This window comes from Nycticebus coucang, chromosome X (assembly GCF_027406575.1).
Source record: "Nycticebus coucang isolate mNycCou1 chromosome X, mNycCou1.pri, whole genome shotgun sequence".
Taxonomy (NCBI): Eukaryota; Metazoa; Chordata; class Mammalia; order Primates; family Lorisidae; genus Nycticebus; species Nycticebus coucang.
The window spans coordinates 2,821,742-2,965,920 of NC_069804.1; the positions used below are offsets into that span (position 1 = coordinate 2,821,742).

The 144,179-nt window shown below is 44.6% G+C and overlaps 1 protein-coding gene across 2 annotated transcripts; it reads right to left on the reverse strand.

Moving 5' to 3' along the window:
- Positions 1-7,642: 7,642 nt before the first annotated feature.
- On the reverse strand, positions 7,643-117,035 carry PRKX (protein kinase cAMP-dependent X-linked catalytic subunit). Of its 2 annotated transcripts, none has more exons than XM_053580132.1 (9): positions 116,468-117,035; positions 80,152-80,320; positions 69,457-69,720; positions 55,843-55,962; positions 45,846-45,941; positions 43,954-44,011; positions 34,650-34,727; positions 31,649-31,796; positions 7,643-7,746 (listed from the first exon to the last, which is right to left on the reverse strand). In XM_053580132.1, the coding sequence occupies exons 1-8, from the start codon at positions 116,631-116,633 to the stop codon at positions 31,671-31,673; spliced, it is 1,077 nt and encodes a 358-aa protein (XP_053436107.1). In that variant the 5' UTR covers positions 116,634-117,035; the 3' UTR covers positions 7,643-7,746; positions 31,649-31,670. The 2 variants fall into 2 exon arrangements, with proteins under 2 accessions (XP_053436107.1, XP_053436106.1); XM_053580131.1 differs by lacking the exon at positions 7,643-7,746 and adding an exon at positions 21,296-26,065 and having other exon boundaries at positions 116,468-117,034.
- Positions 117,036-144,179: the final 27,144 nt, after the last annotated feature.

Below are 144,179 nucleotides of genomic sequence, written 5' to 3' on the forward strand. Positions count from 1 at the left end.
ACACAAGAGGATCACTTAAGCTCAATGAGTTTGAGATTGCTGTGAGCTGTGACACCACAGCACTCTACTTGGGGCACAGAGTGAGACACTGTCGCAAAAAAAAAAAAAATATATATATATATATATAGCACAGCCCTCATAGCTCAGTGTTTAGGGTGCCGGCCACATGCACTGAGGCTGATGGGTTCAAACCCAGCCAGGGTCTGCTAAACAACAACAAAATAGCTGGGCATGTGGTGGGCACCTGTAGTCCCAGCTACTCGGGAGACTGAGGCAAGAGAATCGCTTAAGCCCAAGAGTTAGAGGTTGCTGTGAGCTGTGATGCCACAGCACTCTACAGAGGGTGACACAGTGAGACTCTGTCTCAAAAAAAAATCATAAGTGGAAATAAACAAAAATGTTATTAATGCAATATATACTCCTGCAAACAAGATGTTGCATGATAAAATCCCAAACACACATATATATATATATATATATATGTATACTCCTGGAGGCAAACAAGCTCAAAGAAGACATTTCATCCATCTTTTGCTTGAATTCACCAAGAAAGTTTTCAATTCCATAACTGAGTTCTTTTATGGTTACAGGTTTTACATAGTTACAACTATGAGAGATTTGGCAAAGAATACCAGAAAATCAGGTATCATGATGAAAGGATAGTGCTACCTTTCTGCATGGAATAAAATCTGTCTGCTCCTAAAAAAGGAAAATCTAAGGTAAATAAATCCAAGTCAAATCACTCACCACATGTTTAGAGCGTTCTACGGTTAATGTGGGCACAGGATAAAAATAAATATAAAATGCCCGTAATGTGCATTTGGCCAGGAAGGTTTGATGTCACGTGCTGAGACGCCTTCCCACTGTGTCATCAAAGAGGTGATGTCTGTAGCACACACAAGCTCAAGAAACAGGAACAAAAATAAACAAGAGGGAGGAATGATGGACACAGGGCTCAGATCGTAGGGCACACAGAATCATGCTATAAGAATAATGAGCTCCACTCAGAAAGGCACCGTGAAAAGTCCCCACGAGCACGGCTGTGAGACACTGATATTCCAAGGTCATGAAAGCTTACGAGGCATTTATATCTCTGCGTTCAAGGCAGAGCGAGGCAGTGGCATCAGTGCACAGCTTCCCAAGGAGAGAGCTTCAAAGGTGACCATAGTGATATTCAGCAATGAGGTAGGTTGCCCTTTTGTAGGATTAGTTCACAAAATTAATTGTCAACCTTGTACGGTGACCACTCTGATGGCCATTCCAGAGAAAGAGCTCTGAAATTGCTCTGAAGAATGGACTAGGTGCTGGCATCAGTGCACAGTTTGCAAAGTTATTTGTCAGACCTCTACAAAGCAGCAAGGTCAGGGTAGTTAAACCAAGAGGGGAAATTTGGAGACCACAAGTCTGGGAGCACAGAAACTCAACCGCAGCTGCCAACATAAACCTCCAGACACCCTCAGAATTTTTGGGAAGGACTCAACATAGTTCCTGCCTCCGTGGGAATTACTTCAGTTCTGTTATTTGGGCAATAAAGGGAAAGTTGATGTCCAATGAGCTCAAAGCACTCAGAAAACACCTGTCAATTCTCATCCGATGAGATGCAGTCCCTTCTTGAACTCTAAAGATGACCCATGATAAAATCCCAAGTGTTTTTTGGTAAGATACCTAAGACCGAAACCCAAGCCTTCCATCTCCTGCCTGAGGAAAATCCATGATGTCTGAATTTTTCCTCAATCTGTGGTTGTCCATGGGAAAGATTCCCTGTCCACCCCTGGCAGAGGACAGGCCACAACGGGGGTGCAGCTGCTGGCATCTCGTGAATAGAGCCCAGGACCTTACAAAGTAGAGGATAGTTCCCCCACGACGAGGAATTATCCAGCACCAAATGCTGCACATAACCACAGTCGCTAAAGCTTTTACGAGATCTATATCGCAACCTACCTCCGGTGAATAATTGACTCTATTCTTTTCCCCTCGCTTTTGCGCTGACCTGGCTACATTCTAGTTTTTCATGCAGTTCTGTCCTTATCTTTTGGTCTCTTGCTTGAGTTGATCGTGTTTGCAAAGCACAGTCACCATCCCCCTGGGTCAGACCTTCCTCTTGTTAATTTATTTCTTCCTGCTGCAGCCAGGGAAGAAGAAACTGGTCCCACCAGCCCTCAGCTCCCTGGCAAATCTGTTGGACACATGGTCCTTCAGGACGCCTGAGGTCTGCTCCATATATCCTGTTGTTTTCTAAGTGTGTATGCTTTTTATTTGCCCATGTGGCCTCGTGCTATAAATATCGTTCTTTGCCTTAACATCTCTCCCTCCACCAAATGTTTTTAAGACCCAGCGATGACAATTTTCTGCCACGTTTTACGAGCTGCTGGGCTGATTCCTTCCTAAATCCACCTGGAAGTCCTCCCAGAACCATGCCAAAATAGCCTGTGGTTGTCCGCTCACAAACCTCTGCAGCACGGCCTGTACACTTTATCGAGGGGAAATCTAAGGTGTGTGAACAGGGCGCTCTTGAGAAGGGTAGTCTGGTATCAACCTTTACCATCTCAGCAGAAAAATGACGGTCTTTTCATACTCTCGAGAATGCCAGGTGTATTCTTGATTTATAGAGCTTGCAATATTTATGGGAACCAAAAACGTCTCTCTCTGTCAATTTAATTTGTAATTCTTTGACCAGTATATTATTTTTTTATTAATAGGGCTTACTTTTCTTTTTCCTTCCTTCCTTCCTTTCTTTCTTTTTTCCTTCCTTCCTTCCTTCCTTCCTTCCTTCCTTCCTTCCTTCCTCTCTCTCCTTCCTTCCTTCCTTCCTTCCTTCTTTCTTGACCTCCCTCCCTCCTTCCTTTTTTCCTTCCTTCCTTCTTTCCCTCCCTTCCTCCCTTCCTTAGTTCCTTCCTTTCTGCATTGGCTATTCATTGCTTTTTCTTCCCCACACCATGGCACTTGTGTTTTTTTTTTATTATTATTGTTAAATCATAGCTGTGTACATTAGTGCAATCAAGGGGTACAATGTGCTGGTTTCATATACAATCTGAAATATTCTCATCAAACTGTTCAACGTAGCCTTCATGGCATTTTCTTATTGTATGTAGACATTTGTATTCTGCCTTTAGTAAGTTTTGCCTGTACCCATTCTAAGATGCACCGTAGGTGTGGCCCCACCCATTACCCTCCCTCCACCCTAACCTCCCCCCTCCCATCCCCTTCCTTGGCCCTTTCCTCATAGTCTTGGGCTATAGTTGGGTTATAGCCTTCATGAGAAAGCTATAATTTAGCTTCATAGTAGGGCTGAGTACATTGGATACTTTTTCTTCCATTCCTGAGATACTTTGCTAAGCTCCAATATGTTCCAGCTAATATGTTCCAGCTCCATCCATGTAAACGTGAAAGAGGTAAAGTCTCCATCTTTCTTTAAGGCTGCATAATATTCCATGGTATACATGTACCACAATTTGCTAGTCCATTCGTGGGTCGATGGACACTTGGGCTTCTTCCATGACTTAGCGTGTTCTTTTTTCTTGTTAACTTGTAGAAGTCCTAGGTATGTTCGAGATAATAATTCTATTTTTGTGGGGAGTTTTGTTTTGTTTTGTTTTTGGTGTTCGGGTGTTACAAATAACTGCTACTATTCAGGGACGTCCAACCTTTTGGCTTCTTTGCCGCACACTGGAAGAAAAGCTGTCTTGGGTCACACAGTAAATGCAGAAACACTACCAAAAGCTGATGAGTCAAGAAATAGGTCCATGCATAATTTTCACCATATCTGACACCACAGATAAGCAAAACCAGTCCTCATCTAATCTGAGTGCAGGCCACAGGTTGGGCACCCCTTGGAAAGAAAGTCTTAATTTTTTTGTTTTTGTTTTTGTTTTTTGTTGTTTTTTTTTTTTTTGTAGAGACAGAGTCTCACTTTATGGCCCTCCATAGAGTGCCGTAGCATCACACAGCTCACAGCAACCTCCAACTCCTGGGCTTAAGCGATTCTCTTGCCTCAGCCTCCCGAGTAGCTGGGACTACAGGTGCCCGCCACAATGCCCGGCTATTTTTTGGTTGCAGTTCAGCCGGGGCCAGGTTTGAACCCGCCACCCTCGGTATATGGGGCCGGCGCCTTACCGACTGAGCCACAGGCACCGCCCGAAAGTCTTAATTTTAATGTTCTGAAATTTTTCAGTTTCTTATCTACAATTTAGGCTTCTAGGATCTTGCTAAAGAAATCTTTACCCACCCCCTACAGCCGGAACCACATTCTTCTTTGTTCCTTTTTTCTTTTACCGGCTTCATGCGTTCATGTTACTTAGGTCTGTAATCCTTCTGGAGATGATGTTTGTAGCTGGTGAAAACACAGACTCAGATTTATTTTTCTTCATGCACAGAATGCATTTCCCCAGGGCCATCCTTTAAACACATCTTTCTTTCCCATATTCGTGTGTGATGCCCGATTATTCCTACAGACAAGGCACTAACTGCGAATGGTCCACCTGTTGTGTTTTTCTGTTAGACACCTTCACAGCCACTAACATCCCTTTCTTGACACTTTGATATTTAACCACATCACAATATTTATGGGACAGAGTCACATGATCGAATTTATGTTTCCCCAACGACTTATATATTTGTATTTTTCATATATATACAGGGTGCCCATAATTATGCCCAATTTAAAATAGAAAAGCATTTTAAATTGCACATGAACTTTATGGAATATATATATATGTATATATCCATTTAAGATACTGATTCTTTACTAATTGTAACAACCTGTAAAACTGATTCTAAAAAACATATGTGTGTGTGTATTTATAGATAGTGTTCACATATATACACACACACACATATTTTTTAGAATTAGTTTCACAGGTTGTTACAATTAGTAATGAATCAGTATCTTAAATGGTGCTGCATCACATTATATATTGACTTAAGAGGGAATTATCTTTTTCATTCTTGCCTGAGTTCCTACAAAATGATTATATGACCCAAAAGTTTATATGCAGATGAGTCTTTCTTTCTTTCTTTCTTTCTTTCTTTCTTTCTTTCTTTCTTTCTTTCTTTCTTTCTTTCTTTCTTTCTTTCTTTCTTTCTTTCTTTCTTTCTTTCCTTCCTTCCTTCCTTCCTTCCTTCCTTCCTTCTCCTTCCTTCCTTCCTTTTCCTCTTCCTCTTCCTCCTCTTCTTTTTCAAGATGGAGTATCACTCTGTGGCCCAGGCTGCAGTGCAGTGGCATCATCATAGCTCACACGCCTAGCCTCAAGTGATCTTCTGTCTTGGCCTCCTGAGTACCTGAGACTACAGATGTGTGCCACCACAACTGCCTAACTTTTAATTTTTTTTATACAAACAGGGCCTCACTCTATTGCCCAGCCTGGTCTCAAACTCCTGGCCTCAATAAGCCCTCCTGCTTCAGCCTCTGAAAGCACTGAGATTACAGGTGTGAGGGAGGGAGGGAGAGGGAGGGAGGGAGGGAAGGAAGGAAGGAAGGAAGGAAGGAAGGAAGGAAGGAAGGAAGGAAGGAAGGAAGGGAGGGAGGGAAATGAAGGGAAAGGAAGGAAGGAAGGAAAGAAGGAAGGAAGGAAGGAAGGAAGGAAGGAAGGAAGGAAGGAAGGAAGGAAGGAAGGAAGGAAGGAAGGAGGAGGGAGGGAGGGAGGGAGGGAGGGAGGGAGGGAGGGAGGGAGGGAGGGAAGGGAGGGAGGGAGGGAAGGGAGGGAGGGAAGGAAGGAAGGAAGGGAGGGAGGGAGGGAGGGAGGGAAAGGAAGGGAAAGGAAGGAAGGAAGAAAAGAAGGAAGGAAGGAAGGAAGGAAGGAAGGAAGGAAGGAAGGAAGGAAGGGAGGGAAAGGAAGGGAAAGGAAGGAAGGAAGGAAAGAAGGAAGGAAGGAAGGAAGGGGAAGGGAGGGAGGCAGAGAGAAAAAAGAGGAAGGAAAGAAGAAAGAGAGGAAAGAAGGGAGGGAAGAAAGGAAGAAAAGAAAGAATGAATATATGCACTTTTACTGAAATATGAGTCAAACATAGGTTTATTTAGTTTTGGCAGTCTGTTCTGAGGCTATGCCATCATGCTACCAAGATATTGAACCGGAGCAAATGCTACACTATGCCACACTCTCCCTTACGCTGCACAGTTTACAGAAAGGTAGACATGAGTTATCATCTTCCCCAGCACAGAGGCTTTGGCCAGCATCTATTTTAGGCAGGGCCCCAGCCGCAGTCACATCACCTTAAAGAAACAGGAAAAAAAAAAAAAAAAGAAAGAAAGAAAATACAGCAGGAGACAGAGTCCCTGAAATCAGGGCAGGGTGGACGCGGCCACACCTGCAGCTCACGTCCCCCTTCTGCCCATCCCTCTGTCCCTGCACCTGCCTGTCTCCAGCCCATGAGTCTCTGGCTCTGTTTCCCCAAACCATCCACCATCTTTCCGTGCTTCTTCCATCTCTTGCTTGATCCCTTTTTGATCCACATTGAGGGAGCCTGTGATTACTCCAAAAATTGGTGAAAAGACAATAACTGGTGCTTCTATGACCCGCTGGAAACTATAGTACCCTAACATCAACACTCTAAAACGTGACGTCCTCTCCTCCAGAAGTAGCACCTATCTGAGGTCCCCAAGACGAGGGCTGACACCGTCATCAAGAATTCCAGCTTCCCACACCAACACCTGTTATTGCAGGACTTTTTAATAAAAGCCATTCTAACTGGGGGCAGGGCAGGGGTGTGTGGAAAGAATTCACGGCTCCTCTTTCAGTGTTTCTCAACCTTCCTAATTGCCCTGTTGTTACAAATTGAGCAAAAGGGTCTCAACCCACAGGATCAGAACTGCTGTAATCTAATTAAGAAGGATTCTTTTGGGGTGAGTCAGAGCGTGAGATCGGTATGCCTCCGTGAGAGAGAAGAGAAGAGAGAATTGGCATTAAACCCATTTCCCTCCACTCCGACATGGAATTTCGGTAGGTGAATTATAACCCAAAATCTTACCCAGGTAACCCAGCAGGGTCCACCCCTGGGCATAGGGGTTGATGTCTTGAATGTGTGAAAGGGAATTTTATCTGCCAAGCTTCCCACCAGTAAGGGTAAGTGAAATTTCTTCTTTCCATCATGTGATTCTGGCTCTTTGTTCTTGAATCTCAATATAAAATTCTGTTGCCCTGTAAGCCTCAAGAATTCTCGCACTTTCATTTCTTGTAATTATTTTACAGACAGGGCACACACCACACATTTTCTGCATCTCGAAGGAATCATTGCTATGTCACACCTGTCATTTTTCCAGCTACTGTGTTCAGTGTTTCTTTCGAAGAAAAAAATAAATAAAAACAGAAACTTCATTTAGTGGTGATGCATCCCTCCCCTCTTGGCAACACAAATTAAACTTCGACGGAGGCTTGCTAGGCCATTGTTTCACCAAAACAACATGTCACAAATAACATCGAAAGCCATTCAGTTTATTGATTCAAAATATTTTCCTTCGCCCAACGAAATAAACTCCACCTGTATAAATATAACGTGAGCAGGAAAGAACTGTGTACTTATTGTTATAAAGCCTTAAAGATAACAACAGGGAACCTTGTGTTTATTTTTTATTAAGGCAAAGTAACATTTAAACCCTCTGCAGGATGAAATATGAGAATCCAAATTCATAAGAATATAAAAACTTGACTAATAATGACTCACCTTGCAGGAATTACTCGACATAGGTTGAAATCATTTCTCACGGACAGGATCATGTATTTGCAGACAACGGGCTCCCTGAATTATCGTCCAGCCCTGAAAAAAAACACAAAAGTAGTTCAACATCATTCTTCTCTCCAACAGGAAGGCGTTTTGCCAATTTGGGATAAAACCCCAACCAGGGGAGACTATTACATTGTTAGCAAATAACTATTGGGGCATGCTGGGCAGATCAACTTTCGCTGTGACCTTTCCAACTATTTGAAAGCATAGCTTGTCTTAGACAATCCCTTCGCTGTAATGAATGGAGGCTTCTCCTATTTGCCAACATTTGTTTTCTTTAAGTCAGCCCTGTTTAGACTTCTGTGTTAGTAAAAGCATATGGAGAGAACGAGGTGATTATTCCTTTTGTCACTGACAATTTGCAACCGTGCCCTTTCTATCAGCTTGTTGGTTTAGCAAACAACAAATACAGGATACCCACCAAGTAAGACCCAAATACTGTGTGGGATACGCTTAGACTAAACTTTACTCGGGATACACTTATCCTAAACATTGCCCTGGATACACTTACATTAACATTGCTTGGGCTGAGGGTGGTGGCTCACACCTGCAATCCCAGCACTCTGGAAAGCAGAGGCTGGTACATTGCTTTAGCTGACGAGTTTGAGACCAGCCTGAGTAAGAGCAGGACTCGTTTTCTAAAATGGCCAAGTGTCATGGCGGGCACCTGTAGTCCCAGCTAGTTGGGAGCCTGAGGCAAGAAGATTGCTTGAGCCCAAGAGTTTGAGATTGCTGTGAGATATGATGACACCACAGCACTCTACCCAGGGTGACAGAGTGAGACCCTGTCTCAAAAAAAAACGGGGGGGCGGTGCCTGTGGCTCAAAGGAGTAGGGGCCCAGCCCCATATACCGGAGGTGGTAGGTTCAAACCCTGCCCCGGCCAAAAACTGCAAAAAAAAAAAAAAAAAAAGCCAGGTGTGGTGGCTCACTCCTGTAATCCCAGCACTCTGGGAGGCTGAGGCAGGTGGATTGCTTGAATTCACGAGTTCAAGATCAGCCTGAGCAAAACTGAGACTCTGTCTCTACTAAAAATAGAAAAACTGAGCCCAAGTTGGAGATTGCTGTCAGGTATGATGCCACGGCAGTCTATCTGGGGTGGGCAGCTTGAGATTGTCTCAAAAAATAGAAAAAAAATAAAAAAACGAAGAAAAATTAAAAGTCCATACCAATCACTGGTAACTAAACACAGAAGAACTTCTCACTTTTAGAATACAGCCTTCAGCCATTTGAATCCTCTGAGGTGAAGAACGTGTCTTTTACACATTTGAGTGAAGCCTTGGTATGGTATTAAAATGTACTTTTGAAATGAAAGGTTGTGTTTAACTTCCTAGACTTTCTGAAATGAAATGAAGACAGATTTGGGTTTTTCAGGTGCCACATTACAACTCTGAGATCGATTCTAATACAATCTGGCCCGAGGCATTAATGAAATAATAAACAGACCTTACATGTGATAGGTCTGATTTTTAAAAAAAAAGAAAGCATGAAAACATGTAGTGATAATAATGGTGACTTTATGCCAGTCACAGTGGTTCACTCCTGGAACCCCAGCACGCTGGGAGGCCGAGGAAAGTGGATCACTTGAGCTCAGGAGCTGGAGACCAGACTGAGCAAGAGTCAGACCCCATCTCTACCAAAAATACATGAATAAACAAACCTAATCTTTGTATCATCATATTCATCTAAATTTTATAATTCATTAATTAAAAACAAATAAATATATAAATTTTAGGTACTAATAATAAAAATAAAAACAGAAAAAACTAGCTGGGCGTGGTTGACAGGTGCCTGTAGTCCCAAGCTACCTTGGAGGCTGAGGCAGAAAGATCCCTTGAACCCAGGAGTTTGAGGTTGCTGTGAGCGAAGATGACGCCACAGCACTCCACCCAAGGAGACGGAGGGAGCCTCGGTCTCAAAAAATAATAGTTATTATTATTATGCCTTTAAAAGTGAGCCAAACTTGAAAGTATAATCACTCTCGCTAACCCACAATTACTTGGCTGTACAGCAAAACGTTCCAATTTTGTACTTCTTGGAATCCATAATGATTGGGGCTGAATTCTTTGAAGAATACTCAGTTTCCAATTATTTTGTTTTAAAAGGAGCCCTATACCTATTTCTAAGAATTCTGATTTACCCTTTGCTCAATTCTTCCTTTGGCACATGAGATTATAATGCCTGGCAGATGTTTGCAACTCCCCAGCCAAATGTGCATGACAGAGTATGCTAAAAATTAGGAATCTGTTCTAACTCAGCTATCATGGGCTAAATGAATAGTATAAATGTATGAGTAAGAAGCCAGATTCTGCTATTTCAAGAAACAGACAAGTGGAAACAGTGGTGCACAACCTTTTTTTGGCACTGCAGGCTGGAGGGGGAGGGTAGTTGGGGGACGACCCAAGCACCTTACATCTGCACCTCAACTCATCAGTTTTCATTTCTTACAAGGTGCGTGTAACCCAGATCCCTCAAATGCACAGTTTATAGCAGGGGCTGTGCTCTTGGGAGAATTTAATGCCACTGCTGATGAGGCATGAGGTGGGGCTTAGCTGATGAAATCAGTCGCTTACATATTAAGGGCATTTCACATAATGTTGGAAGTATTTATTTTAGCTTTGTCATCAAAACCAAATAATAAAGAGATTCATGAATCAAAATGTATACTTCACCATCTTCTTCTTCTTTTTTTTTTTTTTTTTAAGAGACAGAGTCTCACTTTGTCACCCTGCGTGGTGTCACAGCTCACAGCAACCTCCAGCTCTCGGGCTTAGGTGATTCTCTTGCCTCAGCCTCCTGAGCAGCTGGGACTACAGGCGCCCACCACAACTCATGGCTATTTTTTTGTTGCAGTTTGGCCGGGGCTGGGTTTGAACCTACCACCCTCGGTATATGGGGCCGGCACCTTACTCACTGAGCCATGAGCGCCACCCCCTTCACCATCTTCTTCAATTTCCCTGTTGTCACCTGTTCAGTGGGTCTGTTTTTAGAGCTTTGCCATCTGTTTTGGTCCATGAACGTACATTTAAAAAATTGTAGTTCCCCCACCTGTTTCGTTTTTACCTAACAACACTCACACTGGACTTGACAGCAAATCAATTTTTCACATTATCCACGTCTTAGAAATAACTTCCTTCCCTCACCCAAAATAAAAGGCTTCCATATTTTTTTTAAGTGCTGTTTATTGTTTCAAACATAGGACGCTCTGTGGTTATGTTTTTCTTTTTTTGTTTGTTTGTTTGTTTTTTGCAGTCTTTGACCAGGGCTGGGTTTGAACCCACCACCTCCAGCATATGGGGCCGGCACCCTAGGCCTTGAGCCACAGGCGCCACCCAATGGTTATGTTTTTTATGTCTTTTCTCAGCCCGTTTTATGTCTTGTTATCAGTTTGTTTTCTAGTACTTTTTAACGCAAAAGAGCAAAACAAACCAATAAACGCAATCATCCCATTGTACGTAAACTGTTGCTGCAGATATAAAATTGAGCAACATGGCTGGGCGCAGTGGTTGACAACGGTAATCCCAGCACTTTCAGAGATAGCAGGGGAAGAACTCCTGGGACCAGGAGTTTGAGAACACCCTGGGCAACACAGTGAGATTCCATCTTTACAAAGAATTAAAAAAATAAGTTTACCAGGGTATGAGTTTGTTTCTGCGTTCTGAACCACTCAGGTAGATGTAGCAAAAGGGTCTCTTGAGCCCAGGAATTGGAGGCTGCCATGTGCTGTGATAGTGGAACCTTGGTTTTACCTTTTATTAAGGCAAAATAAAACACACTGTGACCTCACTATTATTCACAATGCTTGGCAAGACAGATCATAAGGTATTTTAGAACTTGTGTTAATTTATTTTTGGACGTTACTGAACTAGGTCAGACCGTCATCGGCTAACATGAGTCCAAACGTTGACACGCAGACTGTAAAATGGAATTTAAACTGGGCACTAAATGAAAAAATAGAGTGAGTAAAAGTTTTATTTGACATTCACAGTCTAAGAGCACGTGAGAACTCTTTACCATGCCACTAGCCAGAAAGGTCAGAAGTTGAAGAAATGGTGAAAAATGGTTTTTAATAATTTTTGTGGAATGTGTTTGTAGGTCTTCTACCTGGTGGTTGTAATCTCATCAAAGGAAAGGCTGAAGAGCTCGTAGGGGTGGTGTGACATGCTGTGGTTTTCAAAATTCCAGGATGCTGGGTGGGCACCTGTGGCTCAAAGGAGTAGTGGAGGTGGTGAGTTCAAACCCAGCCTTGGCCAAAAACTGCAAAATTCCAGGATGACTCTTGACGGAGGATTTTGCTTTGGCATGAAGGGCGTTCTTGCTGCAAAAGCTTAAATGAAGGTGGCTATTCAAGTCGGACTCTCTCTGTCTTGCATTCTTTGATAGTGTCTCCCAGATGGTCTCCAATATTTAAATATTTTTTCAGACGTTTGTTTTCAAGGAAGGGATATTTGCCCCACCCCATCCTCCCCAAGAACACTTTTTGGCGATGTGTGGAGACATTTTGAGTTGTCGCCATTATGGTGGGAGTTGAGGAGAGAAATTGGCATCAAGAGAACTCAACGCCCACGGTGCACACAGGTGCAGCCCCAGAGAGCTCTCCAGCTTCAGAGGTCAGTGGTACTGAGACTAATAAAACATGTGCCTCGGCATGAGATAGTCCACCTAACCATTTGTTATCTACGTCTGTCTAGCTAGGTATCCATCCATCCATTATCCCTCCATCCATCTCTGTATCTGCCAATTGTCCACCTGCTTCCGTGTCTATCATCCATCTATGCCTGACTCCATCCATTGTTTATCAATGCCTATCATCCACCAACCTCTCATCTGTTTACCTATTATCTTATTTGTCTTTATCCACTCACCTTCTATCTATATTTATCATGGGTCTTTCATCTGTCATCTATTATCTATTTACCTATGGATCTATGTAGTGGTCAACCATCTATTCATCCATAAATCATCTATCCAACCATCATTTACCTATATCTACCAATCTATCATATATCTATCTATCCACCTATCATCTGTCCCTATATAATCTATCATCTATCTTTCCTCTCTCTATCCATGTATCTATCATCTATCTTTCACCTATCTATCCATCCATCTTTCATCTATCAATCTGTCCATCTATCAACCCATCTTTCATCTATATCTATCTATCTACCATCTACCTATCCATCTATCATCTTTCATCTATCATCTATCCAACTATCTACCTATCCATCCATCCATCCATCCAGTCTACCTATCTATCTATCTATGTATCTATCCATCCATCCATCCATCCATCCATCCATCTATCCATCCAGTCTGTCTGTCTATCTATCTATTATCTATCTATCTATCTATCTATCTATCTATCTATCTATCTATCTATCTATCTATCTATCCATCCATCTATCCATCCAGTCTATCTATCTATGTATCTATCTATCCACCCTTCCATCCATCCATCTATCCATTCAGTCTATCTATCTATCTATCTATCTATCTATCCATCCATCCATCCATCCATCCATCCATCTATCCATCCAGTCTATCTATGTATCTGTCTATCTATCCACCCATCCATCCATCTATCCATCCAGTCTATCTATCTATCTATATCTATCTATCTTCTACCTATCCATCTATCACCTATCCATCTATCATCTATCCATCCATCCATCCATCAACTATCTTTCATCCATCATCTATCCATCTATCTGTCCATCATATGTGCATCATCTATCTATCCATCTATCATGTGTCTACTAATCTATCTTTTAATCTATCTTCCACCTATCCATCTATCATCTATATATCTATCATCTATCTATTCATCTATCATCTATCAATCTATTCATCCATCCATCATCTACCTATGCATCTATCATCTTTCATCTATCAATCTATCATTTATCATCTATCTATCATCTATCCATCCATCATCTATGTATCATCTACCCATCTGTAATCTATCTATCCATATCTATCTTCTACCTATCCGTCTATCATCTATATATCAATCTATCATCTATCTATCCATTTATCAATCTACCATCTCTGTACATTCATTTATTTACCTATCCATCCATCCATCCATCATCTGGGGCTCTGTTCTGCAATTAAGAATCATTTCACCCGCAGAGCACAGCTGTAGATGTCTTCAGGCATTTTTCCCTATCATGACCAGGGAGGGGATTCGCTACTTTAATGTGTCAGGTGGGTGCCAGGGATGCTGTTCAGCAGCTTACAATGCACAGGACACCCCACCACGGAGAGTCTCCCATCCCCAAATGTCAGCAGTGCTGAGGCTGGGACAGGCTGCTGTAGGGATAAAATGTGATGATTAAGGACGTGTGTGTCTTTGTGTCACTGCTTTTCTTCAAGTATTGCCTTCTGAATACTGACTGTGGTTATGCGAGGGATGTGTTTTTCCCTGTGGAGGAAAGTAAAGCATTGGCAAGGCAGCTGTTCTGGGGTAAGGAAGACCCCCCCCATGGAAGCCCCCAAACGACCTGTGGACCTTAGCAAGGTAGCCTTATTGGCAGATCTAGGGATAAAGTGTAGAATCGAATAAGTCTAACTATTTTTTTTATAAGGTTAGCACAAATATGAACCAGGAATATTTTATAAGTGTACAAGCAATTGAGAAAAACAATACAAAACCCGCATTTCTGGTTAGTTTCATATATTTTAATAGAATTATTAAGACCACATAATAATGACCAAAGTAGATATTTATAGTAGCTTACATGTATACGTGATTTCGTAGCTTTTAATTCTGGACTATAGCTAAGGTTTATTTGCATTATTATAAATATTTACAATGCAAAACATTACAACATGCACATATTATAATCTTTTTTATTTGAATAATTATTTAAAATATTTTGAGGGACAACCACGTGTCTCGAAAATATGTTTCTTTTCTTTCTTTCTTTTTTTTTTTTTTTTTTAATGTTAAACCATCAAAATTCATTTTCCGGATGTAGAAAGAGGGAGTTGACTACTATATTCAGAGCCCGGAATGAAGATGGCTTTCTACTTAAAGGATGTTTTTAAAAAGTGGAAAATAAAGCCAACCTTCAGTGAAGATAAAAGGGAATAAAATGTGAGAGCCCAGAGAAATGAGGCTAAGGGTAAGAAAATACAAGTAGGAAATTAAGATCTAGGTTGATGGTTCAAACGGCAGGGTCTTCTGTATGTTCTTGAATCCATAAGACACAAAACTAAGAGTCAGATTTGAGGCTCAGAACCCACAGCACAGTGGTTTTGACGCTAGCCACATACACCGAGGCTGGCGGGTTTGAACCTGGCCTGGGGCTGCTAAACAACAATGACAATTGCAACCAAAAAACAGTTGGGCGTTATGGTGCGTGCCTGTAGTCCCAGCTACTTGGGAGGCAGAGACAAAAGAATCGCTTGGGTGGCGCCTGTGGCTCAAGGAGTAGGGCGCCGGTCCCATATGCCAGAGGTGGCGGGTTCAAACCCAGCCCCGGCCAAAAAAAAAACCAAAAAAAGAGTTGAAGGTTGCTGTGAGCTATGACAGAACAGTACTCTACAGAGGGTGACATAGTGAAACTCTGGACACAGCCCAAGTGCCCATGCACCCATAAATGGATTAACAAATTGTGATATATGTACAGCATGGAATATTATGCAGTCATAAAAAAGATGGAGACTTCACATCTTTTATGTTTACCTGGATGGAGCTGGAACATATTCTTCTTAGTGAAGTATCTCAAGAATGGGGGAAAAAAGTATCCAATGTACTCAATACTACTATGAAATCAATATATAATCACCTACACACTCACACAAACGGCAAAACATAACTATAGTCCAGAAAGTAGAAGGGAAGAGGACAGAGAGGAGAGGGGAGAGGGGATATGGGAGGAGGGAGGGCATTTGGGGGGACCTCACCTAACGTGCATGATGCAATGGCACATTTCAAAACTATTAAGGAAAGAGTATAATTGTGATGGATGTGTTACTTAGTTCAATGTAAGCATTTCACATTGTATATCAAAGCAGTACCTTGAACCCCATAAATGCATCAATGTACACAGTTATTATTTAATAAAAAAAATTTTTTTAATCACCTACAACAAAGAAAGAAAAAAGAGGAGAGAGAAGGGAGGTGGAGGGGGGAGAAGGGAGGGCATTTGGGGGGACCTCACCTAATGTGCATGATGCAATGGTACATTTCAAAACTATTAAGAAAAGAGTATAATTGTGATGGATGTGTTATTTAGTTCAATGTAAGCATTTCACATTGTGTATCAAAGCAGTACCCTGAACCCCATAAATGCATCGATGTACACAGTTATGATTTAATTAAAAATGCAAAAAAAATGAATTAAAAAAAGTCAGATTTGAAATACTTCAGAGTTGGACATGTGACATTCCACTAGCACAGCCTCCTTCCCCTTTGAAAAGAGAACAGGCAGATGTGTCCAGAATGCGCCCATCTATCCCTGTCTCCCAGCAGGCTCGCAAACGGGCTGGTCCCATAGCCACTGGCTGCCAAGAGCCGACATGGCTAGTCCACAACCATTAGGAAGGAAAAGTCCAAAGTAGCTCATAAAAAGGAATACAACCTGTCGTGGCAATGGCACTCTGGGCCAGCAGTTGTAAAACCAAAACAGCTCCCAAAAGCTGGACCAACATTCTGTCAATGGACAAATTTACAGAAAGTCCAGGCACAGGGACCAGAGAACAGAAAATCATACTCACGTAATGAAAGAACACTAATAAATGTACTATAAAAAAGAAACCAAGTATGATCTAGGCAGCTCTATGTGCCTAGACATCGCAAACGGAAAAAAAAAAATTCAGTGTTCTAATTCACACATGTTATGAAAAAGAAAGCTACACGTTTCCTCTTAAATCTAACGTGGTGGTCAGTTCCTCAAGAAATCACCAGTATGGACTTCAAATTTAATGTGAAAAAGCAAAAAGATGCAAACCATATGTTTTCTATAAAAAAAAGTGGCTTTCGAACATGAGAGAACATCATGGATTTAACCGTGTAGGGCTCTACTATTATTAAAAAAAAAAATTGAGGGCAGCGCCTGTGGCTCAGTGAGTAGGGCACCAGCCCCATATACTGAGGGTGGTAGGTTCAAACCCGGCCTTGGCCAAACTTCAACAAAAAAATAGCCAGGCATTGTGGTGGGCGCCTGTAGTCCCAGCTACTTGGGAGGCTGAGGCAAGAGAATCACCTAAGCCCAAGAGCTGGAGGTTGCTGTGAGCTGTGACACCACATCACTCTACTGAAGGCGATAAAGTGAAACTCGGTCTCTAAAAAAAAATTTGAAACCAAACAGGGCTCCACACTAATAATATTGATAGCTTATTTGATAACACCATTTCTACACTGTTAATATTGTAAAGTAGCCTTGTTTTATTTTACTTTTAGGTATGTACCTGTTTGTGTGTGGGGCACCCCCAGAAGGTTCTGTAAAATAGGCCCAGTATCTTTCCTATTGTGGCCACAGTTAGGGCTTCAAAAACACTGGAAACCTTGTTTATTTCACAACACACTTGAACCCACAGTAAAACTTCCATGACACTTAAATTATGTTGATCAAAAAAAATTAATAAATAAAGACTGAAAAAAGAATATATACTTAACTGAGCTTTGAAAGTCTCTGGAAAATAATTTGATCAACAATCTTTAAAAATTTTCATGGCACACCTAAAAAACAAATCACTGGGCTTTAGAGGATTTCTTGTTAGGCCCTGATTATTTTTAAGATTATGTTCTCATGGGTGGTGCCTGTGGCTCAGTGAGTAGGGCGCTGGCCCCAAATACTGAGGGTGGCGAGTTCAAACCCAGCTCCGGGCAAACTGCAACAAAAAATAGCCGGGCGTTGTGGCAGGAGCCTGTAGTCCCAGCTACTCGGGAGGCTGAGGCAAGAGAATCGCCTAAGCCCAGGAGTTGGAGGTTGCTGTGAGCTGTGTGATGCCACAACACTCTACCATGGGTGACATAGTGAGACTCTGTCTCTACAAAAAAAATAAAATAAAAAAGGATTATGTTTCTGAGAAGCAGAACTTTGCCACGTTGGATCTCACCATCAGCCACATTCCTTAGAAAAAAGTTTGGGGTGGGGTTAAGTGCAAAAAAGAAAGAAAGCAAAAATAAATAACACACACACAGAGAGAAAAACGAGATATTCATCAACATTGAAAATGGAGAAATGGCTAGTTCTGAGGTGTAAGTTGGGATTTACAAATATTGGATGCCCTCCCTTCTTGCCAACACCAGCTTTTTCCCCTCTCTCTAGACAGTCAGACTTTTGGGCCATTATTCATCAGTTTCATAAAAATAAGCACCGTATAATGTAACGACAAGCCCTTGAATCTCCATGGACCAAATGGCCTTTGTTCCTCCTCCACTAATATTAGAGTGACATCACTTGTTTTAAACCTTGCCTTTTGCAGATTCTTCCCCCCACCATTTCCCAACACGCACCTATTCCACGGCCTTTGAACAGACCCTGATTCATTACCAGGAATTGTTTCTTGGCCAATGGGTTTCTGAGACATTGCCCCCATGGGGACCGTGAAAGCTGAAATTGCATCTGGCTAAGAGCTAGACGTGTAGAAACCAGATACAAAAGCACGGGTCTGTTCTCTGTGTCGTCCTTGGGAACAACAACAACAACAAAAAAAACGTTTTGGAATAAAAGGCAGAGAGTCAGATGTACAGGCTTCTGTCTAATCTTGAATTTTTGGAGCAAAGAGCAAACTTCGAGAGTAGAACCTGGGGGTTGGGGGAGGGGTTTGTTGCTATGTAACGGATGTAAAAGTTTTATTCCTGTAAGAGGTATCATTTTTGTAGCTGAGCTGCATGACATGAATAGCTCTGTACTGTATATTTAAAAAATGGTTACGGTTTGGCACCCGTAGCTCAGCAGCGAGGGCATCAGCCACAACACCGGAGATGGCGAGTTTGAACCCAGCCTGGGCCTGCCAAACGACAATGACAACTACAACCAAAAATGATAATAATAATTAAAAAATGAAAAATAAAATAATGATTATGTGGATAGCTCTCATGTTACGGTTTTTAATCACTTTCTTTGATGGTTTGTATTTATTTATTTAAATATCTACTTAATTTAATTTCACTTTAGTATGAGGGTAGAGACAATTAGATTACATGGTTTCCATTTGTTAGGTAAAGTACAAGTTCTAGTTGAGCCCCTCACCCAGGAGCCGTGCTACGTACCCCTTGCGCTGTGTCCATTAGCTGAGAGCTCAGCAATCCCCCTGCCTCCGCTCCTAAACCCTGTCCCCCAAGCTTGAGTTTAATTTTTTCTCTCATGTGGGTAACTGCTTGTCTGCTGGTTTCATTTTAGTACTGAGTACATTGGATTCTTGCTTTTCCATTCTTGTGATGCTTTACTAAGGAGCATGTTCTCCAACTCCATCCCGGTTAACACAAAAGATGTAACGTCTCCATCTTTTTATGGCTGAATAGTATTACATGGTGTGCATAGACCACAGCTAGTTAATCCATTCCTAGGTGGATGGGCACTTGGGTTGATGCCACATCTTCCTGACTTGTGAACTGAGCTTCGATAAACCATCTACTGCAAATGTCCTCATAAAATGATTTTTTTTTTCTTCTGGGTCCATGTCTAGTAATGAGATTGCAGGATTAAATGGAAGCTCTGCTTTTAGCTCCTTGAGGATTCTCCGCATTTCTTTCCAAAGAGGCTGTATTAGTTTGCAGTCCCACCAGCAGTATGTAAGTATGGGTGTTGTGGCGGGCGCCTGTAGTCCCAGCTACTTGGGAGGCTGAGGCAAGAGAATCGCTTAAGCCCAATCGCTTAAGCCCTTTTCTGCACACCCTCGCCAGCATCTGCAGCTTTGGGATTTTTTTTTTTTCGCAGTTATAGGCCAGGGGCTGGGTTTGAACCCGCCACCTCCCATATATGGAGCCAGCGCCCTACCCCTTGACCATAGGCGCCACCCAGCTTTGGGATTTTATATCACAACTTTTAAAACTGGCTCCGTTATCACTTTGCACGGGTAGAAAACGGTCTCTCGCGGGGGACTTTGTGAAGGCAACGTACCATTAAAATAAATTTGCAACCAATGAATGCACAAAGAAAATGTGGTATCCAGACACCGGGGAATACTACCAAGCCATGGAAAAGGCTGAAATCTTGTCATTCATAGGAGCATGAGTGGAACAGGTGGGCACCATTTAAATGAAAGAAGAGAGACAGACAGTGAAAGTTACACACTGCATTTACTCTTGACATGTGGCAGCTAAAAAAAAAGAAAAAAGATCTCTTGAAGGCAAAAAAAAAAAAAGAAAAATAGGACAGGATAGAAGTCTGAGAATACTACATGCTGTAAGAGCAGAGGAAGATGTTTACTAGAAAGGACAAAGTTACAGATAAATACAACAAATAACTTCTACTTTACAGTAAAGATGGTTGTACTTTACAATAACGTATTACAGTTTCAAATAGCTAGAAGAAACCTACTGAATGTTTCCAACACAAATTATACACATTTGATACCGTGTATATGCTAATTTATTGTTTTTGAGACAGAATCTCACTATGTTGCCCTGGGTAGAGTGCTGTGGCGTCACAGCTCACAGCAAACTCCAACTCTTGGGCTTAAGCGATTCTCTTGCCTCAGCCTCCCAAGTAGCTGGGACTACAGGCGCCTGCCACAATGCCCAGCTATTTTTTTTCTTGCAGTTGTCATTGTTGTTTAGCTGGCCAGGGCCGGGTTCAAACCTGCCAACCTGGGTGTATGTGGCTGGCACCATAATCACTGTGCTATAGGCGCTGAACCTCAAGTCACTTTTCACTTCTGCAATTACAAGAGGTGCTCCAATACGACTCTTTTTTTTGCAGTTTTTTCTTTTTGTTGTTGTTGGCCGGGGCTGAATTTGAACCCACCACTTCCGGCATATGGGGCCGGCGCCCTACTCCTTTGAGCCACAAGCGCTGCCCTCCAATACGACATTTTGGTGATCAGTATATACTGTGAGCAGTACAATTATAATAGTTTTTTTCCCTTTTTTAAAATGTCTATTTTGGGGGGACCCTCTGCGTGTGTATATATATTAGTGTAAATTAAAATGAGTTTGGTCACAAGTAAATTTTTTTGGACACTCCACTGTGTCATATTCCATCATGAAATATCAAAAATTATGAATTATCAGTTGATTTACTTGATGAAGGCAGAAGTTTTCAACAAGCTGCAAAGGTAACGCAGAGACCTGGGTGTCAAGCTGTGTGAGTGAATTAAGCAGTAAACTATGATGATGAGGACATGAATTTGGGGTTTTTTCGTTTTTTGGGTTTTTTATTGGCTGGGGCTGGGTTTGAACCTGCACCCTCAGCATATAGGGCTGGCGTCCTACTCCTTGAGCCACAAGCGCTACCCAAGGGCATGAATTTTTAACACAATCTGCAAAGTCAATGTTACACCCTCCACTGGGAGTCAGCAAATGCTATTCCCCCGAGGGCCACATGTGGCCCTCAACACATTCTTGTCAATAAAACCTTATTGGAACACAAGTTTATGTGGAGACAGAAGAGCAAGAAGCAGACTTCTTAAAAGATACAAAGTTTTATTAAACAAACCTGGAATCAATAGTATTATTACATAAATTAGACAGCAGTAAAATTTTCCTAGGATATATATATATGTACAGATCACAGTGATCTCCATTGTGCAACAAATGGACAGGGTTAGAAAAAGGCTTCTGCATCCGGCTTTCCCCGATGACAAGACCCACCAAGGCACTCCCCACCGCGCACGCTGCAGTCCCGTGGGCCCCAGAAGCGCCTAGGCACTAAGAAAAAAAAATAAAAGCCCATTGTGCAGAGCTGGAAACCAATCTCACAGGACAAGGAAACACACAACAAATAACTTTTACTTAACGAACAGACTTGCACAGTGCAGAAGATAAAAATCAAGGCTCAAAAGGAACTTCTCAGCATTATAGAAAACCATTCAAAGCCCTTCCCCCTTTTGTTGAGGAAGGTCTGTTTGGTAGGAGTCAAGGCCGGGGGACAAAAAGCAAACGCGATGGAAATGTTACAATCGGTGAAAACACACCCATCCACCTTCCAGGAGACAGACACACTCACAGGCACTCATGCTGCAGGAGATATTCAAATGCATCGAGACACCTGTTCTTTGCTCTTCTTGTTTCTGTTGAGGGAAACATGACTGCTCACCTTGGACTACAGAGAGGCCCTTCTTGGCCTCTGTCAGCCACAAGGAAAAAAAAACAGTGCCTAAGACTCGTTGAAAGCATACAGAATGTACGCTGGGTGTATTCAACAGGGGGAGAAGAAGATCATCACAGTTCAAATGTCTACAGCTGGAGCAACTAGGGCTCCGGGGATTGTGCTAAGGCGATGCCAACACAAAAGAGGCTGGGAATAATAAAACCCAACCAGTTGTGATCTCCCACAGGGCTAACCCAGTCACGTCAGCAACGATTTTGACATGCCTGTGTGACGTTTGTGCAGTGTAAGGGGATAAGAACCCACAGACATTGCTTTGTGGGGTGTCTTTTTTTAACAGTATTAAGCCACAGTTTCACAGTTAAAGTGGTCCCAAACCCTTGAGGTAACGTGGGTCAAACATAGGGATGTCAAATGCATGCCAATCCATCCATTCAACTGTTTACGCTCGACTGGTGATTTTTTTTTAACGCGTAGGGATTTAATATGATTTACTCTTCAAGTATTGATGGACAGAATGAAAGAGAGCACAGTGGTAGAAATTTACTGACACATGCAGGTGATCCCTGAACATGGATGAAGCATGTGGTCTTCCAGAACTTTCAAGGTGTGCATTGCACAATCCCACTCTCATGCTGGGGGTTCTTACTAGCAACAGCAAAAATCTTGACTTATGGGTGGCGCCTGTGCCTCAAGGAGTAGGGCGCCGGTCCCATATGCTGGAGGTGGCAGGTTCAAACCTGTCCCCGGCCAAAAAAAAAAAGAAAAAAAAAATCTTGACTTATGGGCCATATGGCCCAGGGGATAAAGAGCAAACTTGATGGAGATGTTACAATTGGTGAAAACACACCCACCCACCTTCAAGGAGACACACACACTCACAGCCATGAAGATGGTTATGCTCTGCAGAATTTCTGCACATTTATATCATGAAGGAATTAACAATGAACTAATGCAAATCTGTGCTTAGAAATCCTATACAATCACCAGTTGTGATTTTATTTCCTTTCTGGGTCGATCAATTCCTATGGAAGCAGGCTGGAGACATTCCCCATTTGGAATACCCCTCTTCTTCTTGTGCTATAGGCATTTCCTAAAGATATTTCTTCTATAGTATTTCCAATTTCAGAAAGTATTGCCAACTCAGAAAGTTGCATAAAACAAGATAAATCTACAATTTCTTTTTCAAATTCAAATTTTGTAATTTCCCCCCAACCCCAACATCCCACCTGGTCATTGCTTTTGACCACTGCTATGAAAATTTCAGGCTACCCATCAAGGCTAAGTATTTTTAAGCGACATCACAGTGATGGTTCCAGGTTAATGATTCATGTTGATTAAACTAGTCTTTACATATAACATCACGCCGTTGAATTTATGGTTGCATTCTGGACAGTTAACATGTCGCCTCTGACACCTGAGATAGTGCAATGTTCATGATGGTGGAAAGTGGGATTAACTCCATTATGTTTCCTTGGAGTTCCATTTCATTTTTCATTTGTTTTGCATGCCTGGAGGCTGATGATTTTGTCCACAAAGGACAAGCGAATCAAGGCTTTCACACGTTTGATTTCCCTACACACGTCTTCTAAATTAAGGCAATGCATTACAAGCTTTCTTGATGTTAATGTTTCATCTCAATATTAAATCCTGGATAATAAAAACAAAAGCTAAAAGTAGTCATATGGACTAGCGCGTCTATGTACAATTTTTTTATTATATTCAAACAAGGTGTTTCATTTACTTATTTCCTTTTAAGCAGAAGGCTCAAAAATAATTTATTTTTATTGTCAGAGGGTGTGAGGCTTATGTTTTTTCTTTGCAGCTGTGTATATTGGTACACAATTTTACCTTCAAACATTCAAACAATGAAACATTTCCGAAATCAGATGCTGTGTTTGTAGCCAGTTTTGGTCAATAACTTTTAATGCAAACAGCACGGTGGTGGAGACGTGTGCAGGGAAAATACAGTTCTGCAGAAACACTTGCACGGCTCACCACCTGCTCCTTCTAACCACTGTCGCCTACTAAGCTGAATGCTACATGAAGAAAAGGTCACTTATGATAAGGGGAGGAAGACAGGTGCTTTGCTCCTCTCTTTTTTAAACCTTTTAAAGATGCAAGTTGTTTTCACTCTGCCTTCAAATGCACAAAGCCATTCACTGCCTTCTTTTTTGAGGGTGAACTCTGGCCAAATCTGGCAGGCAGGTGCATTTCCTTTGACGTGTTGCTATTCTGCAGGGTCGGGGGCCGTGAGGAGATATCCAACAGATGTCAGCAGGGCCATGTTTGAGCTGAGTCACAGTAGACAGAGAAAGTGCAGCCTATTTCAATTTTCACAGACATGTTTAGAACCAGAAAGGCAAGGCAAAAGTTATGTGCAATCCAGACCCCCGGGGAGGACCCTGTAATAATCCGTGTTTAAGATGCATTGCAGCAAAGATCTACATTTAGCAAGAAATGCATCCTGGCAAAGTAACAATCAGGCTTTCATTAACTCAAACCCTCCTTGGCAAGGATGAGGGGACATTTGGAGGATGTTCCTCAGGGGATTCTCCCAATCAACTCCCAAGAAAAAAAATCTCACCCACTCATTATTCAGCACAAGCAAGAAGATTTTCAAGAAGAGTATTGGATGGATGTAAATTTAGAACATTTCCAAGGAGAAATGAAACAGGTCAGAAGTAACTGAGGGTCGTTTTGACTCTGCTACATGTTCACATCACAGAGATTGTTCATTTTTTTATGCTCTCTCTAAAACTAAAGGCAGAAGAAAATCTTTGCACAAATGTTGTCCTTTGGCGCTGGGCCAATATGAAATGTTATTTGTTGGTTCGGAGCACTGACTCACATGTGTAAACCCAGCACTCTGGGGGGCCGAGGTGGGAGGATGCACTTGAGGCCAGGAGTTCCAAGGGGAGCCAGAGCAAGGTAGGATAAAACAGAAAACTAGAAAAATTCATCGGGCGTGGTGGCATGTGCCTGCAGTCCCAGATAGTCAGGAGGCTAAAGCAATTGGATTACTTGAGGCCAGAAGATAGAGACCAGCCTAAGCAATATAGTAAGACCCTGACTCTCCAAAAAAATAAAATATAAAATTTAGCTGAGTGTGGTGGTGGGCACCTGTAGTCTCAGCTACTTGGGAAGCTGAGACAGGAGGATCTCTGGAGCCCCCAAATTTGAGGTTGCTGTGAACCATGATGATATCTCTGCACTTTCCTGGGGTGACAGAGCAAGACTCTGCCAAAAAAATAAAAATAAATAAAATATAAAATAAATAAGTTATTGGTGAGCTTTAGGACATGGTTTTGCTCAACAGGACTTCAACCAGTTAGTCATTACCCTGCACAAAATGAAATTTTTGAATGTAACACAGAAGATTTCTTGGGTATAGTACATTCCTTGAACAACTTCAATTCTCCTGGCAATTCACGGAATAAAATCGCTCCCATCACTTCTTCCCTTTCTCTCTTCTTTCAAGGTCTCAAGTTACCAGGTAGGAAACATTAAAGATATTACATGGAGATCTCCAAACGACATCTTCTTCCTCCCAACTGTAACATGCGTAGGAGATGATAAAAACAAAACAACAAAAAAAATGCATACAACACACCTTTTAGATTTTGTCCCCCATAGAACAGATTTTTGGAGGAAAAAAAAAAATTGAAACATTAAAAAAAACACAGACTCTGCAAAGGAGGAACATTTACATCACTGCACAATTTCTGTGCCTCTGTGATATTTGCTTCTTGATGGACACACACACAATCTCATGCTCACACACAGGTTTTGTGATTATAACCACACAAGTCTAGCCCAAACTTAAAAAGTTCAGTCTATGGAAAAAAAAAAAACTGAGAAATTGCAGTAGGAAAACGCACACTAAAAGAGAAGATAAAAATCTACAAGCAAACAGTAGAACGTCCAGCAGTGCAATAGATTTTCCAGTTGCTAAAATAATGCCAGGTCCATGAACTTCAAACACCTTCTCCAGTGATTTTTAGACACATACGGACGACGGGTGTGTATATGAACGAGGGAATGTTTTTATCACATCAAGCGACATTTCTTCCCGTCTGCACAGGTGAAGTTCTTCATCCTGAGCTGACTCTCATCTTCCTGATTCTAACAGGAAATGAAGACCAAGGATTTGGTTAGTTCCTAAATAACTGCAGGGATTCTATCATCATCATCATCTTAGTAATAACATAATCATTTCCACTTAATATGCTACAACAACAACAACTTTCCTTTGCAATTCTTTTTGCAAAGATCTTCAAACCCAAATTCTAATGGGGGAATAGTGGTTGTCTTATAAAAAGAAATGGGAGGGTATTTTAAATGTCTCATAATACTCTTAACCATAAGTAGATGAATTTATTCACCAATAGGTGATGAAACTGAAATGAAACCCCTATTTTGAGACCCTTGCAGAAAGGCAGAAAATATTTTATTGCATTGGGTCTGCAAGTTACTTTTACTGAGTGACTGAAATAGATTAAAATACCATTACCTCTTGTTTTTATAAGATGAGAACAAAATTCAAATTTGAGTAAATGCTAAGCAATATGTGATCATGAAACAACCTCTTGATTTCCAAAGATTCATCAAGAATTTCATCCGAAGGCACCCCCACAAGTATGGGGTGTCCCCCAAGTTGCCACGCATAGAGAAAAATGTGAACCTTTATTTACAAAATATTCATTATGAAATCACCTGGAGAGAATATTCTGTAAATACTTTGTAAAGAATATCTTCTTTTTTTTTTTTTTGTGCTTTTCGGCCAGGGCTGGGCTTGAACCTGCCACCTCCGGCATATGGGACTGGCGCCCTACCCCTTTGAGCCACAGGCGCCGCCCGGAATACCTTCTTAAATAAAGTTATATTTAGCTACCATTTCACTTTTCCTCCTGCGTGGAGACTTCCGGGATCCCCTACATATTGAACGTGATTCCACCTGCAAAAAAATTCTATCTACACAGAATTTCCTGAGAATTTATACCCCACATTTGGAAAGTTTATTACTATTTGTGGAGTGTCCTTATCACCTAGCTCGGACAAAAACCATCACGGGGAAAGGCTCTTTGTGTAAGGAAATTTCATCATTTATGGATCTTTATTAGGGAAAGACCCTACTCACATTGCTTATCAATTAAAGGTCCTTCATTCTACAACAAATCAAGACTTTTCATCACCTTAAACATCTCTTAGATCGACACATTCCTAAAATGTGACGGGAAATCAGACAAAATGTGAAGCCATGGAGTAGACCAGGAAAATGATGATGACAAAAAAGTAAACAGCTTCAGGAAACATATTACGATTTAAAAAAAAAAATAAAAAATACAGGTTGTGGAATTCATGTGCTATGAGATGCCCATAAAGTTAGAATCCCCTCATGTTAACACAAACCACTGGCCTCCATAAATGAGTTCAAGGAATACCAAGAGATTAAACCACACACAGAAATTATTTTTTCACGGACGTGAACACCTATTCTTCTATCATTTTTTTCCCTATCATTTTAACTTTTATCCATTTCTTTCTTTTCTTTATTTCTTGGTACAAACATGGAAATAGCAGCAGATGATGGAGGTTTCTTTGGGGACATCTGTCTCAGTGGGCAGGTCCCTCCCGCCCTGCTTCCCTGTTGTGACATCCGGCATCAGTCACCAACGGTGCTTAACTAATTAGCTTTCTACTCTACACAGCTGGGAAGATTATGGGAATGGGAATCAGAATGAGAAAATAAAAGCAAACCTTGTCATCAATGACGTGTGACTGACACTATTTTCTTTTCTCCTTTCACAGGATACTTTTCTTGTTTTGATGTTATAGAGGAGAAGATCTCATTTAAGACGATCAAGTGAGCAAAATCATGTTTTTGGTCATCTCAAGTTACGCTCAGCAGATCTCAGACAAGGTATACTCTGCTATGTTTATTTATTGACTTACTTATTTATATACTTATTTATTTATATATATTTTTTGGAGAGAATCTCACTCTGTCGCCCTGGGGAAGAGTACTCTGACATAACTCACAGCAACTTCAAACTCTTGGGCTCAAGTGATCTTCTTGCCTCAGCCTCCTGAGTACCTGAGACTACAGAGCCCCACCCCCACAACACCCTGCTGGATTTTATTCTATTTTCAATAGAGAGTTTTCACTCTCTCCAACTCCTGAGCTCAAGCAATCTACCCACCTTGGCCTCCCAGAGTGCTAGGATTTACAGGTGTGAGCCACCACACACAGCTCATTTTTTTTTTTTTAAACAAAAAGGAAACTGAAAATATTTTTATTATCTTCGGCTTTCTGTTTCCCTGGCTAAAAGGAAATGGCATCATCACAGCTCACTGCAACCTCCATCTCTTGGGGTCAAACCGTCCTTCCACATCAACCTTCAGAGTAGCTGGGGCTACAAGTGCACATTTGCATGCTGTGCTAATTTTTCTATTTTTTTTTTTTTTTGGTATAGGTGGGGTCTTGCTCTATTGCCCTGGCTGGTCTGGAAGTCCTGGCCTCAAGGGATCCTCCCACTCTGGCCCTCTGAAATGCTGGGAATACAGAAGTGAACCACTGTGCCCAGCCTAAAAACACTTTTGAAAATGCTTGGGAACTCAATAGATGCAGAAAAAGCATTTGATAAAATCCAGCATCCTTTTCTAATTAGAACACTGAAGAGTATAGGCATAGGTGGCACATTTCTAAAACTGATTGAAGCTATCTATGACAAACCCACAGCCAATATTTTACTGAATGGAGTAAAACTCAAAGCTTTTCCTCTTAGAACTGGAACCAGACAAGGTTGTCCTCTGTCACCTTTACTATTCAACGTAGTGCTGGAAGTTCTAGCCAATACAATTAGGCAAGACAAGGAAATAAAGGGAATCCAAATGGGAGCAGAGGAGGTCAATCAAACTCTCCCTCTTTGCTGACGACATGATCTTATACTTAGAGAACCCCAAAGACTCAACCACAAGACTCCTAGAAGTCATCAAAAAATACAGTAATGTTTCAGGATATAAAATCAATGTCCACAACTCAGTAGCCTTTGTATACACCAATAACAGTCAAGAGGAGAAGCTAATTAAGGACACAACTCCCTTCACCATAGTTTCAAAGAAAATGAAATACCTAGGAATATACCTAACGAAGGAGGTGAAGGACCTCTATAAAGAAAATTATGAAATCCTCAGAAAGGAAATAGCAGAGGACATTAACAAATGGAAGAACATACCATGCTCATGGATGGGAAGAATCAACATTGTTAAAATGTCTATACTTCCCAAAGCAATCTACCTATTCAATGCCATTCCTATCAAAATACCAACATCGTACTTTCAAGATTTGGAGAAGGGCGGCGCCTGTGGCTCAGTGAGTAGGGCACCGGCCCCATATGCCGAGGGTGGCGGGTTCAAACCCAGCCCCGGCCAAACTGCAACCAAAAAATAGCGGGCGTTGTGGCAGGCGCCTGTAGTCCCAGCTGCTCGGGAGGCTGAGGCAAGAGAATCGCGTAAGCCCAAGAGTTAGAGGTTGCTGTGAGCCGTGTGATGCCATGGCACTCTACCCGAGGGCGGTATGGTGAGACTGTCTCTACAAAAAAAAAAAAAAGATTTGGAGAAAATGATTCTGCGTTTTGTATGGAACCAGAAAAAACCCCGTATAGCTAAGGCAGTTCTTAGTAACAAAAATAAAGCTGGGGGCATCAGCATACCAGATTTTTGTCTGTACTACAAAGCCATAGTGGTCAAGACAGCATGGTACTGGCACAAAAACAGAGACATAGACACTTGGAATCGAATTGAAAACCAAGAAATGAAACTAACATCTTACAACCACCTAATCTTCGATAAACCAAACAAGAACATACCTTGGGGGAAAGACTCCCTATTCAATAAATGGTGTTGGGAGAACTGGATGTCTACATGTAAAAGACTGAAACTGGACCCACACCTTTCCCCACTCACAAAAATTGATTCAAGATGGATAAAGGACTTAAATTTAAGGCATGAAACAATAAAAATCCTCCAAGAAAGCATAGGAAAAACACTGGAAGATATTGGTCTGGGGAAAGACTTCATGAAGGAGACTGCCATGGCAATTGCAACAACAACAAAAATAAACAAATGGGACTTCATTAAACTGAAAAGCTTCTGTACAGCTAAGGAGACAATAACCAAAGCAAAGAGACAACCTACACAATGGGAAAGGATATTTGCATATTTTCAATCAGACAAAAGCTTGATACCCAGGATCTATAGAGAACTCAAATTAATCCACATGAAAAAAGCCAACAATCCCATATATCAATGGGCAAGAGACATGAATAGAACCTTCTCTAAAGATGACAGACGAATGGCTAACAAACACATGAAAAAATGTTCATCATCTCTATATGTTAGAGAACCCTACTGAGAATGGCCCACATCACAAAATCGCAAAACTGCAGATGCTGGCGTGGATGTGGAGAGAAGGGAACACTTTTACACTGCTGGTGGGACTGCAAACTAGTACAACCTTTCTGGAAGGAAGTATGGAGAAACCTCAAAGCACTCAACCTAGACCTCCCATTCGATCCTGCAATCCCATTACTGGGCATCTACCCAGAAGGAAAAAAATCCTTTTATCATAAGGACACTTGTACTAGACTGTTTATTGCAGCTCAATTTACAATCGCCAAAATGTGGAAACAGCCTAAATGCCCACCAACCCAGGAATGGATTAACAAGCTGTGGTATATGTACACCATGGAATACTATTCAGCTATTAAAAAAAATGGAGACTTTACATCCTTCGTATTAACCTGGATGGAAGTGGAAGACATTATTCTTAGTAAAGCATCACAAGAATGGAGAAGCAGGAATCCTGTGTACTCAATTTTGATATGAGGACAATTAATGACAATTAAGGTTATGGGGGTGGGGAGCAGAAAGAAGGAAGGAGGGAGAGGGGTGGGGCCTTGGTGTGTGTCACACTTTATGGGGGCAAGACATGATTGCAAGAGGGACTTTACCTAACAATTGCAATCAGTGTAACCTGGCTTATTGTACCCTCAATGAATCCCCAACAATAAAATAAATAAATAAATAAATAAAACTTTCCACAAAAAAAAAAAAAAAAAAGAAAATGCTTGGGAAGTGCCATCAAGAAGCCCAGCTGTCACTTGGAAGAGGAAACAAAAGTGGTGTTTCTGGAACCTTTACACACACGCAAATCATGTAGGCCTTTCAGGTAGACACACAGGTTGTGACCCAAAGACTTATTACGCCGACCTGGGCAGAACTCCACTGGGCCCTGCTCTGTTGTAATGTGTGGACGGATGAGGTTAGCACCACGCAGTTATCCCAGGATCAACCTTATTTGGCAATTCATAAAAGTAAAGATGTAGGCTGGGCGTGGTGGCTCCTATCTGTAATCCCAGCACTCTGGGAGGCCAAGGCAGGTGGATTTGGATTGCCTGAGCTCAGGACTTCAAGACCGGCCTGAGCAAGAGCGAGACCCTGTCTCTACTGAAAATCAGACAAAATAGCTGGGCATTGTGGTGCAAACACCTGTAGTCCCAGCTATGGGGGAGGCTGAGGCAGGAGAATCGCCTGAGCCCAAGAGTCTGAAGTGGCTGTGAGCTGTGATGACGCCATAGCACTCTACACAGGGACACAGAATGAAACTGTGTCTCAAAATACATAAATAAAAAAGTAAAGACGTACCTTCCAGGGAGAGTTCCTTTCCTCAGAAATTCTTGAAGATCTCTAAGTCTTTCTCTGGCACAGGAGGGGCAGCGTCCCACTCATTCTCGGGGTAAGTTTCGAAGTTGGATGTGTCGCCATCACTGGATATCTTGGGCACGATGGGAGGCTGCAGGGGCCGGCAGACACACAGAGCCCAGCTTAGAAAAGACACCTGGCTGGCTGCGGGTACATCACTCTCCTTCTGCCTCCTTCTGTGAGCATGGCAATGATTTGCAAAAGCCAACAGCTGTCTGCTCTTCATTTGTACACACAGAGAGCTTGGAATTATAACACACTGTGACCGGGATGGCCAGAACCCAGGGCTTGTGTCTCTTACGGTCTAGAACAGTGATTCTCAACCTTCCTAATGCCGCAACCCTTTAATACATAGTCCAAAGGGGTCGCGACCCACAGGTTGAGAACCGCTGTTCTAGAATGAGAACTATCCAGACTGCAAATTTCCCAGGCCTTGCTACATCTGGGAGATTCTGACGCAGCTGATTAAGTGACCAGGCTTTGGAAAATTCTAGTAAAATGGAGAGTGTTGCAGACCAATTGCAACACTTCTGGTCTGAAGCAGTAAGAAAAGGAAACCAAGATTTGGACAAGGGTCAGAATTTTTTTTCCCCACCAAGGGGCAATAGTTAAGCATTTTCATTGGTACAGGTGACAAGACTTCTGTTGCAGTCACTCCACTCTGACACTGAGCCATCAGGGTGGCTGCTGATAACACGTGGGTCGTCATGAAAGTTTTAAGATACACACACACAAGTTGGGAAGTGCCAATGGGAAGCAAATAATATTCCACTCACTTGTCCTTTGCCACTGCCTTGATGGGCACTTGGCTATCACTCCACTCTGCCGGGTGTGGTGGCTCACACCTGTAATCCCAGCACTACGACAGGCTGAGGCAGGTGGATCACCTGAGCTCAGGAATCTGAGACCAGTCTGAGCAACAAGAAGACCCCCATCTCTACTAAAAATAGAAAAACTAGCTGGATGTGGCAGTGGGCTCCTGTAGTCCCAGCTAGTCAGGAAGCTGAGGCAGGAGGATTGCTTGAGCTCAGAAGTTTGAGGTTGCTGTGAGCTGGGCGATGCCATGGCCCTGTAACCCGGGCAACAGAATGCGACTTGATCCCCAAAAACAAACTAAAAAGAATAGTACGTATTTCTCTAGGTCCTGAATAAATGCAGAGGAAATAAAAATACATCTTCCCACATGGAGTTCTTTTTTTTTTTTTTATTGTTGGGGATTCACTGAGGATACAATAAGCCAGGTTACACTGGATTGCAATTGTTAGGTAAAGTCCTTCTTGCAATCATGTCTTGCCCCCATAAAGTGTGACACACACCAAGGCGCCACCCCACTCCCTCCAACTCTGGAAGGACATATAGAAAAATCTAATAAGAGGCAATTACCTGCAGGTGGCTTGGAGGGAGTGAGAGGGAGACTTGGCAGTGTATACCTTTTAATATTGACTTGGTTTCCAACCAACGTGAATATCTAGCCTTATGTTCAAATAGCTCTTATGAGAAAAATGGCATTTAATCTGATAAAACATTGAAAAATTAAAACTGTGCACCAAATGAAACCTGGCATCTAGGGTGTGATCACAGGGGCTCTGTTTGGTCTGGAGTCAGGCTTAGAAATCAGCAATTTTTTTTACAGTTTTTGGCCAGGGCTGGGTTTGAACCCACCACCTCCCGTATATAGGGCTTTGAACCCACCACCTCCCGTATATGGGGCTGGCACCCTACTCCTTGAGCTACAGGTGTCACCCAGTAATCAGCATTTTTAAGGGTTTCCCTCCTTGAATCTAAAGCGCAAAGTTGAGGACACTCCCTTGTAACATTTCTACCAAAGACACAGGTAGTTCAGGGCTATTCCCAACAGTCAAGGAACTTGTGGCCAAGGAGAAGTGAGTGGAATATTATTTGGGCATGAAAAAAGATAACAATCGTCTCTTCTGCAGGAACATTGGTGGAACTGGAGGTCATTATATTAAGGGAAAGACACCAGGGCACAGAAAGACAAGTATCACATGTCCTCATTCTGATGTGAGAGCTAAAAAAAAAAAAAAATGTGTTTAGCAGAGGTTGAGAGAGGAACGATAGTTTCCAGATGGTGGGAGAGGACAGAGGCTGGGGAGCAATGGAAACATACTGTCAGAGAGAAGAAATGCGTCCTGGTGTATGACAGGACAGTCAGAGAGCCACGGTTAACAACAATAGACTGCCTATTTCAAGAGAGCTAGGGGAGAAGATTTCAAATGTTCCTGATGCAAAGACAGGTATCCTTAATACCTAACTGGATCACGACACATTTTATGTGTTTTATATCACGCACATATCAAGATACCACCTGGTATTCTTCTTAGCAAAGTATCTCAAGAATGGAAGAAAAAGTATCCAACGTACTCAGCCCTACTATGAAACTAATTTATAGCTTACATATGAAAGCTATAACCCAGTTATGACCTAAGAATATGGGGAAAGGGGAAAGGGAGGGGAGAGGGAGGGTGATTGGTGGGATTACACCTGCGGTGCATCTTACAAGGGTACATGTGAAACTTAGTAAATGTGGAATGTAAATGTCTTAACACAATAACTAAGAAAATGCCAGGAAGGCTATGTTAACCAGTGTGATGAAAATATATCAAATGGTCTATAAAACCAGTGTATGGTGCCCCATGATCGCATTAATGTACACAGCTATGATTTAATAAAAGAAAGAAAAAAAAAGGAAGAAAGAAAGAAAGAAAAAAAAAAGATACCACATGGTAATATCACACGGTGATATCTCGTCCGTAAATATGCACAAATGTTATGTACCAATTTATAAAGGCAAGTTAAAAAAAAAAAATGTGCGGGTTGACCCCAAATGTCAGAAGGTTGACTCTGAGACACTCATTGAAGAGGGAACTTGGTTGAAAAAGAACCAGGGGATGACTGTACAGTACAAACTCATCTGTCGTTGCACCTTGAGTTTTCTCTGTGGGACGGCATCCCAGTCCACGCAGCGGAACCAACGGTGTCGCTTCACATCATTAGCGCCGTTCTACAAAAGAAACAGACAGGTGTCACCAGCAGGTGGGATGTGGACAGGCCAGACAAGAACCACAGCACAGGGAATCTCTACATTATTCCATATGGAACCAAACAACCACACACACACAAAGGCTGTATTTTGAGTAATTGTTCTTGGGTAGGAGCTACTTGGGAACTCTATGAATGAAGTCTGTTTTGTTTTTTGTTTTTTTCTTTAACTTGCTTTCCTTGGTGGAGAAAACTGCCCAGTTAGAAAGCTGACGTGTAGACTGCTCTGGCCCAAGGGCTGAAAGATAAACATGATTCAACCTTTCTTTTTTTATTTATTTATTATTTTTTGTAGAGACAGAGTCTCACTTTATGGCCCTCGGTAGAGTGCCATGGCCTCACACAGCTCACAGCAACCTCCAACTCCTGGGCTTAAGGCGATTCTCTTGCCTCAGCCTCCCGAGTAGCTGGGACTACAGGCGCCCGCCACAACGCCCGGCTATTTTTTGGTTGCAGTTTGGCCGGGGCCGGGTTTGAACCTGCCACCCTCGGTAGATGGGGCCGGCGCCTTGCCGACTGAGCCATAGGCGCCGCCCTATGATTCAGCCTTTCAGCATAAAATTGGATGCACGGTAATTTCTGAGCTTGTCTTGACCATTTTATTCAGGATTTTATAAACGTTCGAAATGAGAGATTCCCACGGAAGGATGTAACTTGTGCAGGGTGACCCGGCAAAAGTAAATACGGGACTGGGTATGAAAGTAAGAAGTATCCAGCCTGGACATGTGTAGGGACGGTCTACTGCAAGCAGCAGGGGGGCACCTGGGAGCAAGTGGTCAGGTGTGGACCACACCCTTTCTTCCTTTTTATTACAGGTATCATAACTTTCTTATCTAAGGCACGAATCAATAAAAATCCTTGAATAAAGTGTGGGGAAACAACGGAAGGTATCAGCCTGGGGAAAGACTTTATGAAGAAGACTCCAGTGGAAACTGCAACAACAAAAATAAACAAATGGGACTTACACTGAAAAGCTTCCGTACAGCTAAGGAGACAACAACCAAAGCAAATAGACAACCGTCAGAATGGGAAGATATTTGCATATTATGAATCGGACAAAAGCTTGATAACTAGAATCTACAGAGAACTCAAATTAAGCAACAAAAAATGAGCCAGCAATCCCTTATATCACTGGGCAAGTGAGATGAATAGAACCTTCTCTAAAGAAAACAGACGAATGGCCAAGAAACATACGAAAAAATGCTCATTGTCCCTAATCATCAGAGAAATGCAAATCAAAACCACCCTGACATATCACCTAACCCCAGTGAGAATGGCCCACATCACAAAGTCTCAGAGCTGCAGATGCTGGTGTGGGTGTGGAGAAAAGGGAACACTTTTACACTGCTGGTGGGACTGCAAATTAATACAACCCTTTGGAAGGAAGTATGGAGAATCCTCAAAGAACTCAAACTAGACCTCCCACCATTTGATCCTGCAATCCCATTACTGGGCATCTACCCAGAAGAAAAAAAATCATTTTACCATAAGGACATTTGCACTAGACTTTTTTTTTTTTTTTTTTTGCACGAGACTTTTTATCACAGCTCATTTTACAATCACCAAAATGTGGCAACAGCCTCAATGCCCACCAACCCAGGAATGGATTAACAAGCTGTGGTATATGTATACCATGGAATATTATTCAGCTGCTAAAAAAGATGGAGACTTTACATCCTTCGTATTAACCTGGATGGAAGTGGAAGACATTATTCTTAGTAAAGCATCACAAGAATGGAGAAGCATGAATCCTATGTACTCAATTTTGATATGAAGGACAAATGATGTTAGCGCAAGGTGTGGGGAAATGGGGGAGGAGAGAGAAAGAAGGAGGGAATGGGAGTTCACGGGTGTGACACACCTCTTGGGGACGGGACTCTATAATTTAGAGGGACTTTACCTAACAAATGCAAGCAGTGTAACCTGGATCTGTGGACCCTCAATGAATCCCAACAACAACAACAACAAAATCTTTCTTATCGGCTAAACACGAGACAGTGGGAGAAGCAGATGTGCATTTTATGAAATCAGACCCAGTGGGTATGAATTTGGCATTGCACTTTCAGCATAAATATCACTGCCTATTTTTATAAGAGTTTAAATTTCTTATCCTCAAAGAAGAAGACTGCCCATGATCCTATCTCGAAAAAGGGTGAAGTGAATTTTTTTGTCCTTTCCTCCCCCAGTCCTGTTGTTTAGAAAGTTTTCTCTTTTCTTCTTGGAAAACATTATTTTCCATCTATACCTAAGTCAAACATCAAATAGTCGCTGCTCTTTGCTGTCAGTTAAGCTGTGAATGAAAACAAGACTTGACTTTTAACCTCAATTAGATAAAATTCTAGGTACTAAGAGATTATGTGTGTTTACACAGTTACACACGTATATGTATGTACACACAGAGATATACCTCATATACTTAATACATACAGTACGTGAACAGTAGTAAAATTCTAGCCTGGATCCTATGTGTGTGTATGTACATACATATTTAAGTCATATATACAATGTAAAAAAGTGTGTATATAAAACAAATATGGAGGGTGACAGAAAATGTATACAGATTTTAAGAAAGCAAAACGTGGTATGAAAATCATAGTGGTCAAATCATATTTGACTTCCGCAATTACAAAAGATACAAGATATAAAATAACAAAATGTTATCAGTATATATGGAACATTAGAATTCTAATACAGTTTTTCCTTTCTTAAAATGTGTATGAATTTTGTGACACACACCAAGGCCCCAGCCCCCTCCCTCCGTCCCTCTTTCTGCTTTTCCTCCCCCCCCCCATAACCTTGTCATTAATTGTCCTCATATCAAAATTGAGTACATAGGATTCATGCTTCTCCATTCAAGACATGATTGCAAGAGGGACTTTGCCTAACAATTGCAATCAGTGTAACCTGGCTTATTGTACCCTCGATGAATCCCCAACAATACAAAAAAAAAAGTGTATGAATTTTATTGGCACCTTGTGAATAGACTTTGTAGACATACTTTTTACACTGTTTTCTTTTTTTGTGTGTGCTTTTTGGCCAGGGCTGGGTTTGAACCCGCCACCTCTAGCATATGGGACCAGCGCCCTACTCCTTGAGCCACAGGTGCCGCCCTACACTGTTGATATGAAGTGTGTGTATATACTTACGTATTCAAACTAGAATTTAATGTACTGCACATACATATGGTATATAAACTGTGCGTGGGTGTATACAGTCGTCCATCGTGTAAGAACTCTTCAGCCAACAAGCTACATAGCCAATGATGCAGCCAACAAGCTGCATAGCCAATTCTAGAGATGAGAATGAAAAATTTTTAGCACCTGGTCATCTGTCAGCAAACACCCTACTTGCTTAGCCTGTAGTCTTAGCAGGTGCCTCTAGTCCCAGCTACTGGGAAGGCTGAGGCAGGAGGATCACTTGAGCCCCGGAGTTTCCCTGAGTGTTGGTATAAACAAGCCTCATGCACTTCCAGTCCTATAAACGGGCTCTGTATTTACTATACTATAGTTTTTATTATTATTTCTGAGTGTCTTCCTTCCACTTATTGAAACAACAACAGAAAAGCCAGGCTTGTGCTCGCCCCTGAAGACCACCCCGTGGGACCAGACAGAGTCTCAAGTAGTCACCCTCGGTAGAGTGCCATGGCATCACAGCTCACAGCCTCAAACTCTTGGGCTTAAGCGATTCTCTTGCCCAGCTTCCCAAATAGCTGGACTACAGGCGCTCGCCACAATGCCTGGCCATTTTTTTTGTTGTTGTTGTTGTAGTTGTCATTGTTGTTTGGCAGGCCCAGGCTAGATTCGAACCCACCAGCTCTGGTGCATGTGGCTGGCGCCCCAGCCACTTGAGCTACAGGTGCCGAGCCTGTGATAAGTATTATTAAAAGCTGCCACTATAGCCAAATTCTCCAGCAATGATCCAGTCTTCTGAACTTGACAATTCTTCCAATTTATTGTACCCTGTATTTACGTATGCGCCCACAAGATTCCACTATTTGTACAAATTATTTCAGACACAGTTATGAACAAAATTGAGAACAAAGTGATGCTTACAGACTCAGGTCAGGTCACAGGAGTCTCTAGTTTTTGTTTGCAAAGTGACAGGCATCATTCACACAAAACAAACATCTTGTTTGAACACTATAGCCATTTGTTGTTTGCGATCGAAAGGTTAAAAGCCAAAAATTAAAACTTTAAAAACAGAAAAAGCTGATGGAATAAGGATGTGAAGAAAGAAAATATTTTGTGTTATGCTGGACAGTGTTTTTGTTTTAGGCTATGTGGTATTTAAAAAAAAAAGTTAAAAGTTTTTAAAACATTAAGACATGTATGAAGAAGAAAGTTGTAAGTCAAGTTCATTGATTGCTGAAGAAGGAAGCATTTCTTTCTGAATTTAGGGTACAGTTCACAGGATGGAGTCTGCAGCGGTGGACAGGAAGGTTCTAGACTTCACTCATCCCTCACTCTGTGACTCACCCACTCCTAGTCCTACAAGCTCCACTCACCACAAATGTCCTGCCAAGAGTCCCATTTCTTACCTTTCATATCCTATTTTTACTGCATTTTTTCCGTTTAGATATGTTTGTATAACTAACTTTTATTGAGACTCTGTCTCCAAAAAAAAAAAAAAAAAAAAGATGCAATGTGTAAATGTGTATTCATATATACAGGCTAGGCATCAAGTTTGTGTGCATTTTAAAATAGTGTGCAATTTTAAATTGCACATGAACTTTATAGGCACCCTGTATAGGTATACGGACACATATACATACTTACCATTGTCTTGCAACTGCCTATGGTATTCAGTATATTAACATGCCCTGCAAATCCAGAGCAGCCTAGGTTTAGAGTAGCTGCACCACCCCGGTTTGTGAAGGACCCGCTAGCAGCTTTGCAGAAGGACAAAAATCACCTAACAACAACTTCTCAGAATGCAACCTGAGCCCAGTCATTCAGCAATGCATGACAACGTGTAGGTATAATACCTTGTTTCCCCAAAAGCAAGACCTACTTAAAGGAAAGAAAAGACGTCCCCTGAAAATAAGACCTAGCGCATCTTTGGGAGCACACCTTAAAATAAGACACTGTCTTATTTTCAGGGAAACAGGGTATATAAAGTATATAAACACACACACACCCCCCTCAGTATTTGGAAGGTAAAGTATTTACACAAATAAAGTACTAAAATGGATGTGTACACACATAACCACTCATGCTGTGTGGTTAAAACACACAGGACATGTCACTCCAGATGACGAAGAGGACCAACAGCAAGTTACCACCATGACAGGGGCAGAGAGGGAGGTGATGAACCCGTCCCAGCTGCATGAAAGTTCATGGGGAAGAGCAGGATTCCCATAGGGTATATGAAGTCAATAAAAATGCAATGTGTGTGCTTCTACACACATCACACACCTCATGTATGTCGTTTATAAAGTCTATAATAATAACGTGTGTATGTATTTACACATATCACACACTTCATCTACGTGGTATATAAAGTCTATAAAAATGCAATATGTAGGCTCAGCGCCTGTAACACAGTGGTTACGGCACCAGCCACACACACCAAGGCTGGTGAACGGTGGGTTCGAACCCAGACTGGGCCAGCTAAACAACAATGACAACTGCAACAAAAAATAGCCAGGCATGGTGGTGGGTGCCTGTAGTCCCAGCTACTTGGGAAGCTGAGGCAAGAGAATTGCTTGAGCCCAAGAGTTTGAGCTTGTTGAGAGCTGTGGCCCTTGGCAGTCTACCAAGGCGACATAGTGAGACTCTTGTCTCAAAAAAAAAGGGCAATGTGTAAATGTGTATTCACCTAGACAGCGAGCCATAAAGTTTGTGTGTGATTTAAAATAGTGTGCAATTTCGGATTGCACATGAACTTTATAGGCACCCTGTATAGGTATACAGAAACATATATTATTATACACATTTTTATATATTCCATGCATGTGTGTGTATAAGGCCAACTAATAAGAAAGAAATTCAAAAGAAGCCTCACACTGGAAATTTTCCAACAGTGGAGGACAGAACCGTGTCCACGGAGGATGAAGGCTTTAAATAGAATGGCAATGCGTCCGGGAGAAAAAGTCTTGTCAGTCCAAATGAAAAATAGCAAGGTGCTTGGGCGGCACCTGTGGCTCAGTGAGCAGGGCGCTGGCCCCATATACCGAGGGTGGTAGGTTCAAACCCAGCCCCAGACAAACTGCAACAAAAAAATAGCCGGGTGTTGTGGTGGGCGCCTGTAGTCCCAGCTACTCGGGAGGCTGAGGCAGGAGAATCGCCTAAGCCCAGGAATTGGAGGTTGCTGTGAGCTGTGTGATGCCACGGCACTCTATCAAGGGCAATAAAGTGAAACTCTGTCTCTACAAAAAAAAAAAAAAGAAAAATAGCAAGGTGCCACCATGACAGCAACAGGGAAGGAGGTGATGAACCGGTCCCAGCTGCATGAGGGTTCACGGTGAAGAGCAGGATTCCTAAGGGCCTGGAGGTCTGAGCAAAGACAGACGGGCCACTTTTGACAGTGATGGGAGGAGATAGATGAAGAAAGTCAGTGACAGGGGTGGCTGAGAACAGGAAGCTTTGATGACCACCCAAGAAGACTAGGGAATGTCCTGATGGAGGATGGGGACACAGTTGAGAAGAGAGAGAACGTGTCATCCATAGGATGTCTGCCACTCCTGCTGGACACAGCAACATCCTCCCATTTTAATTAGGCAGTTCCTTCCTGAGAAAATGAAAAAATACAACTACCGCAGACCCGGCAGTCTCATTGTGGGCATTTGCGCATAGGAAATCAAAGCAGTATTTCAAACATACGGCTGCACCCCACGTTCATGGCCACTCTTATTCACGGGAGCCAAAATGTGCAATCAACCCAAGGGCCCATCCAGGGAAGAACAGACAGAGAGAATCTAGTAGGTGTGCAGGACAGAACACCCTATATTCAGCCATGAAGAAGGAATTCCCACCATTTCCAGTGACTACAGGTGAGTGACATAAGCCAGGCACAGAGAGACACACACCTCATGGTCTCCCTGTTCTGCGGGAGTGAAGAAAGGTGAATTCACAGAGACAGAGATCAGAACAGTGTTTATGGGGCTGTGACTGCAAAGATGTTTGTTGAAAGCCACACAATTTCAGCCAGAGAGTAGAAGTAAGATCAAGAAATCTGACGTAGGCTGAGCGTGGTGGCTCACACCGGTGATCCCAGCACTCTGGGAGGCTGAGGCAGGTGGATCCCTTGAACTCAGGAGTTTGAGACCAGCCTGAGCAACAACGAGACCCTGTCTCTACTAAAAACAGAAAAACTAGCCAGGCATAGTGGCAGGTACCACTTATTCAGGAGGCTGAGGCAGGAGGATCACTTGAACCCAAGAATTTGAGGTTGCTATAAGATAGAATGACACCAGGGCCCTCTACCCAAGGTGGCAAAGTGAAACTCTCTCTCTCTCTCTCAAAAAAACCCAAAAACCTATTGTACATCATGGTGATTATAGTTAATGATAGTTAATGATGATTTATTCTCAAAAACCCCTACAAGTAAATTTTCCGTCTTCTCACCACAAATAATAATCGTGTGAGCAGATCGCTGTTAATTAGCTCAACTGAGCCATTTGGCAAAAGGTGTGTATTTCAAAACATCTGCTGTAGTCGGTAAATATGCATAATTTTTGTTAATTGGAAGAAATAATATAAATTAGGTGGTTCCTCTCCACATCAGGAGACCCGGCCATACTTTGAGACCTAGCTCGGATGTTTGTGAGTTCTTCCCAATTTCCTTACATCAGGGGGGCTTGTTCCGACCCCTTCTGTGTACCCACTGAGGTCTCTAGGCTACTTCCAGGGGATTCTACACGCCAATGTTTGTGTCTCCTGGAATCCTTGGCAGGGCACCCTGCCCATCACAGGACAGCGGCAACATTCTAACAGGGTGTGTCCCTCTCATGAAAAGCTGTGGAAAATGCGAATTCAGACAGTGAAAACCAACGGACAGGCCAAAGGGGTCTGCCCACGTCTACTAATATTATAAAGGACAGAGGGATGACTACCCTTATGGTTTAAATGACGTCCCCCCCCCCCCAAAAAAAAGATATGAGAACGCTCCAACCTCCAGGAAATGTGAACAAGACGTGAACACTTCAGTTCCTTAATTATGTTTCCCTGCACAGGAAAAGCGTGTGGAAATCACACTCGTTGTGCAACTTCCAAAATAATCGTTACTTCGCGTGAACGGGTGTGCACCTGTGTTCCCAAGAGTCAAAAAGTGGAAACCATCCAAAGTTGGAAACAGCCTACGTGTCCATCAAAGGATGAATAGAGGGAAATGGGGCCTCTCCGTAAAACGGAATAGTCATTGGCCATGAAAGGGAATGAAGTGACCACGCAATGAACCCAAAAAACGTGACCTAAAATGTCATGTTTGGTACAATTATAGGGAATTGTATAGGGAAACATATGGGGGAAAAACAATAGGGGAAAACATATAGGGGGGAAAAAAAAGTTGATTAATGATTGATTAGGGTGCAAGGTGACGGAAGAATTAGCAGAGTGAAGGATTTCTTCTATAAGGTGATGAAAATATTCTCAAATTAATCCCAGTGCTGACCGCAATACCCCATGTGGACTACTGGAAGCTGCCGAACTGTACATTTTTTTTTTTTTTTTTTGCAGTTTTTGGCCGGGGCTGGGTTTGAAACCACCACCTCTGGCACATGGAGCTGGCGCCCTACTCCTTTGAGCCACAGGCACCGCCATTTTTTCTTTTTTTTTAATTTTTTTGTTTTTCAAACTATACATTTGAAAGGGTTAAATTGCAGGGCATGTGAATTGTCTCTCAAGGAATCTGCCGAAAGAACAAACAAAATAATGAGTCATCATTTATAAACTGCTGTTGTACCACCAACGGGTAAGAAAATGAGATGGTCTCATGTGCCCAAAAGCCACGTTTACAAGGTAGGAAGGAATTATGTATGAACGCTTTGGATTATATCAATAAATAGCCATGCTGGTGTCAAACCTCAGATCTTTTTTTTCTTTTTTGCAGTTTTTGGCCGGGGCAGGGTTTGAACCCACCACCTCCGGCATATGGGGCGGGCTCCCTACTTCTTTGAACCACAGGTGCTGCCCTCAAACCTCAGATCTCGCATCAGACTCCGGTTAACAGCCCTGGAAGCAAATACTGACCTTCATGTTTCCCAGACGCTTTGTCCTGTCCACAACCAGCAGTTTCTTAATGAGGTCTCTGTTTAGGAGAGAGAGAGAGAGAAAAAGCATTTGAACATCTTTTTTTTTTTTTTTTTTTTTTGGTAGAGACAGAGTCTTAATTTATGGCCCTCGGTAGAGTGCCGTGGCCTCACACAGCTCGCGGCAACCTCCAACTCCTGGGCTTAAGCGATTCTCTTGCCTCAGCCTCCCGAGTAGCTGGGACTACAGGCGCCCGCCACAACGCCCGGCTATTTTTTGGTTGCAGTTTGGCCGGGGCCGGGTTTGAACCCACCACCCTTGGTATATGGGGCCGGCGCCTTACCGACTGAGCCACAGGCGCCGCCCGCATTTGAACATCTTAATATCATTCGGGGCACCCGGAGCATAGTCAGAGACAGAGACAAAAATCCACCTGCAACAATCCCTGCGTTTGCACCGTAGCTCAATTTCTGGTTTGGCAAAACGTTTTCTCTTCTTGGGCTTGTATCTTACTGTTGCCATTTCTGAAATAATTTATGCGACACTGGGTTGCCTCTGCACTTGTCCACAGCTAAGGGAAGAGGGCTAATTCATTCTCTGTAAAGAAAACGCTTATTTTCCAGACAGGCACAGTGCCTGTAACCCCAGCACTCTGGGAGGCCAAGGCAGGTGGAATGCTCGAGCTCAGGAGTTCAAGACCAGCTGAGTAAGAGCGAGATCCCATCTCTACTAAAAGTAGAAAAATTAGCACATGTTCTGGCAGGTGCCCGTAGTCTCCGCTACTTGGGAGGCTGAGGCAAGAGGATTGCTTAGGCCCAGGAATTTGAGGTTGCTGTGAGCTAGGATACCATAGCACTCTACCCAGGGTGACAGAGTGAAACTGTGCCCCAGAACAAACAAAAAGCAACAACAACAACAACAAAAAGCACCTTTTTTCCTGTCTTTTTTTATGGCTGAGTATTATTCCATGGTATTAAGCTATGAGAAAAGAAGGAGATTTTAGGTCTTTTGTAGGTACCTGGATGGAGTTGAAACACATTCTTCTCAGCAAAAAATCACAAGAACGGAAAAGCAAGGATCCAATGTGCTCAATACTAATAGGAAACCAGTACATGAACAAATGTACACCCACATGACAGGAAAATGCAATTATGTGCAAGTCAGAGAGGGGCGAGGAGGGAGAGGGGCGAGGGAGGAGGGAGGTGAATTGGTGAACTCTCACCTAATGGGCACAATGTTGGGGTACACAGCACACTCCCCGGGTGAAGGGCTCAACTACAGCCTGAACTTTACCTAACAAAGCAGACAGTGTAACCTAATCTTTTATGCCCTCATGTTAGTCTGAAAAGAAAGAAAGAAAGAAAGAAAACCCAGCTTCGATGAGGATAGCATGAGAAATTTATGGGCCTGCCGGGGAGGATCCTGACACTTCACATAAATACACCTGCCAGGGCTCGGTGCCCGTAGCACAGTGGTTACAGTGCCAGCCACATACACCGAGGGTGGCGGGTTCCAGCCCATCCTGGGCCCGCTAAACAACAATGATAACTGCAACAACAACAAAAATAACTGGGCATTCTTCTGGGCGCCTGTAGTCCCAGCTACTTGGGAGGCTGAGGCAAGAGAATCGCTTAAGCCGAAGAGTTTGAGGTTGCTGTGAGCTATGACGCCATAGCACTCTACCCAGGGCAAAATAGTGAGACTCTGTCCCAAAAAATAAATAAATAAAATAAAACATGTCTCCCCCTTTCCATGGAAAAGATTACTGCCTGACACCTGAGACACCGTCACGGAATAATAATGCGAGATGGTGTCCCACTGAGCGAATACCCCGGCGGCAAACCTGGACGTTTTAAAAATAAACAGACAACGGGGAGAGACAGTTCACTTACTTGGCGCTGAAATCCAGATGCCTGGGGAAATCGATTTTGCCTGCAAGGATTTTCTGATAGATGCCGAATGGGTTGTCATCAAAAAATGGAGGGAAGCTGTCAGGAAAATAAACATCTATTTTAAGTGGATAACAAGCTTGGAAGACGTTCCTTCCTTTCGTAACAATAGCTTTTTCTGCTTCCCGTGCACGGAAAGTAATTCATGTCAAATGTCATCTTTCTTCGCATGCTGAAATCATTGCTATCTGAAGACAGGACATGTAGACAGTTCTAAGACGGGATGAATGGTGCCCTGTGGCCAGGGGAGGGCAGAGTCCTCCTTGGAGATGGAGTGAAGACCATTTGGAGAGGGTGCCTGCTGACCAGCTGAACAAGTAACTCTCATTACACGTTTCAGAATTTAAATATCCTATCTTCTCACAAATTCTCAATATACTCATGAACCTGAGGTTGATTTTTGTCACCAAGCAATACTGAGAAAGAATTATTCCTAGAAATATTTTTTTTTTTTTTTTTTGCAGTTTTTGGCCAGGGCTGGGTTTGAACCTGCCACCTCCAGCATATGGGGCCGGCGCCTTACTCCTCTGAGCCACAGGTGCCGCCCCTAGAAAGAATATTTTTGCTCTAGTAATTAGCAAAATATTAAACTCTATTTAAGGTTGCATGAGAACCCACGGCTGCTTATATACATAGAAAGCTTAGTAATTAAAGTACCAGAATGTTATCATTAAAAAAACATTAGGACAGCACCCGTAGCTCAGTGGGTAGGGCGCAGGCCACATACACTGAGGCTGGCAGGTTCGAACCTGCCCTGGGCCAGTTAAAAACAACAATGACAACTGCAACAACAACAAAAAAATATAGCCGGGTGTTGTGGTGGGCGCCTGTAGTCCCAGCTACTTGGGAGGCTGAGGCAAGAGAATTGCTTAAGCCCAAGAGTTTGAGGTTGCTGTGAGCTGTGACACCACGGCACTCTACCCAGGGGGACGTAGTGAGACTCCTGTCTCAAAAAAAAAAAAAAAAAAAAAAAAAAACATTATATTACATTTTAGGGCACTGCACCTCCCCGATGTAGAGGAATTAGGTTTTATTGCATCCTTGTGACTTATAGCCCATGTTATCTGAATCTCTGTGGTTGGTGAGGTCATAGTCAAGTCAAGGTTCCTTTCTAGCTTGGACTTTTAAACAACAGAGATGTGGTCCAAGGGTTGGCAAACTGTGGCCCACAGTTTGCTTTTACCAATAAAGTTTTATCAGTACACAGCCACCCTGCCATTCATTTACTCACATCATGTTTGCTTGATTTGTATTGTCTTGGGTACTAAATTTTTTTTTTTGAGACAATGTCCCACTATGTCGTCCTTGGTAGAGTGCCATGACATCACAGCTCACAGCAACCTCCAACTCTTGGGCTGAAGCGATTCTCTTGCCTCAGCCTCCCAAGTAGCTGGGACTACAGGCGCCTGCCACAGCACCCAGGTAAGTCTTGGGTACTTTTTGACTTACAGCAGCAGAATTGCTAGTTGAAACTGAGATCTCTTCGTCTACAAACATGAACAGTTTTACTCTTTGACTATTTGCAAAAAAAAAAAAAAAAAAAGTTTGGTGACCTCTGGACTAGCAGAAGGTAGAACTATATGAAAACATGGTCCTTGAAAATAACAGCAAGTATTTAAAAGGAAGACTTTGAGGCTGGTCACGGTGGCTCGCGCCTGCAATCCCAGCACTCTGGGAGCCAAGGTGTGTCGATTGCTTGAGCTTGGGAGTTCACTACCAGCTTGAACAAGAGTGAGTGCCCATCTTTACTAAAAATAGAAAAATTAGCTAGGCATAGTGGTGCACGCCTATAGTCCCAAGCTACTCAGGAGGCTGAGGCAGGTGGATCACTTCAGCCCAGGAGTTTGAGGTGGCTGTGAGCTGTGACACCATGGCACTCTAGCCTGGGTGAGAGAGCGAGACTGTGTCTCAAAAAGAACCAGAAAGGAAAAACCACCCAGACTAGGCTCCAAAGTAAACGTGATTCATCCACCATGTGGGGACATCCATCCAGTCCTTGTAAATCATGAAGGCCTTGGACGTTAACAGTCCTTGAGTCTTTCTTGGTCACCTGCCAGCTGCTTTCTCAGACAGTAGTTGGGGCGCAATCATATTCCTTTCTCTCTGTTTTTGGGAGGCAGCCCTGTCTCAATACACTCAGTCGTGAGATTTCATCGAGGAGACGGAAAAATTCCGCAGTGGAACATTCAACTCTGGGAGAGACCGTGTCATACACAGCTAAGAACGTTTACAGAGGGTATTACACACAGCGCTCTTGGAAGGACAATATCGTGGGAAAGGTATTTAATAAGCGGGGGAAGAAATAGCAATAATAAAAGAGCTCTAGCTGATCTTCCTGGAGGGAAAAAAGCACAGGCGGTGAGCCTCGGAGGGAACTTGCTTGGGAAATCTTGCAACTTCTGTCTCTACCGCGCAGGTCAGTGTTAGAAAGCGTGAAAGGACATGAACGCTCATGACATAGAACTTGGCCCTTTAAAAAACTTGAAGTTGTCTCTGCTGACAGCTATACTTGGAAAGAAAATGTGCTAATCTGTGTGAAGGTAGCCTTAAGATTTTCATCTTAAATATTCACACCGGCATGTTCTATCACCACCTTCTAAGGAGGAAGATTCTCACATAGGCATCGCACCCATCTCCAATTTCCAGTACAACGCACCACACAGGTGCTGGGAGCTGCCTCTGATTTGCAGAAACATCCCAGCTCAGATAAAAGTGCCGTCTCCAACCATCCACAGGTGACCTGCCCAGGTTGGGCTGGTGTTGAAAAGGCAGGTGTTTTTGGAGAATTAAGAGGAAGAAAAGGGTCTCTGGAAGAGAAAGGCAGGTGGACAACGGGCTGTCCCTGTCACTTCACGCCACTCCCGATGCTTCCTCAAAGATTCCTGCCCTGACGCTTTTGTATTACAAGATAAAATCGATGCTCCTCAGACAAAACTGGACGGCTGAGGTTGGAGCGGGAATGAGGAACTCAAGAGAGGGGAAGAGTAAACAGAAAAAGAAGAAGAGCAGAGGGCACAGTAAGAAAAACAGGGCAGTTTGTGTTCATCACGACAGCCGCGATCCCAGAGTGGGAGCCCAGGGAAGCCTGCGGTTCCCCCAAGTTTTATTTTGGAGATTGGTGTCATCCTTTTCTGACAGCAACACTGAACACCAATGATTGTTCTTTATGTACCTTACCCCAAACAGAGAGGGGGCAGAAAAGTCTAGGAGGTTTTAAGTTGGACGTGAAACAGATTTGACAAAAAAATATATATATATACACAGTACGACCTCCATTGCTGATCATTTCCCTACACTGATCACCTCCTGAAGTTGACCTAATTTTTATTTTTATTTTTTGGAGACAGAGAATCATTATGTCGCCCTAGATAGAGTGCCGTGGCGTCACAGCTCACAGCAATCTCCAACTCTTGGGCTTAAGTCATTCTCTTGCCTCAGCGTCCCAAGTAGCTGGGACTACAGGTGCCTGCCACAATGCCCGGCTATATTTTTTTGTTGCAGTTGTCATTGTTGTTTAGCTGGCCCAGGCCGGGTTCGAATCCACCAGCCTCGGTACATGTGGCCAGTGCCATAACCACTGTGCCACAGGTGCCGAGCCAGTTGACTAATTTTTATGGACCAGATATGCACCACATGTACATATCAGTATAGCAGGTCTGGTTTCTTATGTTGACTACCTCCATATGTTGACCAGTTTGTGACAGTCCCTGGGGGGTCACTTACCAAGGTTCTAGTGGATATTAAAAATAAAGTCAATGTTTCCCATTAAGTATTTTTAATCCAGGGAATGCAGATACACACCTATTTTTTTTCCCCTTTAAAAAATGCTGTTTGTGGGATCAAATGAAAGATCTACTTCTAGCTCTTTGAGGATTCTCCCTACTTCTTTCCATAGAGGCTGTCTTAGTTTGCAGTCCCCCCAGCAGTGTAAAAGTGTTCCCTTCTCTCCACATTCACACCAGCACCTGCAGCTTTGAGACTCTTGTGATGTGGGCCGTTCTCACCAGGGTTAAGGTGCTATCTCAGGGTAGTTTTAGTTTGCATTTCTCTGATGATCAGGGACGATGAGCTTTTTTTTCATGTTTGTTAGCCATTTATCTGTCTTCTTCAGAGAAAGTTCTGTTCCAGTCTCTTGCCCAGTGATAGACGGGACTGTTTGGTGTTTTCTTGTTGATTACTTTGAATTCTCTGTAGATTTTGGTTATTAGACCTCTGTCAGATTCCTAGCATGCAAATACCTTCTTCAATTCTGAAGACAGTCTGTTTGCTTTCCTTGTTGTGTGCCCTTAGCCGTATAAAAGCTTTTTTTTAGCTTGATCATGTCCCATTTATTTATTTTTGGTGTTACTGCAATCCCATTACTATCTACCCAGAAGAAAAAAAAAAATCACTTTATCACAAGGCCATTTGCACCAGATTGTTTATCTCAGCTCAATTCACAATTGCCAAGATGCGGAAACAGCCCAAGTGCCCGTCAACTCACAAATGGATAAATAAACTGTGGTATACGTATACCATGGAATACTATTCAGCCGTAAAGAAAGATGGCAACTTTAGTTTTGCTTTTACCTTCCTGTGTTTGGAAAACATTCTGCTAACGAAAGTATCACAAGAATGGAAAAGCAAAGCATCCAGTGTACTCACTACTAATACAAAACCAATAAATAAACATTTTACATGCCCACACAACAGAAAAACACAATTAAATTCAAGTGGTAGACCCAGGAGGAGACAAGGGGAGAGATTGGTGTGTTCTTTCCTAACGAGCACAAGGTTGGGTATACAGCACACGCCCACGCACCCTGGGTGGAGGGCTTAACTACAACTTGTTCTTTACCTAACAAATGCAAGCAGTGTAACCTAACCATTTGCAGCCTCGTAGTAATCTGAAAAATAATTTCTGTTTGAGTTCATCTTTCATGAGTGTTCTTTTACTTCACGTGAATATATGTCATCTATTTATTTATACGATATTTATTTCTTAATCTCCATTTTAATTTCGAATGCAGTCGGTGTAAAAGCCACAAAAAGAGAAGCTTTTGGGGTTGTTAATTTTTTGGAATATGAAGGGAGTCCCGAGACCAAAATGTCTGAAGGCCAGCTCTTCACGGGCAAGTGACCACAGGGGTATCTGGACAGAATTTCACCTTATTCAGAAGAGAGTCTGTAGGTTCAGGTGAACCCTAAGTCAGGGGTAGACGTGAACAAAGAAAAGGACGGGAGAGATTGCAGCAGACTGTGGGGCAACTGGGGAACTGTGCAGGTGATTGTGTCCCAGACCAATCCATCCAGCACAGATGGAACCTAAACGTTTCTCTTTCACTGAAAAATCAAATCCTGGTAGTGATATAATCCCCTGCCCTCCACACACAGCATGTTTTGCCAGACAGACGGCTTTCCTTGGACCTCCAAAGAGACTGAGATGATAAATTAAAGCTGGAAACACATACAGACAAGACACACTAGTCAGGCTGGGTGGGTGGCGGGTAGCAATAAAGAAAATGGAAATCAGAGCAGGTGTGCTCCTTCCCACCTGCAATCTTAGCACTCTAGGAGGCCTAGGCAAAGGACTGCTTGAGGCCAGGAGTTGGAGGCCAGCCTGAGCAATGGAGCAAGACTCCTTAACAAAAATTTAAAAATTAGTTGGGGATGGTGGTGCACCTGTCATCCCAGCTACTCGGGAGGTTGAGGCAAGTAGATTTCCTTGAGCTCAGGAGTTTGAGACCAGCCTGAGCAAGAGCAAGACCCTGTCTCTAAAGAATAGCTGGGCATTGTAGCAGATGCCTGTAGTCCCAGCTACGCAGGAGGCTGAGGTAGGAGGATCACTGGAGCCTAGGAGTTTGAGGTTGCTGGGAGCTGTGATGACAGAGTTAGACCCTATCTCTAAAAAGGAAAAAAAAAAGGCGGGGGGGGAATCTATAAGTAAGCGGGAGAGAAACAGGCCAGGAAAATAACAGAAGGATGAGAGACAATTCCAAGTCACTTGTTTCAAGGAGGCAAGAAGAAAAGTTGAGTAACACAGTGGTTACGGTGCCAGCCACATACACCGAGGGTGGCAGGTTCCAATCCAGCCTGAGCCTGCTAAACAACAAAGATCAGTGCAACAAAAAATAGCCGGGCATTGTGGCAGGTGCCTGTAGACCCAGCTACTTGGGAGGCTGAAGCAAGAGAATGGCTTAAGCCAAAAAGTTTGAGGTGGCTGTGAGCCGTGACGCCACGGCACTCTACCCAGGGCGACATAGTGAGACAATGTCTCAAATAAAAATGAACAAATGCTGAGGATCAGAGGTCTGACAGGCAATGAACACACACCGTCAAGAGGGTTTCAGATCTGCCAAACACCATTAACACGACAGATGGTATGTGACAGAGGTGACCTGGGGGACACAGGGTTCTGGGATCAGCTTACAGATGAGGCCCAGGCAAAGAAAGAGAAACTGATGCTGGAGGAGCCTGGGGCAGCCCAGAGGCAGGGGACAGGTAATGCTTGGTGGCAGATCTGAGAGGTGGTGCTGGCACGGTGTGAGGCACAGAGGGGCCATGTCCAGATGCAGGGGGACCACAGCCATATATTCTGAGAGGCACGTCTATGAGGAGCTCACTCCAGCTCTGATCTAGTCACTGGAAAAGCCACAAGTGGGTTGCATGGGACCAAGCAGGCTGCACAGGAGGACAGACACACCTGGGTGTTCGGGTAGGGACGGGGCACCTCCAGCTGCACCTCCATCTAAGTCTGCAGGGAGGGGGCAGCAGTGGGGAAGCTCTGGGTGCAGCTGAGCGGAGGGTGAACTAGCAAATGTTGGTAGAGGGTCTGGGGTTCTGCCAGGTTCTGAATATAGGAATGGGTGCATTCATGGCTCTCAAATGACCCACCCAAAAAGGCAGAAAATGGAAATAGGCTGACTGCAAACGCACAGCTCCCTGCCTCATGTGGAACACTGATCTGCATTAAGAGAGAACTTTAATTATTCATTATACTGAATAATTACAATCCATTTAATTATATAATGATGATGATATAATGAATAATTGTAATTCATTTAATTACTCTAATAATGAAGGCTGATGGTAGATGATAATTATATTTCCTCTTTGACAGCATTCAAGTATTCTAATATAGTCTACTATTCTGCTATATTATGTTAGTAATAATTCTGATAATTCAGATAATTCTAATACAATAATTTTAATCTGGCCTAACATTCCAGTCTTATTTTATTCTGTTCTCAGTGATTTTTCTATTATAGTCTATCAGTATTATGTCCTAATAGTATGTAGCATTCTGACACTACTGTATAGTATTACATTCTGTCCTAATACTGAGACATAACTTGGGGTACATAAATCTTAACTCTATTTAAAACCATCAGATGCTGGAATTCTCCGATCCTGAGGCAATGCTGCCCTCTGGTGGTGAATGGTATCATGGCAGGAAAAGGTGCTGCAGACCTTTTGATCCACCTGAACTTGAGGCCCGGGGGCGCATAATGAGCACAGGTGGTTTACATGATTCATTAAAGACATCCAAGTCAGTGGTTCTCAGCCTTCCTAATGCCGCAAGCTATTTTCATTGTTAAAAGGGGGTCGCTACCCACAGGTTGAGAACTGCTGATCTAAGTAAAGAGGAACACAAAATTAAAAAAACCGAAAGTTAGGGGACGGCACCTGTGGCTCAAAGGAGTAGGGCGCCGGCCCCATATGCTGGAGGTCGTGGGTTCAAACCCAGCCCCAGCCAGAAACTGCAAAAAAAAAAAAAAAAAGACCAACAGATGAGTACATAATAGAAAGATGGGCAGACAGATGGACAGAGATGGCAAATGGTTGGATGGACAGGTACATGTGTCAATGACAGATTGGTAACGTGTGAATTCTCGAGAGGGTGACAGACAGGAAGATGAAGAGGGATGCATGGATAGAGTTGATAGATAAGGGAACTGATTTATGGAGAGATAAGACAAATGAATAGATGGAAAGATGAACAGAGTTGATAGATAAATGAAAACAGATCAATGGAGAGAGAAGATGAATAAGCTAAACCAACTGATAGATGGATGGATGGATAGAATTGGTAGATAATTGAACAGACCGATGCACAGATGGTTGAGAACAAGACTGGGATCCGCTGAACACGCCTTTCCACCCTGACCACGTCTCTCTTCCTCCCCAACTTTGCTTCCCACTGACAGTAGAAACCTCAATCACAGATGTCCTACCACCAGGAGCTACCTCAGAGGACAGGCTGACAGCTGCCTCTGAGCCTCACAGGCAAACAGAAGAGAGAAGCAGAAATAAAGAGTGGGGGCGGGAGGAGCTCAGCTGCGAACCCCGGGCCAGAGACCAGTGCACTCCTCAGGGCTGCATCTCAGAGATAAGAGTCTTTTGTGCAAAGCTGCTGCTCATGCTGCAATCTTTCCTTTGCACACCTGTGGGCGGTAGACAGGCAGACTCCTCAGTGGGGCCAACCGGCCTCAATCCTCAGGAATCCTCAGGTGTGTGGGGCAGGGAGCGTTCACAGAGGCAGAGCCCGGGGGGCTCACCAGGGAAGATGAACAGCACCCTGAGGCAGCCGAAAGGAGTGTCGACAGGTGGGGCAGGGAAGGGCTGGCTAAATCCTTTGAATCCCTGATCTGCACTTAGATGAAGGAACGTGGCTCACGTTCCCTGCAGGAATAGAACTGGTTTTCCCCTCCCCCTTTCTAAAAGGCACCATCTGTCCTTTGTTAACAACCCCCCAACTTTTTACCCAGCCTGTCTCTCTCTCTCTCTCTCTCTTCAATCTTCCTGGGGACTTGAGATTCTTTTAACCTAGGGGTTCTCAACCTGTGGGTCGCGACCCCTTTGTAACAAGGAAAATACGTCCTGCCTGTCAGATATTTACATTACGATTCATAACGGCAGCAAAATTACAGTTATGAAGTAGTAACGAAAATAATTTTATGGTTGGGGGTCACCACAACATGCAGAACTGTATTAAAGGGTCGTGGCATTAGGAAGGTTGAGAACCACTGTCTGTTTTGGCATTTTTGCATTTTACCTGTGTACTTTTGTTACTTCCGAAGAGGCCAGAGAATCGCTTCATTGTCACGAGATAATGTACATCTCTCTCCAGGGATTCATAGACACTGGGTGGTTTTTTCCTTGTCTGTTTGTTTGTTTTTTGGCTAGTCAAGTGAAGCAGTGGGACAGACAGTGTGTTTAAAACCGGCCTCCATTATTTTTCCTCTGCCTCGTTTTTTCCCAGCCGGCTCTCAAACCCCAACACACACCTAGCGGTCTCCTTCATACAGGTGACTACTCCATAAATTCCCGACCTGTTAACGCACTTTCAAAACAACAATGGGATAAAGATAACTCCCACGTCCAAGACAATTTCTGAGTGCGAGACGCTGGCTTTGCATGCCTGGGAAAGTCACATTGGAGCTGGCTGGGTCAGGTGCACGCAGGGACCAGAACACTGAATTGGGAATGACATCCTTACAAGCAAGGCACCTCTCTCTTGTCATCTGGATGCCAGAAGGACGAATGCCAGACCTCCCTGGAATCTCCAATCCCACCAGGCTGTCAGTGCCAGCTTTCAGGGAGGAAGGTCATCTCCCCTGCCTCACCTGCTGGGCGATCACACACTTCTAAACCTGAACCGTACCGACCAATTCATCCGTGCACGATCTGTGCCTTCCTGAGGGTCACAGGTTACTCCAAAAAGCACCCACGCAAAGGATTAATATTCTCTCTAAGGAAAACAGGGATACGAAGATACAAAAATCTCACCAGGTCTTTCACAAGTTTGACTCTCGCTCAAATGAGCCTACTTGCCAATCTGGGTCTTCAAATGCATCAGAGGGCTTGATATTGGCAATCACAAAACAGAAGCATCGTGAGGATGGGGAGATGGAAGTGGAGTGTCCCCCCTTCCCCCTGACCCCTGCCACATTCTACTTACCCCGAGAGCATCTCAAATATCAGGATGCCAAGGGCCCACCAGTCCACCGCCCGTCCGTGGCCCTTACTCTGGATGACCTCGGGTGCCAGGTACTCGGGGGTTCCGCAGAGGGTCCACGTCCTGCAAGGGCAACAGAGACAAGGCTCAGGTCACGGTCTCGGCTGATGAATCACCCTCAGAAGTTTTGACTGTGATACCTTAGTTGATCAAAATGGAAACTATGGCCTCTTCCCCTCACCCTGTGCATATGTGGGTCACTACAAACATCTTAAGAAAGGCTGTGCTGTGATTTATTTTACCTCCAAGAAACTCAGTTGACGGCGTCCTTTCTTTCTCTTTTTTTTTTGAGACACAATCTCGCTCTTTCACCCTGGGTAGAGAGAGCCACGGTGTCACAGCTCACAGCAGCCTCAAACTCTTGGGCTCAAGTGATCCTCCTGCCTCAGCCTCCTGACTGGCTGGCACTACAGCCACCTGCCACCACACTCATTGTTCTATTTTTAGTAGAGATGGGGGTCTCACTCTTGCTCAGGCTGGTCTCTTAACTCCGGCGATCAAGAGATCCGCCCGCCTCAGCCTCCCAGAGTGCTGGGATCACAGGCGTGAGCCATTGCGTCCCGCCCACAGCGTCCTTTCTGATTCACTGGCGTGAGTTTCCACCTGCTGGACCTAGCAACTGTTGCTACAACGGCTTTATTTATTTCCGTCTGTGTGGCTGGAGTTTTACATTTCCTGATTTTTGTTTACCTCAAAACTTTTGTAAGGACCCCTATAACTTTACTGTGTCACGATAATAATACCGTCCTTCCTCATTCTTGTCCTTAGAAACATTTTCAAAGCAGCTTAGAATCTAAGCAGCAGTCTTATTTTAACATTGCTACTGTTTGTTACTAATGCTACTTAGAAGCAAAACAAAACAAAATAGACTACCTTAGAATGCAACATGGTATCAGAACCAAGAACCCATTCCTTCACCCCACATTTCAAGGGAACCCACACATTTGCTGAGTTTTCTTTTATTATAATTGGTAATTTTGGTGGTGTTGCTGTTATTGTTACCATGGGTACTCAAAAACAAACAAAAAAAAATTTTTTTTGACACTCCCTGTCTTAATACAAAACAGCACTTCTCAAAAAGAACAACTCAGGCATTGCTCATGAATGCCCCCATCTGGCACAGACCCACAGCCTACCTCTACATGTGTTTAAAAAACTCCATCCTGCAGGCTGAGGCTCACAGGTGCCGCTAATTTTCTTTCTACCTGCCCTTCTAAAGCTCGGAAATGTTTTGAAAGTTCCTTTGCACAGCAGCCTGTGGGTGTGCTGTGATTTTAAGCTCATCACGGGCTTCTGGAAATTGTTGGTACAGGGACATCGGGACATATGGGGTTTCAATGGGGACCAGCTGCTTTAGAAAGACATTTTCCAGGAAGAGGAGTTAAGCCTTGTGGGAAATTCAGCTCGTGGCACCAAGTGGAGGAGGGTTGGCTATAAGAAAAAGATTCTACCTGGATGGAAGTGGAAGACATTATTCTTAGTAAAGCATCACAAGAATGGAGAAGCATGAATCCTCTGTACTCAATCTTGATATGAGGACAATTAATGACAATTAAGGTTATGGGGGGGAAACAGAAGGAGGGAAGGAGGGAGGGGGGTGGGGCCTTGGTGTGTGTCACACTTTATGGGGGCAAGACATGATTGCAAGAGGGACTTTACCTAACAACTGCAATCAGTGTAACCTGGCTTATTGTACCCTCAATGAATCCCCAACAATAAAAAAAAAAAAAAGAAAAGAAAAAAAGAAAAAGATTCTAACGAAAACAATGGGTTCTGGTGGGTGGCCATGGGGACAGGTTACTCCTAAGTGGACCTTTCTGTTAATTTCCTGACCCCCGTTCCCTATTTCCCGGGCAGCCTCAGTGACAGGAGGTTGGTGTTTTCCATACAGCGTATAACCTGGACACATCAGCAGAAAACTTCATGCTGCTTACCTATAAATTTTAATTTAACAGTATGGTTCTTTTTTTTTTTTTTGTAGAGACAGAGTCTCACTGTACCGCCCTCGGTAGAGTGCCGTGGCGTCACACAGCTCACAGCAACCTCCAACTCCTGGGCTTACGCGATTCTCTTGCCTCAGCCTCCCGAGTAGCTGGGACTACAGGCGCCCACCACAACGCCCGGCTAGTATGGTTCTTTTTAAATATCAAGAGAATTCTTGTATGTCAGCCGTATGGGAGAGTATTTTAAATATAAAGATATTCTCGGAATAAGGGAAGGTTACGCATGAGCCAACAGGTGTCATCCCAGCAATTGGAGAGGCCAAATGTGAAGATCTCTTGAGGCCAGGAGTTCGAGACCAGCCTGGACAATGCAGCGAGACCCTGTGTGTATAAATAATGCAGAAAACTAGCCGGGCATGGTGGCAGGTGCCTGTAGTCCTAGTTACTCAGGAGGCTGAGGCAGGAGGATTGTTCAAGGTTGCTGTGAGCTATGATGATGGCATGGCGTTCTACCCAGGGTGGCAGAGTAAGATTCTTTTTTTTTTTTTTTTTTTTATTGTTGGGGATTCATTGAGGGTACAATAAGCCAGTTACACTGATTGCAATTGTTAGGTAAAGTCCCTCTTGCAATCATGTCTTGCCCCCATAAAGTGTGACACACACCAAGGCCCCACCCCCCTCCCTCCATCCCTCTTTCTGCTTCCCCCCCCCGACCTTAATTGTCATTAATTGTCCTCATATCAAGATTGAGTACAGAGGATTCATGCTTCTCCATTCTTGTGATGCTTTACTAAGAATAATATCTTCCACTTCCATCCAGGTTAATACGAAGGATGTAAAGTCTCCATTTTTTTTAATGGCTGAATAGTATTCCATGGTATACATATACCACAGCTTGTTAATCCATTCCTGGGTTGGTGGGCATTTAGGCTGTTTCCACATTTTGGCGATTGTAAATTGAGCTGCAATAAACAGTCTAGTACAAGTGTCCTTATGATAAAAGGATTTTTTTCCTTCTGGGTAGATGCCCAGTAATGGGATTGCAGGATCGAATGGGAGGTCTAGGTTGAGTGCTTTGAGGTTTCTCCATACTTCCTTCCAGAAAGGTTGTACTAGTTTGCAGTCCCACCAGCAGTGTAAAAGTGTTCCCTTCTCTCCACACTCACGCCAGCATCTGCAGTTTTGAGATTTTGTGATGTGGGCCATTCTCACGGGGTTAGATGATATCTCAGGGATGTTTTGATTTGAATTTCTCTAATATATAGAGATGATGAACAATTTTTCATGTGTTTGTTAGCCATTCGTCTGTCATCTTTAGAGAAAGTTCTATTCATGTCTCTTGCCCATTGATATAAGGGATTGTTGGCTTTTTTCATGTGGATTAATTTGAGTTCTCTATAGATCCTGGTTATCAAGCTTTTGTCTGATTGAAAATATGCAAATATCCTTTCCCATTGTGTAGGTTGTCTCTTTGCTTTGGTTATTGTCTCCTTAGCTGTACAGAAGCTTTTCAGTTTAATGAAGTCCCATTTGTTTATTTTTGCTGTTGTTGCAATTGCCATGGCAGTCTTCTTTATGAAGTCTTTCCCCAGGCCAATATCTTCCAGTGTTTTTCCTATGCTTTCTTGGAGGATTTTTATTGTTTCGTGCCTTAAGTTTAAGTCCTTTATCCATCTTGAATCAATTTTTGTGAGTGGGGAAAGGTGTGGGTCCAGTTTCAGTCTTTTACATGTAGACATCCAGTTCTCCCAACACCATTTATTGATTCTTATCTCAAAAATAAAAGGCAGGGGAGGGGAGGGGAAGGAAGGGAAAGAGGGAGGGGTGGGGGAGGGGACAAGGGAGGGGAGGACAGGGAAAAAGAGGGGAGAGGAAGGAGGAAAAGGGAGGGAAGGAAGGGGTTTCTTCTACTGACATCACTGAACGGTATGTCTGACCACTCACTCGTGGGTTGAGACCACAATCCGTGAATTTGTTGTTACGCTTGAGATGAGGGATGCCCTGAGGTCTCTGGGAGAAGGGACATCAGGAGAACCTCCTCTCAGCAGGGAAAAGAAGGGAGGTCCCCAGTGCAGAGACCCCCACCTCACACTTGTCACAATGACTACTATTCAAAGCACAAAAAAATAGCAGGCACTGGGTGGCCGTGGGGAAACCAGAAGGTTTGCACAGGGCTGATAGAAGTATAAATGTTGACAATTGCCTTGCAAAAGAGTAAGGTGATTCTTCAACCACTGAACACAGAATTGCCGTGTGATCTGGCAACGGTATTTCTGGGCGTGTAACCAAAAGACTTGAAAAGCAGAGTCTTGAAGAGAAATACGTGCGCACTTGTGCTCTTGGCAGCACAGTTCTAAACAGCCGGGGGGTGGGGAGAACTGTGGAATATTATCCGGAATATTATTCAGAAAGGAGGGAAGTTCTGAGCTGTGCTCATGACCCTTGAGGGCGTTAAGCTGAGCAGAATACGCCAGTCACAGAGGGCCCCTGCCCAGAAAGAGCTGCCAGGGGGAGGGGAAGGCCGAGAAATGCCCTTATACAAGGTGCTGAAAGTGACTCATGTTCATCATCTGCTTTCGCTGTGTATCGAGTATTATGATTTTTAATACAGGTTTTTCCTTTCTTAAAACGTGTACTTTTTGGCACCTTCTGCCTATATGGATATAGGACACACTTTGCAAACAAGCCCTCCTCCAAACCAAAGCCACAATAGAAGAAACTCATTTTGCCAGTTTCTTTTTTTTTTGCAATTTTTGGCCGGGGCCAGGTTTGAACCCGCCATCTCCGGCATATGGAGCCGGCACCCTACTCCTTTGAGCCACAGGCACCGCCCTTTTGCGAGTTTAATGTAAAGAGAATCAAAAGCAAATTTCACCAAGTCAGATAACAGATAAGCGTACTCTATACATTACCAAGCTTGCACAAAGCCTATGTAATTATTATTAATTTTTTGTGAGACAGAGTCTCACTATGTCGCCCTCGGTAGAGTGCCGTGGCATCACAGCTCACAGCAACCTCAAAACACTTGGGCTTAAGCGACTCTCTTGCTTCAGCCTCCCAAGTAGCTGGGACTCTAGGCGCCTGCAAACAACGCCCAGCTATGTTTTTGCTGCAGTTGTTTAGCCGTTCTTTAGCTGGCTTGGGCCAGGTTCGAACCCACCACCCTTGGTTTATGTGGCTGGTGCCCTAACCACTGTGCTACAAGCACCAACTCTTAATTTTTTTTGTTTTGTTTTTGTTCGAGACATGGTCTTGGTGTGTAGCCCAGGTTGACGTGTGCCATGGTGGCATCCTAGCTCACAGCAACCTCAGGCTCCTGGGCTCAGGTGATCCTCACACCTCAGCCTCCTGAGTAGCTGGGACAACAGGCACCTTCCACCATGCTTGGCTAACTTTTTTGTTTTTTTAGTAAAGATGGCATCTCACGGCTCGGCGCCTGTGGCTCAAGGGGCTAAGGTGCCAGCCACATACACCTGAGCTGGCGAGTTCAAATCCAGCCCAGCCTGCCAAACAACAATGACGGCTGCAACCAAAAAATAGCTGGGCCTTGTGGCAGGCACCTGTCATCCCAGCTACTTAGGAGGCGGAGGCAGGAGACTCACTTGAACCCAGGAGTTGGAGGTTGCTGTGAGCTGTGATGCCACAGCACTCTACCCAAGGCGACAGATTGAGGCTCTGTCTCAAAAAAAAAGATGTAATCTGTGTTGCCCAGGCTGGTCTTGAACTCCTGGCCTCAAGCAATCCTCGCACCTGAGCCTCCCAAAGTGCTGAGATTACAGGCATGAGCCACCACACCTGTTTTATGCCAAGCACCTGTAGCCCCAGCCTTCACTGCGTCCAAGTCATCCTGCATTGGACTTTTCACCTTTCTGCTTCCAGGAAAACACCTTCCGTGTTCTTACTATTTGCATTCTTTCCCATTCCTATCACACCTCCCTGCTCCACCAAACCTGGAACTCTTTTCAAAAAGACAACAGAACCTTGCACATTTGCACGCCAGTCCTGCATTTAACAAGCTGGCTATTAAAAGGCAAATCCTGCTGAAGGGAGCAGCGAGGTCACTTTATACTGATCGGTTCTGATAGAAAGTTCAGTGTCCCTGGAGTAGGAAAACACTCAACCATAAGTTGAGTAAATAAATGCAGCTCAAGCTCCAGCAAACACAAGCAAGAAATAGAGGCAAGCAGAGTTCTTCTCCAGCAGGGGAAAGCCGTCAGGGGCTTGGTCTAAGTCTGTCTCTTTGCAAGTTGGAACCAAGCTTGGTACAATTAAGAGCTGCTCACTCCTTAACCGTAAGTCTCCAAGCAGAATACCATGTGGTCTATTTTGGAGACATCCCTTGTCCCACATACCTCCCCCGAACAAAATCACCCCCAAATCAAGCACACTAATTTTGGATTTCCACCCTGGTAGCCTGTCCGAGGTGGCCTGACATGGCCGGGAAGTTTAGATCTTAGCTGATATGGAGACCGAGAGGGGCCAGCACAGGGAAGGCGTACATATTGGGTGCAGTTTCTCCACTTACCACTTGAAAGGTCAGTCTCCCTTTGGCGCTGCCCGTAGGGTAAGCAGAAACACATATCTGCCTAAGGCTGTATTAATTAATTAACGTCCAGCTTCTCAGGGTGTGCCTCAGGGACCCTTACGCCTCCCTAGCTACAGTCACTTCTTGCAAAAGGTGGCAGTGCCTGGCTGGATGTGCAAAACAGGCATTGCACACCCCTATTCTAGGACGCGGAGTTTAATTCGGAGGAGACAGCCCTGGATATTTTGTGGAGACACTGGCCGAGGCTGTGAATTATCTCATTCTCTTCACTCACCTGGCTTTGGGGTAAAACCACTGTGGCCAGGAGGTGGGGTGGAGACGGATGAGGATGTAGGCTGAGGACACGGAGGTCTCAAGACAGGGCTCTACGAACCATGGGCTGCACCTGTGTTCTCCATCCCCCACTGGCCACCACGATGACACCTGTGCTGGGCTGAACTGTGAACTCAGAAATGCCCTAATTCTGTGTACTTGTGAAAGGGACCATATCTGTAAACAGGGTGTGTGCAGATGTAACCTAGGGAAAAGGCACCCTGCAATAGAATGGGGAGGAATTACCAGGTGAAAGGTTTCCTGTGGGGCGATGAAAATGTCCTTGAACTACACGGTGATGGTCGCCCGAGTGTGGTGAGCGCATGTGAGTCATGCCCTCTGAGATGGTTAAAATGTTGAATTTTATGCTAAGTATATTTTAACATAATAAAGAGGGGGGAGCAGAAGAGAGAGAGAGACAGAGAGAGAGAGATGGGCGCAGAGGTGGGACAACCAATGAAAGCCCTTTACACCTGTCGTAGAAACAAATGTGTTTTTCTTTCTTTTTCTCAGCAATGTCTTGTGTTTTGTGATAATACAGGACACAAATTATAGCTCAACATTCATGGTGGAAATATTACCCACCTTCCTGTCACCACTTGGGCCGAAATAAGAAAGCAGGGAGTTGGGTTTTCATAAAAAGGAAAGTTTGCAGTGTGTTTTTCTCTAGCAGGCTCACAGTCAGTTATCAGAACTGTCTGCGGGGGCCAAACGGTTGAACATCTCAGGTGCATCCAGGCAGAAAGTGTGTGTGTCTGAGGGCATGGGACAGTTTCTGAAGGACGGTTCAAGGCCCTGGGAGGATATTACCACAAGGATGAGAAAGGGTTTCCTTTGTGGCAGTGACTCCCGCATACCACATGCCAGCCAGCAGGGGAAAGAACCCTTGTCACCAACCACAACGTGGCACCTGCCAGCCCTGAACGGCAAAATTCAAACAGGGCTCCAGGGAAAGTGCTGACGCCCACAGCACAGACTCGCTGACAAGTCCAAGGCCCCTCACTTCCTCCCTGAGTTCCGTTAAATACTCCAAGTGAAATTCAATCCAAGGGAACGCTCTAAAGCACCAGTTCTCAACTTGTGGGTCGCGACTCACAGGAGCTGTACTAAAGGGCCGTGGCATTAGGAAGGTTGAGAACCACTGTTCTAAATGAAGCACAAGACAGAGTTACAAACAGGCCTTTTATACGTGACTCACACTTACAAACAGAGTCACAAACATCCGAGTACCACTTGCTGTGACAGCCAGTAGGTAAATCCGTCTGTTACAATTTACATACAAATTCTATTTAAAGCACAAATGTACACAAGCTCCCTCTTTTGTAACCCGGGCACTGCCTAGAACTAGAAAGTAAACTTTCCCAGGGTGTGTGAAAAACCCATGCATATTGCCGTGTACGTGCATATATATTTGTAATTATATATTTATAAATATACAAGTTTAAATTTCAATCTATAATTTAAAAATACATGTATAGTATAAACATCAACATTTTTACAAATATAAAGATATTTGTAAGATTACATAATGATGCGTAATTATATATAATTACTTGCAAATTTAAATTCTAACCTTTAAAAACTATAAATTATATATTTATTAACATACACTTTTAATTTTAAATTTATAATTATTATTTTTGTTGTTGTTGCCGTTCTTATTGCTGTTTTAGCTGGCTGAGGCCGGGTTTGAACCTGACACCCTCGGTCTATGGGTGCCGGCACCCTACTGTTGTGTGAATGTCCCCCAATTGACGGATGGCGCAGAGGAATCGGTCCTGCAGTGAAACAGTCTGAGTAACAAGGAGGTCCACTTACACTCACATGGCAAGTGGCCTTCCTTATTTCTTCCACCAAAGCTTATTTAGGCACATAACTTGATCAACAGACACACGACTTAAACCTTGGCCCCAGGCCTTTTACTGCCTGATACTTACAGGTCTACGAATAAGCAGATTAACTGATAACCATTTTACAAACATTACCTAGCTACATTAGCTATCCTCATGGGGCTAAGGTTTAACCACTGGATTAACCGATAACTACTTCGTCTAACTTAATCCTCCTAAAAACTCGTGACTTTACTTCTTTGCTCTTATCTGATAAAGCCTGAAAGAATGATAGATTGGCTAATAGCCTTACTGTCCTCACTGTAAGGAGGCAGTTACTTTAGTCTTTGAGCAAGGCACAGTCAGGAAATTCCTAAGACGTACGCATAGAAACCTGTTGGCAAGCCTCTGCTCCCATGAGGGCCTTAAGTCAGGGGGGTTTTATGCCCGCCACCAACCTGGCCCTATGGGATTCTGCCTCAGTGTCTCACCAGTAGGCCTGCACAAAGTCTTTTCACTGCTCCCTCTCAAACAGCTTTTTTGGCCAGAGGCACATAGGCCTTTCGCCTATACCCTACCCACTGAGCCACAGGCACCGACCCTTAAATTTATAATTTTAAAATACATGCATGATATATACATTTATATTTTAAAGATTATAAATAGACAATTATCAAAAGGACATTTGCACTAGATTGTTTATAGCAGCTCAATTTACAATCATCGCAATGTGGAAACAACCGAAAGCCCATCAACTCAGGAATGGATTAAAAATGATGGTGTACGTATACTACGGAACACTATTCAGCCATAAGGAAAAAACGATGATTTTACGTCTTGTGTTTTATCCTGGATGGAGCTGAAATACATTCTTCTTAGTAAAGTATCACAAGAATGGAAAAGCGAATATGCAATGTACTCAGTACTAATTTGAAGCTGGTAGATGATGTGGTGTCTGCCCACCTAGCAAAAAACTCAAATCAAGATGGGACGAGGGATAACGAGGGAGGGGTTTAAAGGAGGGAGGGTTGCTCTTAATGAATGGCACAAGAAGGGGGTGTCTGAACCCTATTTGAGTGTGGAACATAACCACTCTCTACCTAACAATATGAAATATTTTGATCCGCTTGTTTGTACCCTCGCCATAAAAGAATAAATAGGACCGGTGCCCGTAGCTCAGTGGGTAGGGCGCTGGTCACATACACTGAGGCTGGCAGGTTCAAACCTGGTCCGGGCCAGCTAGAACAACAATGACAACTGCAACAACAACAAAAAATAGCGGGGCGTTGTGGTGGGCGCCCGCAGTCCCAGCTACTTGGGAGGCTGAGGCCAGAGAATCTCCTAAGCCCAAGAGCTGGAGGTTGCTGTGAGCTGTGACGCTACAGCACTCTACCCGGGGCCACATAGTGAGACTTGGTTGCCAAAAAAAAAAAAGAGATAAATAAATAAAATAGATATTTATAAAATTACATAATTACGGATAAGTATATACAATTACTTGTAAATTTAAATTTTAACTTTTAAAAATTATAAATTAGGTATTTACAAATATGCAAATTTAAATTTATAATAAACAATATGTCTGATAGTATAGAATACACAAATTTATATATTTAACAGTGTATCTACATTTATAAAATTACATAATTATGGCAATTATTATAATTACTCATAATTGTATGTAATTTTATCACTATGCACTTAAGATACATTCTATCATAGTTTGTATTAAATATTTACAGTGGTACTCAGAATTACTTATGTAATCATTTACAGGTATGTGTGTAATCCTTTATGCATGCAATCACTCATAATTGCCCATGTAATCATTTATCATTTTATATGTGTGTAATTTCCTGATGTGCTCAAATGCTCATATCCTAATGTTTCCCATTCTAACCGGTTTTGTGTGCCCACACACTCCCCTTCTTGTACAAGCATTATCCATCCCAGGACTTTCTCATCATCCCAACTGTGTCCTCATGAAACAGCATCTCCCCCAACCCTCAACTCACCTATCACAGCTCCAAAGGCCCCAAGGTGTAACTACATCTCAATAAAGTTTTATTTAAAAACGAAAGCAAACACACAGCTGGCTGGATTTAACCAGTGTGTGTTGCTGCATCCCAGCTATATAGGAACCCCTTGGAAAGAGTGGAATTGATTTCAAATCCTGTGTTTGGCCAGACAGCCTACAACACCTCAGGGACGTTTCTGAATGCCTTACAGGTTAGGGGTTTTTATCCGACGAAGGCCTTTACCACTGCCATGATTTAAGTGGTTCTCTTTTTTTTTTTTTGAGACAGAGTCTCACGTGGTTGCCCTTCGTATCAATCTTCATGCTATTACCCTGGAAAAATGCCTTTTAAAATTAGCCTTTTTAAAGTGAAAGGTGGAAAAATGATTTCACTGTCACCAAATGGGGCAACAGCAGGTCTTCCCCGTTAATTTAAATATTTCACCCCACATCCTTATGTTATTCTTTGGAACATCACTTTCAAACAGGAAAAGGATAATTAGTGGCAGTTTAGAGGTACACAGGAACGCAGAGATAATTACTATCCGTTTGATAAGGGGCAATGTGGGAAGAATTCCAACACTGACTTTTTTTCAGAACAAGTTTTCCTCATATAGATAGAAATGCATCCTGATTCTGTCACCAGGGTATTAACTGTGTGACTCTCTCAAAACTGCATTTCCTATAGAAAAACGGACACTCCAAGGATCTTGTCTGTGGCTCTTGAAAATTGTGATGGTATCTCCTGTCCCGCATAGGTCTCTGAAACCGTACGGAGACATCGAAACGCTTCTTGTGAAATAAAAGTTGATGAGCGGAACATAATAAAGTTGCAGATCTGATCACAGAGAAAGGATTAGATGTCACCCCTGGGAGTCTCGGGGCTGGACATGCCACCTGTGGCTGGTGACACGTACCTTCCATGTGGACCGTAACTCCTTGGACATATTAAACTTCGGATCCTGGGCGGCACCTGTGGCTCAGTGGGTAGGGCACCAGTCCCATATACAGAGGGTGGCAGGTTCGAACCCGTCCCCAGCCAAAGTGCAACCAAAAAAAAATAAAATAGCCAGGCATTGTGGCAGGCACCTGTAGTCCCAGCGACTCAGGAGGCTGAGGTAAGAGAATCACCTAAGCCCAGGAGTTGTAGGTTGCTGTGAGCTGTGATGCCACAGGCGTCTACGGAGGGCAATAAAGTAAGACTCTGTCTCTAAAAAAAAAAAAAAGTCTCTGTGTTTTAGGGAAATAGAATATAGCGGGGTAGATATGACGGTTCATAGCACAACTATTCATACGGCCAAGATGTGGAAACAAGCCAAGTGTCTGTCAAGGAAAGAATGGATAAGGGAAAGCTGGTCCGTGAACAAAGTGAAATATTACTTGGCCGTGAAAAGGAACAAGGCCCTGAGATCCGCTCTAATGTGGCTGCACCATGAAGAAATGATACTCAAAGAGAGAAGCCCAGACACCAAGGTCAACATCATATGATTCCGATTCTATGAATTATGCAGCATCGGTAAAGCCACAGAGAAATCAGACTGGTGGCTGCTTAGGGCAAGAAAAAATACAGAGATGGGAGATTATAGGCTAAGGGTATCGGATTTGCTTTCTGGACTGATGCAAATTAATTTAGGGAAGGTGGCACCTATCTATGAATAAATACGGTAAAAACCGAGGAACTGCACACTTCACCTGGTGAATTTGTGATATGTGGGTAATATCACAAAAAAGCTGTTTAACAAAAAAAGAAAAAAGAAAAAAGAAAGGAGGTGGTATACAGTGATCCACACCTGTAACCCCAGCACTTGGGGAGGCTGAGCTGCGTGAATTATTTGAGCTCAGGAGTTTGAGACCAGCCTCAGCAAGAGCAAGACTTGTCTCTACTAAAAACAAAAAAATTACCAGGTGCTGTGGCAGACACCTGTAGTCTCAGCCATTCAGCTACTCAGGAGGCTGAGGCAGGAGGATCGCTTGAACCCAAGAGTTTGAGGTTGCTGTGAGCTATGACACCACTGCACTCTACCCCACAGCAAGACTAACTCTGCCTTGGGGAAAAAAAAAAAAGCAAGGAAAAGGAAATGGTGTGTGAGGAATAGAGAGGGGGGTTGTAGTTATAGGAGTCTGAAAAGGCACCTGCAGAGTCCCTGAGACCAGCAAAAGCATCACAGGATTTTAAAAGGTACTTTGTATCCCGGGCAGCACCTGTGCCTCAGGGAGTAGGGCACTGGGGGTGGTGGGTTCAAACCCAGTCCCTGCCAAACTGCAACAAAAAATAGCCGGGTGATGTGGTGGGCACCTGTAGTCCCAGCTACTCGGGAGGCTGAGGCAAGAGAATCACTTAAGCCCAAGAGCTGGAAGTTGCCGTGAGCTGTGATGTCACAGCACTCTACCAAGGGTGACAAAGTGAGACTCTGTCTCAAAAAAAAAAAAAAGATATTTTGTATCTCAGTCACAACAGATCCATTTTATCTATTTTATTGTTACCGCAACCCAAACAGATCAGACTTATCTCCTTATAATTTCAATACAATGCTTGGGGATGGGACACAATTCTAAGAGGGAGTTTGCCTAACGAAAGCAACCAGGGTGACCTAATTCTTTGTACCCTCAATGAATTCCAAACGATGATAATAATAATTTCTGTACAATAACAGCAATACGATGATTTGATTTCGTGCACGATAGGGGTGAAGAAAAGTGGCTTCCTATGCGCCCACATCCAGTCAACATTCCCAGCCCAGCTCATCTGTGATGTGTGGGTTGAAGTTTGCTGCCCTCGTTTCTCCCTACAGGTTCTGGCCCCACGTGAGCAGTTAAATGCTGGTGACACATCATCCCTGCCTGACCCATCGTGACCACTGAGGCCCCTTCTAACCTTTCAGCTCCCACCAAAGCCAATGCTGCTCTCACCTGTCCACCAGTTTCTTGGCGAACCCAAAGTCTGTGAGCTTGATGTGACCGTCCCTATCCAGCAGTATGTTTTCCGGCTTCAAGTCCCTGTAGACAATCTCCTTGGAGTGCAGGTACTCGATGGCACAGATGATCTCCGCTGAGTAGAAGAGCCCGGTGGCTGCGGCAAAACGGCCCCTGTTCCTCAGGTAGCTGAACAGTTCGCCGCCTGGCACAAACTCCATCAGCATATAAAGGAACTGCTCGTCATGACAGGTCCAAAACCTATGGGAAACCAGCACAGGCATGAAAGCTCGGCCAGAGACAGCTGAGAAGAGGCACATTTAATATACAGGGACAGGTAGGTGTTGTCTCGCTAGAACAGAATACTACAACGTGGGTGGCTTACAAAAAACAGACATTTATTGCTCACAGGTCTGGAGGCTGAAGATCCCAGAGTGGCAGATGCTGTGAGTGGTGGACACTCAGCTCCTGGTTCATAAAGGGCACCTCCTCACTGTGTCTTCACATGGAGGAAGGGGTGAGGGAGCTCCCGGGGGTCCCTTTTATCAGAACCCTAACACTTACAGACTATAGATATTTATTGCTCACAGGTCTGGAGGCTGAAGATCCCAGAGTGGCAGATGCTGTGAGTGGTGGACACTCAGCTCCTGGTTCATAAAGGGCACCTCCTCACTGTGTCTTCACATGGAGGAAGGGGTGAGGGAGCTCCCGGGGGTCCCTTTTATCAGAACCCTAACACTTACAGACTATAGATATTTATTGCTCACAGGTCTGGAGGCTGAAGATCCCAGAGTGGCAGATGCTGTGAGTGGTGGACACTCAGCTCCTGCTTCATAAAGGGCACCTCCTCACTGTGTCTTCACATGGAGGAAGGGGTGAGGGAGCTCCCGGGGGTCCCTTTTATCAGAACCCTAACACTTATAGACTATAGATATTTATTGCTCACAGGTCTGGAGGCTGAAGATCCCAGAGTGGCAGATGCTGTGAGTTGCGGACACTCAGCTCCTGCTTCATAAAGGGCACCTCCTCACTGTGTCTTCACATGGAGGAAGGGGTGAGGGAGCTCCCGGGGGTCCCTTTTATCAGAACCCTAACACTTATAGACTATAGATATTTATTGCTCACAGGTCTGGAGGCTGAAGATCCCAGAGTGGCAGATGCTGTGAGTGGTGGACACTCAGCTCCTGGTTCATAAAGGGCACCTCCTCACTGTGTCTTCACATGGAGGAAGGGGTGAGGGAGCTCCCGGGGGTCCCTTTTATCAGAACCCTATTGCTTGTAGACTATAGATATTTATTGCTCACAGGTCTGGAGACTGAAGATCCCAGCATGGCAGATGCTGTGAGTGGTGGACACTCAGCTCCTGGTTCATAAAGGGCACCTCCTCACTGTGTCTTCACATGGAGGAAGGGGTGAGGGAGCTCCCGGGGGTCCCTTTTATCAGAACCCTATTGCTTGTAGACTATAGATATTTATTGCTCACAGGTCTGGAGACTGAAGATCCCAGCATGGCAGATGCTGTGAGTGGTGGACACTCAGCTCCTGGTTCATAAAGGGCACCTCCTCACTGTGTCTTCACATGGAGGAAGGGGTGAGGGAGCTCCCGGGGGTCCCTTTTATCAGAACCCTAACACTTACAGACTATAGATATTTATTGCTCACAGGTCTGGAGGCTGAAGATCCCAGAGTGGCAGATGCTGTGAGTGGCGGACACTCAGCTCCTGGTTCATAAAGGGCACCTCCTCACTGTGTCTTCACATGGAGGAAGGGGTGAGGGAGCTCCCGGGGGTCCCTTTTATCAGAACCCTAACACTTACAGACTATAGATATTTATTGCTCACAGGTCTGGAGGCTGAAGATCCCAGAGTGGCAGATGCTGTGAGTGGCGGACACTCAGCTCCTGGTTCATAAAGGGCACCTCCTCACTGTGTCTTCACATGGAGGAAGGGGTGAGGGAGCTCCCAGGGGTCCCTTTTATCAGAACCCTAACGCTTATAGACTATAGATATTAATTGCTCACAGGTCTGGAGACTCAATATCAAGATCCTGGCGTGGCAGGTGCTGTGAGTGGTGGGGACTCAGCTCCTGGTTCATAGATGGCGCCTTCTCGCTGTGTCCTCACATGGTGGAAGGGGCCAGGGAGCTCTCTGGGGTCCCTTTTATAAGGACACTGATCCCATCCATGAGGCTCCACCCTCAGGACCTCCCAAAGGCCCTACCACCTCATCCCATCACTCTGGGGCTGAAGATTTCACCATAGGAATTGGGGGGAGGGGAGCACACATTCAGATGACAACTGATGTTAAGACAGGTGTGTCCCATTAAATAGTCTTGGGATGGACCAAGAAAAAATACAATGCTTTGGTAATAAATGAACTAACACTGTGTTACGGGCTGAATTATGTGTGCCCCCCCCCCCAATATTCATATGATGAACTATAAGATTTCAGTCCCTCAGAGGTGGCTGTTTATTTGGAGATAGGACCTTTACAGACGTAGTTTAGTCGAAGTGAGAACTCTAGGGTGGGGCCCTGATCCAAAAGGACACAGACACGCCCCGAGGGTTGAGCAAGAGAGGGCACACAGAGAAGACGGTGTCTACACACCAAGGAGAGGCGCCTCGGCAGGACTCAGCCCTGCTGATGCTTTGATATCGAAACTCTATCTGACAGACCTACAAGAAAGTAGACAAGCATTGTTGAAGCCCCCTAGCCCATGCTCCTTAGTACGGCAGCCATAGCAAACTCACATACATCCCAGAGAGCAGCAGAGATCACATCTGATTCAGGAGCTCAGGGAACTGTAACCAAGCTTAGAAATTCACAATAAATTAACAGATCAAGACCCAAACCTGCTGGAAAAAGCAGACATTCAAAAAAAGACTTAAATATGACAGTAGACCCTCCATAGCTGACCGCCTCCCTGCACGGACCACCTCCTTAAGTTGACCTAATTTTCACAGACTGGACAGGCACTACACGTATGTATTAGTACAGCAGGCCTGGTTCCTTATGGTCACCACCTCTGTGTGCTGACCAGCTTTCTCAGAGTCCCTCGGGGGTCAACTCACAGAGGTTCTATTGTAAATTGTTTTAAGCAATTCCTCATAGGAACTTTCCCAAGTCAGACAAGAAACATCCTCCTTACAAAGGTGTTGATTAGCTCTCGTAAGACAAGAAAAGGCAGCCAAAAGGAATTGAAGGGGAAAACAAAATGAAAAAAAGATGAGAAAGAATGCCCAGTCTTGTCCGTATTTTAGAAACCTTAGCAAAACAGAAACAAAGACGTTCTTGAGGGATAAGGGGTGATGATGAAAGGATGTTCTTACATAAAGAGATGGGGGGACGGGGAGCGGGATGAGATTTGGATTTAAGGCCGTTGTGTTTTGATAGGACTTGATCCTGGCAGAATGGGGACTGAAGGCCCCCCTTCTTGGCAAGAGAAAACATCCCCAGAAAAAGGGGAAAGTGAAAAAGTAAGCTGAGCAAGGTGGGGCACAGGAAAGTCAGCTAGTTTACCTTTAAATCAGCCACTGCTAAATTTCTTGGCTGGGTAGTTTCCAGGAAGCCTGGCCTGCAGGGGATACACCTTGCATTCACTGCTGCTGGGTCTGTGAACGCTCTGAAGGAACGATGGCCACAGAAGATGACGCGTGCAAGGCCCAGCCAGGAACGTTAACTAGGCCGTCCCCGGCCCAGTCAACAGGCAAAGCAAACACCTGGTGTGGAGATTTATATGTCCAGGGTGGAGTTCAAGGGAACAGCTTAAGCCCTGAAATATGGGTAGGAGGGCTTTATCCCTTATTGCAGAGGAAGATGCCTCTGGGTTGGGGATAAGAAGAAAATTCCTCTCTTCCACCAATGCTTCCGAGAAGATTGATGCCAGTGGCGTTTTACTTCACAGGGAACTAGTGGAGTTTAACACCTCCCCAAGAATGTGTGTGTGTGACCACAGACAGGAGGCTGCCCCTACCCCCACACAAGGCTCCGTTTCCTGATTTCTCAAGGTTGCTCAGACCCTTAGATTAATGATTATAGAAATAATAGGAGGGCGGCGCATGTGGCTCAGCGGGTAGGGCGCCAGCCCCATATGCCGAGGGTGGCGGGTTCAAACCCAGCCCCGGCCAGACTGCAACAAAAAAATAGCCGGGCGTTGTGGCAGGCGCCTGTCGTCCCAGCTACTTGGGAGGCTGACTCAAGAGAATCGCCTAAGCCCAAGGATTTGGAAGTTGCTGTGAGCTGTGTGACGCCATGGCACTCTACCGAGGGCGATAAGGTGAGACTCTGTCTCTACAAAGAAAAAAAAGAAATAATAGGAGCTGATAAGCTTGCTGAGAGAAACTGCTGGCATCTTGGTTCCCTTCCTCAGTTTACCCTCTGGCTAATGAGCAGATGGCCTTCAAGAAAAGCTGAGTGGAACAAATACTGGGGACCACTCACCAGAACCCCACAAACGGGAGGGGGTCCCCTCTGCTCCCACCTTTGAAAATTCTGTTCTGTGTATCTGGTCTCCTTGTCTCTCGCAGTTTCTAACTTTACTTTTCCCCAGTCAAACGCTGCCAGATCCACAGGTCTTAACGGACCCTGCCCTGGGACGGGACCACGGCAACTTAAAAGACCGGCCTGCCCGTGCCCGAGTAAAAGCATGACAAGATTAGCCAATGAAAGGTTGCCAATAAGATCAACAACACACAGGGCGATGCCCCGGTAAGACCAAGACACTTGTGTCCCTGTGTTTTTGTCTGGTCTGACAATATCACAGGTGCTCCCCTCCAAGGCTGACTGACCCCAAGGACCTGCAGCTACGTGGTCCCCCAAGAAAACAAAACTATCTCCAGGACCACAGAATGGATTGAGCAGAAGCTCTTGCCTGTTTACACAGCCCATATCTCTAAAGCAATATGGAGTGAAAAGCAAGGATTCAGGGAGAGGGCTTATAAAAACATGCAGCTTTATTCAAAGGGAAATCATTCCTGAGAAAAAGGGGAAAAAGGTGGGCACCTGTAGTCCCAGCTCCTTGGGAGGCAGAGGCAGGAGAATCACTTGAGCCCAGGAGTTGGAGGTTGCTGTGAGCTGTGACACCACAGCACTCCACCCAGGGTGACAGCCTGAGGCTCTGTCTCAAAAAAAAAAGAAAAGAAAGAAAAGAAAAGGAAAAAAATCAAGTGGCAGGGTCAGGAAAGTAGAAGAAAATAAAAATAAAAACATACTTAGAATGGGTACAGGCGATTGCACTAATGTACACAGCTATGATTTAACAATAAAAAAATAAATAAACAAAAATAAAAACATGGAGGTTGAAAAAAAATCTGCACATATTTTAAGAAGAGGGGGTGAAAAGCTGTAATAGGACAGCGCCTGTGGCTCAGAGGAGCAGGGCACCGGCCCCATATGCCGGAAGTGGCGGGTTCAAACCCAGACCCTGCCAAAAACTGCAAAAAAAAAAAAAAAAAGCTGTAATAAAATTGTAATACTTAGTATATACCAAAAACATTTGCTACGTTGTACCTTGTATCTCTTGGGATTACAGAAGTGAAACATGATTTGGGTGTTACAATTTTAATGCAGTTTTGTCTCCTTTCTTCAAATGTGCATACAGACTTTTTGGTGCCCTCTGTGTATGGGCCGTAGGGAGGAACAGTGATCCCCTAGTAATCAATTTGAAAAGGAAAACAACATATAAACCATATACGGCTCTGAATTCCAAAGGCACAGATCTGTGATTAATCTCAACATTGATGTATCAGCAAAACACGGGTGTCCTATAAAAAAGGCTTTTTTCTCAATGCTCACTGAGGTTTGCAGAGTCTTTGCAATAACAATGTACGTCAGGGACTGAGCTGCCCTCAGAGCGGGGCTGTGTCAGCAATCTCTGTCTATTGACCTTGTCGTGGAGGGTGCCCTCTCCTCTGAAGGACGTTCATAGTCAGGGGGCTGTTTGCTTTTGTTACCCGAAGGCTCTCTGTGCAGCCTCTGCTACTGACTTCCTATAGCTCTCAGCAAGTTCAAGACGACTGTCTGTCCATTTAAGGACGCAGGAAGTGTGCCTGGGGAGAAGGGTAGATTCGCCCTGACACCCATGTTATTTCCTGGACCAGCTTCTGTGGTTACAAAGATCAGCCAGACACCTACGTGCCTTCCATTTTGCTTTGTGCTGTGACTAGCTCTGTAGGGACAGTCCCCTTCCTGCAATGCTGCGCTGTCAAAAAAATGCACAGTATTTCAAACGTGTGACCGTGTTTCTGTGGATGGGCTTAGAACTCCAGCATAATTTCACTGTTCTGGTAGGGGAATATGTTCTAAGGTCCGAATGACATCTTACTAATGAACTTTTATGAGCAACCTCTATCTCTGTAAGCTGGTGACTTTTTGGATTTCTTCAGGGCCGAGTTAATGGCAAAGTTAGCTGGAACTCACTCACCAGCAATGGTGTGGTGTTAAGATCTTCAGGGAAGAATAGAGCTCTTTTTTCTCTTTGAGACAAGAGTTTCGCTCTGTTACCCTGGATTGAGTACCGTACGGTCATAGCTCACGGCGACCTGAAACTCCTGAGCTCAAGCAATCCTCCTGCCTCTGCCTCCCTGAGTAGCTGGGAATGCAGGAGCCTGCTACAATGCCCAGCTAGTTTTTCTAATTTTAGTAGAGACAGGGTCTCACTCTTGCTCAGGCTGGTCTCCAACTCCTGACCTCAAGTGATCCATCTGCCTCGGCCTCCCAGAGTGCTGGGATTGAGGTGTGAGGCACCATACCCAACCCAGAGCTCTCAAAAATATCCTAAATTGTAAGACCACTGTGTACCACCATCAGTTTGACTGAAAAGAATCTTACACAGCCCCGTGTCTCTCTCCGAAGCTGAAATACATAAGTGATAAACGTTTGTACATGCCCGGAAACAGTCTCCTTATCAATCAGTATGCAACATGCTTGCTTCTTGGATGTATCTCTTATCCACTCCCATTGATCCAACACCAGGGTAATTAACAACATGCTCAGATCCCCTTAAAAACAAAGCATCCCATCATTACTCCTACAGCCAGAGGTCACCCATCTACGACGGTCGCCCATCGTAGACAATTCACTATGGCAGGAGATTAGAAGGGTTTGAAGTTTCAAGATCAAGCAAGTCTGTGGACTATGCCAGCCCCAAATAGTCTGAGTGGAGACCAGCCTGAGCAAGGTGGTCTGCAGGTGATGCAGCCAGCCGTGATGGTCGCAGGAAGATCTCAGACTCGGCCACAGGGTCCTGGGGGAAGTTGCAATTTAATTCAGAGGTAAGGAGGAGAGCTGGGAGTCGGTGTCAAAGAAAAAAAGAAAAGGGGGGGGGGAGGAAAACCAGAGAAGAAAAAAGAAAAGCAAAAAGAAAAGAAAAGAGTTTGAAAAAAAAGAAAAGACAAGAGAAGAAAAAGAGGGAAAAAAAACTAAAAAGAAAACCAAAAATATAACCAAAGAAAACAAATGAAAAAGTTGAGAAGGGAGAACTGCCCAAAGATGAACAAAAAAATATGTTTTTTTTTCCCACCAGAATCTTAGTAAAATCACACAAGACAGCAACAAACCACAGTGCTCAAGAAAGCCTTCTAATTGTTATATATATATATATATATTTTTTTTTTTTTTTGTAGAGACAGAGTCTCACTTTATGGCCTTCAGTAGAGTGCCGTGGCCTCACACAGCTCACAGCAACCTCCAACTCCTGGGTTTAAGCGATTCTCTTGCCTCAGCCTCCCGAGTAGCTGGGACTACAGGCGCCCGCCACAACGCCCGGCTATTTTTTGGTTGCAGTTTGGCCGGGGCTGGGTTTGAACCCGCCACCCTCGGTATATGGGGCCGGCGCCTTACCGACTGAGCCACAGGCGCCGCCCTCTAATTGTTATATATTAACTGGACACATCGGTTTCACCTACACACTGATGTGTCACCACTCACCAGCATCTTTGAGTAGTAACATTCTGCAAATAAAAGTACTCCATGGCAACCAAAAACATTATCAATATATATATAAAAAAATCTCTAAGACCTTGATTTCACTGACTTTCTCCAAATTACTAAAGTTCGATAAATACAGTATTCTAAGAGAAAAGAAATAGTCCTCTGATACACCCTCCCCCAAGTCTCCATGGATTAGACTTTTTATACATGGAAAGAACTTATAGAAAGCTGGATGTTTGGCTAAGCGCCCATGCTCAGTGGTTAGGGTGCCAGCCACATACAGCGAGGTGGGCAGATTCGAACCCAGCCAGCGCCTGCTAAACAACGACGACAACTACAACAAAAAATAGCCAGGCATTGTGGCAGGTGCCTGTAGTCCCAGCTACTTGGGAGGCTGAGGCAAGAGAATTGCCTAAGCCCAGGAGTTGGAGGTTGCTGTGAGCTGTGACTCCATTGCACTCTATCCAGGGCGACGTAGTGAGACTCTGTCTCAAAAAAATAATAATAATAAATAATTAAAAACTGGATGTCATTAAAGATTAGGACCAAAATGTTCAAAGAGATACTGACTTCACAATCTCCCCAAGAAAAGTTTATAGAAGTTGACTCACCACATCGGAACAATGAGACACACAGGGTGGTGTCTCATTTAAACCTGATTTCAGAAAATCAGAAATAGATTAATCTCATCTCAGCCAATCTACTCAACAAACTATTCCCAGAAATTGCAAAACTGCCTTTGGCCTTTGTCTGAAGTCCGGACAGAAAGGATAAGAGGTGAGGGCAAAGCCAGATAAAAGGTTTTATCACCATGGATAGGAGACAAGCAGGTGTGTTCCAGACCGGACACTTCTGTACGTGTGGGATTCACTCATCCATCCATCAGCGCATCAACCACTTTAACTCACAGACCACATTCTTTATCGATGTCTATAGATGCTGAACAAGGATCACTTTTTGCCAGGAAACATCTAGGTAGTTAGTAGCAGAAAGGGAAGACCTCGTGTGTCTTGACGGCCGCGCACTTTGTGGGTTAGGTGGAAAACCTGCATCAGGTGAGGAACACAGAGGGGTATGTGGAAAGCTTCTCAGCAAAAGCAGGTGTGAGGCGGTGATGCGAATCCATCTGTGTGGCTGTCAGTTCAGAGAAAACTAGGGAAGAGGCTCAGAAAAGGTTGGAAACAGAGGCACCAGACACAGCTGAGTCGGGGGGCTTTTAGGATAGAAAGGTCCTATTTGGTTGACCCACTGACAAGATTGGAAAACAAAGGGTGACGTGTCCCAGTTTTCATTTCAGAAAGGAGACCCAGGAGGAAAGGGGTAAGCACAGTGGAAACACATCAAGAGAAGGACAGAGGGCCTGGATCAGCTGGGATGGTCTCTGTAAAAAACGCCAATAACGCAGAAGGACTTTGGCAATGTGTCTTAGAATTCCGAAGTTCAGTGGAGTGACGTGGCTCACACTTGTGATCCAAGCAGGCTGGGAGGCCAAGATGGGAGGAGCTCCTGAGGTCAGGAGTTATAGATCAGCTGGGGCAACATAGCAAGACCCCATCTCGACAAAAAAAGTAAGAAAAATTAGCTGAGCACAGTGGTGGGTGCCTACAGGCCCAGCTACTCAAGAGGCTGAGGCAGGAGAATCTCTTAAGCCCAAGGTTGTTCATGAGCTGGGCTGAGGCTACTGAACTCCAGCACAGGGCAAGAGAGCCCATTAATTAACTAATAATAGATATTAAGTACCCAAAAGTGCATGCTCGGACTAGAGTAAAGTCAAAGCCAAAAGGAAAGGAAATGAACAGTGCTGCCCAGATGGGACCTGGAAGCTAGAATGGCTATTTATGAACCAGGGAAGTGAGATATTTTTTTTCTTTTTTTGAGACAGGAGTCTCACTCTGTCCCCCTGGGTAGAGTGCTGTGGTGTCACAGCTGACAGTAACCTCAAACTCTTGGGCTCAACTGATTCTCTTGACTCAGCCTCCCAGGTAGCTGGGACTACAGGCGCCCACCACAATGCCTGGCTATTTTTTTGTTGCAATTGTTTAGCTGGCCCGGGCCGGGTTCGAACCCACCACCCTTGGTGTATGTGGCTGGCACAGTAACCACTATGCTATGGGCACCAAGCCTAGAAGCCATTCTTAAAGACCAGGGGAAAATCTGTGCTTTGGTTTTTTTCCCTTCTTTACAGGCTGAGTCCCATCTGCCATGTTGGGATCTTGGACTCCAGCCTCGATCCAAAACTGTGAGCAATAAATCTGTGTGTGTGTTTACACATGACTGTGTCTAAGGTATTTTTTCACAGGAGTCACAACAGACTAAGATATTCCTAACAAGAAATAACGTGGCGGAAGCAGAATTCATTGGCTAAATGCTGGATTCGTCCACCTTGGGGCCTCCAAGTGGAGATGTCCAGCTCGCGACCACAAACGGGCACAATGGCTTTAAATGAAGCAAGTTCTGCGAAAAACGGACTTCACATGGTTCCCGAGAAAGCTCTGGATGGGAGTGGAGGGGACCAAGAGCTCTGGAGGGTCAACCTCTTCCCAACGGAGGTGCCAGGCTCCCCAGGTGGGAGCAGGGGGCCTCGGGCGGGGGCTTCTGGAAGGAGGGCCTGCGGGTCAGGGGTGCCCCGTCTGTGCCACCAGAGGCTGAGCAGATGTGAGTGCTCAGGGCCGTCCTGCTCGGAGGCTTGGCAGAGGGCACAAGCTCAGTGCAGCCTAAGAGGCAGTGCGGGGAGAGCACGGGGGACCCCAGGAGACGGACTCACAGCCTGACCAGGAATGGGTGGCTGACTTCCTTCAGGACCGACTTCTCGTTATGGACGTGCTGCTCCTGTTTCAAGCGGATAACATCGGGGATGCTCATCACCTTCAGTGCGAAGAACTGCTCTGTGGTCTTCTCCTTCACCAGGTGCACCCGCCCGAACGTCCCTGTGCCTGGGACGGAAGAACAGGGGGAAACAATCAGACCTCGAAGCAAGAAGCAACCAGAGGCATGCGCGAAGCCGCTGGCTGCACTGGGACCCCGAAACAGGCTCCACCAACTTCAGAATCTCAGCATCAGGGCCCTTGGGAGGGGTTGGTACATGCTGAGCAGCTCTCACCTAGAATTTGCAAGTGAATACACCCAGAGTTACAGAGAGGGTCTACAATTTGGGGAAAAACAGGCCATCATTTCTACTAAGGCATCTTCCTTGGAGACCTGCCCCTCTCACCCCCACCAACACACACCTGTGCAAACTTTCCCATCTACAAGGAGAAATAGTAGAGAAAAGAATGGTACATGTATTCCTTCGACATGCCTTTTTCTCTGCAAATGTTTTGGAGAAAGACAGACGTCAGGATGCACGTGGCTTCCCCCACAATAATACTGCTAAAGACAGAGTCTTTATTTTAAAATCCAGCACAAGCGGGCATGAACTAATTGTAGGTGCCCGTAGAGAGATGAAATACTACATTTTTGCCATGTATAATACACTTTTTTTTTTTTTTTTGCAGTTTTTGGCCAGGGTTGGGTTTGGACCCGCCACCTCTGAGCCACAGGCACCGCCCTATCATGCACATGTTTTTACCCAACTTTGTTGAAGGGAAAATCAGAATGCCCATTAAACAGTAGTAGCACTGTTTGTTACCAGCATGTAAAATTTCTTGTACTCGCTGTCTGCTGTTGTGTTTTGTAAGTATTTGTAACATAAAATGTCTTATACTATAATACAGGGTGGCCATAAAGTCTGTGTGCAGTTTTCTGGTTTTTTTTTTTTTTTTTTTTGAAGCCTTGCAAACACAAGACCTCAAAAAAAAATTGGGTAAAGACGCAAAAATGTTCCTCTCCACGGAAATCTTTAGTATTTTTTTTTGGGGGGGGACCAAGTCTCACTATGTTACCCTCCATACAGTGCTGTAGCATCACGGCTCACAGCAACCTCCAGCTCTTGGGCTTACGCGATTCTCTTACCTCAGCCTCCTGGGACTACAGGCACCCGCCACAACGCCCAGCTATTTCTTGTTGCAGTTTGGCCAAGGCCGGGTTTAAACCCACCACCCTCAGTATATGGGGCCAGCGCCCTCCTCACTGAGCCACAGGCGCCACCCTTTGAGAATCTTTACTAAAAGGTGAAAGATTTATGCAATCTGAAGAGAAACCAGAGTATCCATGTGCAGCTGTAAATGACACACTATTTGAATGTGCACGTGAACTTTATGCCCACCCTGTATGATAAAAAGTAAAGGCCACAATTCCTTTATGAAACAAAAAACAAGTACCTAGATATAAACAAATAACAATTTTTAATTAACAAATTAAAATGAGGGTCAGTGCCCGTAGCACAGTGGTGACGGCGCCAGCCACATACACCAAAGTTGGCAGGTTCGAACCTGCCAACAATGACAACTGCAACAAAAAAAATAGCCGGGCATTCTGGTGGGCACCTGTAGTCCCAGCTACTCGGGAGGCTGAGGTAAGAGAATCATCTAAGCCCAAGAGCTGGAGGTTGCTGTGAGCTGTGACGCCATAGCACTTTACCAAGGGCGACAAAGTGAGACTGTCTCTAAAAAAAAAAAAATAATAATTAATTAAAATGCAAGATTTTTTTTTTTTCTCTCCTGAAACTTTGGGCTGAAAACATGAATGAGTGTTATACACCAGAGAGTGTAATACAGCAATTAAATGCAATCACTACTGATATGAAAGGAAATAAAAAAAAAAATCTGTTGTATCCTGGTCAGGCATTTTCAACCCAAACCCCCTGGTTGGTGTGTCCTCCTTCTCCTCCTCCCACCCGCATGAGGCCCTGTTCTAAAATACAGTTTAATTATCAGTGAGGTCAGACCAATGCTGAAAAGATCACCTGTTACTCAAAATTCCCTAGAGGAACTTATCCCATCTCCCTGGGCCGCCTGAGATGCTCCAGGGTTGCTTATCCACCAAGGACAGGGAGGAAAAAGTCAAACAGGATAGTTTGTTGTGGTTTCCCTGGGAAGGAGCAGGTGAGACGAGGTAAGCAGGTTAGTGAGAGTCATTTCTGCAGGCTCCAGGGCACGGGGTGACCCCAGTTGTTTGGAACCTGGCACCTGGCCCTCGGTCATCAGGACCAGCTAAACAGACCGTGGCCCAGAGTATTAGAAGCCCAGACGGGAGGGTGAGGCTCAGGGTGAGGGCTCTGGACTGGTTGGTTTGTATTGACAGACACAGACTCACAGCAGGTGAATTTTTCCCATGTCTATGAATCAGTGAGCCCTGGGACGGAGGGATAGTGTTTCCGGGGTCAGCAAGACCCAGATGCCAAATCAACAGACATGCTCGGATAGCCCCATGTGGTGGCTTTTGAATGTCACCGCAGTACTGTGGGAAGCCAGGTGGGAAGATAAGGTGAGGTCAGGAGTTCAGAGACCAGCCTGAGCAAGAGCAAGACCCCCATCTCTCCAACAAGAATAAAAAAAATTAGCCAGGCATTATGGCAGGTGCCTGGAGTCCCAGCTATTTGGGAGGCTGAGGCAGGAGGATTGCTCGAGCCCAGAAGTTTGAAGTTGCTGTGAGCTGTGAGGCCAGAGCACTCTCGCCTGGGTAACTGAGACTCTCAATAAGGGAGGAAGGAAGGGCGGTGCCTATGGCTCAAAGGAGTAGGGCACCGGCCCATATGCTAGAGGTCGTGGGTTCAAAGCCAGCCCCGGCCACAAACTGCAAAAAAAAAAAAAAGGAAGGGAGAAAAGGAGGGGAAAGAAAGAAGAAATAGAAGAAGATAAAGAAAATAGAGAGGGAAGGAGGGAGAGGAGGGGAGGGGAGGAAGGAAAGAAAGTTAACAAAGAAGAAGGAAAAAGGAAAAAAAATGAACCTTTGCTATTCCCCAAGTAACCTACACCCGTGTGCCAAAACAAAACAAAATAAAAACCAAACAACCCTTGTTAGTAGACCACACTGATTTTACAGTTCAACCCCCAAGGCTCAGGCCTCGCACAAGCTGTGGGTTGAGATTGTCCTGACTCATCCAGGTTTTGCAGTAATTGAGTCCTTAGGAAGGCACAGCACCCACGCCGGGTCCCCACAGTGGGAGGGGGGTCCGTTCTCTCTGCCTCGCTGGCCTTGTGCTTTCTCACACTTTCCTGGGCTGCTGAGTCTGCGTCCCTCCTCTCAGTCAGCCTGTGACCCTCCTGGGAGGCAGGAGGTTGACTCAGCCCCACAGGTATCCAAACGCTTACTCTACTAGAGGGCTGCAGCTATTCTACCTCGACGACGCAAAGCGAAACCAACATTCATGGGCTAACAGGGAACACAACTCAGAATTAACACACACCTCTGAAGAGTGTAAACAAAACCGATTCCAAGGATGGGGCTGGGAAGGGTAAGCCAATCATTCTTTCCTGTATTCTGCGGACTGAGAGCTGTTTGCAGAGATGGAGACGCAGGTGCCATGCCACCCTTCCCCTCCAAGCACTTGGGGACCGTCCAGGAGGGGAGAGGGTTTCCTCAGCCATTCTGCACCTAGCTCCACTCAGACTGTGTGAACTAGTCAAGCTTTTCACAAATTTCTTAAACAACACGTTAATAGAATGCAAGCTCTCCGAATGCTCTCTAAATTGCTTTCCACCAGCCTTCACGCCCAGCACCAGCCCCTTCCTGACACACAAGTCAGGAGTATTTTTTTCTTTTGCTGTTTTTGGCTTGGGCTGGGTTTGAACCCACCACCTCCAGCATATGGGACCGGCGCCCTACCCCTTTAAGCCACAGGTACCACCCAAGTCAGGAATATTTTTAAACAGCCTGCCACTGCTTCAGATAGATACCAGGAACTCAAACAAATATCGCCATCTTCTTTTGCATGATTACCCCGTCCCAGGCAGCAGACACAGCTTCTGAGAAACATAAAGTAACCCAGAAAAATGATGCTTTTTTTTTTTTTTTTTTTTTTTTGGAGACAAGAGTCTGAAGCTGTCATCCTGGGTAGAGTGCTGTGGCGTCACAGCTCACAGCAACCTCCAACTCTTGGGCTTAGGTGATCCTCCTGCCTCAGCCTCCCAAGTAGCTGGGACTACAGGTGCCCTCCCCAATGCCTCGCTATTTTGTTTTTGTTTTTGTTGTTGTTGCAATTGTCATTGTTATTTTAGCTGGCCTGGGCCGGGTTCGAAAGCGCCAGTCTCGGCTGAGCTACAGGCGTCGCCAGAAAAATGCTTTTGCAAGTGTGTCTTCCTAAGGAATCACGGCAGCTGTTAATGTGCAAAGCTTAACAATCCATACCAATCTATCCATTTTCTGATGTCTTCCACGCCTACAGTGCCCCCCATTACACTAGGATGCAAATGCAAGAGAACCCCAGTCCTGAACCCCATATTCATTGCAACTCTTCACAGGAGCTGAGATGTGGAATCAGCCAATGTAAGTTCCTGTGCAACTATGAATAAATAAAATGGGCTACGTGCCCTCCGTGGAATACTATCCAGCCTTCTCTTGTTTTTAAGTCACCCAGTATGTGGAATTCATTTACAGCAGCCTCAGAAAACAAATACAAACTCACCCAATTACCACCCAAATTCAGCCAAATGGGCCAGCCCGTAACTAAAGAACGCAATTGTTTAAGGTCATGGTTCTCAACCTTCCTAATGCCGCGACCCTTTAATACAGTTCCTCATGTTGTGGTGACCTCCAACCATAAAATTATTTTCGGTGCTACTTCATAACTGTAATTTTGCTACTGTTATGAATCCTAATGTAAATATCTGATATGCAGGATGTATTTTCATTGTTACCAAGGGGTTGAAAACCACAGGTTGAGAACCGCTGCTTTAAGGAAACCCAGATCGAAAATCCAGTTCGCACTGCAAACTGAGGACGGATAATTCCCTCATCTGCCCATAAACATCTCGAGAAACTCCTCAGAAGTAAGAACGATATTTTCACCCAAAACAAACGTTAAAAATAATAATAATTTTTTAAAAAATAAACAAGAATTTGAAGCAGTGATGTGCCGTCAGCAGAGATCGCTTTTTTGAGCCCCATCTTTCCACTTATCAAGTATTTAGGGCGGCACCTGTGGCTCAAGGAGTAGGGCGCCAGCCCCATATACCGAGGGTGGTGGGTTCAAACCCGGCCCCAGCCAAAACTTCAAAAAAAATAAAAAATAAAAATAAAAAAGTATGTAGTTATTCTTCTAACCCATAGAAATATTCAGAGCTACATAAAAATTAAACTATAATCTAAATCTGCTTCTGCAGAACTGTCGACAATTCATTGCAAAAATCTATGATTAGTAGCTGAAAATAAATGGGGAAATGTGCGTATAAATTACAGTCGATCTGATCCTCCCTATAAAGTCTGCACGCGCGCACACGTACACACACACACACACACCCTTCAGTACAAGCTGAGAATGGGTTCCTGGGTCTGTAATTCTGCAAACTTTTATATAAATATATCATTAATAGTTTGCTGGGACTGTGGTAATAACATACCACACATTGATAGGTGTAAACCACAGATATTTCTTCTCTCAAGTCCAGGAGGCTGGAAGTCCAAGATCAAGGTATCTCAAGCTGGTCCTCCTAAGGCCTCTCTTCTTGCCGGGTAGACACTGTGTCCTCCCGTGGTCGTCCTTCTGCGCATGTCTGTGTCCTCATGTCCTTTTCTTTTTTTTTGAGACAGAGTCTCACTCTGTCCCCATGGGGGTAGTTCGGTGGCATCACAGCTCACGGCAACCTCAAACTTCTGGCCTCAAGCAATCCTCCTGCCTCAGCCTCCCGAGTAGCTGGGACGACAGGCACCTGCCACAACACCTGGCTAGTTTTTCTATTTTCAGTAGAGTTAGGGTCTCACTCTTGCTCAGGCTGGTCTCAAACTCCTAAGCTCAGGTGATGCACCTGCCTCAGCCTCCCAGAGTGCTGGGATCACAGGTGTGACCCACTGTGTCCTGCTGTGATGTTCTTGTTATAAAAATGGCACGCCTAGGGCAGCACCTGTGGCTCAAAGGAGTAGGGCAACGGCCCCATATACCGGAGGTGGTGGGTTCAAACCCAGCCCTGAACAAAAACTGCAAAAAAAAAAAAAAAAAAAGGCATGCCTGTTGGATCAGGCCCACCCTAGTGACCCCGTTTAACTTAACCTCCTTTTAATAGACCCAAAACCATGTTCTAAGGTGCTGGAAATTAAAGTTCCAACATACAAATTTGGCCAGGAACACAATTCAGCCCATAACAATAAAGTGAAATGTATTAATATTTCTTAACTGGAAGCCATAATCTTGTATTTTGTCAGCCTCTCGAGAGGAAGAAAGCATTCCTCTTCCTCAGAGCATCCCCTAAGCTGGAGTTCTACTGATTTGCACTTTGGAAATAGCCTGTCAATGAAAAATGGCAGATTTGGGGAAAAAAAGAAAACAGAGTGAGAGAAAAGAAAATAAAGAAGCTAAAAGGAAGAACTTAAATCACATCTCCCAAGATGCAAATAAATGTGCTGTGTGGATCTCCTGATGTGAAAACACTTTGAAAGCAAAGGGATGGTCCTTAAAAACCCCAAGTGAATACATTCCGGAGGAAACAGAAGAAAAAAAACAATGCCAACTGCCTCGCACTAAAATTCACTCTGGAATGCAGCCCCAGGCACCCACATTCTAGAATGTTGGGTGTCCTTCCCTAACAAGCAAGGGAGAGATTTCTCCCAGTTCTTCTCTTTCATGAAGTTTGCACCTGCCTCCGTGCACCACTCTGAACCCTGCTTTACTTTCCCTCCCACAAGATGGGCCCTCTTGAAAATGCTCCTTATTGAAAAAACGTCAACACCTTAAAAATAAAATTTAAAAAGAGACGTTCCCCCAAAATAAACAATTAGAAAAGAGACTTCTGTTCGGCATGTAATCAGGAGCTTCCCAGGCCCGACAGTAACTTCTAATTTCCTTGTTACTAAATTATCTAAAACTGTGCACTAACGGTTTTACACACAGACTTGGATGGGCTTTTTCAATGTCATGTTGCTCCTCTCTAAAGACATCTTTGGAAATGCAAACTCAGTATTTTTCAAATGCTGTAAAGACATTTATGTGGTTTTGCAAATTTGGCGGGATTCCAAAGACCAACCACTATCAAGCTGAGGTCTTCCTTGTCCCCCACAACAGACAATCCTAAACTTGGAGAAAACCATAGGAACTGGGCAAAATAAAAAAATCTAGACTGTTGTGAAAAGAAAGATGAACTTCTCCAAAGGAATTCCTGAAACCGTTCTGTTCCAAGAGAGAAAAACAAGCTGGCCGTGATGGCAACATCATCTTAATCTAGAGGGAATGGCTAACCCCTAACCCAGGCCTTGCCAGAACAATTCCATTAACACAAAGGGAATTCTTCCCCCTGAAAAAGCTCCAAAAGGTAGTATTTTACTAGCTCTGAAAGTCAAATTCCACGTTCCTTTTTATTTATTTATTTATTTGCAGTTTTTGGCTGGGGCCGGGTTTGAACCTGCCACCTCCGGTATATGGGGCTGGAGCCCTACCCCTTGGAGCCACAGGTGCTGCCCCTTCATTGCATTTATGGTTCCTGTTTGAGTTACTCAGCATTTTGTTAATCCATTCTCCATCATCATGTCCTCAGAGAAAAAGGCAGGTAATTAGATCCATTTTTAGGACACTGAGGTCTGCCATGCTGATGACTATTGTTTAAACAGTCCAGCCACTAAAATCCCCAGTCACTTCTCCTCCAGGCCCCTCACCCGTCTTTGCCTCCGAAAAACATGCTACTATTTTATTAATTCACATCACAGAAACTGTAGGTCTCCTTATTTGATAACAAGGCATGCATTTTTTTTTTTTTTTTTTTAGAGACAGAGTCTCACTTTGTCACCCTTGGTAGAGTGCTGTTATGTCACAGCTCACAGCAACCTCCAACTCCTGGGTTCAAGTGATTCTCTTGCCTCAGCCTCCTGAGTAGCTGGGACTAAGGTGCCCATCACAACGCCCGGCTATTTTTTTGTTGCAGTTTGGTTAGGGGTGGGTTTGAACCCGCCACCCTTGGTATATGGGGCCAAGGCCCTGCTCACTGAGCCACAGGCACCACCCGGGGCACACATTTTTTGATTAAAAACCAAAAAAAAAAGGGCATGAAAACAAATTTGAGAATTGAGACTATTTTACCGGCAAAAAAGAGGGAGGCGGGACATAAAATAACAGAACAATTATAACCACAGGTGCATCCCATGACAACTTATAGTGAAGGAAGACTTTGTACATGTTTTAAAACATTCATATCCCCACCAGTAAGAACCGTATTTCATGCACTCTGCTGAAAATTATAGAGATTTTGACTATAATTAAATTTGAAATCACCTTGTCTGTGCTTGCTATTTCAGAGATTTAGAGATGGTAAAGACCCTTAAAAAATAACCAAGTAAATGCTGTTGCAGAATCTGCCATGAATAAAGGGAGAAGCAGTTATTAAATTGAAAAACAATTCTTGGTGCCGAGCGGTGGCTCACACCTGTAATTCTATAACACTGGGAGGCTGAGGCAGGAGGATGGTTTCAGGCCAAAATTTGGAGACTAGCCTGGGCAGCACAGCAAGACCCAGGCTAGTGTCTCTACTAAAAACAGATAAATTAGACCGGTGTGGTGGAGGGCACCCGTAGTCCCAGCTACTCAGGAGGCTGAGGCAGGAGGATTCCTTGAACCCAAGAGTCTGAGGTTGCTGTGAGCTATGATGCCATAGCACACAATCCTGAGTAACAGAGCAAGACTCTGCCTCAAAAAAAAAAAGAAAAAAACAGAACAATTCTTACACTCACACATACACATGTATACTTTTACTCTTTCCAATCTGTGTCCATCCTGGGAATAAGCCAGCCTATCAGGGAATAGAAGATGCTTTTATCTTCCACACGAGTTGAAATCGCCAATAAATAGCAAGAGCTTCATCCTTCTCATTTTTTTTTAACCTAAAAAGCTCCACTTTTCCACACAGTTCTCCTGCCCTTCTAATCCTAGCAGAATGATGATGGGCCAAAGGAGCCCCCACAATAGCCAGGTGAAGGGAGCATGAAGCTCCCGGGGGCCAGTCTGAGCTCCACGCTGAAACGTCTTGGTCCCAACGGGAAAGAAATCTGCATCCCTGGATCAAGCTTTGCTCCCAGAGCAACATTGAGTCCCAGCCTCATACGCCAGGGAATATTCCCACCGCCCCCAAGAGCTGCCCACACACCACAACCTCCCCGCCGGGCCCCTCCCCAGCCGTGCGCTGAGAATCCCACACGTGCAGGGCAACGGCAATGCCCGGGACACAAAGCAGAACTGCCCTGCACCGAGGTTTTTCTTAAGAAATTGAAGGTCCATCTTCCTTCCCTCCCTATGTCCTTCCTTCTTTCCATCCTTCCTTTTCTACTATTTTCCTTCCTTCCTTCCCTCCCGCCCTCCTTCCTATCTCCACTCCACCTATCTATCCATCCATCCAGCTAATAATTCATCTGTCAACTTATTCAGTCATCCATCCATACATCTATTTCCTACTTTGATTCTTCCTTTCCTTCTTTCCTCCCTTTCTCCCAGCCGTGCATCCATGGAATCTCCCCCAGGAGACACCATCCCATGATGGTCAAAAGCTGGGTCACACTGACCAAACCCCTGACCTCTCTAGAACTCACCTACAAAACAGAGATGTTAATGTCTGTCCTCACCATTAGTTTTAAGTCAATCAAGACACAGAAAGCACATTACCCAACATCTCAGTAAGGGAACCCATGAACGCCTCCAAAAGTGTTTTAAGAAGCTAAAATGGCAGCTTCAGGAATGTTCCCCGTGGTAGTGGTTATGGCCCTGTATCCATTTTGCGAGTGACTCCTCTCTCAGAATTCACAACGTGCGAATTCCGCTCTCTGTACACGATCCCTCTATAACAATGAGGCCTCCCCACCAAAAAATGCTGGCAGCTAATTTTTTTCTTTTCTTAAGTAAGCTCCAAAAAAACAGAAGTGGTTTTGTTTCTTCTTTCTGTTTCTCGTGGCGCAGACTGTAAGGGTTTCTGAGGACACTTGGTGGGAAGGACAGAGTCTTCCTAGTGGGGCAAAGGATTTCTCGCCGGCCAGCGGGGCTGAGACATCCATCTAATGCCACAGAAAAACAGGTGCAGAGACTAAGTCTCCACCCCCACCACATCCCTTCATGCCCAGCTCTGACGAGTTCACAAGGTGAATCTGAAGGCATTTTCACCAACACAACCACGGAACACACGTCAGAATCCTTCCACCGTGGGGCTGACGTCAGCCTCTCACAGAGGGAAATCCATCGACTCGCACTGGGGCCACAGTCATAAGGGCTCTGCTCAGCTTCCCACAATGAAAATTAAAGTGACAAATGACCTACAAAAAAAAAAAAAACAAGCAAGCAAACAAAACAAAACAACAATTGCACTTTACTAGCTGAAAATGTCAAGCGTCCACAGCCTTCCCTTAGGTAAACACACAGGAAAAATGTTACTACAAGGCTGACCCACGACAAACACACTTCATGCCACGTACCAGCTGGGGAAAAATACCATGAGAGATAACTGAGGCTGGCAGCTCCCGAGATGGGTTTGGAGTGGGCACACATCTGTCTCCCCCCAGCTGCTGTTAGCTGGATGTAACAGAGGGTGAATGGACCCCCAAATAATCCCCAGCACAAACTCACCCAGGCTGAGCAGCTGTGTGATGCCTCTTGCCTCAGGCAATGGACAAGAAGGCCCTTTAATAATGGGGACCAAATTAGGGTAACGTAGGCCCAGACTGCACCCCAAATGAGAAGCTGAGATGATCTGTAGCCAGACAAGGCTTTCTGAAACAGAATGTCCCCAAGTCACGTCCACTCGATGACAACAGATCACGCTCTCAATTAAGGCCAAAGAATCAGAGTGTAGCACCCAATGCCACCACCCACTTACAGTCACTTTTTTAAAAAAAATCTGTTTTATGGTGGTAAAATACACAAGATACCAAATGAACATTCCTTTTTTTTTTTTTTTTTGCAGTTTTTGGCCGGGGCTGGGTTTGAACCTGCCACCATCGGCATATGAGGCCAGCACCTTACTCCTTTGAGCCACAGGCGCCACCCCAAATGGACATTCTTAACCATTTTTTCATGAGTGTTAAATAGATTCGTAACATGCTGCAACCTACCCCAGCAAGCATTTGAGCTTACTTCTAAGGGATGAGACATTTCATACTCAGCTCTCCAATAAGCAAATTAGCTTAGCTAATAATGAGCTGACAGATGGGAGATGACTTGGGCTGGACAGCAGATGGCTGATGTTAAAGCAGCCTGCCTAACAAAAATGACTACTTTGTAAGATGCCTTGAGGAGATTATTCATTTAAAAAGCCCCTCATTAACTCATAAGTGAAAATCCATTCTAAGAATTCCCAAGGCTCAAAAACAGGTCGTAAAAGTCGCTGAAATAAACACACGCATTACACACATCACTGCAGTGTTTATAAGCTGCATGTCTTACTTAAAGCTGTGATGGTTAAGGAGCCTTGCACAAGGGGCATCCCAGATGCTAAATTAAACACAGCACAGCAGCTGGGTGCAGTGGCTCCCACCTGTAACCCCAGCACTCTGAGAGGCGGAGGCAGTGGATTTCTGGAGGACAGGAGTTGGAGACCAGCCAGAGCAAGAGCGAGACCTCTCCTACACTAAAAATAGAAGAAAAAATTAGCCAGGTGTGGTGGCACCCATTTGTGGTCCCAGCTACTCAGGAGACTGAGGCAAGAGGATTGATTGCCTGAGCCCAAGAGTTTGCGGTTGCTGTGAGCCATGATGATGCCACAGCACTCTACTCAGGGTCACAGAATGAGACTCTGTCTCAAAAAAAAGAAAAACAGGAGAAACCATTGCAATGGAAGAGAGAGTGTGAGGGTGGATGAGACCCAATTCTCCCTGAAATGCAGGAAAAATGATCCCCTCCCATCCCCCACACACACACACAAACAAACCCCAGCTTTGGCAGGCAAGGTGGAAATCTTTGCAAGACATTTCCTGGGCATTACTAAGGTCTCACTGAGACGTCAAGAACGGACATTACTGTGTCCCACACACACACTCCAAGACAGGTGGCCACATGGAAAACGTGATTCAGAAAAAGAAACCTCAGAAATGGTCATGGTTGCCAAAACTTATGTCTACAGAGGAATGGAGCAGAAAAGAGATAAAGGTACAGGTTCAGATGGGAAAGCTTTGGATGGAGTTTGTGACCCATTGCAGGACCTAAGAGGGTTCAGATCCAAGATCACCTGAGGACTTCAATGCCTCTGTCTTCTCCCATCCCTGCTGGTGCTTGATGCAGACACTCCACAGGATGCCACCCAAGAGAGAAAGACACATTCTTGAAACTTAAATCCGGAGTTGGTGCTGAGTGAAGCTCTCTATCTTGCAGCTGGAGGCTGAGACTCGCGGGATAGGTCTTGGGTTCAGCCCCAGTCATCCGAGCATCCTAAGAAATCAGATGGTCCCCTCTTGGCACCACCCTCATCCTCCTGGGGATGCCAGGCTGTCCCAGGTGTGAGCCATTATTATGTGTCATCAGCCAAGAACACCTGTCTGTAAGATTGCAAGCAGAAATTGCTCCTCTGGTCCATCTGGTTAAGATGAAAATTTTACCTCCTTGGGCGTTGCCTGTGGCTCAGTGAGCAGGGTGCCAGCCCCATTATACCGAGGGTGGTGGGTTCAAACCCAGCCCCGGCCAAAATGCAACAAAAAATATAGCCTGGCGTTGTGGCAGGCACCTGTAGTCCCAGCTAGTCGGGAGGCTGAGGCAAGAGAATCGCCTAAGCCCAAGAGCTGGAGGTTGCTGTGAGCTGTGATGCCACAGCACTCTACCAAGGGTGACAAAGGGAGACTCTGTCTCTAAAAAAGAAAATTTTACCTCCTTAGCAGTTCGGGCTGATGAAAGTGATTGGAAATGTTTGAAGCAAACCAAAAAAATAAAAAATAAATAAAAAAAAGAAAGAAAGAAAGAAAAGAAAACACAGCCCTCAGGAGCCTTCACATATGCAGAGGGCTATTAAAAAGTCATTCCTTTTCAGTAACATGGTGAGAGCTGCTTTTCCATGTAGATAAGAGGTCTGGATGAAGACCTGGGACATACTGAAATGGTCACACGGGAGGGAGAGATGGCTGACTGAACCCAGAAACAGCAGGAAGGAAGTATTTCACCGTACAACTTTATCATTTTATTTTAAATTTCTGAACTACAGAAATATTTTATCTCTAGAGGTTAAGTTGATGTTAAATCGATTTACGGATGCATTACATTAAATAATCTCTTGTTATTACAATAACAAGATCATAACGTGTGGATTTATCATTTATCAAATACGGTTTTTTCCTCGATAGTTTCTCCCTGAGGATAAAAATCAATAAAAGTTCCAAGTATTGTGCATGAAATAAGTGAGACACAGCAATTTTCTTTTTCTAAATGTTGATTTTTAAAAGGGGCAACTCATGCAAGGATAGTTCTACTTTCCATATTATACAGGAAAAAAAGTATTCAAGGTACTTGTAAGAACATTGCTAATTGAAAAAACTGAAAACCTAAAAATGTACATTAAAGGCCCTTCTTATGGCATGGGAATTACATTAGTAAAAAGATAATTATATATTGGTAAAAAAATTATATATATTAGTAAAAATATATAATTGTATATATATTAATAAAAACTTTTATTTAAAAGGAATGTGTGTTTTGGATAATCTTAAGATAGTTTTTAAAACCTGGAATATTGATTTCAAATTTCAGCTAAAAAGAAAAAAAAAAAAAAAAAACTAGCCCCCAATTCAGCTAAGCTCCCTGTGTGGTACAGGGTGTTAGATTTTTCATGAGTTTACTTGTCTAGACAGCTTGGAAATAAAAATAATAACAGACAATAAATAACTCCCGCAACATTTTGCCGAGTCAAACTGCATTCCATTTTACACTGTTCTATTTTTAAAAGATAGAGCAGATATTTTAAGACTATGCATCTCTTGTTACAGGGTATGAAACGGGACTCTCTCCTATCAATAATACAAAATCAATGTAATCACAAAAGAAGAGGAAAACAGGAAATTCCCACCTCCTTCCGCCACAGCAACAGAGAAATGCTTGTCATTTCTGGCCCAGCCTCAGTCTTTGTACAAGCACAATCTTTGCAAGTTTGGTGGCATTCGGTGAGCCTTTCCCAAAAAAAAAACAGAGGCTCATTTCCCTACATTCACAATACCACCTAGCCAGGTGAAAGACACAGGTCTACCCTAGTCCACAGACAGGAGCTAACAATACCACAACTCCCCCACATTACAGGGAAGCATTACCCTTAAGAGCAGGGCTTGTCAAATTGAGCTCTGGTGACATTTGGGGTCCCCAAGACTCTCTGTTGAGGGGTGCCCTGTGCATAGTAGGTGTGCAGTAGCATCCCTGCTCCACCCATCAGACTGCCGGCAGCAGCGATAGCTAAAGATCGCACCAGGTGCTCCCAAATATTGCCTAAGGGGCAGCACTGCCCTTGGTTGACAATAACAACCGTGTAAGTAGAAAGAAAGATGAAAGATAAGACACAGGATGGGGCAGTGCCTGTGGCTCAAAGGAGTAGGGCGCCAGCCCCATATGTCAGAGGTGGCAGGTTCAAACCCAGCCCCGGCCAAACACTGAAAAAAAAAAAAAAAAAAAAAAAAACCACAGGATAAACCAGATATAATGAACAGATTAGTTTCAGCAGACTACATGGGCTAGGGTAGACAGAGAATAAAAAATAGGAGACAGATAAATATAGATAGATGATGGGTCTGATTGACAAACGAGATAAATTAGAGTGGATAGTTGATGGGCAGATGACAGTTATGATGGATAATTGAAGATAGAGCAGAGATAGAATTAATTGATAGATTATAGAGGAGTTATGATCAATAGAGGTCAGTTATGATAGATGACAGTTATGATTGACAGGTGACAATCATGAGTCTGGATGATGCAAAGATAAAATAAGTTAGATAAATCCATTAGATAGACCATATTTGATTAGATGATAGACTAGATAGAAAATCAGATAGATGATGTATGTGATTGATAGACAAATGTATAAATTAAGAGCAGGTAGATGATAAATAGACTCATGACAGATGACTGATAAATACTCATGCATGCATATATGATGGCTGGAGGATACAGAGAATAACGATTGATAGATAAACGGATGTTAGATAGAAGATGGACAGGCAGATGGCAGATGGTAAATGGATACATTAAAAGATAGATTATAGAGATAGAAAAGATAATATAGATAGATGATAAATAGATGCATGGGTAAATAGATCTATGAAAGATGGATGAATGGATAGGTAAATAGATGGAGGGATGGACAGGTGAATAGATGGATGGATGGACAGGTGAATAGATGGATGGATGGACAGGTGAATAGATGGATGAATAGATAGATGACTAGATGGATGGATGGATGGACAGGTGAATAGATGGATGGAGGGATGGACAGGTGAATAGATGGATGAATGGATAGGTGAATAGATGGATGGATGGATAAGTGAATGGATGGATGGATGGATGGATGGATGGATGGATGGATGGGTGGATGGATGGATGGGTGAATAGATGGATGGGTGGGTAGGTGTATAGAAAGATGGATAGATAGGTGAATAGATGGATGGATGGATAAGTGAATAGATGGATGGATGGATGGATGGATGGATGGATGGATGGATGGATGGGTGAATAGATGGATGGGTGGGTAGGTGTATAGAAAGATGGATAGATAGGTGAATAGATGGATGGATGGATAGGTGAATAGATGGATGGATAGATACATAGATAATTGACAGATGAATCCTTCCCACCTCCTTCCACCACACCAACAGAGAAAGGATTGTTCGTCATTTCTGGCCCTGCCTCAGTCTCTGTACAAGCACAATCTTTGTAACTTCTCATAATAATAGAGCATTTCTCAGCCTGAAACTTGGGGCGAGATGACTCTGTGTGAAGCGTCCTGTGTGCGGTGGGGTATTGAGCTGTGTTTCTGAGCCCACCTGCCAGATGCCACCAGTAACCACCCTCCCCTCTAATGTGACAATCAGAACTGTCCTCAGACAATGACAAGGGCAGAATGGCTCCCAGCCCAGACCCTGTGTTTCAGAGGCAGCTCAGCTGGGCAGAATCTCCCACATTCATAGAAAGCCTCCTCCCCTTGCTGCCTCCCAATACACTGACTAGCGACCAGCTCACAGGTGGCTCCCAGGGATTCAAAATACAGCTACTGCAACCGAGTGACTGAATTTTTTGCTGCGTTTCATGCGGCTGGCACTCCAGTGCTAGACGGCTGTGAGGTTCCTGGTGGCTCAGGTCATAGTTTCATCACACATCCACTTCAACCTTTAAAACGTGTAGAACAGTCCTCCTTAGATAAGGAGGTGGTTTTGCAGTTTTGAACCCAGAAGAACATTTAGAAGAAAGACTAGGGTTGATGGAGTCTTGCGTCCTTTCCACCAAGATGGATATTTTAACTGAGTTCCAGAAGCAAAAGCAAAGTATGCCAGGCTGGCTCCCTCTCCCATTCGGTCCAGTCACAGCCAGACTGGCCGCCAGAGCAGGAAACCTTACCCGTGTGACTGCAATGTCTTGGCTGAGCTCACGGAGATTTCAGGACTTAAGTTCAAGGATGTCAGATGACAGGGGTGTGGGAGAAAAATCAAACTTGCATGCAGCCTTGCTTTAGGGAAGCAAAATTTCCAATGAAAGCCGGGAGGTGGTTCAGACAGAGGGGTGAAGCGTGTTCTCAGGCTGATGGGGCAGAGAACGGATCAGGTAGGATGGGGGCAGGGAAGCTGGACATGGCCACGGCATAAGGGTTAGGCGTCTGAGCAGCCTGTGTTGAGAAGACAAGTCAGGTGGGTGCACAATGGGGTGTCTTGGGCTGCTCTCAGGGAAGAAGAGGTCACATTCCCCGGTGGACTTGTGAACACGTTAAGACTGAAGGGGGGTGGTAGGCTGAATGACGGGCGCCCCCAAAATGACACAGTCAGATCAACCCCTAGTACCTGAAGATGGGGGCTTACAAATAGGGTCTTTGAAGCAGCGACTAACGATCCCGAGATGAGTTAATCCTTCATTAGGGAGCACTGTAAATCCAACAACAGGTGTCCTCCCGAGAGACAGCAGAGGAGACACAGAGGAGAAGCCACGTGGAGACGGAGGCAGAGACTGGAGTGATGTGCCCACAAGCTCAGAGACGCCTGGAGCCCTCAGGAGCTGGAAGAGGCAGGAAGGAGCCTCCGCTGGGGCCTGTGGAGGGAACTGGATACTATAAGTTAATGAGTTGAATGGGGACCCCAAAATGTATGTCCGTAAGCTTTCATCCATTACCTACCTATAAATACAATGTAATTGGCAATAGGGTCTCTGCAGATGTAGCAAGGTATCTTGAGATGAGACCATCCTGGATTAGGGAGGGGTCTAAATCTGATGACAAGTGTCCTCCTAAGAGACAGCAGAGGAGACACAGACACAGAGGAGAAGCCACGTGGAGACAGAGGCAGAGACTGGAGTGATGTGGACACAAGCCCAGGGACACCTGGAGCCCCCAGGAGCTGGGAGAAGCAGGAAGGAGCCTCCCCTGGGGCCTGTGGAGGGAGTGGCCCTGAGACCCCTGCACCTCAGACTCCTGGGCTCCACGGCTGGGGAGGGTGAATCTCTGTTGTTGACGCCACCAAGTTCATGGTGATTTGTTACAGGAGTCCCAGAGAGATGGACCCATCCAAGGCAGCTGTGAGAAAAGTGTAAACTCCACCTGTTCTTTGGAGAGCCCCGGGATGAAAGCTGGAGTCACAAGCACAGGTAAGATCACCCTCTGAGTTTTTTTCTGCCCTTCCTTTCTTTATTTTAATCTTCAGCGATCCTGTGTGATACCCCTTCTGTATTCTCTCGCCATCCTGTTTCAGCAGATGAAGAACGTCTTCTCATCCTCTTCCGAAAATACTACTTCAAGTGAAGCTTCTTATAATTCTGTTTTCTTTTACATTTGTCTTTTGGTTTTAATTTTCTGTAAGGTTCCCTGAACTATCTGCTTTTTTTCTGGGACCACGTCGTTACTTATCTTCATCTCTTCCACAGTATAATCTATTGCGAAATCCCACATTCATGACTATTTTCCTAATTTAAAAAATGAGATTATCAATAGGGAGGGTTCCACAGGGCTCTGTGGTCAGGGGCAAAGTTAGTGCATGCCAAAGATCTGTTTCCAAGATAAATGACATGTTGTTTGATTCACAAGTACAATGTGCTATGTAAAGGATAAGCACAGAGGCTCACACCTGTAATCCCAGCACTTTGCGAGGCCTAGGCAGGAGGATCGCTTGAGGCCTGGTGTTAAGAGCAAACTGGATGACTAAAATAAAATCTTAAGGCTCCACTCCACCCAGTGGCAGACTGACTAGACTCCCCTCGTAGCCAAGGGCATCCCCAAAACAGAGTTTCTGCCCATGAGAAAGGAGACCAGACCCGCCTCATCATGGCGCCTCCTCTTTACAGAGAGGTCCTCTGTGACTCACTAACAGGCCCAAGGCTCTGCAAGACACACCTGCAGGTCCCCAATATACACAGCAAACCACCCGAGTCTGGGGACATGTCCTGTGCTTTGTCTCTGATTAACAGACCCTTATCTGAACTCCACGTCCCTTTTCTCTGACTCCTGGTCTGTTAGACAGAGCCTCACTCTTTCAGCAAATTATCAGCTAAAGAATCTCTAAACCCACCTATAACCTATAAGCCCCCTGCTTTAAGAGGTCCCACCTTCAGGAGCCAAACCAATATATGCCTTCCACGTATTGATTCACAACTTTACCTGTAATCCCTGCCTCCCTGAAATGTATACAACCAGACTGTTACCCCACCACCTTGAATCCACCTGCTCAAGGCTTCATGGGGGTAGCTCTGGATCACAATCCTCAAATCTGGCTCAGAATAAACCTCTTTAAACTATTTTACAGAGTATGGCTTCCTTTCTGTTTACAAAACCAAGACCTCGTCTCTACAGAAAATTTTTAAAAATTAGCTGGACGTGAGGGTGTCCATCTGTGGTGTCAGCTACTCGGGAGGCTGAGGCAGGAGGATGCTTCAGCCCAGGAGTTCAAGGCTACGGTGAGTATACTGATCACACCACTGCACGCCAGTCTGGGTGACAGAGTGAGACTTTCGTCTTAAAAAAAAAAATGATTCATTAAGTAAAAAACAATCTAAAAATGATATTGTAAACAGAAAAAGGCAAACTTTAAATTCCTAAACTGTCTTGATAAAATCTCTGTATGGCTGGGTTACTAATCTAAGAATAATCCTACTTTTGAGCCCATTATCACGGAGTCTCAAAGCTGCAGATGCTGGCATGATTGTGGAGAGAAGGGAACACTTCTATACTGCTGGGGTGACTGCAAACTAGTACAACCTCTTTGGAAAGAAGTACAGAGAATCCTCAAAGAGCTAAAAGCAGACCTTCCATTTGATCCTGCAATCCCATTACTAGGTATCTACGCAGAAGAAAAATAATCTTTTTATCATAAGGACCTTTGCACTAGACTGTTTATCTCAGCTGAATTCACAATCGCCTAAATGTGGAAAGAACCTAAACGCCCACCAATCCAGGAACGGATTAACAAGCTGTGGTCTGGGCGGCGCCTGTGGCTCAGTCGGTAAGGCGCCAGCCCCATATACCGAGGGTGGCGGGTTTGAACCCGGCCCCGGCCAAACTGCAACCAAAAAATAGCCGGGCGTTGTGGCGAGCGCCTGTAGTCCCAGCTACTCGGGAGGCTGAGGCAAGAGAATCGCGTAAGCCCAGGAGTTGGAGGTTGCTGTGAGCTGTGTGAGGCCACGGCACTCTACCGAGGGCCATAAAGTGAGACTCTGTCTCTACCAAAAAAAAAAAAAAAACAAGCTGTGGTCTATGTACACCATGCAATACCATTCAGATGGTGAAACAGATGGAGACTTTACATCTTTTGTATTAACCTGGATGGAAGTGGAACACATTCGTCTTAATAAAGTATCCCAAGAATGGAGAAGCAAGAATCCAATGTACTCAATTCTCATATAAAGCCAGTAGATGATTTAATACACTCCCACACAAGAGAAAACCTCCCACATAATGGACACAACGTTAGGGTACCTGGCACCTCCCGGATGGGGGACACAGCCACAACAGGGACTCTGCCTAAGCCATGCAAACATTGTACCCTCATCATTTGCATCATTTGCACCTTCATATTGATCTGAAACTAAAAAAAAAAAAATCACACACATACAAAAAGAAATAATCCTACTTTCTTGTTTTCCACTCACTGGGTAAAGATTGTTATGATGAAACATCATATTTCCTTCAAGCAGTCTTAGAAGGGCACCCAGCACATACAAGATGGTTTCAGGCACAAGAAAACACCAAAGGAACGATTTACAAAAGCACCTTTTGGAGCCGTGCACGGGTCCCCCTGGAGGCAGGATGTGTTCTGCTCACTGGACAAGAACTCGAGGTGGAGACGGTTACTTTCTCTACAATGGGACTGTTCCCCCCTCCCCGCCCCCAAGCAGATAGGTGAGCTAGTCTCTCGAGTTTTACTAGAACATTTGCCAAACTCCATAAAGAATGCGGGTGCTTTTCAGTGGCCCAAAGATCGGTCAGGTGCAGATGGGTGTGTGCCCACCTGCCAGTCGGTACTCACCGGTAAACCCCGGACAGCAGAAGCATGCCAAAAACACAACTGACCCACTACCCACAGAAGAAGAGGGTTCCGCTTTTATAAAGGTTGAGATTGTCTACCCAGACCACGCACAGTCACCCGCCCAGTACCGCACAGCCTCCTCCCTTCCCACCACTCACCTCCCCCTCTCCCTGTCTTACCCCTAGCACTCTGAGAGGCTGAGGAAGTGGATCTCTTGAATCTAACAGCTTGAGGTTAAAATCAAACCGTCACCCCACAACCTCACGTCCAGTTGCTCAAGGCTTCTTGCATGTGGCTCTGGGTCACGGTCCTCAAATTTGGCTCAGAATAAAACCTCTTCAAATTATTTTACCGAGTATGGCTTCCTTTCTGTTTACAAAACCAAGACCTCCTCTCTCACTCTCCTCTCAATTGTTTAAGGATGAACTAAAGAGACCACCTTCCGCTTTTACAAAGGCAGAGAATGTCCGCTCAGACCATGCACACTCACCCACCCAGCAGCTCACAGCCTCCTCCCTTCCCACCACGTTGCAATGACCATCCCAGGTTCTAAATGAAAGTTCCAAGGCTCGGCACCTGTAGCTCAGCGGCTAGGGCGCCAGCCACATACACCTGAGCTGGTGGGTTTGAACCCAGCCCAGGCCTGCCAAACAACAATGACAACTACAACCAAAAAATAGCCAGGCATTGCAGCAGGCACCTATAGCCCCAGCTACTTGGGAGGCTGAGGCAAGAGACTGGCTTAAGCCCAAGAGTTAGAGGTCGTTGTGACCTGTGACACCATGTTACCCAGGGCAACACAGTGAAACCCTATTTCAAAAAAAAAAAAAAAACTAAACTAAATGCAAGTTCCAAATATCCGCACCCCACACAGAAAGCTCTGATTGCACAGTTCCTGTGTGTTTTTAATTTTTTCCCCCTTTGAAGAAAGCCAAGCTCCGGAGCTCAGGACAGCTGTCCTGAAATGCAGCGCCTTGAAGGAAAGGCTTTAAGTTGACAGGTGGCTACTGACTTGTTTTCTTTGCACTTACATCTGTGGTTTTGTTGGGTAAAAGAGGCAGATGGGGGTGTCGATTACAGGGAGGAGGAAGGCGGAGGTAAAAAATGGCACTGGGGGGAGAGAGAAACCTAACAAAAAAGAGAGAGAGAGAGAAAACAGAACAGTTGCAGCAGAGTCTGATAGGAACAAGCTATAAAACACACCAGACTATGACATACCAAAATTAGGCACTAAAGACCCTTAACAGTAGGAAGAGATGGGGTTTTCTATTCTTTTTTTTCAAGACAGAGTTTCATTCTAGAGAGCTGTGGCATCACCCTAGCTCACAGCAACCTCAAACTCTTAGGTTCAAGAGATCCACCTGCCTCAGCCTCCCAGAGTGCTATGATTACAAGGGGTGAGCCACCACGCCCAGCTCAAGGGGGTTTTATTAAAGGTTTTCCTGGGTTAGGACTCTGTTTTCTTCCACGATTCTCCAGCCTGTGCCACTCAACACAGCAACTCATAATCTAAGACAAAACAAAATGTTTCTGTCATCTGCCGGAAGGACAGTTAACACAGCCCTGAAGCACGCAGAAGAAAAGAAAGAAAAAGTGGAGTTAAAAGAAAGAAAAAGTGGAGTTAAAAGAAAGAAAAAGTAGAGTTAAAAGAAAAACAGGAATGATACTGAAAACAAGAGAAAAATCAAGAAAATTGAAACTACTGCTTTGGGGGTGGCGCCTGTGGCTCAAAGGAGTAGGGCACCGGCCCCATACACTGGAGGTGGTGGGTTCAAACCCAGTCCCAGCCAAAAACTGTAAAAAAAAAATAGAAAGAAAGAAAAGAAAAGAAAAGTTACTGCTTTGAAAAGTCCAATAAAAATTGACAAAGCAGAAGCTCTTCCTTCCTTCCTTCCTCCCTCCCTCCCTTTCTCTTTCTCTTTTTCTTTCTTTCTTTTTTCTTTTTTTTTTGAGACATTGTCTTCCTATGTCACCCTGGGTAGAGTGCCCCAAGCGTCATCGCAGCTCACAGCAACCTCAAACTCTTAAGCTGAAGCAATCCTCTTGCCCAAGTAGGTGGGACTAGAGGCACCTGCCACAACATCCACCTTGTTTTTATATTTTTAGTAGAGACAGGGTCTCAGCTTTGCTCAGGCTGACCTCAAACTCCCGAGCTCCAGCAATCCACCTGTCTCGGCCTCCCAGAGTTCTGGGTGAGCCACCATGCCTGGCCTTTCTCACATCAATTAATACTGGTGTCAGGACAGATGGTATGAACCATCCACAAAGAGGAAACTGTAGTTAGCTGTCTTCACTGCACTCCTGCCTTGGCAGCTTGGAGACACCAGTGTAAGCACGCACGAGCAAATAAATGCATGTAAGCTTGCAGAAAGACCCTCTGAAAAAAAAGATTCCAAAGCCTTACACAGAACTTCTTTTTCCGGAGCCAAGATCTGTCCGGCCTGCCAGCCACACCTGCGTGTAAACCCTTTGTTCTGCAAAGCAACTCCCAAGATGACTCAGCACGGTGAAATCCTCAGTCAAATTAATTGTCAAGTATTAAAAAAGAGCTTTGCTGGCCTCCAAGTCTCTTTGAAGAGCTGCCCAACCCATAAAACATCCCAAATTACTACCTCCAAGAATGAAGGTAGTGTGAGAGCACACAGCACTGCTCTGCCCTTGGTGGGGAGGGTTGCAACGATCTGCAGGTTAACACAGACTGCGCCAGACAATTTCCTCTTTTCTACAACCTGATGGAAAAATGGGTATGAATCTCTGAATGGGTGAGTGGTACCAATGCTGGTAAGGAAGTCGCTGTGAAGACGAGTGGTCTTTTCTTTTCCAGACGTGGGATAGGCAGGGTGTAAGTAACTGGACAGTCCTTCCGGAAGGTCCATAAGGATGGTTCTAGGGACACTCTGGTTTCTCCTTGTGTCTCTGCCTTACAGAAAAGGACGAGCCTCTTACCTGGGCACCCTGACACCTGACATCAAAAGAACACCTGTGGCTCAAGGAGTAGGGCGCTGGTCCCATAGGCCGGAGGTGGCAGGTTCAAACCCAGCCCTGGCCAAAAAAAAACTGCAAAAGAACACCTGAACTAAAGGAAGCCGGGGGGAAGGGCTGCTCACAAACCCTCAGTGCCCGACAAAGAAGGAACTTGCATCCTGAAATCTGTGCCTCTTTTCCGATGCTAACGGTGTTCAGAAGAGCGGCCAGCACAAGTTATTACACTTAAATTTAGTGGATTTAATTTCGTCCCTGGAAAGTTTCAAATGTACCTAATGACTATCACATTTCTTCCTGTTCAGATTGAATGAAAAAAGGAACTGGATTTCCACTTAAGTACCCTAATGGTTAAGGCAGAAAAAAAAAAAAATATATAGCATGATTGTAGGTGGGGAGGGAGGGATGTGCCCACTGGGGAAATGCACAGAGAAAACAGTTCTGAAAGCAGAAGCATCTTAAAAGCATCCCTGGTATTGCTTTGAATCCTTCCACAAGGGCATCTGGGGGGAAAGAGGACCCAGTGCAGTTTACTCAAAAATGTGATGATACTGACAAATGTATCCACATTCTGAGGTCTGTGTGCAAAGAATCCTTTCTGTACAGGGCAGTGGCTGCCCTGAGACGTCACCCACATTTGCAGCCAGGCTGGAGAGACATCTGCTGGCAGGATGGAAAGGCTGAGTGCCTGCCATGGTGACAGAGTAAAAGGAAGCCAGAAACATGAAATCATGGGGCTGGCTGCCCCCCCAAAATGGTCCAGCACTTCGTAGGGAAAGTAAGGGAATTACCACATGGTTCAGAAGCTCTCTCTGCAAAGAAATGAAACCAGGGACTCTGAGATGTGTGTAAAACCCACATTTGCAGTGGCATTATTCACAGCAGCAAACACATGGAAACCCCCGTCTGCCCATGGCTACCCAGTTGCACAGCTGGAGGGTTTAAAGGTCAGGGTGGAATATTACCTGGACATGAAAAAGAAGGGAATTTGGATGCCGCGCACAGCAATATGAATCCTGATGAACATTGCACTAAGGGAAACGAGCCGGCCATAGAGGATGAAGGGTGTAGGGCTCCACTGACAGGAAACATACAGAATATGTTTAATTCACAGAGACAAAGAGTGGACTGCAAGTTGCCAAGGGAAGCAAGGAAGCAGAAATGTGCTCCCGGGGACAGAGCTCCACTCTGCAGGGATCGGAGTGTTTGGAGCTGGAGGGTGGTGAGTACGCAGCAAGGGGGATGAAATTAACGCTACTGAAGTGTGACTTAAAATTAGTTAAAATAGGCTTGGCACCTGTAGCTCAGCAGCTATGGCACCAGCCACATACACCGGAGCTGGTGGGTTCAAACCCAGCCTGGGCCTCCCAAACAGCAATGACAACTACATCCAAAAAAATAGTTGGGTGTTGTGGTGGGCACCTGTAGTCCCAGCTACTTGGGAGGCTGAGGCAAGAGAATCGCTTAAGCCTAAGCGTTGGAGGTTGCTGTGAGCTGTGATGCTACGGCACTCTACCAAGGGCAACATAGTGAGATTCTTGCCTCAAAAAAACAAAACAAACAAAAAAACAGAAATATGAAGAGTATATAACATTCAGTATATAAATATAATATATATTTAATAGATTATATATGTATGTTATACATTAAACATATAAATATATATTTATTGTATAAATATGATGTATTTACTATATTATGTAAAATGGTAGAACTTCCATAATTGCCCACCTCCCTACAATGACCACCTCTTTAAGTTGACCTAGTTTTTTTTTTTTTTGAGACAGAGTCTCACTATGTAATCCACAGTAGAGCGCTGTTACATCACAGCTCACAGCAACCTCAAACTCTTGGGCTTAAGCAATTCTCTTGCCTCAGCCTCCCAAGTAGCTGGGAGTACAGGCACCCAACACAATGCCCGCCTATTTTTTTTTTTTTTTAGAGACAGAGTCTCACTTTGTTGCCCTCGATAGAGTGCTGTGGCATCACAGCTCACAGCAACCACCAGCTGTTGGGCTTAGGCGATTCTCTTGCCTCAGCCTCCTGAGTAGGCGGTACTACAGGTGCCCACCACAATACCCGTCTATTTTTTGTTGCAATTTGGCCTGGGCTGGGTTTGAACCCACCACCCTCAGTATATGGGGCCGGCGCCCTACCCACTGAGCCACAGGCACCCCCTGAGCCACAGCCACCCCCCACACCTGGCTGATTTTTTTGTTGCAGTTGTCATTGTTGTTCAACCGGCCCAGGCCGGGTTCAAACCCGCAACCCTCCGTGTATGTGGCTGGCACTGTAACCACTGTGCTACGGGTGCTAAGCCAAGTCGACCTAATTTTTCATGCGTGACATGTACATATCAGTACACAGCAGGCCTACTTCCTTATGGTGACCACCTCCGTGTCTTGACTAGTTATAGTCTCTTGGGTGGTCAACCTACACAGGCTGTACTGTATATAAATACAACAATACATATTTAATATATTTAATATATATCCTATATGTATATGATACATTTTATATGTAAGTATATATTTAGCATAAGTATAAATACTATAATATATTCAGTATGTAAATAGATTACATATATGTATACAACATTTAGTATATTTATTATAAAAAGTATAATGCACATTTAATATATAAATTCACTGCAATTTCTCCATTATGTGTATACTAAATATATATAAACATATATAATATTTAGTATATTTACTATATAAATATATACAAAGTCAGACAATTAAGAGTCAAGAGCTCATCCTAGAAAAAAATGCTACACACTTCCTTGCTGAATATCACTACGGTCACCTTTAAGGCACTCCCTTTGGGAAGCTATACACCAATGTCGGAGAGCCTACTCGACCCTTCAAAGCAATTTTGAAACTCCTTTTCTGGAATGGCCACCGGAGCTGTTGTCGTATGAGGTGTGACAATTAAGTTTGCAAAGTTATTTTATAAAAAGTGTCACCACCTCACTGCTGAATATCACTCTACTCAGCATGGAGGTTCTCTCCTTGGGAAGCTATATGCTGAAGTCAGCGCCTAGTCCACCCTTGAAAGCACATTTTCTAGGATGCGTTGTGAACTTAATTGTCAGCCCTCAAAATTTTTTTATAATAAAAAAATACAAAATCAATTCATATGGGAAGGGCCCAGCATGGTGGCTCACACCTGTCATCCAAGCACTCCTGGAGGCTGAGGTGGGTGAGTTACTTGAGCTCAGGAGTTCCAGACCAGCCTGAGCAAGAGTGAGACCCCGTCTCTACTAAAAACAGAAAAATTAGCTGGGCATTCTGGCAGGTGCCTATGGTCTCAACTACCCGGGAGGCTGAGGCAGGAAGATCACTTGTGCCCAGGAGTCTGAGGTTGCTATGAGCTGTGATGAGGCCTCGGCACTCTACCCAGAGACACAGAGTGAGAACCTATCTTTAAAAGAAAAAAAAAAAAAGCACCAAATGGACGTGCACACAGGAGCCACTGCCTGCCTCTCCCTATGGGCACCTAAATGCCAAGAGGTTAGGGGTCTGTGTCTCTTGAACTCACCATCCTCTTCCCACGTCCAGAAAACAGAGCGGACTCCCAGTGGGTTCTGTAGGACACACAGTGTATGAGCAGAGAGACCATCTGTCCTCAAATGCTTGGGATCCTGACCTCAAATGCCTGGGATCCCGACATGAGGAATGTTCAGTGCCACCAGGGAATGTTCCAGACAGACAGGGACAAGCCAGTCCCTCTGTGTGTGAGTGAACAAATGAACAGAAGAGGGTCTTATGAATGGATGACTATATTATGGGCAGCCATCTTTTATGTCACCCACCCACACCAAGTACCAAAGGGGCACAGCACACCCAGTTAGCGCCTCCATGCACAGAAGCTCAGGCACACCAACGGGAGCCCGATTTCCTCACATGTGAGAAGGTCTGAGAGAAGGGACACAACTTGCCCAAAGATACCCGCTAGCAAACACAATGTGTCCAGGATGCACGGTGTTTCCCACATGCCAGGGGCAGCGGTGTGCAGACACTAGGATCAGATAACCACAGCAAAGACCTCTTTAACCAATACCCACTGCAAAGAAAGGAGACCTAAACCCCAAAGCAGCAGCCCCCCTCCTCACCTCCCAACCCCGTGCACAGATAACACTTGTGAAAATCACAGGGGATGACAGTGCCTAATGGGGCTCTCCAAAGCATAAACCGTCACTGTCCAGAAATTCCCTCTTGTCCACAGCAGCCGTAGAGTTGAAAAGACAAAAGAAGGGGGTGGGGTGGGGGGAACCCTTTCAAAAAGGCAGTAACAATGGTAGCACAGTGTTGTTGTTGTTGTTGTTGTTGTTTTCCTTGAGATAGTCTCACTATGTAGCCCTGGGTAGAGTGCCGTGGCATCACAGCTCACAACGACCTCAAACTCTTGGGCTTAAGCAATTCTCTTGCCTCAGCCTCCCAAGTACCTGGGACTACAGGTGCCCACCACGACTCCCAGTTATTTTTCTTGTTGTTGCAGTTGTCGTTGTTTAGCTGGCCTGGGCCAGGTTCGAACCCACCACCCTTGGTGTATGTGGCTGGCACCGTAACCACTGTGCTACGGGTGCTGAGTCATTGTGGTTATTTTTAATTTAAAAAAAAAAAAAATGGGAGGAAAAAAAAAACAGAGAAATCCCCATGCATCCCCCCCACCCCACAAAAGGCTGGCAGAGCTTTACTTAGAATTCAGAACTGTTCTCCCGGAAAGGATTCTGTGGTTATGAGCTTCCTGGTAAGCCGAGGGTGGGCAAGTGCAACTGACCCTTTGTCTGATAGGTTCCCTGTGCCCCGTTCTGCAGGTGGGCTTCTGGACAGTCAGCCACTGTAGAGGGATCTGTCCCTAGAATCAGATTCATGGCACTGTGTCCCCATATCCTTGTGGATTACCAAGCTGAGTCTGGGCTGGGTGTTTCCCATACAGGCGGAGAGAAATATTTTCTCCTGGGGAATCCCAAAAGATGACAAGCTGATCCTGTGGTTGGATTCACCAGCCCCCGTCACTCCTAAAGCCAGAGTTTAAAACAAAAAAGCTGGGTCAACTTCCAAAGAGGAAAAACCAAGGTAGGGACAGATTCAAGATGGCGGCCCTTGGGTTGTCCCCATGGAAAGTTAGCTCAAGCCCTTCACTGGCAAAGGGCAGTAACGAAATGAGGCTGTGGCCGCCTCACCTGCCTGGCTCATTCTGAGGATGATGGAGGGAAACAAAGATGGAGGCAGGAAAACGAGCAAGTTCTTAGCTCCAGGACGACCTTTCTCACGTAGGGAACTACAGGGGCCTCTTCTAAAACGAACATGAAGGTCTCCTGCTGTACACAGGAGACCTCCACATACCCCACTTATCTCCATGAAGTCAACCATGGAAAACTGTCCCAGGGGTAACTAGATGTTCCCACCTCCAAGGATTTAGGAAAACCATGTTATGGACTCCAAGCACCATACGTTAAAGCTGCCCAGTAGGGAAAGCCCTGAGGATTCCACATCCACCAAAAGGGAAGGCTAGTTCCACCATCCTCCTTGGCAGGTGCATTACTTTTTTAGGGCTGCCATAATTCCATGGCTTAAAACAACCATGCTGTGAGTGGTGGGGACTCCCCTCCTGGTTCATAGATGGCACCTTCTCCATGGTTCATAGAGAACAACCGTGCAGTGAGTGGTGGGGACTCTCCTCCTGGTCCATAGATGGCACCAGCTCAGACTTCTGGGCTCCAGGGCTGGGGAAGATGTATTCCTGAGACACCAGCAGGCCTAGAAAACTAATGCACCTGCCAAGGAGAATTATGGAGTTAGCCTTCCCTTTTGGTGGCCATAGAATCCTCAGGGCTTTCCCTACTGGGCAGCTTTAATGCATGGTGCATGGAGTCCATAAAACAGTTTCCCCCCAGCTCTGGAGCCCTGGAGTCTGAGCTGCAGGTGTCTCAGGGCTGCTCCCTCCACAGGCCCCAGGGGAGGCCCCTTCCTGCCTCTCCCAGCTCCTGGGGGCTCCAGGCGTCCCTGGGCTTGTGGCCACATCACTCCAGTCTCTGCCTCCGTCTCCACCTGGCTTCTCCTCTGTGTCTGTGTCTCCTTTTCAGTCTCTTAGAAGGACAACTGGCAGTGGATTTAAGGCCCAACCTAATGCAGAGTGATCTGCAAAGACCCTATTTCCAAATAAGGTCACATTCTAAGCTACTGCATGAACATGAACTTTGAGGGATACTATGGTCTGAAAGTTTGTGTTCCTCCAAGAGTCCTACGCTGAAGTCCAGTTGAAGCCCCTGACCTCCAAGGTGATGGTGTTAGGAGGTGTAGCCTTTGGGAGGTGATGAGGTCATGAAGGTGGAGTTTCATGGATGCAACTAATGCCCTTATAAAGGGACCCCAGCGAGCTCCCTTGGCCCTTCTACCATGCGAGGGCAGAGTAAGAAGGTGCCATCTGTGAAGCGGGAGGAGAGTCCCCACCACTCACGGCATCTGCCACGCCAGGATCTTGATCTCCAGATCTGTGAGCAATGAATGGTTGTTGTTTATAAGCCTCAGTGTCCTCATAAAAGGGACCCCGGAGATCTCCCTTGCCCCTTCCAGTTGAAGACACAGTGAGAAGGCTCCATCTGTGACCCAGGAGCTGAGTCCCCACCACTCACAGCACCTGTCACGCCGGGACCTTAGACTTCAGCCTCCAGACCTCTGAGCAATAAATGCCAGTTGTTTCTAAGCCGCTTGGTCTATAGCACCTTGTTATTATTGTTATTAATATTCCCCAAAAGGATGAAGAGACGGGGCAGCTCCATTCCTCCAGCAGGATTTGTGTGACTGTCTCTGTGATCTGTTTGTCTGTTTTTCTCATTCTCTGACTGAACATTTCTGCTTCTGATCTGCTCTCTTCCACTCTTTCCCAGCTCCTATTTCATTACTATTCATTTTATTTCTTGCCTTCTTAAAGCCTCCTTTTTCAGGGCCCATTTTCCTCCTCTCTTTTTTTTTTTTTTTTTTTGCAGTTTTTGGCCAGGGCTGGGTTTAAACCCGCCACCTCTGGCATATGGGGCCGGCGCCCTACTCCTTTGAGCCACAGGCGCCGCCCCCTCCTCTCTTTTTGAACAAGGAACTATTGGGGTCTTGGGTGTCCCTCTTTCCCTAAGAGATGGAAAGTGATGAAAGAAGGAGAAATTGGAACATGAATTAGCCCACGGAACCATCCAATCCAGAGTGCATATGCTAAATATCATGGTTCACTTCGAAATGGTTCATTTTATATTATGGTGAATTTCACTTCAATGAGGGGGAAAAAAATCAAGATGGGAAACCAACAGGTATTTTATTTTTGGAAATGATCTCTGTCGTGTAGTATTTTATCTCATCTCTTCAAGAGACATGATGCTCTTCCATCGAAACTGTCACCCACACAGAGGATAGCTAATTTACCATAGACACCCATGCAAGATAAATAAGAGCTCAATTTTCTGTGTACTGTGAGCCAATAAACAACACAGCCAACTGCTATGTAAACATCACCCACAAGTTTATTTGTTTATGTAGAGGGCAAAACCTCACCAGGTCAGATTCCCTCCATGCTGGTGGTAGGCTGCTGTTACAGGCGACGGTCAGAATGTGTGGGTCCCTTCAAAATTCCTATGTGGAAATCCTCTCCCCCAACATGATGGTGTGAGGAGGTGGAGTCTTTGGGAGGTGATGAGGTCATGAGGGTGGAGCTTCATGAATGAGGTCAGCGTTCTTATAAAAGGGACCCCAGAGAGCTCCCTGGCCCCTTCCACCATGTGAGGACACAGTGGGAAGGCGCCATCTATGAACCAGGATCTGAGTCTCCACCACTCACAGCACCTGCCGTGCTGGGATCTTGAACTTCAGCCTCCAGGACTGTGAACAATAAATGCCTGTTGTTTCAGAAGCCATCCGGGCTAGGCACTTTGTTATCACAGCCCCACAGGGTTCAGATGGAGCAGAAGCACTAACCCTAGAAAAGGAGAAGGGAAATGATCTCGAATTCATGGGAAAAACCTCTCGGTACAGAGGAAAATGATTGTTGAGCACTTTAGAGCTGAATCTGAGAACCATTTATTATCAATTATTCACGAAGATCTCCCAGCTCTTAAGAAAACAAAACTTGGGCGGCGCCTGTGGCTCAGTCGGTGGGGCGCCGGCCCCATATACCGAGGGTGGCGGGTTCAAACCCGGCCCCGGCCAAACTGCAACCAAAAAAATAGCCGGGCGTTGTGGCGGGCGCCTGTAGTCCCAGCTACTCGGGAGGCTGAGGCAAGAGAATCGCCTAAGCCCAGGAGTTGGAGGTTGCTGTGAGCTGTGCGATGCCACGGCACTCTACCCGAGGGCCATTAAGTGAGACTCCGTCTCTACAAAAAAAATAAAGAAAGAAAGAAAGAAAACAAAACTTTTAGACGGTGTAAAAATAAAGTGTCATGCATGAGAGGAGTGTGTGGTGAGGGAACTGGTTCAGTACCTTAATTTTGTGTGTGGCGGGAGAGGGGGTGGCTGCCCAATTTGATACACTGCGTAAGACTACACAAAACTGTCAGGTGAGCACCTGTGAAAAATGACAGGTTCAACAGGTGTGTGGTGTCTTTAAAAGGGGGATCCCTGCTTTTGATACTATGGAAGATGTCACCCCGGGGAGGGGCGCACAGGACTCACGATATTGTTTTTGGAATCCCCTGTGGCTTTGTAATTACTTCAAAATATATATTTTTTTTTTTTTTAAATAACAGAGACCTAAGAACCTTCTGTCTTCTTCATAATAAACTGGGGCGGTTCTGTTGCTATTTGAATTTTTTAGCTGAGGCAAATCACGAACCTAGAGGTTGTGAAAGGGAAATTCAGACCCAAGAACCAAACACTGGTGCACACACTGAACCATCTTCTTCCGGACATTCCAACACTGAGGGTGCCCGCGGGGAAAGAGTGCTGATTTTATAAGTAAATTGTTGAAAAATAATCCAAATCCTTCTTCCCTGATGAATACAGGAAGAACTTCTAGAGCGCCCATTTTAATTTGGAGTATCAAGCATGAGGCAGAGTGATGGTGACAGGCAATCATTAATCTCTTCTCTCTATACAGCATAAGATTTTTAAATCTCTGTAATAATTGTCTGTTTAAAAAAAAAAAACAGCATTGTTCTTTCTCATGGGAACAAGCAAAGCTTGGTTATACAGACAACAAATCTGAAGGCCCAGTTTGTAACCCATTTTTATCTCTAAGGAGAGCGGTGAGGTTGTTGTGAACCAGTTTCTAAGCCCATGAAAGTAGTGTTTAAACCAGCCATGCTCCACAATTCCTGTCCTTAAAAAAAGAAAAAAAAAATTCCATCATTAGATTTTTAACAAATCTATGCTCACTTGCAAAAGGCCTGAATTCATGGAAAACTGGTCCATCTCAAAGACCGACAGTGTCCAACAGTGAGTTTACCCAGAAGCAGAGAATGCCCATGAGCGAATGATCTTTCTTTTTGGCTGTGCCGTGTCTGTGGCCCTGTAAGCACAAGCTGTCCACTTCCGGCTCACCTTCTGTTCACAGGGTCTCTCCCGCCCATACAGGGGACCCTGCAGCCACCACGGCCTTTGCTGAGTGAGACTTCTTTGAGAAGGGAACTCTGCAGAGCAGTTACAGGTGTTTCCCCTGAGCTGACGTATCAGCATGGCCCAAATGTCTCTCGAAATCAAACCAGAGATTCTGCTAGCTCAGGGAGCCTCCCGCATACCCAGAGCACACAAGGATGTCCCCAAGTTTGCTGGCAACTGAAACACACTCGCTCAAGAGGGCAGAGCAGATAAATAGGAAACACACAAATGTTCAAGGCAGGGACTTGAAGCCGGCCTTAAGGGAGGGTAAGGAAGAAATGTGCCGTCTCTTTGTACTGAGTCATGATAGCGGCTCCCTAGGGTTCGTGACAAGTACAGAAAGGTTAACAGTGTGGTGGGGTGCTTGGGGGGAGGAGGAGGATGGAGGGAATAGGGACTTTGCCTTGTGTGGTTGGTTTCAAGCTGTGGACAACAGCCTTGCTCAACTGGGAAACTCCACACAGACATCCCCCCAGAAAATCTGGAATGCCGACCCATGTCTGTCTGTTTGGAGCAGGTGATAATTACATGTCTGTTTGGAGCAGGTGATAATTACAACACAGAAAGGAGGGATGTTGCACTTGTCATGTCTGAGCCCTCCTGCCCTAACAGCAGTGACTCAGACACATGGTCACGAAGACTCTAAAAAGCTTAAACCTTTTATTTTTTTTTAAAGTTTATTGTCACTCTTGCAAGCTCATCGCCCTTAGATTGCCCCTTAACCAGCAGTAAGGAGAGGGGGTAAAACAAAGTCCACAGAGCTGTCAGAAGAGACAGACCCCAGCCTCACACACGCCCACGTGCAGGTGGACACTTGGGTCCTGCCACTGTGTTGGCGGATTCCTGGATGGTGGGAGACCTGGCTCTCTTGTCACACCCTCGGAGCCCACAGGAAGTTATCCTTAACCAAAAACCACCTGCTTCCTTGAAAGAAGAAAAGAAAGCGTAATTCCTCCTGCTTTGTTTTTATTTCTGAGTAATGTCTTGGCTATTCGAAGTTTTTTCTGATTCCATATAAAACAAAGTATTGTTTTTTCAAGATCTTTGAAGTATGACAGTGGAGCTTTAATAGGGATTGCGTTGAAATTATATATTGCTTTGGGTAGTAGGGACAGTAAAGTATCTGAAGAATGGAAGAAAAAGTACCCAATGTACTCAGCCCTACTATGAAACTAATTTAGGGTTTTCACATGAAAGCTATAACCCAGTTACAACCTTAGAATAGGGGGAGGGGGAAAGGGAGGTGGGGGTGGTGGGTAGAGGGAAAGGGATTGGTGGATTACACCAGCGGTGCATCTTACAAGGGTATATGTGAAACTTGGTAAATCTGTGAAGCTAGTGAATGATGCCCCATGATCATATCAATGTACTCAGCTATGATTTAATAAAAAAAAAAAAGAAAAAGAAAAAAGTTCACTTTCCCCAGTCAGCCTGCTGGGTCCCCAGAGGCAACCACATTCTATTTTTAAGGGTAAGGTTACCCACTGGGCGCCGCTGGATCAGCAGAGCCCCTCTGCTCCACAGCTCCCCTGCCTTGGCCCCCGGCCCTGGGCGCCTTTCCCGACTGACCCGTGTGAATGCCCACAAGAAATACAATGGCCGGTGCTAAGTGCCAAGGGAGGCCGGCTGGCCCTCCATCAATTTTCCGTTGTGGGCTTGTGTTTCCACCTATCGTTCTCAACTGCGGGGGTTCCCAGCCCACCCTTCTCCCCCTCCCCGCCAAAAACCACACCTGGCTTTGAGATTACCCGGCCCAGCTTCCCAGGGGGAGAGAGAGAGGAGGGGAGAGGGGAGCGAAACAGCTAGGCATAAATACAGACAGAAAGAAAGAGGCAGAAAAAGAAACTCTCCTCTTCCTGGGCAGTTTTGTGTCACCCTGGCTGTGCCTTTTGGTCTTGTGAAGCCACCAGAGTCCTGGGTTCCCCCAGGCTAGCTTCCTCCTCTCCCCAAAGAGGGGCGCAAACAGCACAAAGCATCCTGGAGATTTTATTTTCCTTCAAGCCCCCTTGGCCGCAAAGAGCCGCTAAGAAGCCCCAGGCCGACTCTTGCCCACAGTTTGAATCCAGCGCCCACGTTCCGGTTTGGATTCTGTGACCCTCTCAGAGCTGCCCCGGAGACCCCAGCGCCCAGGGGGAACTCGAAACCTCCCTATCGCAAGCTGCCCAGCTGGGCTCAGTTTCGGAGGCGGAGGACAAGTGCAAAGAGTCCCGTGAGAGAATTACCAATGTCAGGTCCACAGAAGAAAAACACGCCGTGTCAGAAAACGGCTCGGTCCGTTCCCAACCTACGCCGCCCTCAACCTCCCGGCAACGCTGCAGGACACCTGTCCCCCGAAAGCCGGCCGGCTCTTGCCCTCCACTCCACCCTACCGGGTTAAATCTGTAAAATCTATCCAGTCGCTGGGCAAAGGGCGAGGTCCGCAGATGTCTTTGGAACCCACACCCGTGTTCCTGGGGGTCGCTGCCCCTGAGGACGCACGAGGTCCCCACTATGAGGTGACCCCAGGAAGTTTTGTGAGGTCGGGCCGCCCAGACGCCAGGGTGGGGTGTGATTGGGAAGGGGGTGTAGGTGTTACAGAGGAACCACCGAACCCCAAGCTAGGGCAGCCGGGCGGTCGTGGAGACTCGCCGAGGCTTGGGGGTATCCCCCAACTCTCGGGGCGCCGGACAGACCGAGGACGCAGGGGCAGCCCCGCGCGGGGTCCCCACAGGCCGAGCAGGGCCCTCCCCCAGAAGAGAACGGCGACAGCACACCGGGGCCTTTGTTTGACAACCACGTCCTGGGCGGCGCCGCGCGCCCCTGCGGGCCAAGTCCTCACGCGCCGCACACACTCACCCACGGTGGCCAGCGTGTGGAAATCCTGCAGGCGGTAGGCGGGCGGCTCCGGAGAGGGCGCCTCGGGGCTGGGGCAGAGCGCGGAAGCCCCGTCGGGGGCGTCCTCCACGGCCCCCTGGGACTCGGGGTCCGCCGCGGCCGCCTTGGCCAGCCCGGGCGCCTCCATCGGGGCGCGCTCCAGTCCCGGGGGCCGGGCCGGGCTGGGGAGCTCGGAGGGCCGCGCTTCCTGGAACGCAGCCTCGGAGGGCGGCGCGGCGGCGGCGGCATCAGCGGCGGACACCTATGCGTCCCCGCCACCCCGCCACCAGGTCCGCGGCTGGGCGCAGCTGGCGGAGCGCCGGGACAATGGCGGGCGCCGGGCGGCGCTCACTGCAACAGCAGCAGCAGCAGCAGATGGGAGTAGCCGCCGGCCTCGGGGGGCGGGCACGGAGCGCCAGGCGGCGGCGGGGACTGCGGTGCGGTGGCTGCGGGGGGCGCGGCCCGGACTGGCGGGGGCGAAGTGGGGTCGCGGCCGCGGGCGCCCAGTCCCCTGTTCATTCCTCGGGTCCCGCGCCCGCCGCCACCACCAGCACTGGCTAGGAGCGCGCGCTTACACGGGCCGAGCGGAAGCGGCTTGGGCGTGGCCGCGCGTCTGTCCCCGCCTGCCTGGGCGCTCGCCCCGACCCTTCCGACGGGGTTGGGGGCGTCGCCCTCGTCGCCGCGCTCCGCCTCCGCCGCGACCCCACCCGGGAGCCGCGGGGCTGACGCGTGGGGGCTGCCCCGGCGAGCTGGGGACGCGCCGCCCAGGGGAGGTGCCCAAGCCCCGTTCGCGCCCCGCGGCGCCCCTGGGGTGGAGCCCGGGCGCACCTCCCCCGGGGGGCGCGCGGGCGGGCGGGCCACCCGGGTTGCCGCGCCCAGCCCGGAAGATTGGGAGCCCGGGAGGGCGTGGCTCAGAGAAAAGAAAAGTTAAAATACCCAACTGAAAATGGAGTTTCACGCCGGTAGAATCCCTTACAACCTGAGCCCGGCGCTCTCGAATCCCGGGGAGAGTTGCCAAATCCTAAGGAATAGAAATGCCGGATCCAAGACCCGCTTCCTGCTTCTGCCCTGGACTTAAAGAGATTCAACCATGTCGACCTGGAGAGCGGCAGGGAGGGATGTACGTTTCTTTACAGCTTCCTGGGAATCTGTAATTACTTTAAAAATAAACATTATTTTTAATAGAGACAGATTTGAGTGCTGAAGCAACCGAATGCGGCACGTGAACTGGCCACTTAAACACACAGGGCTACTATGGAAAGAAATGCTACCGCGAACCCACGTACGGTTGAAGTTCAAATACACAAGGGTTGTTTTTTTGTTTTTTTTTTTTTGTAGAGACAGAGTCTCACTTTATGGCCCTCGGTAGAGGCCTTACACAGCTCACACCAACCTCCAACTCCTGGGCTTAAGCGATTCTCTTGCCTCAGCCTCCAGAGTAGCTGGGACTACAGGCGCCCGCCATAACGTCCGGCTATTTTTTTGGTTGCAGTTTGGCCGGGGCCGGGTTTGAACCCACCACCCTCGGTATATGGGGCCGGCACCTTACCGACTGAGCCACAGGCGCCACCCAGGGTTGTTTTTTTTTAATTGCTGAGGATTCATGGATGGTACACAGAACCAGGTTACACTGACTGCCTTGGTTAGATAAGGACTCGCTTACAATTGTGTCCCGTCCCCAAAAGGTGAACCACGCCCCTTGTCCCGGCACCCCCACTCCTTCCCCCTCCTCCCACCATGTACTAGGACCCTAATTGTCCTCATATCAGAATTGAGTACATTGGATTCTTGCTTCTCCAGTCTTGAGATGCTTTACTAAGTAGAATCTGTTCCACGTCCATCCAGGTTAATACAAAAGATGTAAAGTCTCCATCTTCTTTAAGGGCTGAATAGTATTCCTTGGTGTACATATACCACAGCTTGTTAATCCATTCCTGGGTTGGTGGACATTTAGGCTGTTTCCACATTTTGGCGATTGTAAATTGAGCTGCAATAAACAGTCTAGTACAAGTGTCCTTATGATAAAAGGATTTTTTTTTCCCTTCTGGGTAAGATGCCCAGTAATTGGGATTGCAGGATCAAATGGGAGGGTTACCTTGAGTTCTTTGAGGATTCTCCATACTTGCTTCCAAAAAGGTTGCATTAGTTTGCAGTCCCACCAGCCGTGTAAAAGTGTTCCCTTCTCTCCACATCCATGCCAGCATCTGCAGTTTTGAGATTTTGTGATGTGGGCCCTTCTTACTAGGGTTAGGTGATATCTCAGGGTGGTTTTGATTTGCATTTGATTTTGTTGTTGTTGTTGTTGTTGGTTTAGGGATATGGCAGACAATATTTGGATCTTCTGCTTGTCCTAAAACCTCCTATTTGTGTGAATGCAAACAGAACTGGACGGGATCCTGGGGGGGGGGGGTCCAGTGAAAACACTGCTCTTCAGCCCACCCGACTCCAGCCCTAGCACAGCCTACTGGTGTCCAGAGCGCCTGGCCAACTGGTCCAGGGCCCGAACTTTGAGCGGCTGGGTGCGGTGGGGGGAGGGCGGGGGAGAGATTGTCCAAACTGCTGACTACCTTGTTTTGAAGGATCTCAAAGATTTTGCTACTGCTCAGGTCAGGGAGGTCTTTTCAAGATGCGTCCAAGTTAGAAAGGTGGTATTTTCAGGGGACCAGGCCAAGTCGCCCCTCCTGCAGCCCTCGGGTGGAGGGGGGGGCGACAGGAAGTCTGAACCCGGCTGGCTCTGGGTGTGGCCTGCTGGCCTGCGGCTGGCAGCTGGGCCCCAGCCCCCACCAGCATTTTGTGGGTGGCATTTCCCCCCCACCCCCCACCCCCCGTCGTGACTCTCTGCCGTCCGCTGCCTGCCAAGTCTTGAGTTGGAATGTAAAAAATGCGCGCCACCAGCGCCCCAGCCATCCCCTGAGCCTGGTTAGGACAGGGACAGGTCCCCAAGCTCCTGTCACGGAGCCTTGCTCTGCCCTGCCTGGCCTAGGAGTTGAGTTCCTGCAGGACCCTTCTATGCGGGCCGGGTTTGGATTTCCACCCAGCGCACCCGCACCCCTCGCCTGGCTCTGACCTTGAAAATGCAATGATGGCGGCCACCAAAGGCCTTTTCCTCATGTACGTGGGCGGGGGTCCACATCCAATCAATCAGAGGTGTCTGGATGCAACTGCAAATTGCACCCAGGAAGAAGGAAGGCGTCAGAGAAACTTGGGAGTCTTCAACTCTGTGTGATTTCCCCCCTCTCCCACCCTGAATCTGAAAACATAGGTACCTCTTTGTATAAATACCCCCAGCACTTTGCTTGACAAAGCACCTTTCATCTGCAAGGATCTTAAAAATCCTTTGGAAACCACAGCCTATTGCTTTAGAGACAAAAAAATCAAATCCCTGACAGCCAGGCATTAAAGAGTCATTGCCACCTTTACGATGCTGCATTAGTTTGTGATGGAGTGAGGAAATACCAGACTCTGTCATAGGGAAGGAATGGATTCCTGCCCCTGGCCAGACTGGACTATAAATTCCACACAGTAATAGATGCAGGTATGGGGAGATAGGAGAAAAATCCCAGTTGAATCTCTGTAAAGACCCCTGAAGAATTCTTTTAGTACATGCACCATTCATGCAGACATAACCATATGTGCATAGGTCATTGCCAAAGTTTTAAGACACACAAAATGCCAGAAACTTAAAATCTGTGCAGACGGAAACTAATGAAGCCCTCGGCAACAGCCATGCACCGAGCAAGTGGCAACTTGCACAGGTGAACCAGAAAGCACTCTGTTGGCTGTACTTCTCAGATGTGAAATAATGGACCATAACTCAGCCTGTCTTAAAACTTTCCTAGTGACCTGTACAGAGAGAGGGTGCCAAAAAAAAAAAAAAAAATGCACATTTTAAGAAAAGGAAAAAAAGCTGTATTAAAATGTCACATTTGACTTTGGTGATTGCACAAGATACAATATGATAACAAACATTATTGGTATATATTGAGTATTATCTTTTTTTTTTTTTTTGACAGTTGTATGTTTTGTCACTCCACCTCGGTGGAGTGCAGTGGCGTCACAGCTCCCAGCAATCTCATACTCAGGGGCTTACGCGATTCTCTTGCCTCAGCCTCCAAAATAGCTGGGACTACAGGCACCTGCCACAACGCCCAGCTATTTTTTTTGCTGTAGTTATCCTTGTTGTTTGGCAGGCCTGGGCTGGGTTTGAACTTGCCAGCTCTTGTGGTATGTGGCTGGCGCACTAGCCACTGAGCTACAGGCACTGAACCGTATTATCATTTTAATACAATATTTTCTCCTTTTTTAAAATATGCATGCATTTTGTTGATGTTCTCTCTGTATATGTCCCTTGCCACTTAGCCACCTAAGCAGATATTTGGAGATACCCATGGTGTGTGTTAATGGAGCAAATGTGAAGAGGTTCTTCCCAAGAAGACAGTAATCAGTTCTGATCTGGACCCAGCCAGAGATGGAAACTCTTTTTTTTTTTTTTTTTTTTTTTTGGAGACAGAGTCTCACTATGTCACCCTCAGTAGAATGCTGTAGCATCACAGCTCACAGCAACCTCCAACTCTTGGGCTTAAGTGATTCTCTTGCCTCAGCCTCCTAAGTAGCTGGGACTACAGGCGCCCCGACAACACCCGGCTATTTTTGTTGTTACAGTTGTCATGTTGTTCAGCAGGCATGGGCAGGATGTATGTGGTCCTCAGTATATGTGGCCGGCTCCATAACCACGGTGCTATGGGCACCGAGCCAGGAATGGAAATTCTTCATTGAGTGATTGATTGCACTTCAGAATATTACAGGGATACAAATGTTTTGGTTACGTGAATTCATGAATTGCTTTTGTACAGTTTCAGCCAAAGTGATTAAGTATGCCCCTCACCTGGGTATAGATTTACCCCTCCCACCCTGTCCCCACTTTGTCCTTCCCTGACCATGTGTCCACTGCTGATTCGTACTCGGAAGATCGGCCAGGAATCCAGATAGAGGTTGAGTTACAGCAATACAGTTCCAGATTTTGAAACTCTTACCTCTTCCATAATTAAGGTCATGCCTTCTGTCAACTGTATGCCTACTACAGCCTGGGAAAAAAAGAACAGGTCACTTGGCCGTATTCAGAATAATTCCTTCCCATGTTTTCCAATCTGTTTAGTGGGGCTTGGGTATTTTTTGTGCAAGGCTGAATGATCCACAATTTGAAGCTTGTTCCTCACAGAGATGGAGTCACTGTTGGTAGTTTTGCAATGATATGATCTTCATTTCTTTCCCGGTTGCAGGAAGTTACCTTCTTCTGTTTGTTTAGGTTTTAAGTGTTAGGAATTCAGGACAAGATTAGGAGATGGTTGTGTACAAGTACAGTCCTTTGCCTGTGTTGGTAAGGTCAGGCCCATCGTGACTAACCCTGGATGATGAAACATACCGGATAATTGTAAGCACAAGCACAGTTAGCAGCAGCCTGCCCCAACCCAATCCCAGCTGAGTCACCATCATCTGTCACTCTTTACTGGTACCTGGTCAGCCATATTTCAGAGCCTAATTCTGTGGTGCTATAACACCCAGTGAGACATCTTTTTAGAATGGCTCCAATTTCAACTGTCAGGGAAGGAGGGGAGAGGTGAAGTCACACCTAACAGGTGTGATGCACAGTACCCAGGTGAGGGGCGTACTTATAACTTAGACCCAAATTGTACCAAAGCCATTCATGAATTCATGTAACCAAAACATCTGTGTCCCTATAATATTCTGAAATGAACTGTAATCAATTAATAATCAGTCAGGAGTTTCCATTCCTGGCTGGGTCTGGGTATTCAACCTGGACAGAATCTCTGGAGTGAACCTGATTTAGAAATGCCCTCCCTCTCTTGGCTGGGTGTGGTGGCTCATAGCTATAATCCCAGCACTCTGGGAGGCCAAGACAAGAGGATCACTTGAGAAGGTTGAGGCCAGCCTGAGAAAGAATGAATGAGACCCTGTTTCTACTAAAAACAGGAAAAGAAAGGCCAGGTGTGGTGGCTCACACCTGTAATGCCAGCATTCTGGGAGGCCAAAGCGGGAGGATCCCTTGAGCCCAAGAGTTTGAGGCCAGACTGAGAAAAAATGAGACCCCACTTCTTCCAAAAATAGAAAATAAATAAATAAATAAGGACAGGTGGGATGGCTCACACCTGTAATCCCAGCACTTTGTGGGGCCAAGATGGGTGGATCACTTGAGCACAGGAGCTTGAGACCAGCGTGAACAAAAATGAGACCTAGTTTTTAAAAATAGCTGAGTGTTGTGGTGGGTGCCAGTAGTCCCAGCTACTTGGGAGGCTTAGGCAGGAGGATGGCTTGAACCAGGAGTTTGAGGTTTCTGTGAGCTGTGATGGCACCACAGCACCCTAGCCAGAATAACAGCGTGAGACTTCGTTAAAAAAAAAAGAAAGAAAGAGAGGGGAAAAAAGGAAGGAAGGAAAGAAAGAAAGAAAAGAGAAAGAGGAAGAAAGAAAGAGAAAAAGAGAGAGAGAGAAAAGGAAAAGAAATGAAATGTCCCCTCTTGTGGCTGAAATAAAGTTCCCCATATACTGATAACAAGCTCCCCAGTTAGGGAGGTACTGAATTCTAAATGCACTTACAGGAACTAATTCATCCATAGCAAAACCGTAGGTAGACAGATAACTGGTCACTACATCATTTCCTTAAAATCAATCAACCAATGAAACAAAACCCTAAACCACTCTCTGTACAAATATCGAAGTTTGAAAAATGTACAGCCACTCATGTAACCAGCACTGACTTCCCAAAAAAAAAATTCCTGAATGTGTCTGTTTATTTACTTTTCTTGAGTGGTTTCGAAAGAAACCCTTTAAGAAAGCATTGAGAATATGGTCACTGTCTTTGCTACAAACCATTCACGAGAAAACGCCTGTTGTTGGAATTTGCTGAGTTTACGCCTTACCTCGAAGGTACCTGTGAATTTTTAGTTCTGGGATCTCGGCAAGGTTTTTGGAAAATCTAAGCTACATGTGGAAGGAATCCTGGTGAATAAAACTTCCCCAAAGATAAACAAACGTGCTGAACAATCCTTCTTCCAAGAGGGAAGTTCATGTTATATGGCCAGGTGGCTGTTGAGTAACTAGATTTCTGGGCTTGAACCTCAAAGGTTAACATTTTACCCACAGGTGAACAGTAATGATTAATTAGGATGGAAGGAAGTTAGACAGTAATGTGAGTTAAGAAAAAGTTAATTGCGGACACTTGGTTCATTCTGTTATTTAATATGTTAATGAGAGACTTCACCTCTTTTATGTTTACATGGATGGAGCTGGAACATATTCTTCTTGGTGAAGTATCTCAAGAATGGAAGAAAACGTATCCAATGTGACTATTGGATACTATTATACTATTTTCACTATTATGAAACCAATCTATAATCACCCACACTTTTGTATGAAAGGTAAGGGACAATTATAGTCCAGGATGAAAGAAGAAAGAGGTGGGGGAGGAGGGGAGGGGTGAAGTTGTGGGGAGGGAGGGTAATTGGTGGGACCTCACCTGTGGTGAATATTGCAAGGGTACATGTCAAATCTATTAAGAGCAGAGTATAGGCTCGGCACCCATAGCACATTGGTTACAGCACCAGCCACATACACCAAGGGTGGAGGGTTTGAACCTGGCCTGGGACAGCTGAACAACAGCTAAATAACTGCAACAAAAAAATAGCCGGGCATTATGGCGGGCGCCTGTAGTCCCAGCTACTCGGGAGTCTGAGGCAAGAGAATCACTTAAGTCCAAGAGTTTGAGCTGTGAGTTGTGACGCCATAGCACTCTACCGAGGGTGACATAGTGAGACTCTGTCTCAAAAACATAAAAAGAGTAGAGTATAAATGTCTTAACATGATTATTAAGTAAGTGAGGTGAAGGCTATGTTAACCAGTTTGATGTAACCATTCCAAATTGTGTATAAAATGAGCACATTGTACCCCATAAATGCATTAATGTGCACAGTTATGATTTAATTTAAAAAAGAGAGAGAGGAAAAAAAAAGAGATTTCTTTTACTTGGGGAGATCTTTACAATCTCAGTGCTGGGAAAGCAAAGTAGTGGATAGAAACCCTGAGCTAAGTAGCTACATCTTAGAATATGCCAAAGTGACCCTGTGGTTTGGAATGCGTGTGGATGAGGTTTTCTGGTGTTTTCTGCTGGCCTGCACTGAAGCTCATAACACAATCTGCATCATGGTAGCATAAGCCAAATTGTAGCAAATCAAGACTCATTATGTCTCCAGACATAATAAATAACAAAGGAATATCCACAGCTCTCTAGGTTTGGCAGAAACAAAGCTAATTTACATTCCCAACTTGTACCCTATTAACAAGCCCCACCAAGACATCAGAAGAAATAGAACCCAAATGCAAAGCACAAGTGTTAGATGGAAATGGGATGGGGAAACTCGGAACAGTTCAGACTAAAGAAAAAACGATACTGTGGGTTGTCTAATCCCTGGGTGGGCTTGGAAGAACATTGTTATACTTCACAGAGATAGGACTCCAAGGGTAAAGAGGAATTGGATTGATTTATAAATGTGAAGACAGTTTTTGGAAGGTAAACAAAATGAAAGTCCATTTAAAACAGACACATATAGCACATGAGAAATGATCAAACTTAGGAATGGTAAAAGGTTGTTAATAAATACATTCCTTTTTTCTTTCTTTCTTTCTTTCTTTCTTTCTTTCTTTCTTTCTTTCTTTCTTTCTTTCTTTCTTTCTTTCTTTCTTTCTTTCTTTTTTTTTTTGAGACAGAGTCTCACTATGTTGCCCTTAGTAGAGTGCAGTGATGTCACAGCTCACAGCAACCTCCAACTCTTAGGCTTAAGCGATTCTCTTGCCTCAGCCTCCCGAGTAGCTGGGACTCCAGGCGCCTGCCACAGCGCCCAGCTAAATAAATACATTTCTTAAAAGCATGTAAAAGGTCAGACAAAATAAAGAAAAAAAAACAAAATAAAGATGTTAATAAAAAAATTTCAGAAGCTTTACATGGAAAGGGACATAGCTATGGGTCATTTACATAAAGAGAAAATTTGTTTACAATAAATAGTGATAGAATAAATGCAACTAAAAACGTGGCAGGTTAAAGAATGTGGCAGCTCTCTGTTCTGTTTACTTTTTTTTTTTTTTTAAATCCACCTGACATTGGAAAGATAAAATGCTTCAGGTTGGCAAGAATATTCTTACACACTTTTTATTGTAATCTCAATTAGTACAAAGGCCCGTGTTGTGGAAAATGATAATACGTTTTTGTTCACTCATTTTATATCTAGGAATTTGTTTTTCAAAATCAAGTTCCAGAACACAGCATAAGCTCTGCGATCACCCAATATTCAAGGCAGCTTTCATGATAGAAAAATAAATAGAGGCTTGGTGCCTGTAGCTCAGTGATTAGAGCGCTGGCCACATACACTGGGGCTGGTGGGTTTGAACTTGGCCTGGGACAGCTAAATAACAATGACAACTGCAACAAAAAAATAGCCGGGTGTTGTGGCGTGTGCCTGGAGTCCCAGCTACTTGGGAGGCTGAGGCAAGAGAATCGCTTAAGCCCAAGAGTTGGAGGTTGCTGTGAGCTGTGACATCACAGCACTCTACTGAGGACGACATAGTGAGACTCTGTCTCAAAAAAAAAAAAAGAAAGAAAAATAAATAGAGATACACCTTCAGCATCTCAAAATAGGATATTGCTACTGTTTCCATGAGGGAATCTTGACAGTCTTCAAAAATGATGGACAAGATGGAAAAAATCATTAAGCTTTAAAAAATGTTGCCCAAGTTTTATCATACATTCCAATCTTAACCATATAAAAAGATGACCTAAAAATGGTAGAGAATGTCAAATATGTTGCATCTGGATTATGAAAATCTTCACCCTTAGTTTTTTTTCCTCTCTCTTTTTTTCTGCAGGCACGTGTAATCTCATTGTAATGACGAATCAGACCTCAGAACACACAGTAAATAATTTCATAAGAGTTAAAAATGAGATATTTGGAAACCAGCTTTTATGAAGTGATGGACTGGGTTATAGTTATCTTAAGCCTTGCTGAAAAATGGTGGTGGTGTAACTTATGTCAATTTCTAGAAGTGTGAGGAAACATGTATTGCATCTCATGTGTGAGCCCGATTGTTTGGCAGCTGGTGGGTTCCTTAGTCATCAATACTTATCAGAGCAAGACTCATGCAAGAGAAACTCCAAAAGTACTGAACGATCTAAGAAAGACGGGATAAAAGAGAACATGTACCCTGACCTTGGAGGGAAACTTTTGCTACTGGGATTCTTCCCACCCGGGTTACTCACTACCGCCCCCACCACAGTGAGCTCTGAACTTGAACGAAAGAGGGATGGAGGGAGGAGGGTGGGGCCTTAGTGTGTGTCACACTTTATGGGGGCAAGACATGATTGCAAGAGGGACTTTACCTAACAATTGCAATCAGAGTAACTGGCTTATTGTACCCTCAATGAATCCCCAACAATAAAAAAAAAAACAAATGAAATAAAGACATGGGCTCCCGAAGTTCTAAAAATATGAGATAGACACAGCCAGGATTTAAAATAGAAAGCAAATCTTACTCCATAGATGTTATTCAGACAACTGTGTAGTAATTTAAATTTTCGTATATGTACACATAATCTGTATGTGTGGGCTGGTTTCCATCTTTGCTCCTTACCTCAAAATAAATTCTCAATGTCTCAAAATCTGTGTTTAAAGTTAGAACCATAAACTATTAGATACATATATGGACTTTTAAAATACAACAATAGGCTCAGTGCCCATTGTTGGGTGAGTGCCCTTCAGTGAGTGGGGTGCCAGCCACATACATCGAGGCTGGTGGGTTCAAGCCTGGCCTGGGCCTGCTAAACAACAATGACGACTGCAACAAACTATAGCTAGGTGTTGTGTTGGGCGCCTGTAGTCCCAGCTACTGGGGAGGCTGAGGCAAGAGAATCACTTAAGCCCAAGAGTTGGAGGTTGCTGTGAGCTGTGATGCCACCATACTCTACAAAGGGCGACAAAGTGAGACTCTACCTCAATTTTTAAAAAGTATAATAAATATAGATTGTGTCCAAAAAAGGTGTACACAATTTAAGAATGAAATTAAAATTGTAATACTCAATCTTATATCTCTTGTAATTGTAGAAGTGAAGAACAACTTGAGTGTTACAATTTTTATAGTATTTCTTAAAGTGTGTATACATTTTTGGGCACCTTCTATATATTTACTTATTGCATTAAATTTTATAATCATAAATAGGATTTTACATAAAGTTTATGTGCAATAAGTTTAGAAAAATGCCACCTTATGTATATTTATTTATATTATTGCATTAAATTATTGTAATGGATGGTGGATGGATGGATGGATCAATGAATGGATGGTGGATGAATGTGTGGGTGGTTTGGTGGGTGGATGGATGGAGATGGATGGATGGATGGATGGAGATGGATGGATGGATGGGTGGAAGGATGCATGGATGTATGGGTGGATAGATGGATGGATGGATGGGTAGATAAATGGGTGGATGGATGGGTGAGTGGATGGACAGATGGATGGGTGAATGGATGGGTGGGTGGATGGAAGAAAGGAAGGAAGGATGGATGGATGGATGGATGAATGGAGGGTGGGTGGATGGAAGGAAGGATGGATGGATGGATGGGTGGGTGGGTGGATGGAAGGAAGGAAGGCTAGATGGATGGATGGAGATGGATAGATGGGTGGGTGGATGGATGGATGGATGGGTGGGTGGATGGATGGATGGGTGAATAGGTGGGTGAATGGGTGGATGGATGGAAGGAAGGAAGGAAGGATGGATGGAGATGGATGGATGGATGGGTGGATGGATGGATGGAGATGGATGAATGGGTGGGTGGATGGATGGATGGGTGAATAGGTGGGTGAATGGGTGGATGGATGGATGGATGGATGGGTAGGTGGGTGGATGGATGAGTAGGTGGGTGGGTGGATGGATGGATGGATGGATGGATGGATGGATGGATGGATGGGTGAATGAATGGATGGATGAATGGATGGATGGGTGGGTGGTTGGATGGGTGGATGGGTGGACGGGTGGATGGATGGATGGATGGGTGGGTGGGTGGGTGGATGGAGGGATGGATGGGTGGATGGATTGGTGGGTGAATAGGTGAATGAATGGATGGATGAATGGATGGATGGATGGGTGGGTGGGTGGATGGATGGGTGAATAGGTGAGTGAATGGGTGGGTGGATGGACAGATGGATGGATGGGTGAGTGGGTGAATTAATGGATGGATGAATGGATGGATGGGTGGATGGGTGGATGGGTGGATGGATGGATGGATGGGTGCGTGGGTGGGTGGATGGGTGGGTGGTTGGGTGTATGGATGGATGGATGGGTGGATGGATGGATGGGTGGGTGGATGGATGGATGGATGGATGGGTGGGTGGATGGGTGGATGGGTGGATGAAAGGATGGATGGATGGATGGATGGATGGATGGATGGATGGATGGATGGATGGATGAAAATAATGATAGGTATTCTAAGGAGCGATGGAGTGAGCACATGTCTGGTGAGAGAAAAGGCCCTTAGAGGCAAGGTGTGTTTGATGTTTCAGGGCCACACAAAGGAACAGCTAGTTGGGTGGCCCTGACAGCCCTTGTGAGGCCTTTGTGTTTTGAACTGAGAGGGGCTGTCAGGTTAAGGAAAAAAAGCAAACCAAAAAACACATATATATATGTTGCCCATAAAATTTGAATTTCAGCTAAGCAATGTATTTTTTAATATAAGTCATAATTGGGACATACATGTACCAAATACCCAATTGGACTGAATTTTCTTTTTTTTTTTTTTTTTTTGAGACAGAGTCTTACTATGTTGCCCTGGGTAGACAGCTGTGGCATCACAGCTCACAGCAACCTCAAACTCTTGGGCTCAAGGGATCCTCTTGCCTCAGCCACCTGAGTCACTGGGACTACAGGTACCTGCTGCAATGCCCAGCTATATTTTTCTTTTTATTGTAGTTGCCATTGTTGTTTAGCAAGCCCAGGTCGGGCTGGAGCCCACCAGCCCTGGTGTATGTGGCTGGTCCTGTAACTACTGAGCTATGGACACTACGCCTGGATTGAATTTTAGTTAAAGAAACTTGAGCATGTCCAATGCAATATTTGGCCAAAAATCTAGCTGAATTTGATTTTTGGTGGGAATATTTCTTCCACATGTTTGGGTTATTTGGGTTATTCTTATGCCCAGCTTCGTTTGAATGTCAGATAAAGCATGAATCACCGTTTTCGTAGAAGTGTGTTCCATGCAATCTTTGGGATACGTTTATACTAAAAAAATTAATAATAATAATAATAATCATCCATGGTTTCTCTGACTTTCAAATTCAACTGGAGTTCTGTACTTCCTTTGGGAAATTTGAGTCAAATTTAGGGCTATTGTCAAATTCAGAGCCTGCTTGCCCTGGCAAGGGAGGCCTGCTCTCTGTCTATGGCGAACATATCTTGCTCTGTAAGTGTAAACCTAACTTTCTTAGTTGCTCTTACTCTGTAACCTCCCTTTCTCTTCCTTAATAAGCTTTGTTCTCTGCTTGCTTTAAAAAAAAAAAAAAAAATAGAATAGAAAGCTGAGAAGGGCCTGGAACTTTTCAAAACAGGTGACACACTGGCGGCCATCAGCATGAAATTTCAGAGCCTGGGACTCAGGCACCCAGGATATTTCTACAATGTCCCCAGGTGAGTCTTCTGCATGTTGAGGGTTGAAACCCCTGAGGGGTTGATGAGGGACAAAGGGCAGTAGTGGATGTGCCAGGAAAATAATGGTGATAAAATAAAGTAAGTCCATACCGTCATGATAGATGTATGAGGTTCTGCGTTTGTCAGAACCCGTGGACTGTATCACGGTCATGCAAACTGTGGGCTTTGGGTGACACTAAGGTGTGCAGGTAGGTTTCTTTGATTGTGGCAAATGCAACACAAGAATGTGTTAATAATAAGGGAAATCTGGGCTCTGGCATATAAGGAAAATGTCTGGGCCAGGCGCCATGGCTCACCCCTGCAACCCCAGCACTCTGGGAGGCTGAGGCAGGTGGATTGCTTGACCTTAGGAATTTGAGACCACCCTGAGCAAGAGCAAGGTTGTCTCTAAAAAAAATAGCCGGGCATGGTGGCAGGCACCTGTAGTCCCAGCAACTTGGGAGGCTGAGGCAAAAGAACCACTTAAGCCCAAGAGTTTGAGGTTGCTGTGAGCTGGGATGCCACAGTGCTATACCCAGGGTGACTAAGTAAAACTTTGTCTCCAGAAAAAAAAAAAAAAAAAAGGGTTTTTTTTGTTTAATTTGTCTATAAGTTTAAAACTGCTCTAAGAAATAAACTCTATGTAATTAAGAAAAATACAGAAACACAGGCCACGCACGGGGGCTCACACCTGTAATCCTAGCACTCTGGGAGGCTAAGATGGGAAGATGCCTTGAGCTCAGGGGTTTGAGACCAGCCTGAGCAAGACCGAGACCCTACCTCTAAAATAGAAAAATTACCTGGGCATGGTAGGAGGTGCCTATAGGCTGAGGCAGAATCTCTTCAGCCCAAAAGTTTGAGGTTGCTGTGAGCTATGATGATTCCATGGCACTCTACCCAGGGTGACAGAGTAAAACCCTGTCCCCAAAACAAACAGCAACAACAACAAAAAAACCCAGAAAAATAAATCAACATTTTCTTTTTACCATAGAATACTGTATAGCCATTTTTAAAAACCAAGGATGATTTCTATGTGTATGTTTAAGAAATCATCTCAATGTTTTATTGAAGAGACAGCCCACATCATAGGATTGATTTGCATTTATTTTATTGCAAATGCATTTATTTGCCTCATAAGATTGCTTTGCCTTCATTTTATGTGAATAGCATTTTATTTTTACAGAAGTATATAGGATTCTGTAGTCATAGAAAAATCTAAATGGGATGGCGCCTGTAGCTCAGTGGGTAGGGCGCCGGCCATATGCACCGGGGCTGGTGCGTTCAAACCCAGCCCGGACCTGCTAAAACAAAAAAATAGCCGTGCATTGTGGCACGCGATCTGTAGTCCCAGCTACTTGGGAGGCTGAGGCAAGAGAATTGCTTGAGCCCAAGAGTTTGAGGTTGCTGTGAGCTGTGACACCATGGCTCTCTACCAAGGGCAGCAAAGTGGAGACTGTCTCAATTAAAAAAAAAAAAAAGGAAAAATGTGAATGGACTCTCACCACCAAACAGAGTTTCCCTACTGAGTGTAGAAAAATGAGGGAGAAAGGGTTCAACGAGGCAGATAGAACTTCAGCTTTTTATATTTTTATTTTATTTTTTTTTTGAGACAGTCTTACTTTGTCACCCTCAGTGGAGTGCTGTGGCATCATAGCTTGCAGCAACCTCAAACTCTTGGGCTCAAGCAATCCTCTTGCCTCAGCCTCCAGAGTAGCTGGGACTACAGGTGCCCACAATGCCTGGCTATTTTTTTAGAGACTGGGATCTCGCTCTGGCTCAGGCTGCTCTTGAACCCGTGAGCTCAGGCAATCCACCTGCCCTGGCCTCCCAGAGTGCTGGGATTACAGGCGTAAGCCACCATGGCCTGGTCTAACTTCAGCGTTTTATAACACTCTTATTTTCAGTTTGCGTTTCCTACTAGGAAATGTTATAATAGTATTTAAAACAGGTGAATTGTGATAACTATAAAGGATGTGAAGGTCTCGTGCTGGGTATCTGAAACCCACTTTTCGCCTGTCTGCAAGACAGTCCAAGGATCATAAATACCATCAGAAAAATGTCGTAAAGGTTATTCTTTCCTGACAAGAGGGACAGTCTTATTTTTCCATGCAGAGAGATGGCATCCATGTTATTCTCAGTTGATAATTCTGATAAAATGTCCTGACAGAAAAATGAAGACTGTAGCTGGGACTGTGGCGGGTGCCTGTAGTCCCAGCTACTCGGGAGGCTGAGGCAAGAGAATCGCCTAAGCCCTAGAGTTGGAGGTTGCTGTGAGCTGTGACGCTACAGCACTCCACTGAGAGTGATAAAGTGAGACTGTCTCTAAAAAAGAAAGAAAGAAAAATGAAAACTGTAAAGTAGATCTAGACCTAAATTTCATATACATATATATTTTTTGTGATTCCTAAGGTTCCGTTTGTATTCATGAAGCTGATGAAAGTAAAAACAAATTAATTAAATAAAACTTTGTAGGAGGAAAAAAAAACCCTACATATTTCATAGCTGACAAAGCTAAACATCTCTCTCCTACTGCTGAGTTTTTTAGAGTTTCTTGGGTATAATTAGTCCAGCCCACATGGTACTAAAAATTACAGGCTGTTAGTAATAACTCACACAGCTGGTGACTATCATTTAATTTATAAGAATTCTCATTGCAAGGTGGCTAGAGAAACAGCAGGGAAATACTTGTTAAACCTCGCAGGGAAATTCTTGACAGGGTTTTTTTTTTTTTTTTTTTTTTTTTTTTATTTTTGGCCGGGGCTGGGCTTGAACCCACCACCTCCGGCATATGGGACCGGCGCCCTACCCGTTGAGCCACAGGCGCTGCCTTCTTGACAGGGTTTTAAAGATAACGCCCCACCTGTATAGTTTCGAACCCTTTGTTTTCATCTGGGGCTGGAGGAGGGAAGATAAAAGTGAAGGAATGATTTCATTCATTGGCATTTTGTGAGTTTGTAAGTGGGCAGTGTTTGTATGTGGAAGCTGACAGATGTGTCTTTGTGAGAACTATAAGGAACTATTTCTGGAATTGTCTCTGTGTACGGGGTGTATAGCCAACTCGCCCCCAGGCATTTGATCTAGGAGGAAAGAAAGAACATTCACAAACAGGTGGCTTTTGTTCTGAGGGCCTGTTTAAATGGTAAGGCCAAAAGAATGAAATAGTATCCCCAAAACAGAAGGCCAGGGAAGAGCCGGGTGGAGTTCACTTGGCAGAGCCGCCCGGGACATCATTTCTAATTTAGCAACATTTTCTGAGTAGTTTGTAAGATCAAAGGTAGAGGCTGGTCCAAGGCTCCCACAGCTGGGATGGATATAAAACACGCAATTCCCAGCGTGGGTATAGCTACCCCGGTGTCCACCCTCTTGGAAGAAATAACAAAACATTCCCCCGTAGCCTGACAGAGGCGGTCATTGTTAGAACTCGTCGTTACTAGTACGGCCTGTTCTAGGATGCATGTGGAATTTGCAGACCCTGCTGGTGTCTTTGAGGATGTTTCTTTGCGTGAAATTTTGCTTTACTCAGGAGGGAACAGAATATCCTTAGGGGGAAGATGTAGTGTGAAAAAGTGGGTTGTTCTTTTTCTTTTTTTGTAGAGACAGAGTCTCACTTTATCACCCTGGGTAGAGTGCGGTGGTGTCACAGCTCGCAGCAACCTCCAGCTCCTGGGCTTAGGCAATTCTCTTGCCTCAGCCTCCCGAGTACCTGGGACTACAGGCACCTGCCACAACACCTGGCTATTTTTTTGTTGCAGTTTGGCTGCGGCTAGGTTTGAACCCACCACCCTCAGTATATGGGGCCGGTACCCTACTCACTGAGCCACAGGCGTCACCCAAAAGTGGGTTTTCTATTTGTTTATTTGTTTCCAGAACTGTGTGAAACATAGCCGTGCACGGTAATTAGAAAACACAGTTTTCATTTTTCTTTTTGCAGTTTTTGGCCAGCGCTGGGCTTGAACCCACCACCTCTGGCATATGGGGCTGGCGCCCTACCCCTTTGAGCCACAGGTGCCACCCCAGTTTTCTATCAGGACATACATGTTTTCTAAGGAAGCTCTATTTGATGGGGGGAGTCCATTTAGATTTTTCTATGACTACAGAATCCTATATGCTTTTGTAAAAATAAAATGCTATGCAAATAAAATAAAGGCAAAGAAATCTTATGGTGCAAATAAATATATTTGCAATAAAATAAATGGGGTACAGGGAATGACTCAGTATCAACACCCATGAATGGCTTCACAGTACAAAAAGCACATTTCAGAACAGCCTCAGTCCTAAAAAAAAAAGAAAAAAAAGAGAGAGAGAGAGAGAAAATACTGTATCCACGGTGTGCCCTCAAAAACATTCCATCTGATATTGCAAACAATTCCAGCAAGCAAGAATGATATCAGATACAGTCCTAGATAACCCCACGCCTACATCTGCAATCAGTTATGGAAACATAATAACCTTCATTGTGTCTGCAGTTAATACTAGGGTTCATAATAAACAGGAACACTTTATGTAAAGGGAGTTGATGTCGTTTGTTTTGGGTTTTGCTGAGAGTTACTTCATCCTGGGCAAGAAGAAATATGATGCAAGTTTTACAGATAAGGTTGAAATTGAATGCAAAAATAAACCCCCAAACAGCAAGAGACCTTGGTGGGGTGAGACATAGTGTGGTATGAAGTCTTTGACACAAACAGAAGGCAAGTTTAGACCTGGATTTGACCTGCGGTCTTAGTCGCGCAGAGCTGATGTTTACTAAACATGATACAGTCAAGCTTTAAGTATGAAAAGTCAGGGGTTGTGTCAGAGAACGTGGAACGTGTTTCAGATCCCCCACAAATGGCAGTTCAGTGAATCCAGACCCCGGAATTAGGGTAGGACCCAAGGCGGGAGTGGTGGGGGGGAGGTCCAGCTTTCTGTGAAATGGAAAAGATGTTTTAATGCTATGGACCAAAAAAAAAAAAAAGTAGGATTTGAAAGTACTTATTTAAGGATCAAAGATTCTTCCATCACGAAGAAATCAGGAGAAGGTTTTTGAACTCACATGAATTCCTGCAAGAGTGATCTATCATCTGTGGCCCAAATAGTTGAGGTTTCTTCATGTGGTTGCAACGCGAATGAACTTAGAGGTTGTGATCTTCCCTTTAATAAAGCATATGCTTTAAAAAAGGAGAGCGAGGGGGCGGCACCTGTGGCTCAAGGAGTAGGGCACCAGCCCCATATACCGGGGGTGGCAGGTTCAAACACAGCCCCAGCCAAAAACTGCAAAAAAATAAAAAGAAAGAGAGGCTCTCTGCCCATAGCTCAGTGAGCAGGACACCGGCCACATACACCAAGGCTGGCAGGTTCAAACCCAGCCCAGGCCTGCTAAACAACAATGACAACTGAAACAAAAAATAGCCGGGCTTTGTGGCAGGTGCCTGTAGTCTCAGCTACTGGGAGGCTGAGGCAAGACAATCAGTTAAGCCCAAGAGTTGGAGGTTGCTGTGAGCTGTGATGCCATAGCATTCTACCCAGGGTGACATAGTGAGACTCTGCCTCTAAAAAAAAAAGAAAGAAAGAAAAAGAAAAAGAATCTTTACAAATTTAATTCTGGATCTCAGCCATGGTTAACGAGGCAGGCCCCATGGTTTACGAGCCGTGAGGGCCTGGCGCTGTCTCAAAATGTGCGGTTATGGCTGGAGATTTTACTGGGAATGAGTAGGTGGTCTCATTCTGTATCTGTGTAGCCCAGAGCCAAAACAACGGGTAGAAAAAATATTTCTTCTACCTTGCTACGAATTTTCAGTTTCTCAAAGTATTTTCTAGAATTGTGTCTATGACAAACGGCTGGATCTGGACACAGGCCATAAAGACACCACTTTCCCTGTACTAGTTAAAATTGTGCATGAAAAGTAAAGTAAAATTGTTTACTTTGTGGGGGTCCCACGGGGGAGTTTGTCATTTGAGCTCCCCCCACCCCTCCCCGTGTGGCATATGCTGAAATGCTTTCAGGGGTCTTCAAACTACCGCCCGCCGGCCACATGAGGCAGTGTGATTGTATTTGTTCCTGTTTTGTTATTTTACTTCAAAATAAGATATGTGCAGTGCACGTAGGAATTTGTTCATAGTTTTTTTTTTTTAAACTATAGTCTGGCCCTCCAACAGTCTGAGGGACAGTGAATTGGCCCCCTGTTTAAAAAGTTTGAGGACCCCTGGTAGGGGATCAGCCAAGCTCTGTCTGGGGAAGGAGGGTGTTCATTTCAAAAAGCCTGCTAACACCTGGGTTTGTAAATTAAAATATAGTTGCTGAAGACAGAACCAGGCAAAGGACAGGGCAGAATTATTTGGCAAAGGGAATTTCTTCCCACTGTGATGGGTAAGCATTAAAATGTATTAACAGGCTTACTTACCTTTTTTTTTTTTTTTTTGCAGTTTTTGGCCGGGGCTGGGTTTGAACCCGCCACCTCCATCATATGGGGCTGGCGCCCTACTCTTTGAGCCACAGGCACCGCCCTACTTACCTTTTTTATTAACAATGATGAGGTCAGTCTCCTATCCAGCTGGATCAAGTCCTATTATGGAATAAAAATGAGAAGTGGCCAAATTTTGAGCTCTCTTTCATGAAAGAGTCTCACACCTGCCACCATGTAAGCCACATGCTCGCTAATGGGCTCAGAGCAGATCTTTGGGGGGAAAACGTGTTTAGAAAAAGATCAGTTAGAAGGTGAATGGAAACAAAAAATACATACATTTTTTTTTCCCCAGGAGAAAGGGGATAAGGCTGTCATTTTACCTCCCAAGAAAGCACACTACATTATTTTTAGAGATGTTTATTTTGCAAAAAGATGTGGATTGGGTTACAATCTACAATCTATACAATTTCCCCAACTGAAGCCGAATGTCTTTGGAGGCAGTTGTTACCTTGGAACAAAGACGGTGAATGGACATGTTTTATAAAATTTGTCTCAAGCTTGGGGGGGGAGGGGGAAACTCCATTGAAGGAAGTTAAAATTATATTTGCATGTAAAATTGTGCCGGTCTGGGGATGTGTGATGGCAAGGTCGCAGTGAAAAAACAAACCAAAAAAACCCAGTGCTGTGTTTGTATTAAGTTGTAAAGCTCTATAATTAGAAATAGTTTGTACCCTATTTTTTTGCTTACACATATATAGGTAACGCTATAACAATATTTATTGCCCGTATGGAGATTACACGCATTTGCAAGAGGTTCTTAGATAAATTCAGTAGCACACGCAGTGAGCGGCCTCATTACCTCTCAAGCCTTCTTAAAACTTCTATCATTGCTTAAAACGTTATTAGATTAACTAGGAACGTATTCGTTTCTTTAGGAAGATATCAAACGCAAGAAGTTTCAAAACTTCAAACGTTTTCTTTCTAATGTAACAACTGTCTCCAGAGAAATTTTGCCTGGATGGAGAAATTACTTTGTATAAATAGTTTAACATTAGGTTAAAGCAAGATAAGATTGTTCTTTAAAATGTTCAAACCCAGCCCTGGCCAAAAACTGCAAAAAAAAAAAATGTTCCAAAATTTGATTGCAGTGATGGTTCCACATTGTGAATATTATAAAAAAAAAAAACCATTAAACATTTAAAAAAAAAAAATATTTAAACTACGATGCTGGAATGTTACGCTTAAGGTTTTGAAGAGATTTGAGCTGATTCACCTCACAGCGTCTAAACGCACATTAATGTTTACTTTTTTATATTAATTTTTAATTTAAAATTTCCTTTTTAAATTAATTTTTAATTTAAATCGTAGCTGTGTACATTTACGGGTGATTTGATATACAATGTAGCCTGCTTACATCAGACTGACTAACATCCTCATCACCTCACTTATTTACTTTTTGTGGTAAGACATTTAAAATTTACTCTTAGTCATTCTGAAATAGTAATGTTGTGTTTCATGTAGGTCTGTGCACAGATCTGCGTCTTTCCTGACAAATCAAGATTTCAGTGTGGGGCTAAGAATGTTCATTCCTTGAACGTCTGATCTGGTTGTTCCAAACAGACTTGACTGGGACGGTTTGGACAGTCTCCATGTTCTGGTTGCCAAAGTTCAGTTTTTTGTTATCAGCTGTCAATATTCATTTCTTATCTCTTAGAGATAGAGACACGACAGCTCAGGGTCTCCTATCTAACTCGCTTGATTTTTATCAACTCTAAAATTCTTTCAACACATCAACATAAAACTAGTTGAAAAAACATCCCCGCCTTCCATAAATAAAACAACAGTGCTGTCTATATTTATTTAGTGTCCCATTTCAGCTTAGTTTTGGGAAGCAGGAAGGAGCCTCACAAGTTCAGAAATGAGTCAAGGTTACAATGTCGACAATTTTAATGAAGTAATTTAAAATGACAAAACAATGTCTAATTAATATCTGTATTATGTCTGAGCCAGCTTTTACTTGGACGGGACTGACACAGGTGGTGTCATAAGGATAGAATTAGCCAAAATTAATACTCCTTTGATTTAATGACATGGGATTGAAATATATTGTAAATTTAACACTGAGTTTAGAGTATCCTTTTAATTTTCTTGAGATTGCTGTTCCCTGAGTATCCACTCAGATGTCCTCTGTGATTTTTTTTAAGGAATATGGTCATTTAGTTTTACATACAGAAATACATATATGAGATTTACTCCAGACAACATTTATTATATTACAGAAACCTGTGTGCAACCCAAAGTCATTCTCTAAAATATACTCTACACAAAATCAACAATAACAAGGAAGACAAATTGCACAAGAAATTTCAAGTGTTTTCGTATGTTTACATTTCAAAGGCATTTTATGAGTCCAATGTCATCCACCGTCTCTGGCTGGTGACAGAGAAACAACACACACATTTTAATCTCTGGACAAGAAGATGTAAAATAGACCCCAGGCTGGGCACGGGACTCACAGCTGCATTCCTTCCTGGGAGGCCAAGGCAGGATGACCACTTGAGGCCAGGAGTTCCAGACCAGCCTGAGCAAGAGCCAGACCCTGTCTGTGCTAAATATAGAAAAACTAGCTGGGTGTGGTGGCAGGTGCCTGTAGTCCCAGCTCCTCGGGATGCTGAGGCAGGAGGATTGCTGGAGCTCAGGAGTTTGAGGTTGCTGTGAGCTGTGATGATGCCACTGCACTCTACCCGTGGTGCCAGAGTGAGACTCTGTCTCAAAATAAATAAACAAAATAAAATAAAATACAACTTCTAAGCAAGAGAAGAAGCATAGAGAAAGTTCCCTCTGGAGAGCACTGATTTTACTGTGTGTGAAATCCTGGTCTTCTAAGGCAGAGCTCCTTGATCTCAGCATTATTGATGTTTGGGGCTGAATAATTCTCCGCAGCGGGGTGCTCTGTGCAGAACCTGTGCGTTCTGGTAGAACCACTGACCTCAGAATTATGACAATCAGGAACGTCTCCAGATACTTCTGGATGCCCCCCGCCCCTCCCCCCAGGGATAAAATCACCTTCAGGGTGAATAATTGATGCAATCAAAAAGAAAGAAAAACAGGCTAATATGCAAACTGTCCCCCCAAATCATAAATTCTGCCAAGTGGCTTAATTTTTTAAGAGACAGAGTCTCACTTTGTCACCCTTGGTAGAGTGCTGTGGCGTCACAGCTCACAGCAACCGCCAACTCTTGGGCTTAAGCAATTCTCTTGCCTCAGCCTCCGAAGTAGCTGGGACTACAGGCGCCCACGGCAATGCCCGGCTATTTTCTGTTGCAGTTGTCGTTGTTTAGCTGGCCCCGGCTGGGTTTGAACCTGCCAGCCTCAGTGTATGTGACTGGTGCCATACCACTCTGCTACAGGTGCTGAGCCATAATCTATTGTGTATATATTTTCTGCAACATATAAACAGTCACATAGAATGTGTGTATATATGCACACACTAATATAATATACAGGGTGGCCATAAAGTTTGGTAGACTATTTTAAATTGCACATGAGCTTTATGGCCACCTGTGTGTGTGTGTGTGTGTGTGTGTGTGTATGACTATATATATTTGTATATATGTGCATTCTCCGTGCACACAGCTGTCAATATGGAGAGACGTTTTCATTTGTCATGACTGAGTGGAGCGTTACTGAGATATGGGATTACATTAAGAATTCTGTAATGCCCAGAGCAGCTCCCATCACAAAGGCTGAACCAACCCCAAACCATAACACTGTCGAGTCAAAAGGCCCTCACTTTCCACCTGTAAGTGCTGAAAACACAGCGGACTTCCCGCAGAGAGAAGTGCTGGGCGTAGGAAGATTCAGGAACAGGTGACCCACTCTTGAGGCGAGCTCAGCTGTGTGTGAGTCAGACTCAAGACACTGCAGCCACACCTTGACTCCTTTCTTTCTTTTTTTTCTGATTCACGGTTTCACTCTTTTTTTTTTCTAATTTATTGTTAAATCATAGCTGTGTACATTAGTGCAATCGAGGGGTACAATGTGCGGGTTTCATACATATACAACATGAAACATTCTCATCAAACTGTTCAATGTAGCCTTCATGGCATTTTCGTAGTTATTGCATATAGACATTTGTATTCTGCCTTTAGTAAGTTTTTTTTTATTTAGTTTTATTACTGTTATTATTATATATATTTTTTTAATTATTTATTTTTATTGTTAAATCATAGCTGTGTACATTATTGCAATCAAGGGGTACAACGTGCTGGTTTCATATACAATCTGAAATATTCTCATCAAACTGTTCAACGTAGCCTTCATGGCATTTTCTTAGTTATTGTATGTAGACATTTGTATTCTGCCTTTAGTAAGTTTCGCCTGTACCCATTCTAAGATGCACCGCAGGTGTGGCCCCACCCATTACCCTCCCTCCACCAAAACCTCCCCCCTCCCTTCCCCTTCCTTGGCCCTTTCCCCATAGTCTTGTTTTATAGTTGGGTTATAGTCTTCATGTGAAAGCTATAAATTAGCTTCATAGTAGGGCTGAGTACATTGGATACTTTTTCTTCCATTCCTGAGATACTTTGCTAAGAAGAATATGTTCCAGCTCCATCCATGTAAACATGAAAGAGGTAAAGTCTCCATCTTTCTTTAAGGCTGCATAGTATTCCATGGTATACATGTACCACAATTTGCTAGTCCATTCGTGGGTCGATGGGCACTTGGGCTTCTTCCATGACTTAGCAATTAGAAATTGGGCTGCAATGAACATTCTGGTACAAATATCTTTGTTATATTGTGACTTTTGGTCTTCTGGGTATAAACCTAGTAAAGGAATTATAGGATCAAATGTCAGGTCTATTTTTAGGTCTCTAAGTGTTCTCCAAACATCCTTCCAGAAGGAATGTATTAGTGGGCATTCCCACCAGCAGTGTAGAAGTGTGCCCTTTCCTCCACATCCATGCCAACATATCTGGTTTTGGGATTTTGTTATGTGGGCTACTCTTACTGGGGTTAGGTGATATCTCAGAGTAGTTTTGATTTGCATTTCTCTGATGATTAAGGAGGATGAACTTTTTTTCATGTGTTTGTAGATCATGCATCAGTCTTCTTTAGAGAAGTTTCTCTTTAAGTCCCTTGCCCACCCTGAGATGGGGGTCACGTGTTCTTTTCTTGCTAATATGTTTGAGTTCTCTGTGGATTCTGGTTATTAGACCTTTATTGGAGGTATAACCTGCAAATATTTTCTCCCATTCTGAGAGCTGTCTGCTTGCTTTACTTACTATGTTCTTGGCTGTGCAGAAGCTTTTTAATTTGATCAGGTCCCAGTAGTGTATTTTTGATACTGCTTCAATTGCCTGGGGGGTCCTCCTCATAAAATACTTGCCCAGACTGATTTCTTCAAGGATTTTCCCTGCACTCTTTTCTAGTATTTTTATAGTTTTATGTCTTAAGTTTAAATCTTTAATCCAGTGAGAGCCTGGATTAATGGTGAAAGGTGTGGGTCCAGTTTCAATATTCTACAGGTTGCCAGCCAGTTCACCCAGCACGGTTTGTTAAATAGGGAATCTTTTCCCCACTGAATGCTTTAATTGGCTTGTCAAAGATCTTGTGCAATTTGTCTTCCTTGTTATTTCCTTCTTAATCTCGTCTATACCCGTGTATCCTTCAGCATAAGGTTGTTTAGCTTCCATGTTCTTGTATGGGTATGCAGATTCCTGTTGTTACTGAGTTCAACTTTTATTCCATGATGGTCTGAGAAGATGCAAGGAATAATTTCTATTTTTTAAAATTTGCTGAGGTTAGATTTTTGGCCTAGGATGTGGTCGATTTTGGAGTATGTTCCGTGGGCTGATGAGAAGAATGTGTATTCAGTTTTGTTGGGATGAAATGTTCTGTAGATGTCTGTTAATTCCAGATGTTGAATGGTTGAGTTTAAATCTAAAATTTCTTTGCTTAGCTTCTTTTTGGAGGATCTATCCAGCACTTCTAAAGGGCTGTTAAAATCTTGAACTGGAGGAAATCAAGTTGCTCATGTCTGTTAGAGTTTCTCTTATAAATTGAGGTGCCTTCTGGTTGGGTACATAAATATTGATAATTGAAATCTCATCATATTGAGTATTGCCTTTAACAAATATGAAGTGTCCATCTTTATCCTTCCTTATTTCAGTTAGTTTAAAGCCTATTGCGTCTGCGAATAGGATTGCAACGCCTGCTTTTTTCTGCTTTCCATTTGCCTGGAGTATAGATGACCATCCCTTCACCTTGAGTCTGTATTTGTCTTTTAATGTAAGATGAGATTCTTGTTTGCAGCAGATATCTGGCTTGAGTTTTTGTATCCAGTCAGCTAACCTGTGCCTCTTTAGAGGACAATTTAAACCATCACATTAATTGAGAATATTGATAAGCCTTTCGAGAGCTTGGTGGACATTTTTAATCCTTTTGCAACTGTGGAAGTTGGAATTTGATCAAAATTTTCTGGATGGGTTTACTTTTGTGGTGGAGGATTACACTGGTCTTTATGGAGGATAGGTCTGAGAATATCCTGGAGAGCTGGTTTAGTTGTGGCAAATTTCTTCAACATGTGAATGTCATTGAAGTATTTAATTTCTCGTCATAAATGAAGCTCAGTTTAGCTGGGTACAGGATCCTGGGTTGAAAGTTATTTTGTTTGAGGAGATTAAAAGTTGATGAACATCCTGTTTTTAGCCGGGCGTTGTGGTGGGCGCCTGTAGTCCCAGCTGCTCGGGAGGCTGAGGCAAGAGAATCGCGTAAGCCCAAGAGTTAAGAGGTTGCTGTGAGCCGTGTGATGCCACGGCACTCTACCCGAGGGCGGTACAGTGAGACTCTGTCTCTACAAAACAAAACAAAACAAAACAAAAAAACATCCTGTTTTATCTTGAAAGGTTTCAGCAGAGAGATCTGCAGTTATTCTAATATTCTTGCCCTTGTAGGTGATGGTTTTCTTTCATCTGGCTGCTTTCAGAATTTTCTTCTTCACATAACTTTAGTGATACTGATTATGATGTGTCTGAGGGATGTCTTATTTGAGTTGAGTCGTGCTGGAGTTCTGAAACTGTCTGCTATCTGAATTTCAGAATCTCTTGGCACGTCTGGAAAGTTCTCCTTCATAATCTCATGGAGAAGAGACTCTGTGCCTTGTAAAGCCACTTTGTCACCTTCGGGGATCCCTATAAGGCGAATATTGGTTTTCTTTGAATTATCCCAGAGCTCTCTGAGAAAGTGATTTGTTTTTGCCCTCCATTTCTCTTCCTCTTTGAGAGTTTGGGAGTGTTCGAAAGCTTTGTCTTCAATGTCAGAAATCCTTTCTTCTGCTTGCTCCATTCTGTTACTGAGGGATTCTACTATGTTTCTCAGATCTTTGAGGGCTGCAACTTCTTGTCTCAATGTGTCAAAATCTTTGGTCATTTGGTCTTTGAATTTGTTGAATTCTTGAGATACCTTTTGGGTTACTGCTTGGAATTCTGATTCGATCTTATTTGCTATCCAGATTCCGAATTCGATTTCTGACATCTCAGCTATTTGTTTGTTCATGGGATCTTGTGCTG

Bases quoted from the DNA above. Each gene is read 5' to 3' on its own strand.
- PRKX (XM_053580132.1), bottom strand. From the start codon at position 116,633: ATGGAGGCGCCCGGGCTGGCCAAGGCGGCCGCGGCGGACCCCGAGTCC. The intron at 80,321-116,467 runs GTGAGTGTGTGC...CTTCCGTCCCAG, and splicing joins CCACACGCTGGCCACCGTGG to GCACAGGGACGTTCGGGCGG. The intron at 31,797-34,649 runs GTGCAACGACAG...CGGCCCCTGCAG, and splicing joins TCCCACAGAGAAAACTCAAG to CCTCCCATCGTGCCCAAGAT.